This window comes from Azolla caroliniana, unplaced genomic scaffold, assembly GCF_043228905.1.
Source record: "Azolla caroliniana isolate FFs.n. ecotype wild unplaced genomic scaffold, voAzoCaro1.0.p SCAF_13, whole genome shotgun sequence".
Classification (NCBI taxonomy): domain Eukaryota; kingdom Viridiplantae; phylum Streptophyta; class Polypodiopsida; order Salviniales; family Salviniaceae; genus Azolla; species Azolla caroliniana.
Genome location: NW_028230448.1, coordinates 15,150,037 through 15,275,053, shown reverse-complemented (window position 1 = coordinate 15,275,053; position 125,017 = coordinate 15,150,037). Strand labels below are relative to the sequence as shown.

Genomic DNA, 125,017 nt, shown 5'->3' with positions numbered 1-125,017 from the left:
GATGAGCCGGGAGGAGTTGTTGGCCGCACGTATACGACAGCTCGAGCGGAGACCGGAGGACGTGGCACTGGCTACGGAGAAGCTCCGGGTGGCGAGGACAAAGAACAAAGCCCGGTTCGACCGAACGCACCGGGTACGACCGAAGAAAATCGACGAAGGTGACTGGGTGCTCGTCTACGACAGCAGCCTCGACAACCAGCACCGAGCAACGCGGAAGTTCGCACGGAGATGGTTCGGGCCGTACACGGTACAGAGCGCCAACGACAACGGGACGTATCATCTGGCGGAGCTCGACGGTACGAGAATAGCGATACCCGTGGCCGGGAAGAGGATCAAAGCTTTCAAGAAGCGGCACGACGACGAACCCGACCCGATTCTCCTGGACAGCAGCGACGACCGATCCGGGGCCGAGGAAGGGCCGGCAGGCGAAGAGTAAAGGCGGGCCGGTTTTCTCCGTGCCAACTTAATTTGGCGCATGCCGGCGGATGCGCGGTTAGGTGGGGGCGGATGTCGTGAAGAAAACCGCCCACAAGAGGAATCGGAGGAACAAGGCGTGGGAAACGGCTCTACACACACACGCGCGCCAAGAAGTACCTAAGGACGAAGTAGGTACATACGAGGATCCTAGGTGGGCAGATTCGGTTGGTATGCAGTTAATGCCAAACGGCCGCTTGACGGGCTATAAAAAGGAAGAGGGAGAATAGGAGAAAGGGGGATCTCCTGCGGAGAGGACGAAGTGCTGCCGAACCGATTTCGGAGCTTCTCTCTCACTCCTGCTCTCTCTGTCTTCTGCTCCATCGCGTACCTGTGCAGGTTTCGAGGAGGCTTGCGTTGTTCCGTGGAACGCCCCGAGTGCGTCCTGCAGCACCTCCGACCTGTTTTCCCCTTCTGTGCGTCGCGACATACAGGGGTCGGCAGCTGTTCGCCGCCCTGTTCGTTTTCGTTAGCATCTATTTTGTGCCCCACCGTGGGTTGTAATACTTTAGTCTGTTGTTTTCTTGCATTCATAAGTACTTATCTCTCGTTGTTGCGTCCATCTGTGTCGGCGTTCATTTGTGATCTCTGTTTGTTGGGCCGTGTCCCTGTGCAATCGTCGGTTCTGCGCAATCGGATCTTCGGTTCTGTGTAATCGGGTCTCTCTCTCTTTCTTCTCTCTCTCTCGCTCTTCGGTTCGAGACCCCCGTGGTCCCTCCTCCTTTCTACACGCAAGGGCGTAGTAACCACGACAACGTTCCGACTATCACGAAGAACCTGGTGTCAGTCGGTCAGATCGTTGACCAGGGGATGCAGGTGCGATTTACGCACCTTGGATGCTTGATCGAGGAAGAGGGCTAGATTATTGTGCAAGGGCGTAGAGATGGGAGGATGTTCATCCTCGACACCAATGACGTCGGCACCGCTTTGTTCACCAAAGGACAGAAGATTGAATTGGATATTGATCTATGGCACAAGCGGATCGACCACGTCAATTACCAGAGCCTCCAAGACTTGCAAACGAAACAAGGTGTTTTCGGTTTGCCGAAGTTCAGTGGCCAGAAGGTCCAAATATGTGAAGCCTACCAACTCGGGAAGCAACACCGGCTTCCATTCCCCACCAAATGAAACCATAAACGTAACAAGCTCGACCTTATTCATTCGGATGTATGGGGACCGACACAAAACGTTAGTCTTGGCGGGAGTCGATACTTCGTCTCCTTCATTGACGACTACAACCGGCACATATGGATCTACCTCATTGAGCGGAGGAACGAAGTCTTCAAGTGTTTCCGGAACCTGCAAAGCCTAGTTGAACGGGAAACGGAGAGGAAGATCAAGTGCCTGCAGTCGGATGGCGGGAAAGAATACTTTTCTGGCCAATTCAACAGTTATCTACAACAGAACGGAATTTAGAGAGAATTCAGGTGCAGGTACACACCAGAGCAAAACGGTGTGGCCGAAAGGAAGAACCGGTTGATTGTTGATGCGGCAAGGGCAATGCTGGAGGAGAAGAGCATGCCCCATTTCTACTGGGCTGAGGCGGTCCGGACGGCCGTCTACATCCAAAACCGGATCGGTGACAAGGTGTCCGTGCATGAGGCGTATTTCAAGCGCAAGCCAACTTTGAGACACCTTTGGATATTCGGTAACATTGCATATGTGCATGTGCCGGATGAGACACGAAGGAAGTTGGATGCAAAGTCAAAGAAATGCATCCTGGTCGGTTACTTGCATGAGCAAAAGGGGTATAAGTGATATAACCCCCGGACGAAGCAAGTTCGAGTTAGCCAGGATGTTGAGTTTGATGAGATGGAATCATGGTATGCCTTACCGGCTCCGACTTCCAACCCCGACCCGATAGCGGAGGATGAGGCTAGTGAGCCTGAATCAGTCCAGTTAGAAGACGAAGGGTTCAAGACTATAGATGTGAGTCCGGAATCGCGTCGGTTGAGCGGGCTGAACGAGCGACTGGGTCAGACAGACCAGTCGGAAGATGAACTGGTGAGTAGTGGAGACTCTGCCCTGTTCCCCCTGCGCAAGGAACCGAGGAGACGGTTCACGCACAAGGAAAAGGGGAAGAGGAAGATGCCGGAGCACAAGACCGGCAATGGTGAGTCGGATCGGAGCGGATCCGACTCCGAAACAGAAGAAGGCGGATCTTCGGCAACGAAGACCGAACCAACCAAGAAGGGCCTCAAACTGGGTAACGATAAGTTACGCTGGTCTTCCCGCCAGAAGAACCCCGTGAAGCGGTATGGGTACAATGAGTACATGGTGCATCACTATGCGTACATGACCAAGGTGGCAGAAGTGCGTGAGCCAGAGAGCTATGCAGTAGTGGCAAAGGACGCAAATTGGCGTGCCGCTATGGAGGAAGAAATGCAGGCACTTGATGCCAATGACACATGGGACCTATTTGACCCTCCTCGACATTGTAAACCGATCGGATGTAAGTGGGTGTACAAGGTAAAGCACAATGCCGATGGTTCGGTTAACCAGTACAAGGCCCAGTTAGTGGTGAAGGGATACACGCAGACCCACGGAATTGACTACGACGAGACCTTCGCTCCGGTAGCGAAGATGACGACGGTTCGTGTGGTGCTGGCGGTTGCTGTGGCAAGGGGGTGGCATCTTCACCAGATGGACATGAAGAATGGATTTCTTCAAGGCATCTTGAAGAAGAGGTTTTTATCACCCAACCCCCCGGTTTCCAGTCGGAGATGAACAAGTCGGCGGTATGCCAGCTGAAGAAGTCACTTTATGGCATGAAGCAAGCCCCCCAAGCTTGGAATGCGAAGATCATGCACCGGTTGCGTAAGATGGGGTTTGCGGCCACCAAGTCTGACTCTTCGTTGTTCATCCGGCAAGGTCCAGACGCTCCGGTTTGCATCTTGCTATATGTTGATGATCTAGTCATCACCGGACCCGGACTCAATGAAATCAGCCAAGTCAAGTCCCAGCTGTTGGACGCATTTGAGATGAAGGACTTGGGGGACCTTCACTATTTCCTTGGGATCGAGGTGATTTGAACCCCCGATGGCATATTGCTCTCACAAAGACACTATGTGTTGAATATGTTGTAAAAGTTCGGCATGACGGAATGCCGACCGATCTCCACACCCCTGGACCGAAACCAAAAGCTTCGTCCCGACTCTGGACCGACCTGCGATGAGAAGCGGTTCCGACAAATCGTCGGAAGCCTTATATATTTGACAATCACCCGACCCGACATCAGTTATCATGTCGGCATGTCAGCCAATATATGCAGAACCCGACCGTGGAGCACATTTTGTGCACGCATCAAATTTTGCGATATGTGAGCGGCACGAAGGACCGGGACTGTTATGCCGGCATGGTATAACCGAAGAGCTAGTCGGCTACACCGATGCCGACTGGGCCGACGATGCATCACCTCTGGTTATATGTTTTCCCTTGGTAGCGCGATTGTTGCGTGGAGCAACAAAAAGCAGCCAACAGTGGCCCTTTCGAGCACTAAGGCTAAATACCGGGGCGCTACTGTTGCCACATGTGAAGCCATTAGGCTTCGGCGACTATTGCAAGACCTGCGGATCGAGGTGCCGACCCCAATCCTGATCTACTGCGACAACATAAGCAACATGCAGCTCGCCAAGAACCCCGTATTCCATGCTCGCACAAAGCACATAGAAGTGCACTACCACTTTGTACGTGAGCGTGTCCTGAGCAGTGAAGTCGAACTTTGGTATGTTCATACGGATCGGCAAGTTGCTGACATCTTCACCTAACCGCTCGGATCGAACAAGTTGCAGCACTTCATCAAAATGCTTGGTGTTCAGCATCTCGACATGCCACACTTGAGGGGGAGAACGGGCAAAGACACCGGAACGGGCAAAGGCAAAGAAACTGCCGATTGTTGCGTCGGTGAGGGAAGAACCGACAAAGGGAGAGACAAGAAGAAGAAAGGAGCCGAGTCGACAAAGGAAGTTGACACATCCGAACAAGTCGGAACAAGCGGCGGTGGCGGCAGAGTCAAGAAGGACAAAGCCAACCAAAAGAAGAAGGCCAAGACTCGGACATGGTCCGATGTGGTGAAGGGCGTGGAACCGGAAGATGAATCAGGAGCGACCGATTTGAACAAGAGCTGGAACGAATCGGAGACAACCGATTTGGTTCAATAGAAGGATTTAGAAGAACCGGATCAATTCAAGGCCAAGAGGATGAGAAGGTAGCGAAAGTCGACGCCAACACGAAGGAATTGGCGAATCGGCAAGCGCCGAAGTCACAACAGCGAGGGAGCTGAATTGGGCCTGTTGAGCAAACATGTCGACCAAGGAGGTCGAGGTGCGTAGAATCAGAAAGGTCGTGGCAAACGGGATCGAACCGAACGAGGAGCACGAGCAAGGCGGAGTGACACCAGAAGGAGTCGGGTGGAAGGACTGGCTGCCATGATGATTGACACTACGATCCGACCTCAAGTTGAGCTTGAGGGGGAGTGTTGAGCGGCAAGCTCAACCGGATCCGGATCGGCTGAATAAGCCTAAGCCGGATCGACATTTGGAAAGATGAGCCGGATTGGTGAGCCGGTGAGCAAGCGAGCCGGTGAGCTGGGGAGCTGGTTAGTTGGATCAAGCAGTAATCGGAAGCCTAGTAGCAGCCTAGACTACTAGGTAGTTAATGTCTCGTAGTTAGCATCAGATGCTCGTGTGAGCATTGAAGTACACTGTACTTCTGTCAGTCCTCTTAGGACTTGTATAAATAGTGTTGTTGAGCACGTTGTATGTACAAGAGAAATTTACAGAGTTGTTCATAATAGATTTATTTTGTTCTGCTCTTTCTCTGTCTCTCCTGTGTACCTTCTATGTGTTAATCTCTCTCTCTCTCTCTCTCTCTCTCTCTCTCTCTCTCTCTCTTGCTATCTGGCTAAGCCGGTTGTCTAACGCTTCCGCACTTTCGTTTTTACACCTCCTTAGCCAATTCATGCAAACTCCACGTGATATCCATTTGGATTGTGCTAAGCGAGTATTACAATATGTGAGCGACACAATGGATTGTGGTATTCTCTACGAATGGGCCACACCAATTCGACTCGAAGGGTACACAAATTCCGACTGGGCCAGTTACAAAGCCGATCAATGATCGACCTCCAAATTTGTTTTCTCCCTCGGCAGCGGAGCGATTTCGTGGAGTAGCAAGAAGTAACCGACTGTTCCACTTTTGAGCACAGATGCCGGATACATGGGTGCAGTCGCGGCTACATGTGAAGCCGTATGGCTCAAGAGTATTTTGAAGGATCTAGGCGTTCCCATCAAGGATCCAACTCCCCTCTACTACGATAACATGAGCAGTATTTATCTTACTTGGAACCCCGTGTTCCACACACACACAAAGCATATCGAAGTGCACTATCACTTCATTCGAGAGCACGTTCAAGGAGGAGATGTTGACCGTCAACAGATCAGCACGCATCTTCAGACAACCGACATCTTCATCAAAGCCTTAGGTGCCGACAAGCTTCGACAATTCATGTCAGACCTTGGATTCACGATCCTGACTTGCCAAGCTTGAGGGGGAGTACAAGAGAGAATCGGATACCATCCGAACCAGGTACTAGCCGAAGCAGACACCGAATATCGTCTGAACCGGATACTAAACAAAGCAGACATCAACCGAAAGGAGCCAACCAAGTTGAGCTTGAGGGGCGTGTTAAGAATCAAGCTCAACCTAGCCTTGTGTGTGAACACACCCTTTGAGAATCTACGAGCACTCAAAGGTCAAAAGTCACACCACTACTCTCTACACATTAACTATGTGGCATAGAATCATATTCTATGACACATAACTAATGAGTTTCATATTCCCCATAACTAATGATTCTCCACATTCACCAAGAGAGAGTGGTTGTTGTAGTAAGTTAATGAACAGAGAGGTTGACCTTGTTGGAGCTACATCAAAGGAGCACAAGAAAATCCACCCGACCCGAAAGACGTCGACCACGCAACATGGGAGCAAGCAGCAAGCTGAGTGATGTATTGTTTGGCGACATGTGTTCATGACCACATGCTCAGATACATTCGAGAAGCCGAGACGCCGAAGGAAGCGTGGGAGAATCTACGGAAGATTTTCGCGGCGAACACAACCGCAAGAAAGCTTCAACTTTGCCAAGAGTTCAATAATATTCAACAAAGGGATATGTCCATCACAAGCTACACCTTGAAGATCAAGGAGCTTTGTGACTTGCTCAACTCAATAAGCATCAATGTGGACGATGATGAGATGGTGCAAATATGCCTCGGAGACCTTGCACCACAGTTTGACGCGACGAGGACCGCCGTACTAGCACGGGAGAATCCTCCCTCCTTCTTCGAGCTTCAATAAATGTTGTTGGTTGAAGAAAACCATGTTCGAACAAGGAGCAATGCCTCGGAAGGCCACATGCTCTACACGCATTCGAACGGAGGAAGAGAACGTGGATGAGCAAGAGGCCAATTTGGCCAAGGACGAGGTGGAAGACGCCCGACTTACGAAAACAACTCACAATTTCGGCAACAAGGCAGAGGCCATCAAGGAGCCTTCGGAAGAAGGGGAGCTTCCATTCTGGTCCAAGCCAACAAACCTCGATCGAGTGCGGATATTGCGGCAAAATCGGCCACTACGAAGAAGAGTGCCGAAACAAGAAGCGTGAGTCAACTTCCACACCCTGACAACTCACCAATTAAGCCACCAACTCTGAATATAACGATCATGGTGGAATGTTCGTGATGAGAAATAGAGCAAATTCTATATTGGCCTCTACTTCAAATAATGCCTCTAGTTCGGAAGACATATGGTTTGTCGACTCCAATGCCTCAAGTCATATGACGTCTCATCAAGAATGGTTCAAAGAACTTCGAGAGCCGGATCGACCCTGTTATGTCGAAACCGGAGACGACACTACTCATCCGATTCGGCACATCGGCAGTGTTCCATTCGGAAAAGAAGGTAACAAAACATACATTATGAATGTCTTGCATGTACCAACCATTACGAAGAATTTGGTCTCCCTTGGCCAAATTGTTGAGCAATGGATGCAAGTTCGATTCAATCAAGGCGGTTGCTTCATCGAGAAAGAGGGTCTTCTCATCGCTCGCGGATGAAGAGAGGGCCAAATGTTCATTCTCAACTTGCGCGAGATGAAATCAGCCATATTTGCAAAAGCCACCAAAGCCGACACCGACATAGAGTTGTGGCACAAGCGGATTGACCACATCAACCTCCAAAAGCTGAAGGCAATGCAGTCGAAAGGAGTCGTCATCGAACTCCCGACCTTCAAAGAGAAAGAGATTGAAGTGAAGAGAATACTACTCGTAATATCACTTGACCACAACCGAGTCTTAGATCACTACTTTGAGAATCAAACACAGAAATGAGGTTGGAGATTAGTACACGTACACACATGAACAATAGAGAGTACACAAGATGTTTATGTGGAAAACCCTAATAGGGAAAAAACCACGGGAGCCCACAGACTCCAAACTATCACTATATAAGAAAGGTACAATCAGAGACTCGACGGCAACGATCTCGAGCTCTGTATCTTCGCCAGGCGGCGGTTACAACAAAGTATCGCTCTGTATCTCTCTCTCTATATATACAATAGTTATGCACATACAACAAAATGACAACACTTACTTCTGTGATTGCCCTAAGTCATATTTATACTCATATGAACTTAGGGCTATTTACAAATATAGCCTCAATAGGCTTACTCAAAGCATATTTACAAATATGTCTTCTCTTCCGGTTCTCACCGGGTCCATCCGATCTGGTTTCTGGATCACTTCCGGTTCTCATTGGGTCCTCTTCATTCGTAACTGGATCCCATCCGGAGGGACCGACTTCCCAACATGAAGGCGTATGTGTAGCCTGCCAATTTGGCAAGCAACAGGAAGGAGAGGAACGTGAGCAAAGGCGTACTCAACGTAATTCATTACGATGTATGGGGACCACCTCAAACGGCTACATTCGGCGAATGCCAATACTATGTGGGCTTTATCGGCAATTTTTTCCAAAAGAGTGAAGTGTTCGAACACTTCTAGAAATTCAAAAGCGAAGTCGAAAAGACGACCGGCCGTCATGTACAATGTCTTCTGTCGGATGGAGGAAAAGAGTACTTCTCTGAGGAATTCTCGACTTTTTTTCGGAAAGAAGGAATTCAGCGGGAGTTTTCGTGTCGACATACACCACAACATAACGGACTAGCCGAACGAAAGAATCCGCACATCCTCGAAGTAGCACGGCCCATGCTTAACGAGAAGCACAGGACGAAGTCGTACTGGGCAAAAGCCGCCAACACAGTCGTCTACCTAATGAACCGGTGTACAACATCCGGCGTGCATGAGGTTACCCCACACGAGAAGTTTTTCGGAAAGAAACCGGATCTATCACATGTTCTAAATATTCTGCTCCATTGCATACGTGCTTGTCCCCGACGAAAAGTGACAAAAGCTCGACCCGATGTCGGAGAATTGTATCCTCATAGGATACTCACTGGAGCAAAAGGGGTACAAGTGCTATAACCCCTCAACTCGGAAGGTTTGTGTGAGTCGAGACGTAGTCTTCGAATCGGCATCATGGTACAAACCCAAGTCGACTCCTCCCGAATCATTTCTAATCGACCCGAAATCCGCCGAACAAGAGATAGAAGATGGAGATAAACTAGAACAATGTTCGAAGAAAGTCCAATTACGACAAGGCTTAGTGGGCCCCCGAGCGACCAAAGCAAATCTCGGCCTAGTCCGAAGATGGACAAAGGCAAGGCGAAAATGCCGGAGTATGAAGACAATCAATTCGACGGCAATGAATCAACTCACTCCCTCGATAGTGAGTTCGGCTTCTTCGATGTACCCATTTTGAGGACACCTGGCGCAAAGAAAGTCATTGCTGCGGCAAACGAAAAACTTTGTCGCTCCAGCTGTGAGAAGAATCTTGTTAGCCGATTTGGCTACAACGATTATATGGCATATCACGATGCCTTTATGATGAAGTTCGTGATAGTTCGAGAACCGGAAATTTTTTCGGAAGAAACCAAGGATCCACAATGGGTCAAAGCAATGAACGAGGAGATACATGCACTATGCAAGAAGAGACATGGGATCTCGTTCCTCACTCACCACACAAGAAGGCGATCAGTTGCAGATGAATTTACAAGGTGAAGGATAATGTCGACGACTCCGTCGTCACGGTAATCCGCGCTTGCATGTCGGATCCGAGCGGGACCACCGGGGTCATGGACCAAGAGGGGAGGAGTTGTTGGGAACCCGAATCCTCCGGAGCTTGCCTGATTTCCAGTCGGTTCGATCCCAGATACTCTCCGGATGCGACCGGTAATCGCACGAGAAGTGCAAGAGCGCGCCCTTGTCCTTGCCGCCCCTTCTGCCTGTATGTACAAGGGGCCCAAAAGAGGCACAGGGCACAACTCGGTTAACCGCGCCCGCGCACACGCACACACACATATACACACCTAGCTACAACCGGCACCTCTACACCGGCGACCACGCATGCACCCGCTCTCGGACCCTACCCTAACCGGAAACACATATATATGCGACGCTCGCTGCGACGCCAATTCCACACGAAGAGGAAGAGGGAGCCTACATCCTAGGGTCAATCGGGGAGCTCTTAGGCTTGTTCGCGCGATGGGACCTTCGTGCAGGGCACACCTCTTCCAGAACGGCCACCTCCTGTAACGAAGCCGCCTACAAGAAGTGCACAGGCTCGCTGACTCAAGTTGGGTCTTGCGCGCCAAGGAGGGAAACCTACCAACGAACCACCTAGCACGCAGGCTCCTCACAAGCGACAGAAGCCAACACCTACACACACACACACACACAGACATACCGGACCGTGGAGTGCTGAGAACCAACAAGCAGGAACTCAAGAAAGGCGTGGACAATCTACAAGTTTTCTACCACAACCGAACACACTGCTTATGCACGCACACAGATGACACTGAAACCCTAATAGAGAATAGAGACAACACACCCCAAGATGAAGAGAAGACAGAAATCGACGTTATACACAAAAGTTTATTAACACCAAATGGAACCCACGAATGGGAACCCCTTCACAAGGGGCGCACCCTCCCTTTTATAGAACAAGGTGAGGGTCGCGTGACTATGTGGGATAAATCCTGACTTACATGGGATTCTCTGTCCCAAATTAACTCCTACTCAGCGCCATAAAGGCACCCCCCATTACCTACACCATTTGTACAAGGGTGAGTGCACATGCTCCACCCCGCCGATTCTTGCGATATTCCCTAGTTTCTCACCATGGCTCCGAATCTTCACGACATCCGCCCCCTACCAAACCGCACGTCCACCAATACGTGCCAAGTTCGGAGAAGGGTGAGAGATTCTGGCCGGTGAGGAATCGGTCTTCCGTAATTAGCATTCCAGTTGCCGCATTGGCCTCGCCGGTCCGAACCATCGGCTCCGATTCCTTCTCCGCGTTTGCCTCCCCGTAGGCTTATTCGACCCATGGATAAGTCATCCACAGTGATCTGTAGTGTGCATGCCTCCCGGTTGGCCCTTCTTTCGACCTCATGCACGCTTCTTGTTCCTTCGAACATGCGATGTCATCCGTCCGAGGAGCACCCATGATGGCCCGCTTGGCCTCCGTCAACCTTCTCGTCGTCCCGATTCTCGTTCCGCACTGATCTCCACCGCCTTCATCACCTCGACGCCACCTACCTTCTCCTTGGTCTTACGTTGCCACGACGACCGTACCGCCAAGGTCTCCGGAACCAGTGTGGAGGATCCCTCTCCGGCCTTTTACGCGAGATCACCTGGACCGGCAATCCCATCTTTGCGCTTGTATTCCCGCTCTGGCACCTCCGTGTGCCGCGCATCCCTTGCTCCTATTCGGCACCGCCCACGCCGAACTCCGGTTACTTCCCATGCATGCGTCATCGGCCCTCGCCCGGCCAGATCGTGCATTGCCGCTTCTCCGCACACAAGTGTCCTCGGCATACGAGGAACACCCCCGTAGTAGCTCGCTTGGCCACTTTCGACTTGCGTTGCTGCCACCGGTTCGGAGCCTTCCGCTTGGCGTCGTCCCCTTGCCCCCACCAGCTTGTTACCTTGGGTTTGGCCTACCACACCAGTCGTTCCCACTCCAACTGAGCCACCGAGATCTCCGAAGCGGGTGTGGAGGATCCTTCTCCGGCCCTCTATCCTATTTCCGGTCTCCAATCCATGTAGTCTGTTACACGCCTGTGCTCTCGTTCCTGGCACCGCCGTGTGCCGTCTTCTGCCTTCCTTGTTCGGCACCGCTTGTGCCAAACGTCGTCTCGTAGACGTGCTTTGCTTTGACCCTCAATGGCCACACGCACGTCTTCCGATCCGCTTTCGGGTGTGCCCTTTTCGGCTCGGCACACCGCTCCTTGACCGGGTGTCCCCGGCAGCTCACCAAAAGATCACCCTTGCCGCGTTCCGGCCCACATGGCCTCCTTCATTCGCGTGACGCCTCAGCTATTCGGTGCTTCTACTGTTGCCACCTTCGTCCCGTTGCCGCCACCTTCCATTACCCTCGGTCTCACATTGCCATGTTGGACGAACTACCAGGGTCTCCAGACAGGTGTGAAGGATCCTTCTTGGGCCTCTGATTTGTTGGGTCACCAACTCATGTACCAAGCGTGTCCGATCTTTGTCTTGCTAACTCTGCCGGTCGGGTTCGTATACGGTTCGTGGCCGCCTCGCCAGCTTCATACCTCTTTTCGCTCTGCGTTCCGCTTTCCGTCGTCCGATCACGTTCTCTTGCTGCCACCGTCGTTATGTTGTTCTTACGTCGGATTTGATGCCAATAACCGAAGTTTCTAGCCTGGTATGAGGATCGTCGTAGGACCGCCCCATCGCTCCCTTTGCCCTTGTCCCCTCCCCGCCACCGTCAGTCTCTTGGTCTTACGTCGACTTCGCTGCCGATTGCCGAAGTCTCTAGATCCGGTGTGAAGGATCCTCCTTGGGCCTCTCGTCTTTCCGACCCTATCCCGGGTCTTCCTTCTCCGCAAGTCGAGAGGGTGACTCGCTCCATACCCTCTCCGTAGGCCTGCTTCCTCGTCCCTTTTGGATCGATTATCCGGAAGTCCGCTCCGCCCGGTTCTCGTCCGGGTCCGTCCGTCACTCTCTGGATTGTTAGGTCCTATTCTTCTACTACCACCATCAGTATCTTGGTCTTACGTTGGATCTGATGCTGACCGCCGAAGTCTCTGGCCCGGTGTGAGGTGACCCATAGGACCGGTCTTCGTTCCTCCGCTTCCCGCCGCGTATGCCCTCCGATTAGGCCCCTCTGCTTGATCTTGTTCACCTACCGCCACCGTCCATCTCGCTAGGTCTCACACCAGCTCTCGGGTTGACCGTCGGAGTCTACAGATCGGTGTGAGGATCGTCGTAGGATCGCCCATCCACACTCCTACGTCGTAGCTTGGGATCCCGTTCACCTGCCTCCACCGTCCATCTCTTTAGGTCTCACGCCGGCTCTCATAGCCAGCTGCCGAAGTCTCCGGATCGGTGTGAGCGTCTTCGTGGGATCTCCCCTTTGTCGTTTCGCCCTCATCCCCTCACCGCCACCGTCAGTCTCTTGGTCTTAAGTCGGCTCCATTGCCGACTGTCGAAGTCTCCAGATCCGGTGTGAAGGATCCTCCTCGGTCCCCCGATTTGTCTTCCCGACCTTGTCCCGGGTCATCCCGTGTCATCCTTCTCCCCGCATGTCGAGAGGGTGGCTCGCTCCACACCCTCTCCCGTGGTACTGATGTACCATGTTCCGGCCTCCCTGTAGGCCTACCTCTTCCTCCCTTCCGGATCGGTTATCCGGAAGTCTGCTCCGCCCGATTCTCGTCCGGGTTCGCCCGTCACTCTCTAGATTGTCGGGTCCCGTTCTCATGCCGCCACTATTAGTATCTTGGTCTTACGTCGGATCTGATGCTAACTGCCGAAGTCTAGAGTCAGGTGTGAGACGACCCATAGGATTGGTCTTCCTTTCTCTGCCACCTCCCTTGTGCTTCTCCCAAACTCGTCGTCGCTCTCCTTGTTGTGCTCTTGCCTCCATCTTCCATCTCTCTAGGTCTCACACCAGCCTCGTTGCCGGCTGCCGAAGTCTCCAGATGAGATGTGGGGATACCGATTCCGAAATGACTCCCGACGACTCGTCCAAGGCCACCGAACCTTTTAGTGGTGTCGGTGGATAGCATCCGCTCTATGATCGATCAAGCCCCGCCTGGGCTTGATTCTCCAATGTCCGGAGTTTCGGCTGCGATGTCGATCCCGCCGGACTCGTTTCGTACCCTCGATCATCTTCTTCCCGTTTCCCGACCTTCGCCCGGTCAGTCTTTCTCCCCATGTAAAAGAGGGTGGCTCATCCCGCACCCTCTTCCGTGTCGGCACCGTCGTGCCCCGCTTGGCTTCCGGCTCGACCACGTCTGTCTTGTCTGCGTGCCCCCTTCCTGATGTGATGTCGTGCCGTCGCATGCCACCTTCGTTTCGCTTCTAGGTGATCACGCTCTTTGAGCTACTCGGAGCTCCTCCTCTTTATGTTGGACGGTCGAGCCTTCGACGGAACTCGTGGGACTCGGTCCCCGCCGTAACGGTCGACTTCTTCGACCTCGCCCATCTCAATGCGCCACTTCTCAAACTCCATCCTCCCTTGCCGCCCTTCATGTTGGGTTCACCAAAGATGTCGTGATAATTCGCGCTTGCATGTCAGATACGGGCAGGACCACCGGGGTCATGGACCAGGAGGGGAGGAGTTGTCGGGGACCCGAATCCTCTAGAGCTTGCCGGATTGCCGGCCGGTTCGATCTCGGATACTCTCTGGACGCGACCAGTAATTGCACGGGAAGTGAGAGAGCACGCCCTCATCCTTGCCGCCCCTTCTGCCCGTATGTACAAGGGGCCCAAAAGAGGCACGGGACACGGCCTGGTTAACCGCGCTCGCGCACACGCGCACACACATATACACACCCAGCTACAACCGGCACCTCTACACCGGCGACTACGCACGCACCCGCTTTCGGAGCCTACCCTAACTGGAAACACACACACACACACATACATACGCGACGCTCGTTGCGACACCAGTTCCACACAGAGAGGAAGAGGGAGCTTGCATCCTAGGGCCGGTCGGGGAGCTCCTAGGCTCGTTCGCGTGACGGGACCGTTGTGCAGGGCACGCCTCTTCAAGAACGACCACCTCCTGTCGCCAAGCCGCCTACAGGGAGCGCATGGGCTCGCTGACTCAAGTTGGGTCTTGCGCGCCAAGGAGGGAAACCTACCAACGAACCACCTAGCTTGCAGGCTCGACACAAGTGACAGAAGCCAACATCTACACACACATAGACATACCGGACCGTGGAGTGCTGAGAACCAACAAGCAGGAACTCAAGAATGGTGCAAACAGTCTGCACGTTGTCAGCCACAACCGAACACACCGCCTACGCACGCACACAGATGACATTGAAACCCTAACAGAGAATAGAGGCAACACACCCCAAGATGAAGAGAAGACAGAAATCGACGTTATACACAGATGTTTATTAACACCAAAATGGAACCCACGAATGGGAACCCCTTCACAAGGGGCGCGACCTCCCTTTTATAGAACAAGGTGAGGGTTGTGTGACTATGTGGGATAAATCCCGATTTACATGGGATTCTCTGTCCCAAATTAACTCCTACCCGGCGCAAGGCACCCCCCATTACCTACACCATTTGTACAAGGGTGAGTGCACATGCTCCACCTCGCCGATTCTTCCGATATTCCCCAATTTCTCACCATGGCCCGGAATCTTCGCTACACCGTCAACCGCTACAAAGCTCGACTCGCAGGGAAAGGATACGCACAAACACATGGAGTCGACTATGAAGAACCTTTGCCCTGGTGGAAAAGATGACGCTTGTGCGGACCGTAATTGCACTTGGAGCGGTGAAAGGGTGGCAATTCCATCAAATGGACGTAAAGAATGCCTTCTTTCAAGGCGAATTAGAAGAGGAGGTGTACATGGTACAACCACCCGGCTTCGAATTAACCATCCATCCGAAAGCAGTTTGCCCGCTGAAGAAGCCACTCTACGGCCTTAATCAAGCATCGCGTGCTTGGCACTCGATGAGAACACAATATCTTCATCGAATCGGCTTTCGAATGTCGAAATCCGACAACTCCCTCTACGTACGAAATGACTCTAAAAGCCTGATTGTCATCATCCTATATGTGGATGATTTGGTCATTGGAGGTGAAAGTTTAGTCGACATCAACATTGGGTGAAGTCCCTCCTCTCCATCAAATTCGAGATGATGGACATGAAGGAGCTCCATTACTTCCTTGGCATCGAGGTAATTCGGAGTCCAACCGGCATTATGATCTCTCAACAACAGTACATCCTCAACTTGTTATACAGGTTCAGGATGATTGAGTGCAAATCTATGGCATCTCGAAACCTCAAGCACTAACTCCAACACAGACGAGTGGGAGCCGACTTAGTATCGACAACTAATTGGGAGTCTCATCGATCTCACGATCACTTGATCCGACCTCAGCTATCCGGTCGGCCTCCTTAGCCAATTCATGCAAACTCCACGTGATATCCATTTGGATTCTGCTAAATGAGTATTACAATATGTGAGCGGCACAATGGATTGTGATATTCTCTACGAATCGGCCACACCATTTCAACTCGAAGGGTACACAGATGCCGATTGGGCCGACTACAAAGCCGATCGACGATTGACCTATGGATTTGTCTTCTCACTCGGCAATGGAACAATATCTTGGAGTAGTAAGAAACAGCCTACCGTCGCATTTTTTAGCACGGAGGCCGAATACAGGGTTGCAGTCGTAGCTACATGTGAAGTCATATGGCTCTAGAGTATATTGAAGGATCTGGACGTTCCTATCAAAGATCCGATTCCCCTTTACTACCACAACATGAGCACTATTTTTTTGGCTCGAACCCCGGTGTTCCACGCACGCACAAAGCATATCGAAGTGCACTATCGCTTCATTCAAGAGCAAGTTGGCGGCACTGACTCTCCGGAAAGCGGTATACAAGGCGGAAACTCCGGTTTACGTAACGGTGTATACGAGTCCGACTGGAATCGGGTGGGTGGTTAATCAGGAAGACGAGGACGACACATGGTTCCCCATCTGGTTCGGTGTGAAGGTGCTGAGTGAGCGGCAGCAAGGATATGCCCAGGTTAAACACGAACTTGATCGGGATGGAAGTAATAATCGAGATAGACTGCCTGCCGATCCTCGGTATGGTTTCCGCATGCGCGACTCCGGACTTGGCAATGCTCAGGTGGATCGCTACATCAAGTCCTTGAATCCGGAGATACGACATATCTCCAGAAAGGACAACACCATGGCCGATATGCTCTCAAAAGCATGGTTCCAAGACGAGGACAACATGGTGTCGGAAGACGAAGAAATCGGCGTGGATTTCTTTGAGTCAGGTCGGATGTCGGCGAACAAACGGAGCACTCCGGCCCTCGACGAGTTTGACGAGGATGACTACGATGGGGAGTGGCTTATGATTGGAAGATTCCTGAGCACGATGATGATGGATGCGTCGTGGGCGAAAGAAGAAGCGAGTCGACTAGAAGAAAGCTTACAAATTCTTCCTACGAGGTGGGAAAATGTGACGGCATCAAAAGAAGCGGAACGACGCACCACTCCGGGTGGTGATGCGGGAAGAAGACCAATTGGTGTTGATGACGGAGTTCCACGAGAGTCCTTGGTCCGGACATCGAGGGACATGGGCCACATTCAAGAAGGTGAAAGAGAAGTATTGGTGGCTGGGAATGTATAAGGACGTGCACCACTTCGTGTCGACGTGTGAAAGCTGCCAGATGTACTCAGTGATCCGACACCGCGACGAGTTGCACCCGACTTACCCGCCAACCATACACTTCAAGTGGATGGTCGACTTGGTGACGATGCCAATGGGAGTAGGGCAGATGCGATACCTAGTGCTAGCAAGGGAAGATCTGACGAACCAGGTGGAATGCCGAGCATTGACGAACAAGACAACCGCGGTCTTATGCAAGTTCCTAATAGAGGATGTCGTCTGCCGATACGGGTGCGTGGGTAAGATCGTGGCCGACGGAGGGGAGCTGGATGCGCAAGAAGTTGAGGAGTTGTTTGACCAATTAGGCGTAAAGCTTTCCCTCACCACGACGTACAATCCGGAGGCGAATGGGAAAGTCGAGCGCGGACATGGGCCGATTGTGAAAGCATTGGTGCGAACGTGTGACGGGTGAGTCGGGAACTGGCCGAGACTACTTCCTTATGCGCTTTGGGCCAACCGAACTATGCACAGCTCGGTGACCGAATACATGCCAGTCGAACTTATGTTCGGACAGAAACCGATCATGCCGGTGGAAAGGACGATCACTTCGTGGTTGGCGGTCGACTAGACGGAGGAGATGAGCCGAGAGGAGTTGTTGGCAGCACGGATCTGACACCTCAAGCGGAGACCGAAAGACATCGAGCGAGCGACAACAAGAACGGAGGAAGCGAGGAAGAGGAACAAAGCCCAGTTTGACAGGACACACCAGCTCCAACCGAGGAAGATTGAGGAGGGCGACTAGGTGCTGGTCTACGACCGCAGCCTCGACAATCAGCACTGGTCAACTCGGAAATTCGCACGACGATGGTTTGGGCCCTATGTGGTGACAAGTGCGAACAACAATGGCACATACCACCTTGCGAAGCTCGACGAGATGAGGCTCGCGAGTAAATGGATCAAGGCCTTTAAGAAGCGGCATGAAGCAGAACCGAATATGGAGACCGACGACAGATTGGGAGAAGATGAGTAAAGGTTGAACCGGAATCTCCACCGCTACACTACTTGGCCCATGCCAGAGGATGTGCGGTTTGGTGGGGGTGGATGTCGTGAAGGATTCTGGCCATAAAGAGAAACGGAGCCAAATGCACGTGAACAGGTGTGTGCACCGATGCACACAAATCAAGTATTATGTACAAACATAGTGTAAATAGCATAGGACAGTAAGTACTAGGTAGTAGGGATTAATGAGGTACTTTAAAGTCCCACACGCACAGGAAGAAATCAAAGGGGAGGGAAATCTCTGACACCGATCACGATGTAACGGTCTCCCCTTGTGCTATAAAAGGGGAGGCTTGAATCTGTTTGAAGGACGCGGGAATTGGAAGGACGAAGTGTTGTCGGTTTGTGGCTCTCTCTCTCTCTCTCTCTCTCTCTCTCTCTCTCTCTCTCTCTCTCTCTCTCTCTCTCTTCGTAAATAATGGCTTTCATTACGAAAGAAAAAACACCACCATGACTAACTTACAACAAACTATAGAACCCCTTCTATCTAGGGATCTAAAGAAAACTATGACACCAAACTCAATGCCACCCTACACACCAATTCAAATGGCGAATATGATGATATGTGACCTTGCAGAGTTCTCTCTCTTCTTGGTTGAGATTTTGTGACTTCTCTAGCACTGTCAATTGCCACAAAAGAAGTCCTTTTAACTTAAGAACATATTTTCTCACCCCAACTTGTGAATAAAAAATGAAGGCATTCCGCATATTCCAATTGAACCATAGCCCCCAATACCTCAAGAACTCAAAAATAATTTGAAAATGAGGCATCGGTTCATTGTTCTCCATATGTGCAAAAACCCAACTGAAGGAAGATAGATTTACTCCTGTTAGAGACATCCACACTAAACTGATACACCTCCAAACCGTCCTTGCCATCGGGCATGAAATAAATCGATGCCTACTATGTTCCAATTCCACCGAACAAAAGAAACACAATCCTTTAGTAATGTTTCTTCTTTTTAATGCATCCCCTAATGGTAAAGCTCCAACCATAACTCTCCAAATAAATACCTTGGCTCGTAGCATCAATCGAGAACACCAACTTGCCTTGATCACATGAAACCACCAAGTAATGGGTTTATGAAAACCCCATATCTTTATAACCCTTTCTTCCAACCACTTATGTTTGTCAATCAACTTGTGATAAGCAACATTCGTTGAGATCATAGTCAATCTCTTATTTCCAACAAACCTCCAATCAAGCTCTTGAGATCGCCCATCTAAATCAAGAATTGGCTCATGCGAAGATAGTATTTGTTGTAACTTATCCCAAATAAAGTTATAACCTTTTGGAATACGAAATGTTGATCTTATTGTTCGAAAAGCCATTAATCTTCTTTGTGAAACCAACATAGCATCCCTAACTCTTACCAAACCCAATCTAGCCATCCAATTAAATTGAAGGTTAAGAATTTGTTTACCTTCCCACCTCAACAACCTTGATGTTGCCAAAACCTCCATTTGTAATGAATTGGCACATCCCCTTTCTTGTGGGGGATGCCATTCCACAAAATCCAACATACTTTGCCAAGATGTCAACAAATGATTAACTATCATAGACCCTGTACATTTGACATCCCTGTCAGAATTAATTACATTCCACCAATTCGCTTCAACCTTCATGTTTCCAAGCTTTATTCCGTTCTTCTCTATAAAGTATGCCACCATTTCTGTCCAAGGTTGTACACCTTCAAACATGAATTGAATGAAAGTAAATCGACGAGCCACCATATGCTCATATAGATTCAATATTGATGCCCCACCAAGACGCTTCGGAGTACAAACATGATCCCATGCCAACCATGACAAGGCACTTTTCCCTTTTCTTTTCCATAACAACATTCGTATCGAGCGTGACAACATTTCAAGAGCTTTCTTTGACCATGGGAGCAAAGGAAGATAATAAGATACCATAAAGACTATAATCGATTGGACCACCTTAAGTCGTACATGAAAAGGCCAAAATTTAGACCTCCAATACATAAACTTATCCTCCTACCTTTTGGATACCCACTCAATAAGTTTCACATGAGAAACTTCCACCCCAATTGGATATCCAAGATGACGACAAATCATACCACGATGTACTATCCTTCCTGACCACCCCAACCCTAACACATCTTGTTCTGTACATGAAATGAGGACAGATTTATGTATATTAATTCTCAACCCCGAAGCATTTGAAAACAATTCCCACACATCTCTTGTCTTACTAATATTTTCCCGATTAGGTGCCAAAAACATAATATGGTCATCTGCGAGAGCTTGAACAATACATGGCTTCCCTGATGGCAACCTTAGTCCAAGCAATTCTTCCCCCATAGCCATATTGTGTAACTTAACAAGAATAGGATGTGTCACAATAGTGAATAGTAAAGGACTTACCGGGCATCCTTGTCTAACTGACCTTCGAATAGAAATCGGTTGGGTTACTCCTCCATTAAACATCACATGTGAAACCGAACCCTCCCCTAATGTGTATATCAACTTAGACATACGATCACCAAAACCCATATGAGACATCAATTGATTTATAAATAACCAATCCACATTATCATAGGCTTTCTCGATATCCAATTGTAGCAACACTAATTCTTGTTTAGACTCCTTTGCATAGTCAATTGCCATTTGAACATTTAAAATATTATGTAAAATGTCTCTTTTTGCTAAAAACCCATATTGAGCATTATGAATAATAGAAGGTAAAACCTTATGCAACCTATTGGCCATCACTTTTGCAAAAATCTTGTACATTCCCCCCATCAATGAAATAGGTCTCCATTGAGCAAAGGAAGATGGAGAAGGCACCTTCGGCAAAAGCTTGATCAAACCAATCTTCCAAGAATGAGGCATTTCCCTTGATGTCCACACCTTCTGAAATAAAATCGTAAAAGGCCCCTTTAACTTAATCACATATTTCTTAAAGAGTTCATGAGTTAATCCATCCCACCCAGGACTCTTATCATTAGCAAGATGTGACATGACATGTTCCACCTCATCCTCTAAAATATTAGCATCTAATGATTGTGCCACATCATGCGATACATGATTTTTCACTCCATTAAAAAATACATCTCTATCCTTTTTAACATTATCATCGATACACTCTTGTACATCCAACAATTGTGTATAATATTCTATGCATTTCTTCACAATTTCTTGAGGATCGGAACACATGATACCATTTTCCTCTAACCTTACCACATTATGTCGTGCATGTGATTCATGAAGGTCATGGAAAAACTTATGTGATTGACAATTAGCATCATCCACTTCTTGTCTTAGACGATGTAGTCTAGCATGTTCATAATTTTTTGTCGTTAGGTCATGCATCGCAGAAATTAATACCTCTTGATATCCCATCAACTCTACATCCGTTGGCCAATAAGTTAACAATGAGTTGCATTTATCAAGCAAATTAACTAGGAGACTTAATTTCTTTCTCCTTTTAAAAGCATGGTGAATTCCATAATATCTAGTTAACCTCTGAACATTTGCAACAAATACTTCCCACGCTTCATACCCATCAAATTGAACACGATAGGCAAATGCATCAATCAATTGACACATATAGGCATGGAAGACCTCATGATCCAAAAATGATGAATTAAAAATCAACGGTGGTTTTACTAAAAACTCATGAAAACCTCTAATTGAGTGGTGATTGAACTCAAAAATTAATGGGAAATGATCTGATATAATTGACCCATAAGACACTGAAATATCCAAAATCTCTAGTAAAAAACCTTCGATATGTATTACATACATTCGATCCAACCTACTCCAAGTATCCTTATATTGAGCCGATTGAAAGGTATAACCAGGTTCATCTCCCTTGATCCATTTCCATACATCCCTTAACATGACTTCAGTCTCAAAATCTCCCCATTCTTGAGCCTCTGGTCCATCCATAATAGAGTGGATAGATGTTGTTTGATCTGTCTCACAACAAACATTAAAATCTCCCATCAATAAACCCGGTCTACCATTATGAAGCACTGAGTTTAGAGATCTCCATAACAACTTTCGTTCTTGTGAAACATTTGATGCATACACACCAACTAACCAAATAGCTTGCCCTTCATAACATATCTCTACCACAATAAATCTTCCAAATTCATCTGAAACAATTACTTTTGGGTGAAATTTATCTCTTATAAACATGACAATCCCAGAATAATCCCCATGAACCTTGCCGGCATAACATAATGTATAACCCTTAGAATGACTAATTAAACCAGCATTCCGATGATCTTTATGCTCTACTGCACATAAAACATCCCATTGCTCACTTAAAACAATCCTCCAAACCTCATGCATTCTAAATCTAGAACACAATCCCCCCACATTCCATGTGGTGATCTTCATACTTTATTTTTTCCTTTTATTCGAGAAATCTCCTTCTCCTTCACTGCTAATGTTTCTGCCATATCCTGAAATAAATCCCCTAAGATTGCATATGAATTACTATGGGAATGCAAAAAAATAGACCCCGATGGCTCCTCATGTGAACGAGGCACCGATTTCCGTTTATTCCAAGGAACATACAAATTACCTTTATTATCAAAAGATAATTATTTTGGATAGTCCTCTTGACGAGCCCATGGTTTATTCCGCATGGGATGTGTCGATGTGACCTTCTCCATAGATACATTATGCCCAACATTTTTATTAGACTTCTTCATCTTTCCAGAACTATTGACCGTTGTCCTTCATCCTCTAGAGTCTTTCCATCCTTCTCATTCACAATTTGTGGTTCCTTTGTTTGCTCTGAAATTGTCAAATCTTGAATCTAATCATGAGTTGTAGGCTCTTCATGTACCACTTCCACTACATTATTTCTTTTTTGAGGACATTCAGCCATAAAATGCCCCAACACACCACAATGGAAACAATGTCCTGCAAATGTACCCCATTTAAGCTGAAAATACATAGGTGGCATACCAGAACATGCAATCTGTAAACAACTTGGCCTCTTTATAGCAGTATTCCAAAGAATACACATCCAATATCGATTTTGAGCATTAGCACTAGGAGGCACCAAGATCTTTCCCAACTTTTCCATCGCTGACCGTAATATTGGCCAAACCACTGAATATGTGCACTCTACCTCAACCCATACGGGACACTCTTGCTTTAATATATCTTGATATTCCACTAATGGTCTCCACAGAACAATATGAACCAAACTTTTCTCATAAAAAACTGGCAATTTATTGAGTAATTTCTCTTTATACTCTTGTGATACCAAAACAACCTCATAAAATCCACAAGGACCAGCATAAACATCCTGAACACAATCAACTTGTAAAATCCCACGTAACCATTGTTTGACCCTCCAAAGGAAAGGTATCTTTCCCGTGAAAAACAATATGACCCCTTTATCACAAAAATTAGCAAATGAGCCCAAAAACTCCTTATTGTCTATTTCTACCTTAGCCACTTCATCGTCAACAAACTCCTCAGCAACTTTCACATTCTCCCTTATACAATCTTCCATTAATATATTTGCCATGCATCTTAAATGTTCCCAATGACTATCATCTTTCTCAATATCATCTTGTCGCATTGCATCAGCATAAGACATGTCATTACTATTATCTCCAATACATCGTTTTCTTTTACCATCCCCTCTTGGGCTTGATACTGACTCAACCATGCACGCATCCTTTGAAGAATTTGGAGACTCATCCATATTCATGAAAACACTACCATCCATATGACAAGAAATAGGAGAGAGTTCACTTACAAGTAATTGTGTTGGAGAAGGAATCAAAGCAAGCGATCATGAGATGCATGCAGTCGAATGGAATTTTTACTCGTAACGTTCTACCAAGACCTCCAAATGATACGTGCAGATACTCTTTAGAAAGCTCTATGTGCAAGCTTCGAAACGAGCTAAAGAACAAAGGAAACGGACACCGTAGTGTTTGCCCTTCTCCAACATCTCCGAACTTTGCGTTTTCTCTCTCTCTCTCTATCGTAATTAGCTTACCCTAGTGGTAAGTTGATAACACTACAAGCACTGTGTCTTGGGTTCGAAACCCAATTTTCTCACCTCTCTATTATATACTTCATATATATCTCTATTTCACTAAATGCCACTGTGGAATGTAGGGGTTGAACCCATGACCACCTGGTCTCCATTGGACAACCTTACCAACTGAGCTACATCCATCTGGGCATCTCTCTCTCTCTGTCTTGCGTACGATTCTGTAAGGAAGCCTCTGCTCACACAGGAAGCCCGTGAGCTCCCAACCAGAGGCTCCTTGATCTGTCTGAGTGATTGTGTGGGTGGAGGGAAGGTGTGTTTCGAAGAACGCACAGCTCTACTACCGGTCGAGCCCGGTTGTATTCTGCTTGCCTTAATCTATTCGTTCCCATAGTTCGGGTCGATCTCTTCTCGTTCCGGGTTTATCTCTATTTCTGTTTCTTCATGTCTGCCTCCTTGCTCTACCTATGAACTACATGACACGGCTTCCTCTGCGAACCTATACATACATTGTCCGAGTTTCGGTAACTGACCAGGCACCCCGTCATTGTTGCTCTTCCCACTCCCTCTGACTCCTTGGTTCGAGACCCCCGTGGTCCTGCACATTTCAAAACGTACTCGCGGAAAACCATGACAACGTTCAAGCCGGAGAAGTAGACCTTCAACACATCAACACAAATCTACAGACGACCAACATCTTCACCAAAGCCCTAGGATCCGACAAGCTTCGGCAATTCATGTCAGACCTTGGATTGACGGATTGACGATCCCTGAATTGCCAAACTTGAGGGTGAGTACAAGAGAGAACCGGATATCGTCTGAACCGGATACCAACCGAAGCGGACATCAACCGAAAGGAACTGACCCGACTTGAGCTTGCGGGGTGTGTTGAGAATCAATTCAACCTAACATTGTGTGTGAACACACCCTTTGCGAATCTATGATCACTCAAAGGTCAAGAGTCACACCACTACTCTCTACACATTAATTATGTGTCATAGAATCATATTCTATGACACATAACTAATGAGTTCCATATTCCCCATGACTATGAGTCTTCACATTCCCCAAGAGAGAGTAGTTGTTGTAGTGAGTTAATGAAGAGACTGGGTGACCTTATATAAAGCACATTCCTCCTACTTCATATAGTGTCGGTTGTGATTCCTTGTAATGCCACATTTTGTAATTGATATTCTCCTTGTTAATATACACCTTCTTCTTGAATACTTCATTTTTCTTTCATCTAATCATCTTGTGTTTTCTCTTCTCTCATCTCTTTCCTCTCACACATACACATAACACACATCTCTTCCACTGCACAAGAATCATATCCGATTCTTTGCACAACTTAACCACTTCATACTAAATATTTAGTTAATCATATGGTTATTTATTGCTTACTTAATAGTTAGGGAAGAGAAAGAGATGGAAAAAGAGGCGAATTGTAATTAGTCACGATCAAGAAAGGTAAGTGGAGATCATGGTGGCGTAATTTGCAGAAATCTTGATGGAACAAGTGAAGGAGCAACGCTTGAAGAGGACCAAAAAGAGGGTCGTGGAGGAGGAACCACATGAAGGAAGCTACGAGGAAGTCCACACAATAGAGTACAGAGGGACGAGGAAGTCCTCAATACTAAAGAGGTGGCTCAATGACATGGAATGTTATTTGGACCAGTATCGGGTGAGGCCACATGTATGGGTGTGTTTCTCGAGGACAACACTAAGGATTGGTACCGTTCGGAAAGGCATAACAGGCCCTTTAAAAGTTGGGAACATTTCCAGCTATTATGAGTGCGAGAGCATTTCATCCCAAGGGGTGAGCCTTCGAGGATAACCGATAGATGGAGGTTTTTATGTCATGATTTTGTGAAACTGAATTTATACATTTCTAAGCATAAAAGATTGATGGAATACATAATTTATATGGTTAATTTTGGGAGTTTGCACGTGTTTCTTGACGTGTTGCAGCCTTCGAGGAAGGAGGTCGGGAAATGGGAACCGACAACTTGGGAGAAGGCGATCCAAATCGTAGAACGAGTAAGTGATTGGGAGGCCGCCCAACATGAAGACCCGAGGTGAGAAAAGGGTTCCCCTCAAGATATGAGAGCTCAAGTGGAGTTTGGAGGACAAGAAGAAGAACAGACCACGCTGAAGTGCAAGTCGAGGCAGCTTTGATGGCTTAACCACGATGAACGAGCCAAGCTGTGGAAACAGCTCAACCGGAACCCGAGAGCGAGACCAAGGCGGTTGAGCACTAAGAGGAGGAAGAAGGAATCGAAAGGCTTTAGAAAGAGAGCTCTAGGTTGAGATGGTTGAGCAACAGACTAAGGGGGGAGACACCCTCCCAAGGAATCATGAAGCATGAGATCGAGATCAAGACCAAGGTGGACTCAATCAATTGAACTGGTTGACCAAGAAGGGGAGATAGATGAAGAATGACCCCAATAAGGCCTTAAAACAAGGGCTCGAGATCGAGAGGGTCAAGCAAGAAATTAAGGTGGAGGGACGTTCGCAAAGAACCACATTGCAAGAGATCAAGCTTGTGGTGGACAAGCAAAGGACCAAGAGCAATGCAAGGAAGATGGACTTGACCCAGGAGGTGAGGCAAGAAGATTGGTGAAGGAAACTCCTTCGAGAGACACCAATAAGAGAATCGAGAGCGAATCGAAGGAGTCGAGGTGGACACCCAAGCCATGGAAATGCTTGTGACTAGTTTGTAAGCTTGATGGGATTCGAGCTCTATGGGACGCGAGTGAATGTGGTATCCCTGTTCTGAAACATTGTCCCAAAACTCACCCAATCCCAATCCCAAAGAATGCATCACCCTGGTCTAAGACAACCGAGTCACAATGGCTAGTCCCAACAACCATCTTAAGCCTATATAATGAGGATCATCCATTAATCGTATTCATTCTCCGATTCACCATTTTCTCAAAGGAGCATGAAGTGCTCTCTCCCTTAGTTGTTTTGGGAGTTGTCCCGACTTTGTCCCAACTCCGTATTTTGGTTTGTCCCAAATTGGGACTGTTGTAAGCTTTTCTTTGTAAATATAATTTATGAGCATGTTTTGTGTCACAACTTGTTTTCCAATCGCGGTTTGTGTATGTTTTAAGACCCCCATGAAATAGGACATAATATCTATGATTTGTGTGCCATCTCAATATGGTGTCCCAATCAATATCTTGTAGCCTTCAATTTGACATAAAAGGAAAAAACCCTTGGGTATCTCATTGATGGTCGTGCACAAATTGAAGAAATTAATGTAGAAAACATTTATTATGATCGACTAACCTTTGTAGCAATTGATTTGATGCCCTCAAAAGAGCTCACATTGATAGGTCGTGCACATTTCAATGATGGGTTTCATTGGAGTTATACGTATGTGAAGGATATGCCACCCAAAGCATCAATATACACCATCACTACGAAGAAAGGATTTAAACTTGTTCGATAACACCCTTGGCTATAAACCCTCATTATGTCCATTAGGTCAAGGACAAGGTATATCAAATGTGAGACGTGTCTACCAAAATATGAGGCCAAGGGACTCCTCTATGTAGTCAAACATCAAGTTGCACAATGAAGATTAAGGCCTCATGTAATGAACAGATGTGTCATGTATATATCGGGAATTGTCCAGCTTTAGCTCCCAACATTGTCATGGATAGCCATGCAAAACCATTCCCCCTCAATCACTCGCCACCTTCCTCAACTTGAGACTCCAGAATGTTGCCTCACATTGCCCTACACCTAGTTGTGACCTCACAAAGTACGAAACACCACATTGTCCCTAATTGTGAGTACCAAATACCGCCAACCACTTATTAATATCCCCCTCGCTGTTACACAAACCACCTAAGTATACTTGGAAACCCACCTTTCGACTTTCTCGACTTTTATTAGTGGCACCCTCAAACTCGGTCATCATAAGTCAATGTCATATATGTAAATATGCCTAATATTTGGTTGTGTTATGTGTATAACTAGACCCAATTATTTCTGTTTTTACTTTTTGGTTGTTATTTGTTGTCATGGGGGGTCCTAATTTATTTTTAAGCAACATATCCTTCCATTAGTTTTAAAAAGGCATATCAGCTACAAAATACAAAATAGATGGAAAGGAAGCGACTATCCTTCCCAAGCTCGTCTTGTGTACAACAATGGCTAGCCATGGGGAGTCCTAATTATAGAGCTTTCTTCTGCCTTGTGCATGCTTTGCTTTCTAATAGTCTTGGCAAATTTCCTCTCTATCATAGCTTCTCTTTGTTTCCCATTTTTCCTCTTATTCACTCTTGTATTTTGTTTCTATTGTATCTTGCCTCCCATCCCCGTCATTCTCAAGGTACATTGCACCACACCGCTTGTCGTTGACCGGCTCCCCATTCATAGGTACACCTTTTTCTAACCGATAAGCCGCAACTTCCCACCACAGTATCTCCACACAAGACCCCTTCACTCCACTCTCCTACCTCGCCATGATATATCCCCCCTCTACTACAATATTTTGGTGGGAGAAGTGGGGTGTTAATGGAATGTTGATCATTATATAGTTTATAATGAGTAAGGTTACCATTTTGGTTTTCTCCGTCGAGGTTCAATTGTTCGAAGTTTGCTTAAACTAATGTAAGTAATGTTCTGAGCAAAAGCTTTTAACATAACTCTAATATTCTATACTCCATTCAATAAAAAGCTAAATGACATAAGAGACTTGCCACTTCAAATTGTGAAAATTTCCAAGTTGGCACCATTGTCCTAATAAAAATAGATTATAGTTTATGTGCACCCTATAAAAAGTGGGTAGTGCAAGCCATTTATTACTTATTCAGACTTGTGACTTTTCTATTTGTAGCTTCAACCTTCTATTAAAATACAATATATTTTATGTTCACCTTGAAAAAGGTCAAAACATGCAAGCTATTCTTTGCTTATCAAATAAAACAAATAGATGTTTTATGATTATTAAACCATAAGGTCCTCTTGAGCTCAAATGGAAGGCCCATTGTGACCATCATGCACATTTGCTATTTGCTCCTCTTGGCACATGGATATTCTGTGAGTGATGTACCTACTTCGATTTTCAATATAAAAATTGAGTTTTAGTTTGAGAGGTCAAAGATTATAACTCATACACATGGGATGACAATGTTTGTATTTGCTTAAACAATATCATTGGGCAAAATGGTCTTCATATCAAAACTTATGAATGAACCTATTTTGGGAAGATGCCTCTTGCATGCGTTCAACATTGAATGGGTGAAATATCAAGAACCCAATATCATGTTTTTATCGCCAGTCACCTAAAGAGTAGATGAGTTATTTGTTTCACACTACAAATATAAATTGTCAACCCATGAGGGCATTTATAAGAGACTTTCCAATACCATATAGAGCAAAGAGATGTAAATCAATCTTTATGAAGCCGATGGTTAAGCTTTCCTTTTTTGAATACGTTTAAATTATTTTTAAGAATTGTCATTCTTTCATGAAAGAATAAGAGGCTAAGCAATACCTCTAAGTTATAAGACCTACTTTAGAAGCGGTTACAAATATGTGAAAGAATGTAACATCAAATAAATAAACATGGCAAACATTTTTGAACTTATCACCCACGTGTCTTGCATAAAAAGCCTACTTTTTAATAGAGAGAACATGCACACACTCGCACACATACACATACACACAATATCTCATTCTCCACCACCCCCTCCTTGTTTACACACACATATTATATATATATAAACTCAATCTCGATCATCCACAATGAATACGTTCTTCCAAATATTCATTTGAGAAGCAATATCAAGGACAACATTACACGTGTTAGTGATACCGTCCTCCATGATGAAACACTAAATTTAAGGGTGGTGGTATATCAAGGTACTTTTAACTGAGTTTGTCCAAGCTGGTTGGAATGAATTTTAAATTCTCATCCAATCTTTTGGTTGTTGAACTTGTAGATAGTTACTCGGGTATTTGTAGAGCAATGTCTTTGATTGAGTGGAGGTGATAACTTTGAATCTTGTCATGCAATATCCTTGAACAAAGCACACGTTTCTTCTTCTCAATTGCTCCACAACAATAATAGATATCATAGGGTAAACCCCTTATCATGAAAGTACATCACTAGTTAAGGAAGCAAGGAGAATGTAGGAGATAATAATATCATCCCAACTTTTACCCCCAATGCCCAAGGCACAAATGAATTTCACACTACACATGCCTCTCACAATCTCATTCGTAGGGATGCACATGCACAATTTAGAAGGGCAAATTGATTTGGTATACCATAGTCCCTTGTTGGATATGATATCAATCTCCATGGTCATTTGGCCTTAGGCTAATGGGTCAATCTTTGACATTACTTTCATTCTTAATCTTACAAGAAAATAAAGGTTTCAACTGGATCAATCATGTCCTGACATATTTAAGTTTACAAATACCTTTTCAGCAATGAAAACTCCAATTGTTTTCATTTGTGGAATCTAAAATTACTCAAAATTTCACATACTCTCTCTAGCTAAAATTCCAACCAGCTTGGACAAACAAACAAACATTTCATTTGTGGAATCTAAAATTTCAGCTAGAGAGAGTATGTGTAAAACAAACAAACAAGTACCTTATAAGTTATACTAGTTATCTTTTGCTCAAAATTTCTAAATGGTTCAAAATTTATACATAGGTAGTTTTCACCACAAGGTGACAAATCCTCTGTCTAATCAATTCATTCAAATGATTAAATGGAAACATTTGAATGTAGAATTGGTCTCATTTTCGATTTCGATGTTCAAGGTGATATCCGAATAACGAAGGTGCAAATTAATTAGAATAGCATATTTTTGCATTGTCTCTAATGAGTGGTCAAGTTTGTTATTGTTGAGAAGCTCGTCTGCCCACATTGGCACTAACAAATAAAACATATTTGTGCAATCAACAGAGTCATGTGTCTTTCGTAGAGCCCACATACGAAACCAGTTGTCTTTTATTGTGTTTTACTATTAATCCTTCTCCTTATATGTGATACATATATCATCAAATAAGAGGTCGTGCATCGCATTGTGTTATGTCATGCATTGTTGTTGTGCGACATTGGGTTTTGTTGTGATTCGAACAAATAAATATACAATCAAATACAATATTCAAGACTATAGTGGTGTGTCCTCATACATCGGTAAGATTTATTTTAATGCATATATTTTGTCGAATGCGAGGAACAAAATCGGATAAAGTCTCTACTAAATTCGCATAGATTTGTGGCATTTTTTAAGTGTGTCTGTGCCTACTATCTCATGCATGAAAAGGAATCTCGATCACCGACCGAGTACTAAACAAAAATTTCCCCCCCAACACTTTAACCCGAAACACGAAGATTCCATCGTTGCCAATGCATTATATATACACACACTAATGCTTTTTTTTCTTTAGAGGTCCAATGAAACACATAATTATATAATATTATATATATGTGTTTCATTGGACCTCTAAAGAAAAAAAAGCATTAGTAGGATTTGGCAAAGTTTTTTTTTTATGAAATGGGCTTATGATCCCAAGCCAGCACGAAAATCATCATATTGGCAAAATGGGGAGATCAATAATGGGACCTAAGCATGATAGCTCAGCTCATGATGGAGAGGATTATGACGATGATGATGATTATGATGATGGTGGTGGTGCTGGCGATGGTGATGAAGTTGCACACAAACTATTAGGTTTGAGTTGGAGGTCCATGAATTCGAGTTCCGAAAATGGGAGATTGTGCGAGAGGGTGTTATCATCGATGAGTTCGGGTAGAGGCGGTGGCAGTGGCGGCATTTGTGGCGGCGGCAGATTGCGGCAGAATGGCGGAGTAATGAAGGAATTATATCTTGATAATGATGAAGATGATGATAATGATGGTGGCGATGGCGATGGTGATTCCTTCTCCTCAGGCAGACACCTCCTCATGCAGGAGGAGATGGAGGAGGAGGCACACATTGTGATTAATGAATATAGTACCTCTTCGGACACGAGTTCCTCGCTACTGAGCAGCAATTTGCATCTGAGGAGGAGCATGGATCACAAATCTGTTGGAAGTGCAAGGTTTCCGCAGCCGGCTACACCTCTTCCGCAGATTTCGCCGGCGCCTACCGAACATCTGTCGGGTCTCTCTCTCTCACTCACTCACTCTAGCAATTCTTTTTCCATTGTATCCAGACCTCCGTTTCTTCTTGATTCCTCGTAATGGAAAACCTTTTTGATTCTGTTATACCAGAAGTCAAGCTGATGAAAGAGAGGTTTGCAAAGCTTCTGTTGGGAGAGGACATGTCAGGTGGAGCCAAAGGAGTCTCCTCAGCTCTAGCCATTTCCAACGCCATCACTAATCTTTCAGGCAAGCTTGATATGATGCAAAGCTGAAAAACTCTCTGGATATGGCATCCGCAGTTATTATATATCCATTTGCTTTTAAAAAATGAGGAACTCTAGGGTATGGCAAATTCATAGGCTTTGTTTTGGAAACTGGCAAACATACGCTGAACCATTGAGTCAGAATTTAACAGTAAACAAATATATTAATCAGCAGCAGAAGAAGAAGCTAAATTTTAGACAATCTTCTCCCAAACCCGCCATAACTGAGTATTTCACAGTAAGATCTATCATTGTCATCATAAAAAAGGACGCACTTCTGGATATTTGCAGGAACAGTTAAATATATATATATATATATATATGCTTGGGTTTGAAACCTCAGAAACCCTTGGCTGTGGCAATAGTTACACATGCTTCGTTTTACCATATGTGAAACCTTAGACAGAAGTAATGACTAGGAATTTTACAGCAACATCGATCATAATCAGGAAGCAGAGATTTTTTCTGGTTATGACATATGAACAAGTATATATAGCAATCCATAGCACTAATGAATAAGTCGTGCTAATTGCAGCGTCCGTATTTGGAGAGATGTGGAGGTTGGAGCCATTGTGTGCAGAGAGGAAGAGGATGTGGACGAGAGAGATGGAGTGGTTGCTCGCTGTGGCTGATCATGTAGTTGAGTTTGTCCCTTCTTCTCAGTCGTTCCCTGATGGCCATGGAGACCTCGAGGTCTGTTTTTCTGCATCTGTTACCAGATCTATATATCACCATCACCATCACCATCGCCATCGCCATACTTTTCTTTACTCCTATTATATTTGGTTCTATTTTCATTTGTCTTCCCCCATCCTTTTCATTTCTACATTCTGTTGTATGTTAATTTGTCTCTCTCCATCTCTATTCTTTTCATCTTTATTGATGCTCTCTTTCCCCCTTTCATCTCTGCCTCCATCGCTATATTTCCTTTCCATCGCTTGTATTTTTCTCCGTTATCTGTCTTTCTTCCACTGCCATCATTTTCAACTATATAACTGAAGTGATCGTTTTCCCTCTGTTTACTTCCCTCCTGTCTTTGAGCCACCTGATGAGCTTCGCCATAATCTTCATGTTCACCGTCATCATCTCTGTTCGATTCGCAGGTGATGGTGAGCCGACCGCGCTCCGATCTGCAGATCAACCTTCCTGCGCTAAGAAAGCTGGACGCTATGCTTCTGGTGAGGCTCCATCACCATTCTGCATTCTAACAGGCTTAAGAGAGAGTGATTAGCAATAAAAAGAAGGTGATTAGGAGTAAAATAATGCAATTAGCAAGGTGCTAATTAAGATTACTATGTACGATTAGCAACGCAATTGTGGATAGAAAAAGGATGTGATTAGCAAGGCAATTAGGGATAAGCAAAGGAGGTGATTAGCAAAGGAAATTAGGGATAAACAAAGGAGGTGATTAGCAAAGGAAATTAGGGATAAACAAAGGAGGTGATTAGCAAGGCAATTAAGGATAATAAAAAGGAGGTGATTAGCAAAAGGCAATTAGGGATGTAGAAGGAGGTTATGAAGAAGAAGAAGTTAGGATTGGATTGGGTGGGGAGGCATAATGGCTAGGTTTTCAATGAAATAAAAGAACATGTATCTGCTTTGTCCAGAAGTTATCTCTTTCGTGTCATAGTGTTTGTTCACCTTGAGGAGGTTGATGTTTGTTCGATCCCGTCTAATGGGCCACCATCATTCGAGGACCGGACATAGTTGATTGTAAGATGGTGCATTCATTTCTATGCCCATTTGCTTGACAACCTGTGGTGTGTAGGATGTGTCAATTGTAGCATGATGGGAGTGGTCATCCCAACATATGATTATATTTTCTATGATGAATCCACAACAATGGTTGTGTCTACGATTGTTCACTAGGATACCAAACACTTGTATTCATGTATGTCCTTCAACTATATCCCCAAGGTCCATGGGACATAAACATACCCTATTGTCTATGTGAGGACTTTAAGTTTTTTTGGGAGGGTTAGGTTTTACTCCCCCTACATGCCTTTTACATTGACCCACGTATTTTGCATCTAGACTTCATTGAAATGAAACCTCGCTAGAAGCTCAATTATTTGTATTTGTACTTGTATATTGTGAATTGTTACCTTTAAACCAAATGTCCCTTGCTCCTCCTCTCTAGACACATCATACATAGCAAGCATCCCGCCATGCATTCGTTGTTTGTGACAACTTCAAGTTAATTAAATACATATTACTTTAGTTTTTGTAAACATTCTTGCACATTTATATTCTTTCCGATTTAATGATAGGCAACATGGTTTTAGGGATCTTTAGAGACATTCAACATGCCTACGGAATTTTGGTACATCGACCAATATGATGGAATGAGTGATCATGAGGATATATTATCAACACCTTTATTGCATAGACAAGAAGAGAAGTGGTGGTTACCCTCTCCTAAAGTTCCTAATATTGGTTTGTCCAACGAGACAATAAAACATCTCAAGGTTCAAAGAGAACGTGTCAACCAAGTTCTGAAGGCTACCCTTTCCATCAACAACCAAACTCTCTTCGAAATGGAAGTGCCTAATGTTTATTGGGAAAACCTTCCAAAAGTAATGTTATAGTTCGATACCTACCATCCTAAAAAATGCTCTTTTATGTACCTATGCACGTATTGTGTGTGGATATGTTTTATATATTGATGTTATGGGCTCTAAAACTAAATTGGTTGTGTTGTGATCAAGCAGACTTGTAAGGCAAGTGTTGGGGATCATTTGTACAAGCATATAACATCACAATCATTTGTTCCAGAGACGATAGTGGGGATGCTTAAGTTGAGATCAGATCATGAAGTGTTGGAAGTGGTAAATCGACTAGAGGAAGCAATCCATGTATGCAGACGAAAACGTCAATTGAGGTCACGATCCATGCACAAGAGGGTACCACGACATACCTTTAGTTGTGGTGCCACATACTACCATCATTACTTGATGAGTATGTTTGATGGGCGTGCCTCATGGGGAAACCTTGTGCGTGACTTCATGCTTGTAGACCTCGATCATCATGAATTCCTAGCTTCTCGTGCCGAAATCCTACTTGTCACATTACATCGTCACTTCCCTAATCTCCCACAATCTCTCCTTGATCGTCTCAAGATTCAATATAATAAGGTATTCTTAACAACTATGTCGTCTCTTTCCCTCAAGTATGATAATGCATGCATAGTTTTAAGACAATATAAGTATTGCCTCTTTTTATATGAAGTGAACAATCCTATGATATTTTTCGAGTGTTCATTTCACACAAAACAGTAATTCCATTTATTTGATAGGTAAGATCCATTTTATATGAGGTTGGTAATACTTCTAAGGATGTAGGACAATGTTAGGCATCTGGTGCATGTCAATGTATGTGTGCATTTGTTTTAAGTTGTTAGTATGTTTGAGACACTAAATATATTAAAACAAAGCATGGTAAGGACAGACCAAACAAAGGTTTGTATGTCCTATGATTGTAGTTGAATTGCTTCGTTATTCCTAATGTTTCACTCTAATAACCTGTGATTGAGTCCAATACTCAAATAAAGTTGTTTATGGCATGCTTGTTAATACCTTGAGTAGTTAAATGACCATACATGAGTGCCCACGTTCCCCAAATGTTAATGAGTATGTAGAGATTAAAAATAAAAATGTTATTTCAATCATATTTTCACATAATGATTTATTTTTATATGATCACACATAGTAAGAAAAAAGGTGTGTTTGTTCACACGATTTCGAAAATGGTATGTTTGTTCACGCGATTTCTTATTTCTAATCCATGAATGTGTTGTTGAAGGACGTGGGCCAATCCATCTTGGAGAGCTATTCAAGGGTCTTAGAGAGCTTGGCTTCTAACATCATTGCTCGTATTGATGACGTCTTACATGTAGATTCAGTGACCAAAACATCAAAGCTAAAGTAAAAAGTTTTACATATAACATGTACATTAATAATTCCTTGGGAGCATGTGTGAGGCCATTAGGTCTTCCGAAGGTTCCAATTTTGTTTCTTAGAAATATAATGAGATACAATTACCCACGTTCATCATTAGTTCATTGTATGTTGCATTTAAAACTTAGAACATTTTATGCTTCGATATATTTATAAGCAAATGTGGGGAATGTTGCATGCTAAAACAATATTCTTCGAATTGGATGTAATATGGTCAAACACAATTGTATATGGATGATACACAACCATTTCTAATGCTCAAGTATGATTCACAATCAATGGTCTTTTCAGTTATTATATCGAGATGACCAAACTATTTGAAAATTAGCATAGATGCGATACCAAATTCTCCAATGGATTTATTGGAAACAAAAGACTTGTGACAATAACTTCCATATTTATGGTAAACAACCCCTCCTATTAGGGAGGTTGAGATGCAAGAAAAAGCCTATATAACTTTGAAGTTGACTCTTAGATGAAAGCATTGAGAGCATTTATGGTATCTAGAATCTTAAAATATATGTAAGTTATGTTAGTACCTGTGGTACGTAAATAATTCATGAAGACATCAACATCACAATAGGGAATGTGCTCGACGAAATATTAGAGAAAAGGGTAATAGAACAAAACTCCCTTTGAAACTCGAGGTCAAAGGGTCACCCAATGTGAATGAGCTCAAACCTCATTCGAAAGAGTTATAAAAGTCACATTTGGTGATTTTTGTAGCTCTTCTTCACTCTCGACTTTTCCTCTCCTCCCCCTTCCTTAATCTTCCACTTAAGTGAGTGAAGTGATTAAGGATAATCACTAATAAGCTATGTAAGCTTAATCACTCCTCTTTTTGTATGCATGTTTGGGAACTTTTATATTAATCAAGACAAGGTTGCCATTAGCACAGATGTTGGTTGTCTTTACTCATATGAGTGTATGTGTTCTTTTAAAGCTCTTCTAAGAACTTAATATAGTCTCTTACTTAAGAGTTACTAGGAGGAGAGTTAGTGAGGTTAGGGTTGCGCAACTAGAGGCTCAAGAGTGATTGACAACCATGTTGAGAATTAGGTCCCTTTTGGATGGGCCGAATTCAAGATAAAGGTAAATGGTACACCTGGTCGAAAACCGGATGAGTATCCATAAGATGTAAATAGGTTTTGAGTACAACCTACTTAGGCCAGTTATGTAAATAGCCCGAAAGTTATCTAAGTATAAAGATAAGTAGGGCAAACTGCATTAGTGGTCATTCAAGGCAGTTGAGTCGTCTTGTTCGTCTATGTGTGGTAGTTGTATATGTAACTGTGTACAACGTGTGCGAGGTTGTTTCCTTTGCTACAAAATAGACGAAGCATGGGAGAGTGAGAGAGACATTGAGAGTGTCTCTATTGTAACTGCTAGTCAACGAGGTGTACGAACTCAGGTCAATGCATGTGTGTTCGCTTTCGTTGTATATCTCTCTTATAGTGATTTATTTGGTGTTTGTGGGCACACATAGTTTTTTACCCTATTTGGGTTTTCCCACGTAAAGATCCCGTGCATTATTCTTCCTGGTTTTGTTCTCTTTGTTCTGTGCTTGTTGTTTTCCCTATTCCGCATTGAACTCAGTTGTGGCCATATATCCCATTTTTCTATCAAATTGGTATTAGAGCACTTCAGAAAAATGGAAGATTCATTTGGGGGTATGTTCAAGCTAACCGATTTCAACTATTCAATGTGGAAGTCGGAGATGAGAGATATGCTAGTGTGCAAAGACCTATGGCTACCAATACATTTTGGAAGTAAAAGGCCGGACATGATTGATGCATCGACTTGGGAAGCGTTGCATCTAAAGGCAACAACATACATTTGGTGTTTTATAGACACGAGTCTATACAACAACTTTGATGACGAGAACAAGGTTGAAGTCCTTTGGGAGAAGATCGACATCATGTTTGACAATAAGAATGTCGTAAATAGAGTCTGAGTTTTAAGAAAAATCATGAGACTTAGGTATTAGGATGGCTCAAGCATGGTAGAGTACTTGAATGCCTTCCAAGGACTCATCAACCAAACCACCTCTCTAGAAGTACCTCTAGTCGATGAGGTACTAACAATATTATTGTTGGGATCCCTTCTGGATAGTTGGGAGACACTCGTTGTCACACTGGGACTTGTCGGACCGGAAGGGAAACATCTGACCCTAAAGAAGGTGAAATCAAGCTTGCTGAATGAGGAAGCTCGTCGGAAGGCCCTAGTCACGGAAAGTGATACACATTGAGGAGGAGGCCAAAATCAAAGTCCCTAGAATCGAGATAAGTCAGGGACAAGGTTGAAGTCGAGGGGGAGGCCCACATGCTTCTATTGCGAGAAGTCGGGGCACTTCCTGACAAATTGTCGACACTTCCGAAAAGAGAAAGGGGGAGCTGACTATGTTTAGCCGAAGAAGATATCGGACAACAAGAACACCTTGGCGATCGTGACAAGTGAGGAGGAGTTGTTTCTCATCAGTGAGCAAAACAAACTTAACCTTGTCGGCCATGAATCGACATGGGTGGTTGATTCGGGTGCGTCATTCCACCTAACCCCCGACCGGAAATGCTTTTCATCTTATAGAGCCAGAGATATTGGATCTATAAAGATGGGAAATGGAGCATGGCAAATTGTTGTCATTAGAGATGTGTGTCTGGTAATGTCAACCAAATGTCGACTAGTGTTGAAAGATGTACGACACATTCCGGAAGTTAGATTGAATATGATATCAATCATTCGGCTAGATGATGAAGGCTACACGGGTAGCATTCAGAACGGTGTCATGAAGTTCTGCAAGGGGAGTGTGATTGTGGGTCAAGCCCGGAAAACCAACATATTGTATTTGATGCATGCTCGATTGAGTTGAGAGGAGGTGAATGTGGCAACCGACATAGTCAGTGAGCTATTGCATAGGAGGTTGTGTCACATGAGCTAGAAGGGGATGCGAAGACTTATCGATGATAACCTCATTCCAGAGGTGAAGAATGCGCAACTTGAGAAGTGCACAAATTGCTTGGCCGGCAAGCAAAATCAAACCTCCTTCCGAACAAGGCCCTCGATGAGGAAGAAGACGCTACTAGAAATAGTGCATATCGACGCATGCTACGTTGACTCAAAGTCACATGTTGGTTCATAGTACTTCGTGACATTCATAGATGACTGTAGTGGGAAGTTGTGGGCTTTCGTCTTCGGCCAAAACTGAAAGCAATTCGAGCGGACAATGGCGTTGAATACCGTGGACAATTCAAAGGGTACTGTCGAACTCAAGGTATTTGGCTCGAATACACAGTACCGAAAGTGCTAGAGCTGAATGGGCTGGTCGAGAGGATGAATCAGACCATTATGGAGAGTGTCTGAAGTATGTTAGCACATGCGAAATTGTCGAAGATGTTCTGGGATGAGGACATCGGTGTACATGATAAACATATCACCCTCAACTTTCTTGGACGGAGACCTCCCACAAAGAGTGTGGACCGGCAAAGACGTGTCGTACGGACACCTAAAGGTGTTTGACTGTCTTGCCTACATGCATGTGGCTAAGGATCAAAGGGGAAAATTGAATCCAAAATCTCGACCATGCATATTTCTCGGCTACGATGATGACAAATTCGGTTATCAACTATGGGACCTAACTGACAAGAAGGTCATTCGGAGCTGAGACATAGTCTTCATGGAGGAGAAGACTATTGTCGAATGGGAGAAAGAGTCAAACACACCCTTCTGAACAGTCAGAAGTCGACAACCGACCGAAGAACATGGAGAGTAGATAGAATTCAGACATGGAGTCAAAACCAATGAGGAAGAAGAAGCAACCGACTCCAACCCAAATGAAGAACCAATCGATGGGGAAGAAGAAGATCCCAACAAGCTGACTAGGGAAAACAGAGGAAGACGATACCCTCTAAGAGAGAGAAGGACCCCCCCGAAGATTTCCGCATAAGGAATATGTGTTGCTAACCGACAAGGGGGAGCCGGAAAGCTTTGAGGAAGCAAAGAAAGATACCCACAATAGAGAGTGGCTAAGTGCCATGCAGGACGAGATGGATTCCCTGCATGAGAACTACACATATGAGCTGGCTGAGTTGTTGAAAGGAAAGAGGGCACTTAGAAACAAGTGGGTATATAAACTGAAGCCGGGAGATGATGGGAATCCACCTTAGATATAAAGCCTGAATTGTCGTAAAAGGCTTCCAACAGAAGAAGGGTGTAGATTTTGACGTAATATTTGCTCCGGTGATGAAGACAACGTCCATCCAAATAATGTTGAGCATAGTGGCCAACATGAATCTAGAAGTCGAATAGAGGGACATAAAGATGACATTATTGCATGGGGATTTAGAGGAAGAAATCTATATGCAGCAACTAGAAGGATTCATCGAGAAGGGAAAGGAGAACCCGGTGTGTCGGTTGAGGAAGAGCCTTTACAAATTGAAGCAGGCTCCCTGACAATGGTACTGGAAGTTCGAATCCTTCATGGCCGATCAAGGGTATCACAAAACACAGGCCGACCACTGTGTGTTTGTGAAGAAGTTTGACGGAGGCGATTGTCTTATTCTCCTGCTATATGTGGATGACATGTTGATTGCCAAACAGGACCAGGTGATGATCCAAATGCTAAAAAAGGCCTTGAGTAGGTAGTTCTCAATGAAAGACATGGGTCTGGCAAAACAAATCTTGGGGATGCACATAGTCCAGGATCAAACAAATAAGTTGTTATAACTTTCACAAGAGAAGTACATGACAAAGGTGCACCGGAGATTCGGCATGGACAACGCAAAACCGGTCGGTTCAACACTCCCGACAAGCTACAAACTATCGTCGACACAATGTCCAAAAACGAATATAGAGAAAGCTAAGATGACAAAGGTTCCTTATGCCTCAACAATCGAAAGCCTGACGTACGCAATGTTATGTATTAGGCGGGACATTGGATATGTTGTCTGAGTTGTCAATCGATACATGAGCAACCCCGGAAGAGAGCATTGGACAACAGTGAAATGGATACTTCGATACCTGAAAGGCACCTCGAGTATGTGTCTTAGATTCGGTTAAGGTAACCTCGTCTTATAAAGCTTTAACGACTCAGACATGTCGGTTGATGTAGATACCAGTCGGTCCACGTCCGAGTATGTGATGACTTGCAGGGGGAGCCATCTCGTGGCAGTCAAGGTTGTAGAAGGTCGTGGCATTGCCAACCACGGAAGCCAAGTACATGGCGGTTGTCGAAGCCAACAAGGAAATGATATGGATGAAGGAGTTTGTTGGAGAGCTGGGAATTCAACAAGGTGAATTCTGACTCTACTGTTACAACCAAAGTACCATCCACCTTGCTAAGAATGTGGCCTACCACTCGAGGATAAAACACATCCAAATGCAATATCATTGGCTCCGAGAACGAGTAGAAGAAGGGGAGTTTGCTTTGACGAAGATCCACGCATCGGAGAAGGGATCCGACATGCTGACAAAGGTGTTGTTGGCAGAAAGGCTAGAATCATGGATGGCCGAATTCAGGATAACGGTAAATGGTACACTCGGTCGAAAACTGGATGAAGACTGGATTGTCGAATACAAGTGTATAATGGCCATATTCACACCATCCCTTTGGACAGCCCAAGTTTGGGCTATTTCTGTAAATAGCATAAAGGGTAGTTGCCCTAGGATAGTCACCATATAAAGTGACTTTGTAACCTTTATTGAGGGGGTGGTCATTTGTAATTGTTGCTGTTAAGAAATAAAACGTTTTCTTTGTGCCTATCTGTGTGTGTGTGTGTGTGTGTGTATCTTGTTCATTCTCATACACAGGTCCTTCAACAACACAGATGTTGTTTGTTCTTCCGCACTGACGACCTTGTCCCCAACATTTGGTATCAGAGCGTTGGAGGTTCTTCAACCCACTGTCGGCCGTCATAGTACACCACACAACATTCTGTTTCTGTTTTTCTTGAAGAAAAGAGAAGAGAGAAGACAAACAAGAAGTATGCATCTCACTGTGTTAAATCACTAATTGGAGTGTACTCTGTTCCTGTGATTGTAACCACTTGAGATTGGTCTCCAAGAAACAACCAAATTCGTGCTTCATTCGGGAGGATCAGTTGGATCTGTCCTTCTCATTGTTGCAGTCATCAGAAGCAGAATCGGCCTAAACAATCGATTTCTTGTGATCGGTATTCGGCATACAATCGGAAGCTAACCGGAGTCACTCCAAGAAGGTTCAACAAACAAGTATCTGAAGCCAAACCGACTCAGGTTCAAGACCGACTAGAACGATATCGGGTGAGCCGACCAACTGCACCCCACTAAGGTTCCTAGTAAACTCCGAACAGAGTCTTACCAACCGAAACCGAATCAGATGGCATCAACATCCAGCTTATCGGAGATGAGTCTAAGGAGGTTTGACGGTTCCAACTTCAACTTCTTGAAGGAACAAATGCATGACTATCTCATAGTCAAGGGTCAGATAGACCTGATTGAGAATGAAAATCCTCCAGAAGCATACAAGGCAAACGAGTGGCTAAAGCTGGACAGAATCATCCGCCACGATTCGGATGCACTTGTCGGAGTCGGTGTAATTCACAGTGCAATCATGCACGACAACTTTTGAACTTTGGAAACCACTGTCGGAAACCTATGAAAAGAAGGTCGTCGCAACGAAGATGTATCTGATCCGACGCCTCTACAACTTGCGGATGAAAGAATCTAATTCGGTTCAGGCACACCTCAACGAGTACGAAAGCCTAAGCTCCCAAATATCGTCTCAGGGGACGGCAATAGAGGATGAACTTAGAGCAATGATACTCATGAGTAGTCTCCCCTCTTCATGGGAAACTTTCGTCACAACCGTGTGCAATGCTTCAACAACTGCCATTAAGTACTCCGAAATCACGAGCGCAATTCTGATTGAAGCAGCTCGGAGAAAGTCTTTCGCCAAAGACTCGGCAGATGAATCTTACGTAGTACAAGGTTCGATCGATCAATCGAACAACCGGGGAAGAAGTTCTTCCCGACCGCCGAACAATCAGCGAAGCTAGAGCAAGTCTCGGGACAACCGAATCTGCAACTACTCCAAGAAACCGGGACACATCAAAGTTAACTCTCGGGCACTCAAAGCAAAAACCGACAAAGCTCAGAGAGCGGATCATAAGAGTAGTCGTTTCCCACTCTGGACTCCTTTGTCGGCCGGTAACAAAGCAGAATCAGCCCAAACAATTGGTTTCTCGTAATCGGTATTCGGCATACAATCAGAAGCAAACCGAGTTCATTCCGACTCGGCAACATTCGGGAAGACCAACTGGTTCTGTCCCTCAAGTTATCGTAGTCACTCCGAGCAAGTTCGGCAACAAGTATCCGAAACCAAACCGACTCGGGTTCAAAACCGACTAGAACGATATCGGGTGAGCCGACCGGCTGCACCCCACTAAGGTTCGTAGTCAACTCCGAACCGAGTCTTATCAACCGAAATTGAAGCAGATGGCATCAACATCCGGTTCATCGGAGATGAGTCTAAGGAAGTTCGACGGTTCGAACTTCAACTTCTTGAAGGAACAAATGCAGGACCATCTCATAGTCAAGGGTCAGATAGACCTGATTGAGAATGAAAATTCTCTAGAAGCATACAAGGCAAATGAATGGCTAAAGCTGGACAGAATCGTCCGCGCCACGATTCGAATGCACTTGTCGGAGTCAATGTACTTCACAGTGCAATCATGCACGACAACTTTTGAACTTTGGAAAACATTGTCGGAAACCTATGAAAAGAAGGTCGTCGCAACGAAGATGTATCTGATCCGGCGCCTCTACAACTTGCGGATGAAAGAGTTTGATTCGGTTCAGGCACACCTCAACGAGTACAAAACCATAAGCTCCCAAATCTCATCTCAGGGGACCGCAATAGAGGATGAACTTAGAGCAATGATACTCATGAGTAGTCTCCCCTCTTCATGGGAAACTTTCGTTACAACCGTGTGCAATGCTTCAACAACTGCCATTAAGTATTCCGAAGTCACGAGCGCAATCCTGACTGAAGCAGTTCGGAGAAAGTCTTTCGCCAAAGACTCGGCAGATGAATCTTACGTAGTACAAGGTTCGATCGACTGATCGAACAATCGGGGAAGACGTTCTTCTCAACCGCCAAACAATCAGCGAAGTCGGAGCAAGTCCCGAGACAACCGAATTTGCAACTATTGCAAGAAACTGGGACACATCAAAGCTGACTGTCGGGCACTCAAAGCAAAAACCAACAAAGCTCAAAGAGCGGATCAAAAGAGTAGCCGGCATGAGGAGGTCAACTACGTCGGCTCTTCAGCCGAAATTTTGACGACCGACCCGAACATATTGTCCATAGAGAACCCATTCGAATAAGAAGTTCTGTTTACGACTGAGGAATCGAGCACATGGTTCCTGGACTCGGGCAAATCGTATCATGTGACACCTCACCAATCTTAGTTTCGGCAATATTCGGACCGACACTCCGACTCAGTTCGAGTCGGAAACTCGCATCATTGTGCTATAATCGGAATCGGTACCGTAGAGCTTAACCTTCTGGTTGGCTCTACACTCGTACTACACAACGTCAGAAACGTTCCTGAGCTCTCAAGACCCTTGATCTCAATCGGACAGCTTGACAAAGCCGGCATCCGTGCCGGATTCTCATCAGGAGGGTGGACACTCGACAAAGGGAACCTCCTGCTTGCTCGAGGAACAAAGGTACATTCCTTGTATCCTTTATATGTCACAGTCAAAGAGGGTGACTTATTTTTGGTTGATATCCCCGTGTCATCGTTATGGCACGGACGACTTGGACACCTCAACAAGGTCGAATGGCTTACCCCATTAAAACCAAGGATTGGGTGTTCTCGATCTTCTTCGAATGGCTTGCAATGGTCGAAAACCAGACTAGTCGGAAACTAAAATGTCTCCGAACCGATAATGGAGGAGAATTCAAGTCTGACGAATTCGTCAAATTTTGTTGGGAACGCGGCATTCGACGTGAATATACGACACCCTATAATCTGGAGCAGAACGCAATTGTTGAACGCATGAATCAGACGATTCAAGAACGTATAGTATCCATGCTCCAACACTCCAGACTGTCAGATGGCTTCTGGGCTGAGGCTCTACTTACGGCAGTGCACATAATCAATATGTCGCCAAGTAGACCTCTAGGACTTAAAATACCTCAGGAAACATGGACCGGCAGTAAGCCGAATTATGACAAGATGAGGATCTTCGGCTGCGAGGCGTATGCCCTCATACCGAAAGACGATTGCCGAAAACTCCAACCAAGATCAAGGAAATGCGTTATCCTTGGATATGGACCCAACGGCGAGATCAGATACCGACTCTGGGACCCCAAGCACTGACAAATCGTCTGAAGTTCGAACGTCGTGTTCAACGAGTCGGCTATGCATAAAACGGCCGAAAGGCCTATTGAAGTTCGAAGGGTAATATTTTCCGAAGTGCCAACCCTTCATGAAGGCCCAACCCACAACACGAGATCGGTCTCACGGGTAACCGACATCTCCCGTCCTGAATCCACCGATTCAACACATCTGAATGACTCAACTTCTGACCATCCGACACCTATACCCGGTGCGACCAATCCAGTCATACCTCGAAGATCCGAGAGACTATCGCAACCTCCGGAAAGGTACTCTCCCAGAATTTTCTTTACTGACACTGGCGAACCGACATCTTACGAAGAAGCATCGGCATCTACGACTCAACCACCTGGCATCTGGCGATGGAGTCGGAAATGCACTCCATTCGCGCAAACAAGACTTGGGACTTGGTTGAATTACTGAAGAATCGGCGTGCTCTTCCGTGTAAGTGGGTCTATCGACTAAAAGAGACGTCTGACTCGACCAACCCAAAGTACAAGGCCAGATTAGTTGCGAAGGGATTTCGACAAGAATATGGTGTCGACTTCGACGAAATCTTTTCACTAGTGGTGAAAATGACAACCCTTTGTTTCATGCTCGGCGTTGTGGCCGCCGACAACTTGGAGCTGATTCAGCTAGATGTAAAAACGACATTCCTCCACGGTGACCTACAGGAGGAAATCTATATGGAGCAGTCGAAAGGCTTTGTGGCATCTGGCCAGGAACATCTAGTCTGCCGACTCAAGAAGAGCTTATACGACCTGAAATAGGCACCCCGACAATGGTACAAGAAGTTTGACAACTTCATCCAGTCGGTCGGCTTCTCCAAGAGCGATGAGGACCACTGTCTCTTCACCAAACCAGCTCAAGACCCGTCTTCTGACATGCTACTCTCCGGCCGACATGTCGGAGAGCTCACTGAACTCGTTCAGAAATTGCGATTGAAGTTTTCCATGAAGGACCTCGGTCCGACAAGACACATACTTGGTATGAAGATTAGTCGGCATCGCGATAAACGACAACTTTTCTTGTCTCAAACCGACTACATCAGACGTGTCTTGGAACGCTTCAACATGCACTCGGCCAAGTCTGCTTCAACCCCCCTCCCCATTAACCTTCGGCTGTCTCATCAAGATTGCCCGACATCCGGTCCGGAGGGGGAAGATATGAAATTGGCACCGTATGCACTGGCAGCCGGCTCCCTTATGTACGCGATGGTCGCGACACAGCCTGATATTTCTCACGCCGTAGGAGTCGTCAACAGATTCATGCACAACCTAGGCCGATCGCACTGGAACGCAATCAAGCATGTGTTCAAATATCTAGTTGGCACAAAAGACCACAACATTCTTTTTGGCCCAAACTCAACCTCAGGCGTAGTCGGTTACACTGACTCGGACTTCGCCGGCTGCGTGGACAGTCGGAAATCAACAACCGGATATTGTTTCAAATTCGGCAATGGAGTAATCTCGTGGAAGTCGAAACTTCAGGAGTGCACAACCACCCCAACGACCGAAGCGGAATATGTAGCTGCGTCCGACGCGACAAAAGAAGCTTTATGGCTCAGTTGGCTGGCGCACACGTTTCGACAAGTCGACTTCAACTAAGCTCCAGTTGTCTACAACGACAGTCAGGGGGTTGTTGCTTTGTCAAAAAATCCGGTTCACCACAACGCCTCCAAGCATATTGACGTTCGATATCACTTTGTTCGGGACTGCGTCATTTCAGGGAAAATCGGTCTCGAGAAGATATCCACAACGAATAATGTCGCAGATGGAATGACCAAGTGTCTTTCGGCGGATCGTGTCCGGTCCCTTCGGCACCAGATGGGCGTAACGAAAAATCGGTCCGGTTAAAGTCGGACACAGAACACTAGATGGTTTCGGACAACTGACATCGGTTCTTTGAGGATCGGCTTCAGCTCTTCCGACTCGACCGATTCGGTCTTCTGTCTTCAGATCTTGCCGACTCGAACAAAACTGATTTGTCCGATAAACCTTGTATATACCTGTAATTTCAAATAACCCATGTATACGCCCATTACGGGGGAGTGTCGAATACGAGTGTATAATGGCCGTATTCACACCGTCCCTTTGGACAGCCCAAGTTTGGGCTATTTCTGTAAACAACATAAAGGGCAGTTGCCCTAGGATAGTCACCATATAAAGTGACTTTGTAACCTTTAGTGAGGGGGTGGTCATTTGTAACTGTTGCTGTTAAGAAATAAAACGTTTTCTTTGTGCCTCTCTCTCTCTCTCTCTGTATCTTGTTCATTCTCATACACAGGTCCTTCAACATCACAGATGTTGTTTGTTCTTCCGCAGTTACGACCTTGTCCCCAACACGGATGAGTATCCATAAGATGTAAATAGGTTTTGAGTAGAGCCTTCTTAGGCTAGTTATGTAAATAGCCTGAAAGTTATCTAAGTATAAAGATAACTAGGGCAAACTGCGTTAGTGGTCGTTCAGGGCAATTGAGTTGTCTTGTTTGTCTGGTGTGTTAGTTGTATCTATAATTGTGTCAACGTGTGCGAGGTTGTTGTCTTTGATGCAGAACAGACGGAGCGTGGGAGAACGAGAGAGACACTGAGAATGTCTCTATTGTAATCACCAGTCCACAAGGTGTACAAACTCAGGTCGGTCCTTGTGTGTTCACTTTCGTTGTATATCTCTCTTATAGTGATTTATTTGGTGTCTATGGGCACACGTGGTTTTTTACCCTATTTGGGGTTTTCCATGTAAAGATCTCATGCACCATTCTTCCTGGTTTTATTCTCTCTGTTTTGTGCTTGTTTTTTTCCCTATTCTGCATTGAACTCGGTTGTGGCTGAGATCCCATTTTTCTATCAAACCACTCTCGCCCGATTCGCCACCAATAAGGTATGTGGTGGTCGGAACCCATTCGCTCGTGACATTGACGTGGAGGTAGAACATCGTTGATCGATAGACATGCTCTCGGTGGAGTTCACCTTGAGATGGCACACATTCCAATGTAGCTAGCTAGAGTCGTAAAACATAGAAACGAGCTCAAGACATCAATAGGTCAATAAAAAAAATACTTTACTCATTTCCGTTGCCTAGCATGAAGATGACATTGGATTGCTAGTTGTATTGATACCATGGAGAGGCTCGACATTCCTCTTATGTCGAGCTGACATTGCTTTGTTGTTCGCAAATTTTGTAAAAAAATTATATGAGAATCAAGAAGATGTATAAATGATCTTATGTGAGAAGAGGAGTGGCTAAGGGTAGCTCTGATAGTTTTAGAAGATACCATGACGTGAGATGAAGGGTATTTTCGGAAAAAGAATACATACGTAAATTCGTTGTAGGCGAAAAGAGCAATGGCTAACGGTTTAATGGTTTGAAAATGTCTAAAACCGTTTGGTTTTGAACTTGAATGTTTTGTAATTGAACGTTTTGGTTTAAACGGTTTCGTGTTTTGGTTTGGTTCGGTGTAAGTTTCAATTTATTTTGGGGAAACGGTTTGAGTTGGATACTTTCGAACCGAACGGAAGCGTTGCCGATTGCTAGGATAAAGGGGTAAAAGTCATGATAATTTTAGAATATACGATGAAGGGTATTTCGGAGAATAAAAGAAACGCTGAATACATACATACATACACTACACAGTACACTACAGTCTACATATGTACATATGTATATAAAAGAAATGGAAGGGGTTTCCTCAGGTTTCTGATTTTCTTCTTCTGTTTCTGTCGCCCTATGACAGAGGCCATAGCCATGGCGGGGTCCAGGCCCGACCCTGCGGCAACAGCAGCTGGACGTGGAGCACCTTCCCACGATGGCGATGGAAGCCTGAAGGCCCTCGAGTACCTCTCTCTCGTTTCCAAGGTCTGCGCAGAGCTCGACGCCAATGTTGGCTGCTCCGACAAAACCCTAGCCGAGTTCATCATCGATCTCGCCCGACGCAGTGATCACCCCGAGGATTTCTCCCGGAATCTCAAGGAGAACGGAGCCGAGATGCCTGAATATTTCGTCAGAAGCCTGCTTACCACAATCCATGCTGTTCTACCTCCTTCCTCTACCCGGAAAGGTGAGAAAGGGAAGGTTAAATCTGCTCCTGCTGGTGATTCTTCCTTTCCTGGTCTCTCTGTTGCTGATAATAAGGCGAGGATTCGAGAGATTGAGAGTGATCTGGAGCGCGAGGCACGATCCAAGGACAAAGAGAGGACTGAGAGAGAGAAATATAGCTCTCGTGATGATGACCGAAGAGGGGATGCCAGATACACCGAGAGAGATAGGCGGGGGAGAGATGATGTCAGAGATAGAGACAGAGATAATGATAGAGACAGAGACAGAGGTAGGGATAGGGATAGGGACAGAGAAAGTGGTAGAGACAGAGGTCGAGACAAAGATAGAGATAGAGATTGGGACAAGGATGATGGTGGCCATAGAAGCAACAGAAAGCACAGAGATTGGGAGAGGGACGATGAAAGGCATAGAAGTGACAGAAAACAAAGAGATAGAGAAAGGGACAGCTACTATGATGATAAACCAAGAGGCAGGGGTCAAGATAAAGAACGAGAATATGAGGACGATGATAGTGACAATAATAAGAATGATGATGAAACATGGATCAAGAAGGGTGGAGATGGTCAAAATCGTTCCCAGAGTTATCCACAAGAGCTTGAGCTTTTTGGTGTCTACAAAGGTAGGGTTTCAAGGGTCATGGATCACGGTTGTTTCGTCCAACTGTCTTCATTTCGTGACCGGAAGGAAGGCATTGTGCATGTGTCACAGATTGCTTCTAGGCTCATAACTAATGCAAAGGATGTTATTAAAAGAGATCAGGATGTTTGGGTGAAAGTTATCTCTATGACTGGACAAAAACTCAGTCTTTCGATGAGGGATGTAGATCAGAGGACTGGACAAGATCTTTTGCCCATGAAAAAGAGCTCCATTAATGAAGAATCTAATCCTTCTAGCATTAATCAGCCTCCAACTAGTCGGAAAGGCCTCTCTGGTATTACCATTGTCGAAGAGGATGAAAATGGCTCCTCCAGGAGACCATTGAAGAGGATGAGTTCTCCTGAGAGATGGGAGGCCAAACAACTTATTGCATCTGGGGTGTTGGATGTGAGAGATTTTCCTAATTATGATCCTGATGGGTCGGGCCTTCTATATCAAGATGAGGGAGCTGAAGAGGAACTTGAGATAGAATTAAATGAGGATGAACCAGCTTTCTTGAGAGGACAAACTAGGTATTCTATTGATGTGTCACCGGTGAAGATTGTAAAAAACCCAGATGGATCGTTACAGAGAGCTGCAATGACACAATCTGCTCTGGCTAAAGAGAGGAGAGAATTGCGGGAGCAACAGCAAAGAACTATGTTGGATTCCATACCGAAGGATCTGAATCGACCTTGGGAAGATCCTATGCCAGAGACCGGAGAGAGGCATCTTGCACAAGAACTTCGTGGAGTAGGTCTTTCAGCATATGACATGCCCGAATGGAAGAAAGATGCTTTTGGGAAGGCACCCACTTTTGGTCAGAGATCAAAGCTTTCGATACAAGAACAAAGGCAAAGTTTGCCTATTTACAAGCTGAAGAATGAATTGATTCAAGCAGTACACGATAATCAGATTCTTGTTGTTATAGGTGAGACAGGTTCAGGTAAAACCACTCAAGTTACTCAGTACCTTGCAGAAGCAGGATACACAACTAGAGGCAAGATCGGTTGCACACAACCGCGAAGGGTGGCAGCTATGTCTGTAGCTAAGAGGGTTGCCGAGGAATTTGGTTGTAGGTTGGGGGAAGAGGTTGGATATGCAATCCGGTTTGAGGATTGTACAGGGCCCGAGACTGTTATCAAGTATATGACAGATGGTATGCTTTTAAGAGAAGTTCTTGTAGATGATAATCTCTCTCAATATTCAGTTATCATGCTTGATGAGGCACATGAAAGGACAATACATACTGACGTCTTGTTTGGGCTACTCAAGGGTCTAGTAAAGCGGCGGCCAGATTTACGTCTGATTGTGACATCTGCAACACTTGATGCGGAGAAGTTCTCTGGATATTTCTTTAATTGTAACATATTCACGATTCCAGGAAGAACTTTTCCTGTAGAGATTTTGTATGCAAAACAACCTGAGAGTGACTACTTAGATGCAGCCCTCATCACTGTGATGCAGATTCATTTGACTGAGCCAGAGGGTGATATCCTGCTGTTTTTGACAGGTCAAGAGGAAATCGATACTGCGTGTCAGATATTGTATGAGAGAATGAAAGGTTTGGGCCCAAATGTTCCAGAGCTCATCATTCTTCCAGTTTATAGTGCCCTTCCTAGTGAGATGCAAACCAGAATTTTTGATCCAGCTCCACCCGGAACAAGAAAGGTGGTCGTGGCTACAAATATAGCAGAGGCATCTTTGACCATCGATGGGATTTACTATGTGGTAGATCCAGGATTTGCAAAACAAAATGTATACAATCCTAAGCTAGGGTTGGATTCTTTAGTTATCACTCCGATTTCTCAAGCATCTGCAAAGCAAAGGGCAGGGAGAGCTGGTCGAACTGGACCAGGAAAAACCTATCGTCTTTATACCGAAAGTGCATATAGGAATGAGATGTTACCCACAACTGTACCTGAAATCCAGAGAATCAATCTAGGTTTTACAACCTTGCAACTGAAAGCTATGGGCATCAATGATTTGTTATCGTTTGATTTCATGGATCCACCACAACCACAGGCCCTTCTCTCGGCAATGGAACAACTCTATAGTTTGGGAGCACTGGATGAGGAAGGGCTTCTCACAAAACTTGGGAGGAAGATGGCAGAATTCCCATTGGAACCACCCCTATCAAAGATGCTACTTGCAAGTGTAGATTTGGGTTGTAGTGATGAAATATTAACAATTATTGCAATGCTTCAAGCACAAAATATATTCTATCGGCCTCGTGAGAAGCAGGCGCAGGCTGATCAGAAGAGAGCTAAGTTCTTTCAGCCAGAAGGGGACCACTTAACACTTCTAGCAGTATATGAAGCATGGAAGGCCAAAAACTTCTCAGGTCCTTGGTGTTTCGAGAATTTTGTTCAGTCACGCTCATTACGAAGGGCCCAGGATGTGCGCAAACAACTTCTGACCATCATGGATAGGTCTGTTTATTTGTATTTTATATTGCTTTTTACCAATGTAAGGAGCTTTATGTTTATTCATATTTATTTGTGCTTCAATTTGTTTTCTTTGTATGAATGGGATTAATTTGTCATCTTGCTTACTATGGACCTTAATAAATGTTATGATTTTGCTCTCTCAGGTATAAGCTGGATGTTGTTAGTGCGGGAAAGAATTTCACAAAAATCAGGAAGGCGATTGCAGCAGGTTTCTTTTTTCATGCGGGCCGGAAGGATCCACAAGAGGGGTATCGCACATTGGTGGAGAATCAACCTGTGTATATACATCCTAGTAGTGCTCTTTTCCAGAGGCAACCTGATTGGGTTATCTATCATGAACTTGTGATGACTACAAAGGAGTACATGAGAGAAGTGACTGTAGTTGATCCGAAGTGGCTTGTAGAGCTAGCACCTCGGTTCTTTAAAGTTGCAGATCCTACTAAGTTAAGTAAGAGGAAACGCCAAGAACGGATTGAACCGCTTTATGATCGGTACCATGAACCTAATTCATGGCGTCTCAGCAAGCGGCGTGGATGAGGGATTAAACTTATTTTCCATTTTCTTTTGACTCTTGAGGAGGTTATACATGGAGCTTTCCTGAACAGCTTCTGTGTATTTTAGGGGCACTTTCAGGCTTGTTTTACTTGTTGAAAATCGTCTCTCTTAAAGAGCTTAGAGATGGATGTATATTGGGGGCTTCCTGAACAAATTTTAGCCTTTCTATGTATTTTCAGGTTGTGTAATGTAACTGCTTCTTGGAAGCACAGATTAAGTTCCCCATTTCAGCTGCTGTTATGATGGATGATACCTCATCTATTGACAATGCATCAGTTTGTCGCTAACTGGAAGGATGCCTTGGGTAGAAGTACACATTTTTCATATTTCTATTGTCTCTGGTGTAGACGAAATGCTACATTCATGCATCAAAAGGATACAGAAAAAATTATCGTAGTTTTTACCAATTCTGAATCGATTTGTGACGATTAAAATTACCCTTTTCTGGGTTATGTTTAAATTGAAGTTTATTGAAATGTGGTAGGATGATCAATCCACCACATGTTAATTACGTGGAAAATATGTTATATGTTCAACAGAAGGTGTTAGATCGATGTACATTTGTCATTCCAATCATTATGTGATATCAGGTGGCATGATTTGAACCTGAGGAGATCCTCAAAGAAAAACAATATATGATTTCTGAAATCGCAGCATCCAAATATATTGTGGTGGAAAACAATTGTACAGGCATAGTCTCTTATATCTCCTAAAGGTTGTATTGTACTAACAATATATGTAGTGGGCATCCTGGAAATGATGAGTTTAAATCAGTGGAGCTGATGGATAGTGTAGTGAAAGAGGTCCAAGGCTTCGTGATTATACTCAGCCTTCCAACATGGTGTATCGTCATTCATGTGCAACTGGACGAGTGTTTGTTCGCTTGCATATATAGTGTGGCATGAATCTATAGTAATAGCTCAAATTGGTCACTCCCATAATTTCTTGGTTATCTTTGGCTGTATACACCATATGGGTTTGATGTAGATTCCCATGTGTCATCGATGAATGTTATCTCCTTCACAATGAACTAGAAATTCAAAAGTCAAAGATTTTTCATGAGCTGAAAACTCTTCATTCCATCAATCTACTTTGGTGGTAATCCAATAAATTATATTCGCTAGGCCCGCATTTTGCATAGTAAAATTCTTTTCTTCCAAAACAAAAAGCCATACGCTTTGGACGTATTTGCGGGAAAATATCAAAATGTTGATAATTCCACATTGGAGAGACACAGCTCATATGATAGTGAAGAAGTAATACAAAATTGAGGGGATGAGAGTCAACGAATTGATGGAGATCATGTCATATGTGCTTACAAATCTGCACATGCATAATACACACATACTTGTCCTTTTTTTCCCGTTTTTTCTGAATGAATGAGAGCCAGTGCGTGAAATGGATGACAATCCAATGGCACACATCAGGCAATGAGACTAACTAGGGTCAGAACGATGCAACAGCATGCGGAAAAGAGCCGGGCACTAGAGATGAGCAGAGGGTATCGGTATCGGGTGGGCGTGAGTGGGAGGTGGAAGGTCTTGTTGGCGGTATTGGCCGTGGGCTCGGCCGATCCCCCGAGCAGCCAAGTGGTGCGGAAATGTCCCACCTTGTGTGTGACACAGGACCTGCCATACAGTAAGTTAAAACTAAATATATCAGAGAAAGAAAGAGAAATGGACAGCTCACCACCATACCATCTCTCTCTCAATTGTCTCATGGCCCAAATTTGGTCTTAGAAGACGTTAGTTAATCTCGCTCTCACACTCTCTCTATCTATCATGGGCCAAATTTGGCCTTAGAAGACATCAATATGTATATCTTTCTTTCTTTCTTTCTTTCTTTCTCTCTATCTATCCGTTTTCACACAAACCAAAACCTTTGCCGCCAAACAGAAGAGGAAGAAGAAGTGCAGAAGAAGAAGAAGAAGAAGAAGACAGAGATAGAAAGCTATGGTGGCCACCACCAGATCCACGAGGTCTTCTTTGCGCACCTGCGCTCCTCTCTTCTCTTCTACGTCTTCTTCATCATCATCAGTGAAGCAGGAGGGAGGGCTTCATGAAGAACCGGCGAGCATCAAGGGTGTGGTGAAAGATGAGCCACCGTCTGCGACGCAGGATACAGGCCCCCACGGAGAACGAGAGTCCATCAAATCGTTGGTGAAAGATGAGCTCCCATCTTCACCATCTGCGGAAGCTGAAAGAGGAGAAGAAAACCGAATTCATGCGAAGCTCCGAGATGATGATCACGGAGAAGAAGATGTTAGCAAGGTCTACATTTCATCACCTGCCCTCACATCTCCTTACGAAGCCGTCAGGCTTCAGAGAATCGCAGAAAACAAGGTATCTCATAAATATTATTCAAAGGGGTTCATGAACTGAATTTGAAGAATCGTTTCCATTTTATAGCACTGATTCCTTCATTGAAATGTCTTTTAATTAAGCTGACAAGCCTTTTGTTCACCGTCATACTATTAAGTGAACCATTTCAAAATGGTCCTTAGAACTATTTTGCGCAGAAGCGTTAAGTGTCTTTAGGTCAAAAAGTTCAAGATTTCTAAATGAATCAGAACAGGCTCAATGTTTCTATTATAGTATTAGGAAGTCACCATAACTGCGATGTCGTGGATTATATATAAAAATGGCAACATTATCTTATTATCTTGTAATAGATTGGTATCACACTTATGCTTTTGCATTATCAACCAAGCAACCGGCACGCCTGCAGTCATTATCATCATTGAAAATTATCTTGTAGCATGTTGGTGTCAATCCTGTGATGTGCCATACTTAACGTCAGATGGCTCCATGGATATAATTATTATCCAATTAAACTTGTACCGAGGTTACTGTCAACATCTATGTTTTGCTAATCATATCTGGAGAGATCACATTCATGACTCTTTGCATAAGACATTCATCACTTAATGTTGCCTGTTTTCTTATCTTTTTCTAACATTTTTATTTTCTTCTTTCCCTTCACTCCCAAGGCTCGAATGGCTGCCTTAGGAGTGCGGAAACATGCAGACGACCTGACAGCTTACTTCAGTGCCACAAAACCAGGAAAAAGGCCATGGAAGAAATCACCGATCCCACCCATGGAATTACGGCGTAGATCTGAACGTTTAAAAAACATTCTTCCAGCTTCAGGTCTCTCTCTCTCTCTCATCATTTCATTTTGTTGAGGGAAACTCACTAAACTAAACCTACAGAGAGACAATGATATACTCTCAGGTGCTAGCCATCCAAAGGATATTTTGAAGAATAAGTGAATAAGGATATTTCAGGGTTTTCCTTTTCGTTCATGTCAGTGTGTAGATAACACAACATTTTGAGTTGTATTCTCTTGTTGGATATCTTCACAAGCTTTAAAATTTTAGTTTTGTTGAGCAGATAATGTTTTAGGTTTTTAAAAGTCTATATATTACTGTGTAACAGATGCATGAATACATGAGTAGATATGTCAATTCATTTTGTGCATTATTTGGTTACACTTGTTTTGTAAAATTCTATGTATTACTGTGTAACAGATATATGCCAAATTTATTTTATGCATTATTCAGTCGTAACTTGTTGGGTTTATTGGGCCATTTTGGCACCAAGGAGACATTAATAAACCTATTTTACATCTGTTTGTTTGTTTGTTTGTTTGTCTGTCTGTCTCTCTTGTGCGAGCATGTCATAAAACTAATCTTTCTTTTGGCCTTTCTTGCTCTACCTAGGTTTCTACACCCCTTCTTTCTCACACAGATATGATGATGTCATTGATGAAAGCCCTAAACGTCAGCTTGTTATGAGAAGCAAAGTATCCAGAAATGATCTCAATGGAACCCCTCTGAGACCTGCTAATGCTCCCATCCCTAAATATATCCCCGCAGACCTGAAGATAACCCCTACAATTTCAGCTCTCCGTTGTCGGAGCAAAGGAAGGGGTTCCTTGTATGATGCAGTTGTGGGTATTTGCTGCCACTTTTGCAGGTAAATAAATTACTCTTGTTTGAACTCTGCTCACACTGGCTAATTGATTTGATGAATGATATTATCATTGATATTGTTTTTGATTTAATGAGGATTATGAACATTGAATTTTCATGATCTAATGGTGCGATATTTATATGCTAAATTAATCTGCATATGCAGGCAGAAGAAGCTTTGTGGGGAACAAGATTGTGAAAGATGTGGACAAAGAGATGTTACCAAAGCTTGCTTAGGTAGGTTGTTCTTTTTTATATAAACTCATAAATTGGACTTCGGCTTCCCTCCTCATCAAACAGTCTATTTTTGGCATGAGCAGGAAAGACTGATTGTTCCAGATGCCATTCGAGCACAGGAGTGTTTTGCAGGGCTTGCTTGAAGATCCGTTATGGAGAAGGTAAGAGGTTTGAATATATGTATGCGTCCAGTTGGGTTTGTTTAGAATGTACATATGTGTGCATTCATTAGACACTGTATTTGTGAATGTAAATGTCTTTGTATCGGGACATCTCTTGTTATAGGTAAGTGCATGTATATACTTGGTGTACTTATGTAAGAACAAGTGTGGGAAAATGGATTCATCAAAATGGGGAATCTAAATTAATTTATAGGTGTTAATATACATATCTGACGTACACTCTTTTTCTAATTGCAGACATGGAGGAAGTCAGGCAGAAAACGGATTGGATTTGCCCTCATTGTTCTGAAGAGGAAGGTTTAAATCCCTATTGGATTTGTAACAGGTTAGCTAAACGTACTTGAAATACCTTTCTTGTTTCCTCCCAATGTGCAAAAGCTAATTATTGTACTCTAATTTTACCAGCTCCATTTGCTTAGCAAGAAGGAAAGTAGCACCTACAGGCATTGCCATTTACAAAGGTATTGTTAATTCATTATTCTTGACTAATTGATAGAAGGAAGTGGACGTTTTTCTGGTGGATGAAGATATTGATTTTTTTGGTTTTATTGGACAGCTAGAAAGAAGGGATATAAATCAGTGGCCCATTATTTTGCAGACATTCTGAGAAAGCAAGAAAAGAATGGTTAAAACTAATGAAAGAAGTTAGTAAAGCTTGCCCTGACCTAATGTTGGAATCATTGCAGTCTCAAGTAACCAACAACTACTATGTGTCAACTGAACGTGGCTAGGTAGGAGTAATCTCATTCTTGAATCCCTAAAGGACAAACAAATCCCTCAGCAACACCTTTCCCTTTTTGCTAACCCCCACCCCCATCAACAAACAGAACGATTTATTCCCATTCCACTTTGTTGAGATTCCTCTAGCCCCTTGTAGAAGTAAACCATGTATCGTTGATATACTGTCACTATACCCAAGATCCTCCTCTGTATAATTGATTCTCATGTACCACCACTAAATGGCTATCACAAATTTCAGTATGAATTGAAATTTTGATTTGAATACTTGCTTATGTCTTTGGGTAGATAATAATTACCTTACATTCTTGAGGGCCTACCAAGGTATAGATAAATTAGCGCAAGATAGGTAGAACATTGTTAATCTCACAAACGTCAGTTTGTTTTCTGTTTATTTGAAGGGCAATTATTATTTTGAAAGGATGGATCTGAACCTCCCATTCTTTTGAATCATCAAAGCAGAAAATAAGCTTGGGTTTTGTTGCAATTTGATTTTTTAAAATTCTTAGTAGAATATTAGTGGAGATTTAGCTTATACATAACTGAAAGTACCGCAATTCCTAAGACATGAAGTAAACTTAAGAATTGCCTAACATGTTTCTAACATGAAAATCTTGAATTTTGTAATACCATGCAAGAATTGTCCAGACTACTTGTTTCCAACTAATTTTGGAAACTCCATGAAACGACTCATGGCACAGCAAAAGATTACAAATTACATACTGAAAACGTTACAAATTAGCTCATCCAAAGCTTTATGCATTATCAATCAAATCACACATATACATATAACAAATTTTGAAGGCTAACATTGGGGTCTACCCTTAAAGGGGTATCTTTTCATACATTTTGCTACGGATGTGAAGGGTTTAAGTGAACCTTTTTCTTTCTATGTAGGTGGTACATACATCATAATGAGCTTGCATATCAAACTTGACGTCATTGATTGTGCATGGCCAAACTTGTCCAATGTTGAATAAGCATGTCTCTAAACCATATGGTCATCTCCAAATGAAGATTATAATGCAAATTACATTGTCAATCGAGTTGTCACTAGGAGATGAAAATAGATGCACTATCCTTCGCTTGATCGAGTGGATGGAGCCAAACTAAGTGGACAATAATAGGTTCTCCTCCTTACATCTTCAAGAGCTAGAAAGAGGCATCACATGAACAATCTATAACAACAAGAGATTCAAAGGCTTGCATGCAAAGAGGGACGGAGGGAGAGAGAAAGCAAATGGGTACATGTAACACGAGTGAGTGTTGTCAGGAGTGTGCCATGGCGGCATAGGCTCGAACCTTTCCGGAAGAAGAGGTCCGATTTCGCAAAAATGTTTATGTTTGTGTGTTATTTGCATCCTCAAGTAAAACAATATGTACATATACATATACATATGCACATGTAAATGTAAATGTAATGAGCAAGATAGATCTTCTCTCACTCACCTCATGAGTCATTCCATTCCATAATCCATTCTATTTATTAGGGTTCTTCATATCTCTATTATATGTGTATGTTTGTGTGTTATTTGCATCCTCAAGTAAAATGATATGTACATATACATATACACATGTAAATGTAATGAGCAGATAGATCTTCTCTCACTCACCTCATGAGTCATTCCATTCCATAATCCATTCCATCCTATTGATTAGGGTTCTTCATATCTCTATTATAGTTCCATTCCATTCTATGTATTTATTAAGCTTCTTCATTTCTCTGTCATGACTCATATTTCCATTCCATTAGCTTCTTCATTTCTCTGCATATTTCCATTCCATTCTTTTTATTATTAGGCTTCTTCATTTCTCTGTCATACTTCCATTCCATTCCTTTTTCCTTCTCGATCCGTGAATCGCGATGAATCCTCGAAGCAGATCTGAGAATGCGCAGAAGGCTGCATCTTCCTTCAGCAACCATGAGTTCGATTTCGGCCTTGGCCCATCCTTCTCCAAATCCTCCTCCTCTGCTCCTCTCAAACAGCAGCAGAGCTCTGCATATTCGAGCTCGCCATCGCCCCACGCGGCGGGTATGGCTGCTTCTTCGTGGGCACAGAAACCCGCCCAATCACCATATACCACTTGGTCATCGTCGTCATCATCATCATATTCTGTCTCTTCTTCTTCTGCCTCGGCCTCATCTTGGACATGGCAGAGTAATTCTTCTTCTTCTTCTTCGTCTTCTGCATTGGGACCTCGATCTATGGTGGGTGATATCACAGGTAAAAGCTGGGGATCTATGGATTCTTCTTATGCTAAGCCAAGCGCAGCCAAATCTAGTATTGTCGGTAGCCTCAACAGAGGAGCTTCTCCAGATCTGTTTGGAGATCTGATCGGATCTTCGTCTCGATTCGGAACCTCTGTTTCTTCTTCTTCTTCTTCGTCCGTGTCTTCTAATAAGAAGCAGCAGGAACCTCCGAAAAGCTCTGTCTTTCCTAACATTCAATCCATGGCATCTTCCTTGCCGAGAGGAGTGCCGTTGAAAGATATAAAAGTTGGGAAGTCTATGACGGATGATGTAATGGGTGATTTTGTATCTGCAACACAGACTAGTGCTAAAGGATCTAATTCTCAGAGTAATGAAGATGATAGTTGGGGGGCATTTGAAAGCTTGAGCTCTTCCTCATCTACATATACGCCTGCTGCTGTATCATCTCAAGCTAAAGTAAGTATGAATCTCAACTCTGATAGAGATGGAGATGATCTGTTTGGAGGTTTCCAAGGTACTTCATCTGCATCGGCCACCGCTAATATAGACCCATTTACATCATCTTCATCGACTTCTACTCTAAATGGCGATCCTTTTCACAAATCTAAGCCATCCAAAGCTCAACTGTCAGATCCATTCTCTTTCATTGATATTGAGAAAACGACATATGTTCGACCACCCAAGAGTTCTTCAACATTAGATCCATTTGAATCAGTGTTTGGTAAGATCTCAACCTCGAATCCGATTTCTAATTCGTCTTCTCCACAACAGAACAATTCTTCGACATTAGATCCATTCGAATCAGTTTTGGGCAAGGCCTCAAGCTCGACTGCTGGTGCTAACTCATCTTCACGAATGAAATCTGGTGATGAAACAGACCTTGATAGTTTATTTGAATCGAAGAAGAAAGATCAGCCTACCAACATGGAAAATGATTGGGGATTTGAAGCAAGCTTCGGAGGAGATGATAATACTTCATCTCCGCCAGAGTTAAGTGACCTCCCTCCTCCTCCTCCAGGTGTTAGTGCGAGTCTTGCAAAAGATAAAGGGTTAGGGTATTACAAACAGGGACAATTTGGGGATGCTATCAAATGGCTCTCGTGGGCAGAAAACTTGCTTCAAAAATCTGGAGGAACTCATCACATGATAGAAGTGCTTACATGTAGATCATCGTGCTTGAAAGAAGCTGGGGAATATAAGAAAGCGGTGGCAGATTGTACTAAGGTAATTCGAGAGCTCCCATAATTCTAAATGTTTTGACTTCGAAAGTAAAGTGGTTGTGTGTGTGTCTGTGTATTAAGGATCTTTATGTTGATGTGCAAACTGATGAAATTTGTGTATGCAATGTAAATTGAAACATTTATGAGTGATAAGACAATTCAACATACCGCACGCATACTGCAACTCACATTTACTATGCTGATGCTTTTCGAGTGGTATTAATCTGTCTTTTGACGTGAGTTTACACCTGAAGTATAAACATCCATTGTTGTTTGGAGATGTTTGATGTACCACATTTTCAAATGGCCAATTTATTCTCAAATCTTTTGAGTGGGAGTAGTGCTGACTGAAGCTAGTTTATTGAAGTATGTAAGTCAAATGCCGGTTTGGAGACGTTTGATATTTCACACATTTTATTTTTATTATTTTAAACTGGTACTTGTGTGCTCTAATTCTAGCCCATTGAAGAATAATAATTTGTAACACAAATGGAGAAATGTGATATACCACATTTTCCAGGTGACTTCTCAATTATGTTGCTTTTTTAATTGGTACTCATGTGACATTCACTAGATTGGATTGGTATAACTTGATTGAAAATTATTGGTAGCATGCTTATGTACATAGCCATTGTGCACAGACATGTTACATGTGCACTTTGATTCTTTAACCCTTTCAATATTCAAAATTGTCGCTGCAAACTCTTGGCTCAAAACTCAAATTTGATAGGTTGAGTTCAGCAATTACTTCATGGTGGTTGTTTTATAGCAGAGAAATACTTCAGGCTCCATGTCAATTCCAGAAGTTCATTTGAGTGTGCATAATTAATTGGTTGGATGTATTTTATAGTTCAGCATTTTCCATAATGTTTGAATTTGTAAGGTCCCTTGATTTGTAAATGAGTAGCTCCTATGTAATTCTTCAGAAAGGTTTCTGTCACATGAACTGTGTAAACAGATAAAGATATGTTGTGTTTTTATTGGTTTATGAAATACACTCTTTTGTGTTGTGGATTCTCAGGTAATTGAGCTAGATAATGGTAGTGTGGCAATGATGCTGCAGCGAGCATTGTTATACGAGAGCATGGAGAAGTATAAGCTAGGGATTGCAGATCTGAAGGAGGTTCTCAAACGAGAGCCTCAAAACAGAGTGGCCAGCAACACGCTCTCACGCCTCAAGAAGATGGCAGATTAAGAATTTGGAAACCCAAGTAAAAATAACCATTATCATCATTATGGGTAAAAACAGCATGTTTAGAATATATACGAGTATCATTTTTGCTCAAATGATCTTTCTATATATGACATATATACAATATGATGCAATTTCTTGCATTTTTGTCTGTTCTGATGTAGCTTTTTTTTTTAAATCTTGAAGCTCCAGGAAAAGCATCGAGTGATTCCCCGTTCTAATTCCAGCCATTTTTTGGTCGAATTGAGCATGCGCCAGTTATGAAGGCTTTTTTATGATGCAATCTTCATTACGCTGGTGGGATATTTTACTAGAGCAACTGCGTTTACTGCTTTTCGGATTGGCAGAAGTCGTCTTCTTTTGTAGCAGAAACAATTGAAAGTTGGCAAAACTAACAATCATATTGAATTTTTCTCGTCCCTATATACACTAAAATGCCTATTTTGCATTATTGTTTGAATATCCATTTATCGTTGATCTGTCTCCTCTCCTCTCTCTCTCTCTCTCTCTCTCTCTCTCTCTCTCTCTCAAAAGAACTTCAAATAATGTTTATTTTTTTGAAATATCATGTGTGCAGATGTATTCACTTTTTAATCTTTTTTTTCTTAGTTTTGCTGCACTTAATGGTCAAAGTCTTGAAACTAATAATCAGGTGTTATTTTGTTAAACCATAATCTGGTTGGAGAGAGGGATCAGCATTATTCATTTGACCATAATCATCATCAGCATTGTGTTCTTTTGTGCAATGCTGCATGATGTATGATAAATTTGTTTGCTAACAAGCATTCATGATGACAAGTATTGTCTTTTTGAGTGCACACTTTGCATGAAGTCGGTGGCAATATTTAATATCTCAATCTCTTTGTCGACTATCATTGTCTTTTCACTATTAAGCCGAATATCTAATATGAAATCAGGGATGTAAGCCAAATGCTTCCTAAGGTATATAGCACATATTTGCCTTTTTTGGCTGATGTAAAGTCTTTCATATCAATATCTTCGTCACTTTTCATGTTACTTACCTCACATTAACAATTGCAATGAAAGATAAGCTTTCTTACTGCCTAGAAATACATTGAGACTAATCATACTTTTAAGATAACATAGAAGTGCACTTTGAATTAAGGATGATCTCAATCAAGAGTTCTAAGCTGAGATACTATGCAAAATATAAGTTGTCTTCTTCAATCATGTGCTCATTTCATGAGAATAGGCACCTTAATTTCGAAGTAAGCAAATGTCAAGAATTTTCATGCCATATATGTTTTGTCTAGGTAATTCCTATATTTTGATGCATTATTGAAAGTCAAGAAAAAAAGTTAGAAATATATAAAGAAAACCCCAATCAAGTATTGAAGCAATCAAGTTTTACCTAAGTGGATGAAAAAGGAAATATTGTGAATAGAATTGAATGATAATCAATCAAATTCTCTCACTAGTTCATCCTCAACTCACAAACTCACATGCTCCATTGTCTATCTCTATCTAAAATTACGGGTCACATGCTTGATTGTGAAAGAGGGTTGTGGTTTTAGAGAAAGCGGGCTTCATGTAAAAGTATAGAGAAAACATGAGCAATCACATAACATGTTAGATATATCACCACAATTGCTTGATTTGCAATGCCTACAAGGGTAGAGTAGATGGTATTAAATATTCTCCAAGAGGTAGAATTGAACAATAATTGGAAAAGTGGAGAGGCAGTTCGATTAAATTGAATTGGCCACAAGTAGGGTAGCAATGCATACGATTGCTTGATGTACAACTAATCAACTAAGCTCATGGCAACAAATTCGTTCCCCCTCCCCCCTTTATTCCATGCTCATAAAAACAGAACTTGTGTTCGATGGAATGGAACTTGATGTACTACCAACGAACTGAGCTTGTGGCAAACAAATTCATTCATTTATTGATTTTTTGCTCTTTATTCGATGCTCATAAAAACGAAACGTTTGTCCAGTGAATGCAAAGCACATCTTAATGCTACAAAAAGCGAAAGGCATGCATGCATCTATCCATCTGTCCGTCCGTTCGTCCATCTAGCAAGAGGAAGAGGAAACTATGCATAAGTGTAGTAAGCAGATAGAGACACTGGCTCAATGGCTGGCCGATCGGTTGGTCGGGGTTTAGGACAAGACAATGGAGATGGTCGGTCGGGTCGGGTGAGGTTAGGACCACGTGAAACAAACAAACAAGCAAGCAAACAAAACTACAGAAGGGCATTTTGGGAAATAATAGAGATTCTTTAAGGGGAAGGGGTAATCTGTGGGACGATAATATGTAATTTTGTTTCCTCTCTCTCTCTCTCTCTCTCTCTCTCTCTCTCTCTCTCTCTCTCTTGCTCTGTCACAGAGAGGGAGAGAGAAAGAGCCATTTGTTTTTTTTTTGTACTTCTAATTGGGCCATGGCGGAGCTCGACGTCGACGCGATCCTCGACGCACAGAGCAGCGATGGTGAAGCAGACAGGGAAGACGGAGAAGAAGGCGGAGACTACGACGGAGGAGAGGATTTGGATCTGCGATTAGAAGAGATATTGAAGGACGCTGAAGATGAGAACGATGCAGAGGCTGCTCCTTTTATCCCAAACAACACACAGGGATTGCATCAATGGTCATCATCATCATCATCATCATCATCTTCTTCTTCTTCTTCTTCCTCATCACTATCTCAGATATCATCTCAGGTTTCATCCCACATTTCAAATGTGTCATCCAACATCTCATTTCAGTTTGGATTTCAAAATTCTCACTTTCTTCTCAGGTCTTGTCTCAGATTTCAAAGAAAGATGCCGTGGTTCTTCAGGATTTCTCATCCGTTAATGTCCTCAGCAGTACAGGCGCCAAGTCATTGCTTGCAGAAGGATCCATTTCTACCATTTCTTCACACCCTGACGAAAATTCGGATAGCATATCATCAGATCTTTCAAGAAGGCTTAGCAGCGAAGATTCTGATGCAGTCAGCCTTCCATTCATTGCTGAGTTTACCACTCCTATGCCTATAAGCAGAATAGAAGTCTCCTTTGATCCAGAGCTTTCCGTTTATTCAAGTGAGCATCATGTTTCTTCTCCAAGGCAAGGTTCTGATTTTAAAAACAGGAGTGTCAAGTTTCTTTCTTCGAATTTGTCTGAGGCCCGGAAAGATAGTAGTGATAAATCACATTCATTCTCAGATGAAAATACACTCACAAGGAGTAAACCTGGTGCGGCTATTGCAGCAGCAGAAGCAGCAGCATCTAGACAGATAAGTATTATCGCCACCTCTCCATTTAGCCATGTAGCTAGCAAAAGTTTGATAGCTAAAGGTGAGCCACACTTGGAATTGTTGAAAGAAACAGAGAGGAAAAAAAGTTCAGATTCATCCGATCGATTGTATCAAAAAAATCTGAGCATAGAAGGAGAGTGGAGAAATGGTTTAAACTCATCCACACGATTGGATCAAAAGAAACCATCATCAGCCTCTTCGTATCAGGGACATATGGCAAATGAAGATACTCCTTTGCAGTCCAAGGATGGAAAACATTCATCATCTGTGGTTATGGTATCCAGCTCTGTTGTTACAACTGAATCCGAAGAATATATTCACGAATTAAGTGTGTCTGAGAGTGAGGATGACTCATCACTTCTAGATTCGGCATCAAACCTTGATGTTTCCAGCTCACACATGAACTTTGGAAGTGCTGGTGATGACTCAAGCTCTAGTGACGATGATTCTGTTCAAGAAGAGGTTCTCTTGCTTCTATCTAAAGATATTATGGTGTCTGAAAACACAAGCATGAGTTCAAAGGATAATTTACAGTCACAAGACATTGCATATGAAATGAAAAACTCGAAGAATCCTTCCAAAACTTCAGGAACAAAGAAAATTCCTACTGAGCATAACCGCACGGCACTAGACATTGCAGAGGAGATGGAGAAGACTGCATCATTTTCTGCATTTCATATGGAAGAAGGAGCCTCAGCTCAGCCAATGAGGCTAGAAGGCATCCAAAATGCCCCCCCAGCAATTGGGTATCTTCATATTGATTCAATTGATTCAGTTTCTCAGGTTTTCTCATCTTCAACGATCTTTCGTGACTATGGAACTGCCCAAGCTCTAGCCACACATGGAAATAATCTTGCTGTAGGTTTCTCGAAAGGAAGTGTCTTTCTTCTACCAATTCAAACTAGTGCAGCAAAGTTTGCAGAGGTAGGTACAAAGGTTGGATGTTTGAATTATGAAGTTGATGCTGCATAGATGCTCCTTCTCATCCATTTTTTCTTTCTCAATGTAATATATGATAGAACCATCATTAGAAAATTCAAATAAGAGTTTTTAAGCTTAATTATATTTATAAAGCTTTTAGCACTGAAGGAAAACACTTAAGTCTATGATTTGGGCTCCTGATGATAGTATGAATTTATTTTGGAGATTGAACTTCAATGAAACATGTAGCTGGGTTCCAGAGAGTGTAGAGATTTAATTGAAACGGCTGGGTTTCAGATGATGAAAACTTTTCATTTGAGCTATTACTTCATCCTATGTAAAGAAGCTTTGCAGAAACATAATTTATGTAGATGAAAACGTATAGCAGGCTTATGCAAAAATAAGCATCATGCTGAACAAAAAATTCATTGTAAAACTAGGTGGTAGTGTACTGGATTAGCTTCTTTTTCAAACATTTACAATCACATAGAATAGTGTGTATGTACGAAGATGCTATTTAGCCTGCTGGAACAGGCTTCCCATATATGGTCTGGCATACCTTCTACTAGATTAGGTTTACTACAGTTCTTGTTATCGATAATAGTAAATACTTCCTCACTGCATAAACATCATAAACTATGGTGAAACTCATCACCCTTTTGAAAGTGAGCAATTGTGATAGATTGTCAAACTTTGAAGTACGATTTGGAATGTTATTGTGGTGCAAAGGAGGCCCTTGTACAACTAGTTGTGTATTTTTTATTGCTGAAAAATAGTACACTATGGCATTCTTGTATGCCCAGAGGTTCCTTTGAGGCTCTGCAGATGAATTCTTTGTTATCCAAATGGTAATATCTGAGAGTATTATTTGAAATTCTCGGTTCCCTAGATTACTTATTGCATGTTCCCTAGCAAAGCAGGATCCAGATTCCAGAATCAGACATCTCTTTTGACAACCAAAAACAGTTGGTGGCTGTACAGGTCCTATTTGGCACCACTGTAATAAATTGTTTACCTTTAGCTTCAAGGATATTTAAAATTAAGAAACAAAATAAAACAATACCTTTATTAATGTATTTAATTTCCGAAATGAGTCATTTCTTTCCTGACTTCGTGCATTATTATTATCAGCCCATCCTGCTGAGCAGTGCTGATAAATCTCATTCTTCAGTGACATCTCTCGGCTTCAGTATGCAAGGAGATCTGCTACTGGTGGGCCATGCCAATGGTTTTTTAGCTCTGTGGGAGCTTTCAGCGAAAGGTGGCTCTTCAAAGCCTGTCAATGTGGAACATAATGCTGCAATCATGCATACTGCTTTTCTATGTACTAGGTATCAAAGAGCTATAACTGCAGATTGCAAAGGATTGGTACTCTTACATACTGTTTCTTGGAGTACTTTTGGACGTTATTCCGTTACAAAAACTCAGGTATTGCATTGTGACTTAGCCCATAAATTGCATGTGATAATGAATCCTATGTTCGCTTGTTTACTCATATTTTTGTTACTTTGGTTTGCACATGTTAATGATGCAGTGTTTAGTAGATGGGCAGAATACGGGAATGGTTTTGTGTCTCTCCCCTCTCCTTCTGAATGGTAGCTTTGATAATCTTGGAAACTCTAGCATGTCTCAAGCTTCAACAACTGTTAATGCATCAACAGTGCTCACCAGTATGGTTGGGGGTATGGTTAGGGGAGTTGTTGCAGGGAAAAGTCCAGATGTTGTTAAAAAGGTTGCTCATGAAAGCGGAGCTGGTGATGAAGCAGGGAATATGGTTGTATTTGTAACTCATCAATCTATTCTTGTGGTAATGCTCAAACACTTCAACTGTCTGAATGAAGCATGTTTTTCCCAGACATCTTAACAATTTTTAGAATTTGGCAGGTTCGGTTGCCACCTTTTCTAGAAAAATGTGCAATGTTACCACGTCCAGATGGTGTGCGTGATACTGCAATCCCATATGTTTCATGGAAGCGTATGGAATCTATATCTTTTCGTAGCAGCACAATTGCGAACACTAACCGGGGATCAGATGAGATTGGCGAAGTAAAGCATACCAGTGAAGAAGCAGAGAATGCTGATCATCCCCTTCTTGCGCTGGGTTGGGACAAGAAGGTATTTACACTAAAGCTTTTGAAGGGGGTGTTGAAGATACTGGCCACTTGGGATCTTGATAGTGCAGCATGTGGAGTGTCATGGTTGGATGAACAGGTATTGCAGTTTTTCAAATAGCAATGTGCAAATTATAGTTTTGCTTCAGATAGGTGTAACTTGTCCTCAATTCTAATGATGGCAGGTTATAGGTGTATTAACATTGAAAGGTCAGATATGCTTGTTCACAAAGGAAGGAACAGAGGTGGAACGGGTAAATATAGAATCAGATGAAGTGAAAACTACAGCATTGTCATACCATGCATACATTCTTAATAACTTTGGAAACCCTGAGAAAACATATCACAATTCGGTAGCAGTTCAAGCTGCTAATATGTATTTACTTGGACCATTGCGAGTCTGGAGAGCTCGCTTATTACCATGGCATGATAGAATCAAAGCTCTTCAACATGCTGGAGATTGGATGGGTGCCTTCCATGTTGGGATGGAGGTTTTTGATGGTAGAGCTCTTGCTGTGGTGGGCATTCCAAGGAAAACTGATCTGCTGCAAAAGGCAGCTGTACCAGTCCTCTTAGATCTTCTGTCTGCTTATGTAGATGAGGCCTTCACATATCTGTCTTTAGCATTTGGCTCAGATATAAAAAACTCCTCAGATATAGCTAAAGCAAAAGAGCAGTATACTCGAGTTGGAGGTGTTGCAATTGAGTTTTGTGTACACATTCATCAGACTGATGTGCTCTTCAATCAAATTTTCAACAAGTTCTGTAATGCAGAACAAAAAGGTATAGCAGATTGTCCTATTGGGTAGCATTAAGATGTATATTCCTTTTCTTTCGCTTTGTACGCTGCTAACCAAACAATCCATGACGAAAGAGTGTGGCGTTGTTCTAGTGCCCTTAATTATGCTTAAAAATATCTCCTGAAGGGTCCAATACAGAATGATTCAAGAAATATTTAAATATTGAGTGTTTCTCTTACTCTCTCCAATAAAGTTAGAGAAGGTCTTCTGTTTATACGAAGTTAAACCTACTTTCTTATTGTTCCATAAAGGTACTTTTTTGGAGTTGCTTGAGCCTTACATCCTGAAGGATATGCTTGGGGCACTTGCACCAGAGGTTAGTAAACAATCCCTTTCAAGGGTTAGTAAATATGCAATATTTTCATGCTTTTACAACTGTGCCCATTCAACAGGTCATGCAAGCTCTTGTTGAATATTATAGACAGAAAGGATGGGTACAACGAGTGGAACGCTGTGTTTTGCACATGAATATTGCATCACTGGATTTCAATCAGGTAAGAGTTTACAATCGTATTGAATACTGTTACTGGCAAGAATGATACGATTTGATTTGCATTTGCAGATTGTGAGGTTATGCCGCGAGAATGAGCTCTATAGTGCTCTAATTTACTTATTTAACAAAGGACTTGATGATTTCAAATCACCACTAGAAGAACTCTTGATTGTTGCACAAGATGACACTAAACCTAATGCTCGATCTCTTGGGTAGGGATTTCTTTTTCCCTATTTCTTTTGAGTAGTTGCATGGTAACATACAGATTAAATCAGTTTTTTTATCATTCTCCATGTACGAATTTAATATTACCTGGGCTGCTGTTAGGTGTCAAGCTCTTGGGTAGGGATTTCTTTTTCCCTATTTCTTTAGAGTAGTTGCATGGTAACATACAGACGAAATCAGTTTTATTGTCATGACCATCATATTCTCCATGTAGTAATTTAATATTATCTTGGCTGTGCTAGGTGTTGGCAATGGCTTGGCTCAAGCCTGAACTGGTTTGTTGGTTCGGTTCGGCTCAGTTCAGGCTTGAGCTTCCTTAACTGGTTTGAGCTCAGTTTGGGATGGCTCAAGCCGAACTGAATTGGTTTGGCCAAACTGGTTCCGAAACCCATAAAGACTTAATTGGTTTGGCTAAACTGGTTTATGTAACAGTTCGGTTCAAGTTTGAAACCACCCAAACCAGTTAAGGCTTAACCAGTTTGGTTTGGACAAGGCCAAACGGGTTAAGCCGAAACTGAACCGTTGCCAATTCTTAGCTGCTGCTATTCTGCAGGAGCCAGTGGGACTTTCCTCCTGTGGTAAATAATAGATAGTTCCTTATATCCGTGCTCTATACAGTAGTATTGGTTGTATCAGAGAGTCACTATTTATGCAGCCCTTGAAACTTTGTGGCAGTCTGGGTTTTTGAATTGTCTCCTTCAGAAAGATATGGTACTCTGAATGTAAACATGAGATAAAATGTAAAAAATGATGTATCCCACTGGATATCCTTTTAACCTTCTTGACCTCATGGGCATGTAGCCAAGGCTTACCTCTATTCTGCCTTATCTGTCTTATCTCATTTAGATGCCACCAATATAGAGCCTCAAACTTGAGTTGATAGCAGATAGTCTTGCCACACTTATTGGTGCATGTATTGCGTATAGCAAACTGCTAGGAGCATGTACATGACTCATTATTGACTTATACAGAACATAAATTCCCCACTTCATCCTTGTTGGGGCATCAATGACGCGCAATTTCTTACTGATCCTGGATAACAGTTCTTAAGAGTGATTAATCAACGGCAAACATAAAATAACTATTCAAGTTTTTCTTTGGTTTGCCAACAATATGTTGGGATTAATGTTTACTATTTTCTATTTATAGGTATAAGATGCTTGTTTATTTGAAATACAGTTTTTTGGGTTTGGCATTTCCCCCAGGTAAGAAATCTTTTCAATGATATTTATAGTAAGTTCCCATTTTAAATTTCAATATTGTCTAATCGCCCTTGGGTTTTATATAACATTTCCTAAGATGTATCTGTCAAATCTGATCCAATTTTGTATGATATAACTATTTTGTTTGTGTACAATATGTATGTATAATTAGGCTATTAAAATGTATAGGTAGATTAGTATGAGTATGACAGTGCTCGATGTATGAGGAAAATGTTAAATAACTCGAATACATATGACTGAGATTTATTACATGCATCCAATCACAGTGCTTCAAATACAAGGAATCACATGAGAATTTTTACCATACTAGACACATTCAATGTAAGACATGATATAAGACACCATGCCTGATATGACTAGATTACCTGATAGAAGTTGAACAGAGAGAACGTATCAAGCAATAGTGTCAGGTATGTTGACGTTTTTCATTAAGGAACCTAGAAACTTCCACAAAGTCAAAGACTTTCACAAAATTGAAGTCTTAAGATATTTTAGATGCTAGAAATAATTTCGTTATTCTTTGTCAATCCCTCAAATTCGTGAGACTGATGACCATCCATGGCTTCCAGTTTTCAGCCAGTCATAAATATCCTATTAAAAAAGGACATGGAAGATTGATGAAGTATAGCTAAACGTTGGCCATCTTTCACTAAGAGATGTGGTTGACTGATACTTGTGTTTTCGTTATCCATGTTAATGATATCGACCTGATCACTCTATTCTTTTCCACTTTAGTCATGTTCCGGTGTGGATAATCCAAGCATGCTCCTGAATAACAATGTCTCTATATGTAATTAGGTATCTCATTTACATAAAGAGAGAAGAGAGTGAGTGATATTAGGCATGGTTGTTTTACTCCGATCATGCTGTCACAACCTCTGGCAACCCACGATGAGTGTGGACATGTTTCTTGACGTTGATTCGTATAGTGCATGGATTCATCATTGCATATCTACTGCGACTCCAGGGGCTTCTAGTCACAGATGAGCTGAGCATGCAGTACAGTGTTAAATAGCTTTGTGGAAATCCACAATGCAAGAATAGATTCTCGTTTGTGGTTTCTTCCCTCCTCAATAAGGGCTAGGAGACTCAAAATGTGATTCAAAGTCGTAAACCTCTTTCGGAAATCTGCCTATCCAGCTGAACAGCAGGCATTTCTCTCTGCCCATACACTCAATTCGGACTCTAAGATTGAACTATACTGTTAGCCAAGTAATGGGCAGTCATAATAGTCCTATAACTGCTAGGTATCATAGGATCTCTGCTCTTGTATATAGGTACAATGCCAGCTACTAGGGCAGCCTTTACACAGTTCTATTAAAGATCTGTGCAGGATGCAAGAGCAAGGGGTCACAGGCATAGATAAAATGCTCACCAGCCAATCCATGATGATTTTGGGCTTTCAACCCATCAATGGGAGTTCTCACCTTTAGTGGAGTAAAAAAAGTGAATTCAAGTGGCCGCGAGCCATGTGGTTTGGCGTGGGGAATGTCATACCTTCCATATTCATGCCAAGCCTGATGTGAGGTCAGTTGTGTGCTAGGTTTCCTCTCATTAAACATTTTCCATGCTCTGTTAATTTCTTTTCCCAGGAGCAACTGGTACACCTAGTTGCACCTTCCTTGGAATTCCAATACATCAAAGCATTTAACCTTATTGTGACAAACCAGTGATATCACGAATCTATTGATCTACCGAGGTACAGGAAACATTTGTCGTATTCTGTTACTTTACTCAAATTTTGAGCTTGTCATTCTAGGCCAACTTTTGCTATGAATTTTTCATACTTGGACTTGCTTGGTCAAAGGAAGTTGTTTGGTCTTCGTTAGTGTGTGCATTGAAGTATCCCATTATTTATACATGTAATGACAGACTAATGTATCCTGTTATCCCGTTCTCAAGTCAGAGAGATTGTAATTTTTTACTTTGAAAGACATATAGTTCAGGTCAATCGAAAATTGGGAGATCTCTGAATTGAGTGAAGCACCTGTGATGGCAATAGATAATGGCCTTTATCTGTTGATGATAAGGGTGGTGAAATCATGGTTCACGAGACCTACATGCATGACAAATCGCTCTCGCCAATCCATTGTAATCCCTTACCAATATCCTACTTGGAGCCCACTTGTATAACCATTGATTGGCATTTATCATTAGTGGGATTGATGTGACCAAAGAAAGTTGTGATCGTTCTTTGTTGATGAGCTTGTGTGGTTATATTCTTGTCCTTCAAGTTCTCTGTGTCTCTTGAGTTTTGGTGAAAACAGCCCCAAGTGCCATTGGTTCTTGTATTCCATTACTGTATGTATTGGGCCAAAGCCTTCGTTAAAGAGGCAATGTATCTATACCTTATCTCATTAAAACAATATAATGGCAAACATAGCAAGTGTTCTTTAGGTTCCACTCTCCGGTGACACAATGGGCAAATTATTTCTTCCCAGAAATGTCTGTGCATATCTGCCTACCTCTATCACGAACTGATGTTAAGAGGTCTGCAACTGCCCTACCGCATTGCATGCATGAGGTAGATGCATGTCCAAATAAGAGGGCTTGAAGGTGAATCCATCTTCCGATATCTGTGAAAAGTGTGCCTCATAATGGATCATTTTCCAAGAGGTGTTGGGCTGATTCATGTTCTTCTGTTATCTAATTTGGTAATATCTGTTTGGATTACTCTATTCTCTTCTGTTTTGGTCTATTTAGATGGGGACAATCCAAACTATATTGCTATGGGGGTAGTACCTTTTGCTTATGCCATGTGACTCTAACATTGTTGCAGTTCATCATACCAACCTTGAGTACCTTCATTCCCAAAGCTGTTGGATACTGGTGGCTGATCAGAATAGTGCCTTGGTGATTATTAGGGTTGTTCCCATCTCTGCACAAATTATGTCATGGGCACCTGCTTTACTCCTTATTGTGTGGGTAAACATTGAGACTAGATATCTCTCCAAATCTTTACAATTGTTTGCCTTGTGAAGACTCGGTCCCCTGGATTCAACATTGTAGAGTCAGCGTGACAAGCATATCAAATAGCCACAATTTAGTTTGTTGTTCTTGGAATTTTATATGTACACATTGTCTTTCAAGAGCATCAAGGACAGCCTTTTCTATTAAAATCAAGGCTGAATGGCAAGTTTATAGTATCGTGTGTATGCCACCTTTTCCTCTCCCAAGAAGCATTCTGGTTCTGATCTCATTACCCATTGTGAATGTTGTTAAACACCATCACTTCAGGTTTACCTAGGTTTACGACAAACCTTTGTCCATACAAATGATTCAATGGCATTTAAAAGTCTTTTTAGTCCCTTGGAGAGTCGGATATCAGCACAATATCATCAGGATATGGTCATCTGTGAGGCTATATCCACAAGGCCAAATTGGAGATTTTATTATCGTTCGTATAGATTTTCTTCAGAAAAGTAAATATTAAGAGAGAATGAAAGAAAGATATATTAACTTCTTTTAAGAGGCCAAAATAGCCGATTGGAGTGGGGTAGTGCATTTATGTTTATATCATGTGATTGGAACCATTGTTGGGTTTCAGAATAACAACAATAAATATCTCCATGTTCAGCTAGTGGTTTTGATGACATAAATGCCAACCTTGAGTACCTTCCTGTAAGGAACCTGTTGGATACTGGTCGCTGATCGAAATAATGCCTCGAAAATAATTAGGGCTGCACTCATGTCTGCCCAGATTTTTCATGGTGCACCTATGCTGTGCTCCTTATCAAGCAGGCAATCATTGAGACCAAGGTTTCTCTAAATCTTTCCAGTTATTTGCCTTGTTAACACATTAATGTCTTTTAAGAGGCCAGAATGGCCTATAAGACCAAACAAGAGATTACATCTTAAAATGTTGAATTGTCTTTGAGAACAACAAACCAAAATAAATGTAACTAAGTAAAAAAGTAAATAGAAATAGGATAAGACCAAACAAGAGATTACATCTTAAAATGTTGAATTGTCTTTGAGAACAACAAACCAAAATAAATGTAACTAAGTAAAAAAGTAAATAGAAATAGGATAAGACTTGAGGATTTTATGATATCGTTTTCTTTTACCAGGTCATGGTGATGGAATCATTTCCATTTCACGCCTACCAAGGTTGCGGAGTGAGTTAATTCAGTGCTTACTAGAGGATAAAATAGCTTCAACGGTTGTGTCTCAGAAGTCCAGTGAAATTGACTTTATTATTCATCCACGGTTGAGCTACCTACTTTCTTTCGATTTAACTGCAACACTTGAAGTGTTGCAATGTGCTTTTCCAGAAGATGGACCTCTGGGCCTGAGTAAGGAGCAGCTAAACAAAAGTGGTGCAGTAGGCTTTTCAGCAGAAGAAGAGATGGGTGATACAGTAGATGGGCTAAAACTTCTCCAAGACCTAATTGATGCATTGATAGATATACTTGAGAGAATCCATTTGCATGGTCCTGATGCAAATAAGCACAATACAGATGTAGACGCATGGCATTCATGCATGTCAAATGTTGATGCGGGTATCATAATGGAATTTATTGGTCAGCATGTGGCATCAAGCTATGCCAAAATACCTAGACTAGTTTTGTCTCGTATACTGGATTATTTAGGTAGTGATGATAGAAAAGCAAGAAAGTCTGAAGCTGCAAGAAGAAAGGAAAGTTTGCTTGTCAAATTGCTACAGGGTGTACCAGATTCTGAATGGGATCCTACACATATTCTTGAACTCACATTACGGGCACACTTTTGGCAGGTACATGATAAGTTTTAATTTTACAAGAATGGAAGGCAACAACAAATTAAGACATCATAATCACCTTTTCAATTTGTTTTAGGCAAGTGCTTGCTTGCTCGCAAAAAAGGGCGATTATGTTGCAGCTTTAGACAGCTACATGAAAGATAAAGAGAAACCAGAAAATGCGTTTCAGTATATCCTGGATATATTAAGTGTAGAAAAGGGTATTCCTGAAGATATTTTAATAGAGTTCAGAAAGTCCACACTTGCTCGTTTGCCTCAACTTCTTCAACTGAGCAGGTATGGCCTTCAGATACTCATAATAGATTTGTAGGAGTATTTTTATCTCTATCTTAGTTACTATGCTGGTCACTTTAGGAAGCAACTATCCAAAACATCTTGCTGACAAAATATTTCTATTACACAAACCCCCTTTTTGTTCTATGTTTTTATGAATATTACCAGAGATTTAAGTTAGTCTCTTCATTTTAGGCAAAAAACGTGAAAAACATTCAGTAAATTGAACTCTGATGTAACTAATCAACTAATCATACATTGTAACTACATTATCTTCATAAGTTTTTGTCAATATGTATTCAAATACTTCTATTCTACTTCTATTCTGCTGAGTTTTTTTTGTTGAAGGAATCATTTCTTGTAATCCTTTTATTTCAGTCATGCAAGAGATCAACTAGGTTATTCACTTGCTCTTTCTCTTTTACAAACATTGTAGTGAGGCGACACTTGTGATAATGCTGAAACATTTTAGCAAGGAGCATACACAGATAATCTTAGACCTTAAACCATATCCTCCTCTTCTTTTCCAATATTTGAAACAAATCATGAACGCACGATCAGGTATTAAACCAAGCAAAGGTGCAAGCCTGCCTTCAGTTGAGCAGACGACCACTAATCTTCATTTGTTAGATAATACAAACTCTGGAGTACTTGTAATTGAAGACTTGTCAGATTTGGTTAAAAATGCTGGGTTAGAATTCAGCAATGAAACAGAGGAACAATATGTTGAGGTATTTCTGCTTCTTGCAAACTTCAGCAGCTCTATTGGTGTAAAATATGTGCATAATTTATTTTTGTACATGTGTTTCTTTCTCCCAGCTGCTATGCAAATTTGAGCCTGACTCTGTACTTACCTTTCTCAAAAGCTTTGAAGATTATAGACTAGAGCATTGCTTAAAACTTTGTCAAGAACATGGTATCACAGATGCAGCTGCATACCTGTTTGAACGTGTGGGTGATGTTGGAAGTGCATTATCACTTGCGCTTAATAGTGTCGACCTTCACATTCATGAAATGGATTTGTCAGTTGCACGATTATTCGTACAGAATATGAATGTAGACCTTCTAGAAATTGATAAGATAGAGCAATATCTAACCATCCCTGAGGTATCGACCTGCTCTAAAATTGCTCTTTATCCTCTCATCATAGACTGCATATATCATGTTTCTTGGTGTTTGCGTGCATCAGGTTGGGGTAACATATTCCATCATGAAAGATGCAATTGAACTGTGTCAACGGAACACTTGGCGGATGTACCCTGGAGAGTCTGAAGCATTGTGGTTCCGCTTATTAGACAGGTAATGTTATGCCCAAGGATGTAGAGCACTTTTGTAGATGATCGTGGCTTATGTAGTTTTTGTGGTAGGTTTATTGTACCACTGCAGAGACTCCATACTGCTAGAAGAGAACTAAGAAGAAAGAGAGCTAAACAGATTGCTGGTATTGACATACAAAAAAACGAATTGAGTGAAAATGATGGTATCTACAAGTGGAAAGTCGTTATGATTGGTCGGAAGGCTGTGGACTTGATGCAAAGGCTACTTGTATACCTGATCGGAGAGATTGTAAATGGAATGATGGGGTACATTCCACTTTCAGTCATTATGGACAAGCTCTTATCAGATAATGGCAAGCATGAGTTTGGAGATTTTAAGGGAACTATTTTGCAAATGCTTGGACTATACGGATATGAGCAGATGATATTGGTAGTTGTTTTACTTTCTATTGTTCATGAATGGTTCAGGATTTGGCTGTCTCAAATCCTATTGTTTCTGTTTCCAGGTTACTGCAAAGCATGTGGTTGACGATGATATGTTTCGCAACATCAGTGTATATAAGAGAAATGCTACGCGTGGATATGCTCCCAACAGCAGCATGTGTTGTGTTTGTAAAAATAGACTTGATGAGAGTGATTCTGGAAGATATATGAGATCGAAGTCAAAGAATGAGAGAGTCGCAGATACCAAAAGTTTAAGAAATTCAATGGCAACGAACGGATTGAAATCTGTCCTAATATTTTTGTGTGGACATGCAGCTCATTCTAGTTGCATTTTTCCAGAGATAGGCATGGTGAAACTGAGATGGGATGCTCATGCTGCTGGTTGTCCCATTTGTCCATCTCAAATGAGTCCATCTTTATCTTCTGTAAACAGAACACGAGTAAAAGCTACACAAGGGAATTAATGATTGCCTTTCTATTAAGGTCATGCATGCAAGCACTGGGGAATTAGTTGCTAGATAATTTTGTATATATCATTTTTAATTGTGATGGTGCCATCCGAGTACATAATGTCAGATTGGAAGAATATCCAATCAGCATTACTGACAGTTGATAGCAGACAGATTGGTTTAGCATCTCGAAACCAATGGTGCAAAATAATTTACCCAGTCAGATGAAATGCCTATGTAGAGTTTTGTAGATACTTTTAAGGAGATTTGGAATGTGCTTGTCACGAGTATGCAAGGTGCCAAGATAGTACACATCGGGGTTCAGAAACCGTGTTTGTTCCAAGTACACAACTTACCAATGCTGATTATTTGTTGGAATTTGTTGATATCATAGCATGTCGTCCTAAGTAATATTGGGATTTTTTCTCAATATGTACATATCATAAGGTATGTGACTATGAATGTAATGTGGTTTGATTGTAGGGCCATCACCATTGCTGCTGTCTAAACCCTGTACCCAAGTATTTCGCAATGTCCCAATTATTCGTTGATCCTCATACCTAGTTAAAACATTCTTCTTGAAGATCATAATTTAATAACATGCTACCATGAAAATATGCTTGGCATGGAATGTTTTCTGAGGTGGGTATACAGCTCATTTTGGAATAATGAATAGAAGTATTTAACTATAAGCCTAGAACGGGCTGGAACTGTAATCTATTCATCAAAAGAAACCATACACAAAGGTTTATTTGATTTGTTTGGACAGCTTGGACTATTGTCTTCTAAGAGAAAACTTAACACAATTTGTTAAAGTAATTGACAAAAACGACCTATAAAATTGAAAGTTGACCCTCATTCTAGAGCTTAGAATGAAATATATTTGTCAGTGCTTTGAAATTTTGTGAACATGATGGAATGGATATTTGTATGGCTCCATTGCATGAGAGTTTTTGGCCATAATCAAGGTAGATATAATTGAAGTACACCACCTTCATGAGGTTTTTGTTGGTATAAGATTGGTAGAGTAGTAGAATACTTTTGGGTGGCTTGTTCCTAACCAATTAAATGGTGTAGTAAATATCAGTTAGTGTTGTAGATGTAGCTTCATATTTCATAATAAGGTGTTGTGAAACCTTCCAATGTGTTAGATGGTGGCCATTTCTAAGAGCTTGAAAATAATCTATCTTGCATTATGATGAGAGACTCTAGGAATCAAAGAAAGAGTTGAAAGAAAATTTCTCTTGTGAACTCAAATTTGTTGCCAAATAGAATTCCCTTGTGTTTTATTTGTAGTATTATTAGTGAAAATTTTGGTGTTCATCCCATGTATTTAAGGGTTTTGAACCACGTGAGTTGTTGCAATTACCCACTTCCACATTACATTAAGCCATAGCCATAACTAATATTTAATTTGGACAACCAACTAGTTGAGGTGCATAACAATCCAACATTTGATAACATTGACAATCATTCTTTGTGCCTCATTCTCATGAAAGGATTGACCACACTTAAGTAGCTATAAATTGCTTCCCAACTTTTGACTAGGTGCACAACCATCCATCTGTGTTCTATTGTTGATCAATTACATAAATTGGTTAGTACTCGTGCTTATTGTGAGCATCTATTCTCGTTGAGGCCGGATTGATTGGTTAACTAGGGTAACAAATAATGTTGTTCCAAGCAACACCAACCTCAATACATACATTCAAGTCTGAATAAAGTCTTATTTGTTGTGTTCAAATAAGATGTTGTGATTATGTGAGCATGGATGCTCTTTAAGGTTGAATTGATTGGCTAATTGGATTAACAGATAATGTTATATTCCAAGCAACACCACCTTCAATATGTACGTGTCGAGTCCGAATATAGTCTTATTTGTGGTGTTCAAACCCTCCTTGTCACAATCCCTGCAAGTTAGGATCATGCGATGCAATTACCCATCCGAGAAGGGAATCGCGAGTGGTTCCCAACACTTTAGAAGCCATTGTATCATAGAGACCCTCTCCCTCTCTTTTATTTACAAACCGATTGCTTCCTACCGCCACCAACACACAATTGTTAAGGGCTTGAATGCATCATGAAGCCGTGTAACCCAAAACAAAGACTCAAGGCTTGACATTCGGAATGCTAAACCCTAAATCAATCCAAATAAATCGACTCTCTTCTAGGATTTTGACAAAAATGATCCCACTCTACCAAGTTTTCAAAATACAAAACACTTTCCTTATTACGATTTATTGTGATAAAAAACAAAACCGCAAAAGGCACACGCAGAACAGAGTATGTATGTATGTATGTATGTATGTATGTATGTAGATAGATCATAGAACAGAGAGATCGAAGTAGAGCAGAGAGCAGAGAAGAAGAAAAGCACCATGAGGGTGAAGAGGCAGAAGATCAACAGGAGAACCGCGCGATTCTACAAGACGTGCTGTGGCTTCAGGGAGCCATTCAAGGTGCTCTGCGATGGCACCTTTCTCCACTACCTCCTCGCCCACAAGACGGGCCCCCCAGCTGAGCAGCTCTCCCGCCTCCTCTTCGCACCTGCAAGGCCCTTCACCACCAGGTTGCGTTAGATATACGTATACATATGTGTGTGTCTGTGTCGGTGTATTTCGTTATTTACTGAGTGTCTTTGCAGCATGGCTGGAGCCTCTTTTCTCTCCTCGCCATTTCTTAACCCCAAATGTAGGTCTTTTTTCTTTTAGTCCATGTTTAGCTACGTAATTAGAGCACTAACTACTGCCCAAAAAGAGCAGCCTCTCTAATTGCACAACGTTCATGTTTACAATGCATTTTTTAAATTTGTAGCCATTCTTTCTGCCTTTTGGGTTTATTAGGATCCCTTTTTTTTGCCTGGCACCTTGTTCCATTATCAAAATCTTTGGAAGGGCTCTCCAATGCACCTTCCTATGGTGTAGAATGATGTTCTGTTTTCAATTAATATCATTTTAACTCTCTTTGTAACCTTGAGTTGATATCTTTGCGTTTCTTTCATCTTCTTTTATTGGGAGAGTGTTGGTTTTATCAATGACTATCCATGCTTAGCTATGTAATTAGCACTAACTACTGCCCAAAAAGAGCAGCCTCACTAGTTGCACAACGTTCATGTTTACAATGCATTGTATTTGAACCCTTTTGTTACCAAGTGCATTTTTAAAATTTGTAGTCGTGGCTGTACAACTACTTTGGAAGAAATTTTTGGCCAACTTCTTAACAAATAAGAGCTTCTGTACAAGTTATGCTGTTTTCTTTGTTGTTATTCAGGGTATGCTTTGTGTTTTTGTCATTCTATTAGATTTTCTAAGGGAGTTGGTTATCACACATTGTACTTATATTTTTAAGAGAGACAACTTTCATTATGAGTATTTTCACATTGTACTTTTTATTAACAACAACGTTTGGAGTAAAAAGAAATAGGTACTATGGATGTATGTTTAGAACAGAATTTATTATACAGATTCGTTACGTAGCTCTCATAAGTTACTATTCATGTTTAGTTCAGCCTTTTTTATGTTTCAAGTGTCTACATATGGAAGAGAATATGATCCCTACCTGGATGTTTTCCGGGTTATAAATCCTACATATTAACTTCACCTTCTTTGCATCCTCATGGTAGAATCTTTCTTGCAGATGTGTGATTGCAGAACTAAAGAAGTTGGGAAAGGACTTTTCCGAAACTCTTTCTCTTGCCCGAAAACTTGACGCTGCCAAGTGCGTGATCTCATATATTTATATATATCAAAATAAATTACTGTATACGTAGTATTGATGATGCGGTTGTCCTAATAATCCAGGTGTGACCATGAACCTCTAATGTCTGCATCCGACTGTTTGCAGAGTCTCATTGGAAATGGCAATCCCGAACATTTTTGGGTCTCAACACAGGATGCAGATCTTCGAATTAAGCTACGGCAGGCAAGTTAACATGAGTGCTTCTAATTATTTAAATAAACAGCCATGGTTTGAATCTTTAAATCTTCAAGTAGGATTCTGATTATGTTCGCATGAAATATCTTTTTTGTCAAATAATGAAACTTGAACCATTGATTTGTTTTCTTTCAAAAGGTTCCAGCAGTCCCCATCATCTTTGCACAAAATAATTTCTTGGTCTTAGAGCCCCCATCAGAGAAGCAACAGGCTGTTGCGCGTGCTAGTGAAGCTGAGAGATCACGTGCGAGTAGTAAGGAGTTTAAGATCATAAAGGCACGTGAAATGAAGAAGGAGGCTGCATTATTGGCAGCACAAGCTGTTTCTGTAGGAGAGGGTATGGACATGGAACAAAACCCCCATTTAATCAGCAAGAGTAATAATGATTCAGAGAGAGAGATGAAAGCTGCTCACAAAAAGAGGAGTTACACGGAGGCAGATCGACCTCAATTTAAGAGAAAACGAGCAAAGGTATGCAATTTCTTGTTCTTCGTGTACATCAAAAAGATATTGATCATTGGAAACATATTCTTGCATATGCACTGAACCTATTCACATGGAGCGAAATTACTGAAATTATATACATATGTTCAAACCACTGAAGATAGGGAAACATTAGTGGAGTTATGTTAAATATTTATGTTCCCAAGAACATGTTATGATTTTCTATCGGAGTAACTTACAAGTGCAACTGCTACTTTCTAGTTGCAAGTTTAAAATGTGGATGTAATGCTCAGCTAGTGTTTTATATTTTTTCCTTCTGTAATGACCAATATCCTACAATTGGTATACTGTATGTGATGCACACATATCTATTTAATAACAATGCATATTAATTCCCAGCTTCCTTCTATTTGGTGCAGGGACCAAATCCACTCTCCTGCAGAAAGAAAATTACAAAACCTTCAAATACAAATAAACTGGTATTTGATTGCTTACACACTCTGATTACTTCTGCAAGGCTACATGTTTTTCTTCTTCTATTCAATGTTTGAACTAAAATGTTTACGTTTGTTTTCCCTGACAGGGGGCCCAGTAACAAGAAAATGCCTAATGGTCTCAGAAAAAAATCAGAAGGGAAGTTAAAAGGTGCAATGGACATCTGCAATGTTTTTCCCATTCCCACCAGACAACTCAAGATGATAAAGAAAGCAATGTCAAGCTGAAAATATTATGGTTTTAAGGAAAATAATTCGATTAAATATCATTGTTGCTTCTAATCATATTATTTTTGTGTTGTCCAATAACACTTGTGTATTGTTATTATGGTTCTAGTTTTATGATTGCATAAACTAGCTTTTTGAATCTTTGTTTTGGGTGAAACAGTAATCTGGTGTTGTTGATTGTCAGGGTAGAGTGTACATATATTGGGGATCTACGTTCTACATTATTCGAGTGCAATAGGCTTTTTCAAGTATGAAATTGTCGTTTAGATTTTGGTTTCTCTTTTGTTCTTTGGGTGAATGACCATGGCAATAAGCAATGCTTAACAAATTGAAACTTCTGCTAACATAATATTGACTTTATAGCTGCTTTTATGCTTATTAGGATAAATTTCTAGCTATAAGTGATCCACCCATTTAAAAATTGTTAGGATTTTAATGTCTTAATTTACATCAAAAGGATTTTAGCCAATGATACTCCCACATTTACTTGTAATCCCTTGTGTTTAATTATTCTGTAGCTCCTTGGTGAATACCTGTAACTTTGATGAATTGAGAGTGAATTTGTGTGAACATGAACATAGGTTCATAAAGTCTTGAGTTATTACTCCAAGCCAACTCTTGCCTCATCCAAAAAATTGAAAGGATATGGATGTCTTAATGTACATCGAAAGGATTTTTGTTGATGGTACTCCTACAATTTGTTGGTAGTACTGCGTATTTAAATATTCCATAGGTCCTTGGTGATTACCTATAGCATTGATGAACTTAGAGTGAATGTGTAAACATGAACATAGGTTCATGAAGTCTCTAGTATATTAAACCAATACAAATTGCCATGAGTGATTCTTTTCCCAATAGCTTTGACAATAGTTGTGCATATAATGATCAAGTTTGTCTTAATCGTACTAGGTGGATATGAAACTTCATCTATCTATGAATACACCTTGTAATGTATTGTGGAATTAGTGATCATCAATAAGATATGGCATGTAATAACCATCATTCTTTAAAGATGGTAGGTTTGTGAAATATCATTGAGTGGGTCTTGCTTTGTTTTTGGAATTTTCTTCCTCATATTTTAACAAAGAAACATCTATTTGATCTTGTTCAATTAAATATTGATATGGCTCTCCTCACCTAATAAGAGTTTTATGAAATTTTGAAAAAAAAACTAGTTAGAGTTTGTAATGCTTGTGGGCCCAAGTTTTATTTATTTTGACAATTGCATGTCTCATAGGCTATGAGTTTCATTGTCAAGGTCAAAATTTTAAAAACATGGGGGCTAATGAGTTCTCTTTATAAGGCATTGTGCATTCTATGAGACCTAATATTAAGACAATGCCAAGACATTATATGAACATTTAGGATCGTCAGGTTGTCGTCATGTGGCGTGGCCAGAGGTAAAAAGAAGGCAAAAAGTGAACATCCACACTCAAAATATATGTTGTATGAAAAGATATAATTATAATAAATACAAGTGAATAGATATAGTGGTTAGAGCTATTCATCATTTGAATCGTCGCTCCGTTTGTGTTTGGAGGCCATTCGAATCTAAGATCCCTTCAACTCTACGCTCCGTTCGAGTCTGAGGATCCTTCGAGTCCAGGACCTATCATCCGTTCTTCTCAACCTTTGTGAATTCCTTAGTCCAAGACCGTTGTGGTCCCACTAAAGTAGCACATGCACACACTTTCTCATGACAACGTGATAGCTAAAACTTTCGTAACTTTTGGCCACAAGCTTTATTTTTTTTGACATTTACATGTCTCATAGGCTATGGGTCTCTTTGTCAAAAGGTCAAAAATTTAAGAATGTGGAGGATAATAGGTTTCTCTTCACAAGCCATTTGCACAACTTGTGAGGCCTAGTATTATGATAAAGCCAAGACGTCATGTGAACATTTAGGATCATTGCTCGTTTGTTTTCTCCATAAACACCAGAATTGTTAATCTCTCATCTTTGTTTTAAGTCACCAAAAGTAGACAAGTTAAACGTTTCGGCTATTGCCCAATGTCAAGGGAGGCCGAGATTTGGGGCTATCCTATATATATAGCCCATGGAGTGCTAACACTTGAAGCCATGAACATTATACGCTCTACTTCAATCAATTTCACGTGGGGAATCAAACAATTGGAAATCAATCTCGGCTAGCCTTTCCGAGCTACTCTTTTTCTCGACTCCTATGAAAAAAAAAAATGAAAAAAAAGCAAATGTTTTCTCATTTCTCATAACGAGGGGAAGGTATAGATCGAACGCAAATGCACGATTCAACAACCCACCCCACTTATATGTTCATATCTTATCTGGAATAAAACAAACATGCTTTCCTTAGATTTTTCGCAAAAGGGTGTCCAAAACCTTGTGAGAAATCTAAGAAAAGCATGTGAAAAAATCCAATTGCTTTTATTAGATTTCTCACAAGGTTTTGGACACCCTTATTGTTTCACAAAAGTCTGCCTTATTATATTGCAATTTGCGTTTGGATGATTTGCTGGATTGGGAAAGGGGGGGGGGGGGGGGGGGCTGTCAAGGATTATGTATTTGATGAGATGGGTTGAGTTTTTCTTGTACGATAAAAACAGTACATACAACTGTAGCTCAACGCTTATTCTGCAAAGTCAAACCATCCCAAATTGTTTTTTCTTCTGGTCACATATCCTGATCAGCATGGGCCCACATCATCTTCATGAATCCAAGTCCTCTGTTCTGCTCCTAGTCTTCTCCATTCTTGTTCTTCTTCTGGTTGGGTTATTGAGCTGCTCCATGACTTCATGTCCTTCCTTCTCTCTCCCCCCCACCTCCCTCACACCATGCCTCTCATTTACCTCATCCTCCTTCACATTGCTTGGGCTCCCTCCCCTGTCTCTGCAGCAACAGCTAGTGATGATGGTAAAGCTTCTTCTTCTTTTTTGTTGGGTTGTTCCCTCCTACATGGAGGAAGAGGAATCACACAACATTTTTACCCTTTTTCCATTCCTTTTCCATGGTTTCTATATGAGAGATTCACAGGATTCAGTTTTCAATTTTTAAATGTTTAGATTCAGCTTAAGATTCACCACCAAATTAAGTATCTAAACTAGTTTGTTCTGTGTGTTGTGCATGAAATGGATGTTGCTATATGATCGATTGAAAACAGCGGCTTCTCTGTTAAGCGCAATGGGATCTTGGCAAGTTAATATTACCTCTTGGGTGGGTTCTGACCCTTGCCAACTATGGCAGGGAGTGGTTTGCAACAGTGATAACAGAGTGGTGTCTTTGTAAGTACTTCCTTTGTTTTTCCATAAATAGTATATCTTAGTTTCTACTTTTTCTTCTATAGTAATTCTCTTTGTAATTCTCCTGGGCATTTTTTTACCATCAATTTGTGTATCTTTTTACATTTTCTCCTATAGCAGTTCACCTTGTAATTACTTGGAATTTGTTTTCCCATCACTAGGAAATGCTAGTTTGTATTTTCCTTGTATAATGCGGTTTCAAATCATCATTTCTGTGATCCATCCGTCGAAACATTGAATGTGCAGGAGTTTGCCAAATCAAGGCCTGGTTGGGCCTATACCAAAAGAAATAGGAAATCTGGAGTATCTCACAATACTTGATCTAAGCAATTCTGGAAAGACAAATGCCTCTGTTAACCAGATTTCTGGGGACCTGTCTACATTACAAGGTCTCATCAATCTCCAAAATTTGTAAGTTATTGGGATGTGTATAATACTGTGTGTTAGGAGCATGATCTACCTAAAGTAGTTTAAACAATGACATAATAGGAGGCATATAACTAGGAATCGGCCTGTACAAAAATGGAGGTAAAATGAGTAGAGGTAGTACACACCCATTTAAATATCTATAATTTTTTATTTTATTTTGTTTTTTCCTACTAATTGATAAGTTCCCTTTTCCCATGCAGAAATTATAACCAAATTTTTGTTGATTTTTGTCCCTATTACAAATTATTTTTGAACAAGAACCTCAAAAAAATCAATTGATGTTTTAGTGAACGAGATTTCAAAATGCTGTGTGTATGTTTTAGTGAACGAGATTCCAAAACTCTGTGCGTAGTGTCTAGACCATAGCTTTCCAGTCCAAGCACATAACACTGTGTGTATGACTAATGGATTGAGATTATTGAGTTTTTTATGCAGGAATTTGAGCTTCAACCCTATTCAATTGGATACATTTCCAACAGTCATTTTCACTCTGGTTAACCTAGTTGCTCTGTATGTGAAATATATGTGTTCTAATTGTTGCTTATGCATTCCTGTTTCAGGTAATATATATTTACTATGGGTCTAAATATTTCATTGATTTCATTTTTCAGGAAAATAGATAATACTCGTATAAAAGGACAACTTCCAAAGGAACTTAGTCAGCTCACCAAACTGGAGTATATGTAAGTGAATAAAAGTGTACTGTTATGCAAAACAATAACATCTTCTCTTCTGGATTATGCAATGGTGATGTTTTGACAATTGATCTATATATGTACTACGTATGGCATATACCTCCCCAACAAGTTGAAAATCATGTGTGATGTTGAGGGAAACCCTGGAAAGAAAAAATCATGAATGGAAAATTAATGACTTGTTTTTTATTTGCTAGTGCTAATTTCAAGCATTGCATTTGAATATGTTTTCTTCTTTTGCAGGTACCTTGCCAACAATAGTTTTTCAGGACCATTGCCTCCAGAATTTAGTAACCTGATCCATCTTCGAGAAATGTACATTTTTCGTAAAAAAATTCTGGTTCCAACATTTGATAGATTTCAAAAGATGAAATTTAATGTCTGTCTTTCGTCTTCTACAGGAGTCTATGGAACAATAACTTGGATTCCGAAATACCACCCGAATATGGAAATCTGGTCAATTTGACCTACATGTAAGGAGACCATTATGAATATTCATAAATTTCCTGCATATGAAGGATGAAACATGATATAGAGCAGTCAGAGACTATGTTCATCGTATTTATCTATGCATCATCATTAGATGTATGAATTGTGTGTGTATGCATGCTGAATACAGATTTGTTTGCCTTTTTTTCTGTATGGAATGTTGTTACTCTAGATTTGTTCCTCAGTTGGGGAATTGCCTATTTTGTTTCCTCAGTTGGGGAATTGACTGTTTTGTTTCCTCAGTTACATGACTAGCAGTTGGCCAAACATTCTCATATTCAGAATGATTTTGCAATTGGCCATAAAAATGCCTCATAAGTTATGTATGTTTCACAAGATATTGGTTAAACATATCTACCCACATACTGAAATCTTTTGTAGGGATTAATACCATTTTTGTAATGTAGATCAGATATACATTCATCTTATGATCTGGCTTTATAAGACTCTGTCTCTATCTGAACAGCTTCATGAGTTTCAAAGATAGATCAGGTATCCATTTATGATATTGAGGTACTTTATAAGACCGGATTTATTCTGAACGCCTTCATTAGATTCTGGACATTGTTTTTTAAAAAGAACAGTTGCCTCCAAAGAATCTTTCATTTCTACTAAAAGAGTTGCCTCTAGAAAACTATCAATCTCATATTTTGAAGTTGTTCCATGCATTTAAATTGTGTTTATACAATCTGACAAGAAAGAATCATAAATCCAGTACATTAGCGTTTTCGAAAAGTGTTCCACACATCCTTGTTCTTCGATTTATTCATCACTATTATTCCTTTGTGTGGTGGAAAGATAGTTTTTGAGGATATATCAATATAGAGGTTTGAATAAGATTGCTATCAAGAACTGTTTTCCTATTCCAAAGATTAATATCATATAGCAATTCAAGATGGAGCTAATTTTTAACTGTATATATTAGAAAAATGAGGACTGTTAGATTCATATTTGTCCAATATCTATCTATCTATATATATATAACAATCCAGACCATTTTTGGATTCTAGGAATTCTTGGTAATTTCTTTTGATGGAAATCATTAGTGGGGCAGAATATTAATGTCTCTTTTGACAGCTGAAATTGTTTATTAAATCCTTATGAGGTATGTTATGACGTATGTACTTATGAAGCTAATTATGGAACGTTGATTGCTGATTCAAAGGATGATTAATCATATTTTATTCCTCAGATGAGCCTCTTGTTCAGGACTCTATATCCATGACTGATGAAGCTACATACCACCACATAATTGTGTTTTAAATAATGAATGTGTGTATGTGTTTTAAACACTGTTTGTTGCTGGTTCTCCTTTACTCATTGATAATTTGTTTTCTTGAACTTAATGTTTAGAAACTTTCATGAATGCAATCTTTATGGGGGGCTTCCAGTAGAGCTGGGACGGTTGAATAAGATGAAAAATATGTAAGTAATACTCACTCTGCAAATATGCAACCGATGTTTGAAAACTCTTATATGGGAGCTACCATTGTTTTTCATTCTCAAATGGTTATTTATGTTGAGACATTTTCTATATAAAAGCTAACAGCAACTAGTGTCAAGAAACAAATATAAAATTATATAAGCATACCCACCTCAATTTGTTCAAGCATCAGCAACAAATACAACCAAGATATATTTCTGAAGCTCATTACCTGTTTCCAAGACATCATGTTGTGTTTCTTAGGCCATGTTATGGATTTGTATCCATCATATAGAAGTAAGGAGAGTTGTTGTGGGTCATATTCAAAACAAATCATTCTGTTTTTTATCTGAATATTAATGCTTAAATGTTATTCTCTCTTATAGTAAATGCTTTTGACCTTTCAATATTGTGTTTACTAAGAAATCATGCAGATGATGGCAGAACGCCTATTTCATCTATTGAAATGCATGCATCATTCGAAGCAAGATGTTAGAGGATTTGACATTGGAAAAAAGATGCAAAATCTCTCTGGGCATTGTAGGAGCATGTACTGGCAAGAAGATGCAAATTCTCTCTAGGCATATGCTATATGAGTAATTTGCTTTGAGACATTTCCTTGAGAAAAGACCTCTTGATTGATCTCATTCCAAGGTTTATTCACAACACATATTACCTAATGAAGTCTTATTTCCTGACCTTGTAGTGATGATTCTCTCAGTTGGCTGATTTCACCCTCTAGTACACATTAGTATATCTATCTTTGGTCCCACAATAAGACTCACTCTTTACACACATCAGAGGATGGATTCATCACCAGGCCATCTTGTATGGACATACATCTATCCTATGTGCTGCGTAATGTGATAGGGCAGCTGAGAACTTCATCACACCAGTTAGAAATTGAGGTAGGCAGATATGCACCGAATACCCCTAGAAGAAAGAATTTGCCAATTGTGTCATTAGGGAGTAGAATCCGAAGAACACTATGTTTGTCACTGTACTGTCTTTTATGAAATAAGAGGGATATACCATTGCCTCTTTAAACAAGGCTTTAACCCACTACTCAAGATAATGGAATATGAGGACCAACAGTGCTTGGGACTTTTCTTGCTAGAACTCAAGAGACACAAGGAAAAATTGTTGAACAGTACAGCCACACAACCTCATCCACAAAGAACAATCACAACTTTCTTTAGCCCATCACTCTGGGCTAAAAAAATGGGCTCCCGACCAGGGCATAACAAAGGGGTTACAATAGATCAGGCAACAGTATTTTTGCGTGCATGTAGGCCTCGGCCCCATGAACCATGATCTCACCACCCTTGTCATTGTCATGGCCATTATCTCCCGCCATCGCAGGTGCTTCCCTTGCTTTGGAGACCTCTCCATTCTGGATCAACCTAAGCTAGAGATCTTTCAAAGACAAAAATTACAATATATCTGACTTGAGAATCTTACATGTGCATATAACAAGATTCTTTAGTCTCAAAGAACACTTAAAGATGTAATCTCTTGTTTGGTCTTATAGGCAATTTTGGCCTCTTCAAAGATGTTAATATTTATTTCTTTCTTCTTTCTAAGATTATTGTGAACTTTAGAAGTTCCCTCAACTGGTGATTTCCTGACATTGTTAGGTAGTTAGTTAAGTTGCAGTTCAAGAATTATTTATTGTGCCTCTCCTCGTTAACATCAAACACTTGTAGAAGTTTCATACCATATGTTTCCATATACTTGTAGAGTAAATAAGCAAAGACCTAGCATATGATTTATCCACTACACATGCAAAAACACTCGTTCATCATCACGTTTGGGATTCTACACAACATAGTGACATGAGTTTGTTTGAGACATTTAAAACTTGCAAGTTGAACTCAGTAGATAGCAATTTAGCCATTAACTGGAACATTCTCAATTTTCAAATTTCATTGCCACCAGAAAATATACAAAAGAACTTGGATAGGAAATCAATCAATTTAAAAAGCTTTGAGCAGGATTAAATTGTTCACCATTGATTCATAAAGTTATTGTTCATTCAACATTTCAATTTCTTTGTTTGTGCAGATCTTTATATGGGAATCGATTGACAGGACAAATACCTGATTCTTGGAGCAATATGACTCAATTATATAATTTGTATGTTCTCTTTTCACTTAAAAGTATAATATCATTTGTATGTAGCTGTATGACATGAATTTATATTTCTTTATTATTTTTCCTACTCATCATGTTCATTTTACCAAAGAGATGTTTTCTTTTGCTCAGGTATCTACACAGAAACTTCTTAACAAAATATGCTCCTCAATGGTTAATACAGTTGCCTAAGTTATACAATGTGTAAGAAATGTAACAGCACCATGGTTATTGATAATTGCCTAACTTATATTTCTGGTTATTGATAGGTGCTAATTTTTGTGTCATGGTCTCTATATTAGGAGTCTGGATTACAACTTCTTTTATGGGACTTTCCCCAGCTTTTCAAATGCAAGCGTGCAATATGTGTATGTCCAATATTATTCCTTTTTTTATTCGCTCACTATATTTTTTTCCAATATTGTCCCCTTTTTTTTTAACAGAAACCACATTTCATGTTTCTTACATTTAATAAGTAAATTTTATGCTTTACTTTTCCATGTCCAATTCAGACTTAATTCACAACTTGTAAACAATCAACAATATTGTAAATAATAAATCTTGATGCATTGCAGGTCATTTACATGCAATTATTTCTCAGGTGCAGAACCATTGTCACAGCAAAATATTGTGTAAGATATTTCTGCTTTAATATTTTCAGTTTTAAAGCATAGAAATTAATTTAGATGTATATAAAAAACATGTGTCTTGTTCTATCACCACCTAAAACCTCGTTTGGACAAGGCAATGTAGAATAATATCGAGTTAGTGAGTAAGGCCAAATTTTTATTTTTATTTTTTCACAGGACGTCGTATTTATATTGATCCTATTACTTGATATGGAGTATTTATCGTATTCTTCTAGGCCATGAGCTGTCAAGAAGAGAAATCACAATTATAGAAAATCTTATAGTCATGAAGTTAACAAGGATAGATAGTGGTAAAGCCTTGTAACCATCCTTTTCTGGGGTTTGTGAGCATTATGAGATAATGGGCCAGCTAAACATTATGCTGAGATGTTACTGCACTGCATATGGTTTTGTGTGTGTTCCTATAATATTATATAGATTTATCCGTTTGTTCCAAAAACATCTATAACTTAATTTTTACGGGATTTGATAAAATTAGCAGATATATTAACAAGCAACATCATGGATAATATAAATATAAAAGAAACCTTTATATGTCATTGTAATTAATCCAGCAATTCGGTAAACTTTACCTAACAAAATTATGCATGTGCTATGAGTAGACTTATGTTGGCCATCCATTTTGCTCTCTATAATTGTGGAGTATGTCATCACCTGGAAAAATCATAAATTATCTGCAATTTAATCAATTTTATTTTCTTATTTCACCAGAAAAATTATATATGGCATGAATATGTTGGACTTGAGCTCATTTTGGAAATAATTATGCTTTAGGTTCAATTCTACTGGGAATTGCTTCGATTCAAGTAATAGTAATAATAAAATTAGGTGTCAACAGTTTTACTACGATTGTGACACATTTTTCAGCGCTGTACCAAATGGTAAGTTTACTTTCTCATGGTTCAATTGACTGGCTAATGTAGTCATGATAACGTATATTTTATGCAGGTATGCTGAGCTTATTATTTGTTTTCTAACTAAATAGAAGAACCATATGTTTGCCCTAACTATTTGAAGGTACCTGCCCTTCTTGTCCATCATCTCAAGTTATTCAGGATGAATCTACATGTGTATGCACTATTGGTACAACAGGTAAATAAATGCTCAATATTTTGGGCTCAATTGGCTGATGATTTCAGCAACATGTAAGAACACGCCACTTGTTTTCTTTTTAAGGATCTGGATCGAAAAAGTGGATATTGATTGGTTCCATTGTCGGAGCTGGAGCCTTTCTTTTACTCTTGGCATTTATCTGGTGGATGTGGTCAAGAACTCGTGCTAGAGAAGATCATAACAAGTATTATGATCCACAAGGCACAATATATGGTGAGTCCATTTTGTTTTCATAAACATTCATTTATTCTTTCTTTTTTAAAGATAGTGCATTCTGTACATGAAATATGTACATACAGATAATTAACCCGTTTTTTAACTGAGGTTAAGCTCTAACCATCAGCTTTTCGGTGTAGAGTTAAAGCCATTCCACCTTGTCAAAGAACCGTCTATAAAATATGCCTTTGTCCCATATTGCATGAAAAACTTAGAACGTTGTAATTCTGCCTATTGAGGATCCCCCTTCATGTTATCCAAAGAACCTCTTAGCTTATGTGCAATCTCTGTCCAAATCCTCTGTCACATTTTGGAATACATTCAAGCACCTGGTCTTCCAATATACCAAACCATAATACTACTTACCAATTGCCATATTCCTTCTACATCTTTTCATACTACATGATTTACTTTGTTGTTAGCAGTGTTAAAAAAAGATGTGCTCCTTCTGTTCATAGACAAGTGGATATGGTGATATAAACAAGAAATCAGTCATAGTTTCGGTTGATGACCATTTTTATAATATAATATAGATGGTTGGGATGGCCCCGAGAATGTGATACGCTTCAACATTCAAGATATTGCCAAAGCAACAAATAACTTTAGCAGTGAGCATGAGATTGGAGTGGGAGGGTTTGGGAAGGTGTTCTATGGGGTCCTTGATGGAAAAGAGGTCGCTATCAAGCGTGCACATCTATCATCCATCCAAACAAGTGCAGGTTTTCGCAATGAGGTCCTGCTTTTGAGTAGGCTTCACCATAGAAACCTCGTGCGACTTCTTGGATTTTGCGAAGATAAAGGAATCCAGGTCAATATATGTTTTCTTATGCTCTTTAACTGCATGGCAAATTTTTTTAGTGCTGCGCAGTCAGTTTGATATGCATTTACACATTGAAAAAAAAAGAGAAACATTAAAACTTATGTCTTTTCCCATTTGCAGATCCTTATATATGAATATATGTCCAATGGGAATTTACATACCATGCTTTTCAGTATGCTTTCAATCTACTCTTGTTGCTGTTGGTTATCTGTATTGATTTTCACCGGTCAACTTTTAAAGGTGATGATACATTCATTTTTTAGGGAGCAGTATGAACCTCAACTGGTTGATGCGTCTAGATATTGCAATTGGAATTGCTCAAGGATTGGAATACCTGCATTCATTTGCGGTAACAAACAAATATGAATGCATTTCCGCCACATAAATTACAATATGAATATGAAAAGTTCTCTCCTGTAAGTAGGGTTTACAAGTTGCTGTAATGTGATTGTTATACAGGACCCTCCAGTTATTCATCGAGATGTGAAACCGAGTAACATCCTTCTGGATAGTAATATGGTGGCAAAATTGGCAGATTTTGGCATCTCAAAAGTCGCACCTGAGTTTGAAGACCATCTTGCAACCCGACCTGCTGGAACCGTTGGGTATGGCTCTCTCCAATAGATATATTTATATAACATATACTTCAGTTTGGGGCTGAAATTTTTTCATTTATTATTCCAAGAGTTTGTTATCATGAATTTGCTTTTTCATTGTCTTTGCCTCAGATACATCGATCCTCAATATGTTCTGAGAGAAGAATTAACCACAGCCAGCGATGTATACAGCTTTGGCATGGTCTTATTAGAAATCATTTCAGGACAAAAATCGGTTGATAACAAAAGATCCGACGACCGTAATCTTATAGAATGGGTAAAAAAATGTGAAATTTTTAGAATTTTTGATCTACAACCATTGGACTCGTCAAGTACTGCTCGGCAAGTGTTTAGTACATAATTTTGTGAACATAAAACAACCAATGTTTTGATCATATCCAGACAAAGCTGAAAATGGAAACAGCGGGATTGGAATATGTTGTTGATCCAAGACTCAAGGATAAGTATCCAAAAGGAATATATAGGGATATGGTCAAGCTTGCCATTGATTGTGCATCATTTAACTCTGAAGGAAGGCCATCAATGAAGGTAAAAAAAAAAAGCATGAACAACTTCAGATAAAGAACTCTTCAGAAATAATAAAAAAGTAGCTGGTAAAAAGTGCCACATAAAACAGATGCTCAATAAGAAAATATAACTAAATGCTTTTTACTACATGTTAACAAATCGACGTAAAAAGATTCGTCATTTTGTTTGTTCTTAGGTAGTGCTTGCGATTCTTGATGCATGCCGATGGTCGGTGGTCAAGGAATCCAATGATGAGGAGAACAAGGTGCCTGAAGCAAAAATGTCGGAAGTAGAACTTATAACTACATGATTAAGAGCATGGGAAAAGTAACCAGAATTCATTGTTAGAACTTAGAGGGTATGCCATATGGAAAGAAATGTGAGTACATAACATTTGAAGTTTTTAATATGGCCAACAGCGACCAGTGTTTGCGACTCACTCATTTTGTGCCCATTTTATTTGTTGTAAGATCAAGATGTAACTTACATATATCTATTTTATTTATTCTTCTCCCTTTTTTTGATTGGGACATTATTATTTTATCAACTTATTATAAACATTTGACAGCAATATCAACCAATGTTGTATCATCAATAATACCATGTTTCAACATTAGCTATATTGTGCACTTTTCATTTATAGGAGATAACACCCTTTTTAACGATAATTGAATATACATGGATGAAGAAGAGATGGCAAAAGTTGAGTTGTTTATAACTTAGTTATGTTATCCTATGAGACTAGCTAACTTCATGCTGTCCTATTTCAGTAACTCGCACCATAGATCTTTAATGTAACTTGATTTGAACGTTGCTAATAAACAAAAAGTGTCTAGTAGATGGTCTACTATGTACTTATAGATGGAATTTATTTGGGAATATTTAATGTTTAACTTAATTCCTTATCATATGTGGCATAATTCCAAGTGGTGTGTCGCTTTAACATGAGATGGCAGTTAATGATGGCCCACCAAGAGATAGTGTATATTGTGGTGTAGAAGTAAATGATGACATGATGGTAGTTATGAGTGGTACCTCACTCATAAGTGCACCATATGTCAATATGTTATAGCACTTAATGTAAGCATGATATAGTATTTCTCTACTTGCAAGTCAACAAAAGATACATAAATGCCAAATGCCTTGATCATGTTTGATTGCTTGCATAGAATTTAATGTTCATGTTGGAGAACATAGTTTTAAGCGTCTTTAGTATATTAATGATCTAGTATGTTATCCAAAACTTGCTAAAGTAAATTTTTACTGTAAGAACGGAATATACTGACCTAACCTAGCACAATAAAAACATTCAAGATCATAATTATTTTTTAACATGCTTTTCTTCATTTGTTCTCTTACAGAATACTATGCTTTGAAGCATTGAAACTGAACTACTAATTTACTAAACACCAAACGAGGATTTATTGAACAAATTAAACCCATGGTCTCATCAATAATGATTGAATGATTAATTACGATCAATTTATAAAAGTTCACAAAACAAATAAAGCATTTTCCAAACATAAAAATTCAAAAATTATGTTCTTACGAGAAGGAAATATATTTCATCCCAACTTAAGAATGAAATAAGAAAGGACTAGGTGGAGGAAACAACCATCGTGGGGGCATATAATTCCAGCTATTTTCATGTGTCCCATCCAGCCATAGAGGTATTGGCCAATGGCCACCATATTTGACGAATTTTCCTTCTTTTCTTATGCACCTTTTCTATTGTTCCTTTGATATTACATACTCTCCCTTAACTGTGTGTACCAAGTTGTCCCAAAACGTCTTTATCATATCCACCACATTATACTCGATACCTTCATATTTCTTGTTGCACCGACACTTCCACCACAACCATAAAGCATTAATCGAAACAATATTCCAAACAAAAGACTTTTTAAAATATTTACCACCCGCAATGTTTGGGCAAACTGCTTCAATTCTATTCTACTCGATACCTTCATATTTCTTGGTGCACCGACACTTCCACCACACCCATAAAGCATTAATCGAAACAGTATTCCAAACAAAAGACTTTTTAAAATATTTACCACCCGCAATGTTCGGGCAAACCGCTTCAATTCTATTCTCCGATACACACAATGCTTCCGCACATTGTTCCCCTTCGTACATGGATACCTGCACATCTAAAGACCCCAAAAAAATAGCTCCCCATGTAAAAATCACTCCTCTATATTCACACGAAAACATTCTCAATACTCTTCCCCAATATTTTCGAGCTGCAATACAAGTCCAAAACAAATGTTTCAAAGTCTCCTCTTGTAATTGGCAACACACACTATGGCGATCATCAACTTGTCCTTTTAGATGAAAACCTACAAGTAAAGCATAATGAAGTAATAACCACTTAAAAGAAATGGCTCTCCGCAGACATGGTTGAGCCCTTAAACTTTTTCAGTAAGCTGCCAGATATTGAGAGGATATTGCACCTGACTCCCAATACTTTTGTGCAGCAGGACTTAAGCAATGCCGATGCAACAAGAAGTGTCTCCCATAGGCCACAGAATACTAGAAAAAAGGAATAGTCCTACTTTCTTGTTCATTTATCGAGGACCTTCCAACCAGCAACCATGCATAATCAACCGGATCCCAATTCAATTATTCCACCGGCTTACTTTGAAATGCCCACAGTTGTCATGCATGGTCTGCCAAAAAAGGGTTAGGAGTCGAGGAAAATCTTCTTGTCTAACCTAGCAATGACCCTAATGGGTTTTTGGGAGGCTAGTTGCATAACTTCAACTTCTTCTTCCACTAAATACAAAAAACCAACATCTCCAACCTCATAAAATCTTATTCTACACTCGTTAGTGTATGCCTTGGCACCTAATAAAATGCCCAAAGGAGAGAAAAGACCATACCATGTACAATTATTATGTAAGCTAATTTGCCTTTGACAATTCCGAAAAGCCTATTGAATGTGAACAGACATCAAACATCCCCCACGTAATGAAGACAGGAGTTGTTGTTTCTCCTCATTTGAGAGAAATTGAAACCGCTCCCAATCAGCCACACTTGCAGCTGGTCCTAAGTCCATTTTCCCCCGTGATAAATGCAGCTTAATACCTAAAACACAACCAGAGTTATCAGTAAACAAAGGATTCCATAGCAATGGTTGCCTTAGAAATTGGGCGTCTATTGATGACAGTTGAAATAGAAGAGCCTCTCTAATGTCCTTCAATGCCCTCAAAATACCTATAAAAAATCTCCTAGAACCAACATTTTGAGGCTTAATTGGAAATTCAAAATTAAACAATTATCTAAAGCTATCCTGCCATTGTCCTCCTATAGTAGGCTTAATGTTGCTAAGATACAACAACCATAAATTTTTCCACAACTCATCCCCAGGCATAAATCCTCTCACAACATGCTTCGCAAGAAGAGCCTTACTTTGGAACATAGGATCTATTAAGCCCAATCCTCCTTCACTTATTGGCCGGATTAAAACCGACCAACCAATTTTTGCAACATCCCTTGGTCCCAGTGAAGCACCCAAAATAAAATTACGAACTAAACATTGTAATTTTAATATAATAGAACGTGAAAATAACCAGGTTGATGCAACATACCACATTGATCCGAGCAAAACCGAGTTTGCCACAACTACCCTTCCTGGTAAAGACAAATTAGTTGTATCCCAATACAACAATTTATTTCTAACCCGTAACAAAAGGGGTGTTACCATACCTTCTGCTGACAATTCTAGCCCAACTTGACAACCCAAATACCTTACCGCTTTACCTCAAGGTACCCAAATAAAACTAGGGGTTCACACATCTTGTGGAGGAGAGGAAGACGCGACCCAAAATCCCATGGACTTGTCCCAATTAATCAAAGCTCCTGAAGCATCACAAAAATCTGTTACCGCTTGTTGAAGATTCAACAAGTTCTCCTTTTCTGCAGAAACATATAAAGCGGTATCATTAGCAAATTCTGAATCAACAGTCGTAGTTGCATATCCCTGTATAGGTAAGGTTATACCATGAATATTGACACTCCTACTACTAAGGTAATCAGAAAAAGCTTCAGAGACTAAAATAAACAAAAAGGGAGCCAACAGACACCCTTGTTATTGATCGCGAAATTGAAAATCTACAACCAACATCGTCTGCAAACAAAAGAGAACCATGAGCAGTCCTATACAAAGTTGCGACAGCCCTAATCCATTGCATTGGAAAGCCCATTCGCATTAATGTCCCTTCCATGAAATCCAAATCCACTCTGTCATAAGCCTTCTCGAAATCAAAACAAAAAAAGGTTATAAAAAATACTTCTCTCTTGAACAAAACCCATCTGCGGATCATGAATTAGTTGAGGTAAAAAAGATTGCACCCTCCTTGCTATTGTTTTAGCTAAAATCTTATATACAACATTAAGTAGTGTTATAGGCCTCCATTTTCGAATATCATCCAGAGGTTTGTCCCCCTTCGGAATCAAATATATTAGGCCTTCTGTCCATTCCTGAGGCATATAACCATGATCAATAATTTGTTGGTAGGCAGAAGTCAAAACATTACCTATCAGATCCCAATACTCTATATACCATGAGACCCCCATCCCATCAACACTTGGCCAAACATCCTTACCTAAAGCCTTTACTACTAATAAAACTTTTGAAGGTTGCAACGGAGCAAGCAAAGCAATCTGCATTTCAAATGAAACTCTATTAGAGACCGAAGCCCATACAAAATCCCTCTTAATCAAATTATTTCTTGAAATTGGAGTTGTTGTCAACAAATGACTATAAAAAGGTGATGTTATATCCCTCATCTCTACCACATCTTATGTAAAAGATCCATCAACTCGTCTCATACTTGCCGGTTGAGACTTTTTTTATTTAATACGATGAGGTTGAAAAAACTCTTTACAAACCGTAACAGCCTGTCTAATCCATCTTCCAAAGGATTTATGATACCAAAAATCTGACTTCTACAATTGTATATCAGTAATCGGTTTCCCAACGTCAATAATTCTCACCGCCAAATCTACCGACCTAGGCCACCTTTGTTGCAAATGTTGTAGTGTTGTCAAAGCTCGCTTATATCTTCCAATCTTGGAATCATAATCAAGGTACAAAGCTTTCGTTTTACTTTGAAAAAAATCTTGAATTTCCTTCAACACATGAACCACATTAATCAAGATAACATCCACATCATAATGATAACAAGACCAAATACTATGAACAAAATCTTGACAATCTTCTCTAAGAAAAACGGAATCAGGGATTCTAAATCTATTAGCCCTTTTTGATATGTTGATATGTTGGTGATCATCAACGATGGCGAGATGATTGATGTAGATTAGATAAAGTTCATTTTCTATTTTTGTAAGGATGGTTGATGATGTTGTAGGGGCTGAAGCTAATATCGTGAGAAGGATGTTGGCGGGCATCAGCGAGAAGGATGCCAAGATGGTCGGCGTCATCGACATGTTGATGTGGTTTGAATGAAGAAGACTTTAGGTTTCTCACTACAATGACGGATAATGGTGTGACGGTATGGATTGAATCATAGCAATATGATGAGAGGATGAGTGATGATGGTGTGGGGGCCGAGGTAGATCATGAGGGGAGGAAGAAATACTCTAGATTAATTTTGTTGTTATTTAGACATGAACTTGGCGATATTCAGCGAGATGGTTGATGTGGACTGAACAAAGAATTTTTTGTTTTAAGGATGACTCAAGATGGTGTGGGGACAGAAGCATTGTTTTTTTGAGGTAATAAGGTTACTATAATATCATTTTGTTGTCATAGGTACATCGTTTGGGAGATTTCCGTCATTGACATGGTTGATGTTATAAGGACAACTTTGCTTGGGGAAGTCGTCCTTATAGAGGGAAAGGGGGGGGGGGGGAATGTATGTATATACTTCATCTAAATATATGGAAGAGATGGATGATTTTAATGGAGGATGAAGCATTTCTAGGGAGTGAAAGGGAGAATTGCTTATGTGTTTATTAATTTTCAGATTTGGAGAATGTTTTCCTCTTTTCTTTATTATGTGGACTGAATGAAGAAGATTTTAGGCTTCTCACTACGATGATCGATGATGGTGTGGTAACATGACGAGAGGATAAGTGATGATGGTGTGGGGGCAAAGCAGATCATGAGGGAAGGAGGAAATAGTCTACATTCATTTTGTTGTTATTTATACAAGAACTTGGCGATATTCGGCGAGATGGTTGATGTGGACTAAACAAAGAATTTTTGTGATAAGGATGACTCGAGATGGTACATCGTTTGGGAGATTTCCATCATCAACATGGCAACTTTGCTTGGGGAAGCCGTCCTTATAGAGGGAAAAGGTGGGGGAAATGTATTATATACTTCATCTAAATTTGTGGAAGAGATGGATGATTTTAATGGAGGATGAAGCATTTCTAGGGAGTGAAAGGGAGAATTGCTTATGTGTTTATTAATTTTCAGATTTGGAGAATGTTTTCCTCTTTTCTTTATTATGTGGACTGAATGAAGAAGATTTTAGGCTTCTCACTACGATGATCGATGATGGTGTGGTAACATGACGAGAGGATAAGTGATGATGGTGTGGGGGCAAAGCAGATCATGAGGGAAGGAGGAAATAGTCTACATTCATTTTGTTGTTATTTATACAAGAACTTGGCGATATTCGGCGAGATGGTTGATGTGGACTAAACAAAGAATTTTTGTGATAAGGATGACTCGAGATGGTACATCGTTTGGGAGATTTCCATCATCAACATGGCAACTTTGCTTGGGGAAGCCGTCCTTATAGAGGGAAAAGGTGGGGGAAATGTATTATATACTTCATCTAAATTTGTGGAAGAGATGGATGATTTTAATGGAGGATGAAGCATTTCTAGGGAGTGAAAGGGAGAATTGCTTATGTGTTTATTAATTTTCAGATTTGGAGACTGTAAAGAAATATGAGAAAGCACATTTGTTCAGTAATATACATTGGTAGGAGGGAGAAAAATACAGAGATCTCTTCTATTTACATGAGGAGAAAGTCCCTCTTTATAAAGGCCAAGATCTGGCCATTGGGCTAACTAGTTGTTGAAACTAACTAGTCGTTGGGCTAGCCGTTATAACTTTTAAACATTCTCAACACTCCCCCTCAAGATGGGCGAAAAATATCCACTAAGCCCATCTTGTCACACAATCTAATAAGACTTACTGGCCCAAGTCCCTTTGTAAGACAATCTGCTACATGATGTTCAGTAGAAACATGACTCAATTTTAATATTCCATTATCAAGCTTTTCCTTGATAAAGAACCTGTCGATTTCGATGTGTTTGGTCCTATCGTGTTGTACTGGATTGTTGGCAATGTTGATTGTTGACTTATTGTCTCACCACAGCATCATCTGATTTTCTTGATTCACCTTTAGTTCTACTAGGAGAGTTCGCAGCCATAACATCTCTGCAACTCCTATAGCAATAGCTCTATACTCTGCTTCGGCTGTTGACCTTGCTACTACTGACTGTTTCTTACTCTTCCAAGAGACCAGATTGCCTCCAACAAACATGCAGTATCCTGATGTGGATTTCCTGTCATCAACACAACTGGCCCAATCAGAATCACAATAGCCCTCAATGTTAAAATGACCATGTTTTCTGAAGATTAATCCCTTCCCTGGGACACCTTTGAGATATCTCAGAATATGGTACACTGCATCCATATGATCTTTCCTCGGATCATGCATGTAGCGACTTACCACACTTACTGCAAATGAGATATCTGGACGGGTGTGGGTCAAATAAATCAGCTGACCTACCAATCTTTGATACCTTTCACGATCAACTTTCTCTCCCGCAAGTTCAGTTAACTTGATCTTTTGGTCGATTGGAGAAGCTACAGGCCTACAACCCAACATTCCAGTTTCTTTGAGAAGATCTAGTACATATTTCCGCTGAGATAGAACTCCTTCTGCTCCACGAGCTACCTCAATTCCAAGAAAGTATCATAGCAATCCTAGATCCTTCACCTCAAACTCTTTACCCAATTGCATCTTCAGTTGGGCAATTTCTCCTTCATCGTTACCCATGATAATTATATCATCCACATACACTGCAAGCAATGTAGTATGCTCCTTGTGTTGTCGAAAGAACATTGTATGGTCTGCATTCGTCTATTGGTATCCCATACCCACCATAGCCCTTCTTAACCTGTCGAACCAGGCTCGAGGAGATTGCTTTAGTCCATAAAGCGACTTCCTAAGTTTGCAAACCTTACCTATTGTTTGAATTGTACCGAAACCTGGGGGAACATCCATGTACACTTCCTCCATCAACTCTCCATGAAGGAATGCATTTTTTACATCTAATTGATGTAATTTCCAATCCTTATTCACTGCTAAGGAAATAAGTGTTCTAACAGTGCTCATCTTCGCCACAGGTGCAAAAGTCTCATCATAGTCAATGCCATATGTCTGACTATATCCTTTAGCCACCAATCGTGCCTTGTATCGATCTATTTTTCCCTCTGGGGTCTGTTTTATTGTAAACACCCATTTGCACCCAACCGCCTTCTTTCCTGGTGGTAGTGACACAATCTCCCAAGTTTTGTTCTTCTCAAGAGCTCCGAGTTCTTCTTGCATGGTTGCTTTCCATTTTGGATCTTCTTTAGCAACCTGCCAACACTTGGGTAAAGTGACAGAGTCTAATGATGCAATGAATGCTCTATGTGTAGCTGATATGTTAGAATAAGAGATAAACTGAGCAATATCATGAGGAAAACCATAACGATCAGGAGGGACCCTTGCATTACTGCGAGAAGTCCTCCTAATCTTGATAGGAGAAGGAGAGGAAATCATATCACCTGTGATTTCTAGGTTCGGGAGTTCTGTAGGTATTTCAGAAGTCGAGGCAAGTCAGGACATGGAACTTGATGGCACATGTGGTGTTGAAGACGTGTTCACATTTCTGTCTTTCTGCCTCCTCTTCCTTGTATACACCTTTAGCTCCCCCTCAACTTGAGTCCCAACACATATAGGCTCCTTGTCTTCGTTTCCTTCTTCTTCCGTACCTCCTACGCTCACTTGTTTCTCAGCTGATGTAGGGATCAGCAAAGGAATTTATCCTATTTTTAGCAACCTCTCACAATTATCTCCTTCCCTCATATTTTCAGTCTGAATTAAGTCATCAAAGGGTGAAGTTACCCCTTGTTTATAATATGGCTCTGTCTCTCTGAAGTGCACATCCATGCTCACAAATAATCTCTTCTCTACTGGACTCCAACAAACATAGCCTTTTTGTGTGGCAAAGTATCCCACAAATACACATTTTACAACTTTAGGATCAAGTTTTCCTACATATGGTCTACTGTCCTTTACAAAACACACACATCCAAACACCTTCAAAGGAAGGATTCCAGAGTTATTGCCTTGCAACAACTCACATGGAGACTTCCACTCCAATACTCTAGAGGGCATTCTATTGATCAATGTGGCAACCGTCAAAACTGCCTGTCCCCACAACTACTTTGGGACATTCATAGAAATCATCATGCTTCTCATTACCTCTAGAATATGTCTATTCTTCCTCTCTATTACTCCATTTTGTTCTGGTGTATATGGGCATGTAGTTTGATGTTGTATTCCTTGATCTGAGAGGTATGCCCTAAATGTCATGTTAGCATACTATGTTCCATTATCAGACCTCAACACTTTTACTACTGCACCATATTGAATTTGAACTGCTCTATGAAAATCTTTAAAACAAGCAAATACTTCTTCTTTTTTTCTCATCAAATATAACCATGTCACATGAGAGAAGCAGTCAATGAAAGAGACAAAATATCGATATCCATTAATAGAACTTGTGGGACATGGTCCCCAAACATCGGAGTGTATTACATCAAATGCATGGGAACTCCTATGACATGAACTAGCATATGAACTTTTAGTAAGCTTACCAAATTCACATGCATCACAAACAAGTTTTGTTTTATCCGCCTTTTCAAAAAGGTGTGGATACACCTTACTCAAAATGCCATAAGAGGCATGTCCCATGCGTTGGTGGTGAAGTATTAACAAGTCCTCATAACTCATTTTAGATCCCCTTACATCTATTCCCTCTGGGTCGAAGCACGCTACGGGGTACCAAAAAAGTACTGTTTTTGGCCACAAAAATTGTCAGTACTTTCAATACTGTTAGTACTGAATAATTCAGAAAAAAAATTAGAGAAAAAGAAAATCGATTTTGGAGAGTGGGGTGACTGTAGTACAAGTGTCATTTACTGTAGAAGGAGTGGGGGGAACACGTGAGGAGATGTTCTTCCATTTTGGGGGCTATTTTCCCCTCACGTCGATTTTGGCGCTTCCCCTCACGTCGTTTTGGCGATTCCCCTCATACTGTTCTTCCTCTATCTCTCTGAGCTTTTCATCACAGACATCCATGTCACGTTTCTGATTTTCCTTCAATCTATATCTCAGACATCCATGTCTGGTTGGAGAGTTTGAGTTGAGGATTTCTGATTTTTTTAGGGTTTCTGTTTTTGTTAGGTTTCGGTTGAGGTACAGAGACTGTTCTGAGGGTTTAGGTAGCAGCCAATAGTCACTTCTTTGACAACGACTTTCGTACTTCCACCGATTGCAGTTGATGTCGTGGTGATTTGGGGCTTTTTCCACCAAATCGAGGCGGCATTGGAGGTTCCTTCCACCAAATCGAGGCGGCATATCCAACGCTCCCTCCACCATTGGAGGTTCCTTCCACCAAATCGAGGCTGCATATCCACGCTCCCTCCACCATTGGAGGTTCCTTCCACCAAATCGAGGCGGCATATCCAACGCTCCCTCCACCATTGGAGGTTCCTTCCATCCTTTTTTTTATTTTCAGTACTAAAATGTTTCATTTCTTCATATTTCAGTACTAAATTTTTAGAATTGACATTTGCCATATTTGATATGTAATTCTAATGTTTGAAACAAAATATTTCTCACTTTTTGGCCACATTTAAAAACATTTGATTGTGTTTTCTTGGTTGAGTCTATATATCCACGCTCCCTCCACCATTGGAGGTTCCTTCCATCCATTTTTTTCATTTTCAGTACTAAAATGTTTCATTTCTTCATATTTCAGTACTAAATTTTTAGAATTGACATTTGCCATATTTGATATGTAATTCTAATGTTTGAAACAAAATATTTCTCACTTTGCAGGCCACATTTAAAAACATTTGATTGTGTTTTCTTGGTTGAGTCTATATATCCACGCTCCCTCCACCATTGGAGGTTCCTTCCATCCATTTTTTTCATTTTCAGTACTAAAATGTTTCATTTCTTCATATTTCAGTACTAAATTTTTAGAATTGACATTTGCCATATTTGATATGTAATTCTAATGTTTGAAACAAAATATTTCTCACTTTTTGGCCACATTTAAAAACATTTGATTGTGTTTTCTTGGTTGAGTCTATATATCCACGCTCCCTCCACCATTGGAGGTTCCTTCCATCCATTTTTTTCATTTTCAGTACTAAAATGTTTCATTTCTTCATATTTCAGTACTAAATTTTTAGAATTGACATTTGCCATATTTGATATGTAATTCTAATGTTTGAAACAAAATATTTCTCACTTTGCAGGCCACATTTAAAAACATTTGATTGTGTTTTCTTGGTTGAGTCTATATATCCACGCTCCCTCCACCATTGGAGGTTCCTTCCATCCATTTTTTTCATTTTCAGTACTAAAATGTTTCATTTCTTCATATTTCAGTACTAAATTTTTAGAATTGACATTTGCCATATTTGATATGTAATTCTAATGTTTGAAACAAAATATTTCTCACTTTGCAGGCCACATTTAAAAACATTTGATTGTGTTTTCTTGGTTGAGTCTATATATCCACGCTCCCTCCACCATTGGAGGTTCCTTCCATCCATTTTTTTCATTTTCAGTACTAAAATGTTTCATTTCTTCATATTTCAGTACTAAATTTTTAGAATTGACATTTGCCATATTTGATATGTAATTCTAATGTTTGAAACAAAATATTTCTCACTTTGCAGGCCACATTTAAAAACATTTGATTGTGTTTTCTTGGTTGAGTCTATATATCCACGCTCCCTCCACCATTGGAGGTTCCTTCCATCCATTTTTTTCATTTTCAGTACTAAAATGTTTCATTTCTTCATATTTCAGTACTAAATTTTTAGAATTGACATTTGCCATATTTGATATGTAATTCTAATGTTTGAAACAAAATATTTCTCACTTTGCAGGCCACATTTAAAAACATTTGATTGTGTTTTCTTGGTTGAGTCTATATATCCACGCTCCCTCCACCATTGGAGGTTCCTTCCATCCATTTTTTTCATTTTCAGTACTAAAATGTTTCATTTCTTCATATTTCAGTACTAAATTTTTAGAATTGACATTTGCCATATTTGATATGTAATTCTAATGTTTGAAACAAAATATTTCTCACTTTGCAGGCCACATTTAAAAACATTTGATTGTGTTTTCTTGGTTGAGTCTATATATCCACGCTCCCTCCACCATTGGAGGTTCCTTCCATCCATTTTTTTCATTTTCAGTACTAAAATGTTTCATTTCTTCATATTTCAGTACTAAATTTTTAGAATTGACATTTGCCATATTTGATATGTAATTCTAATGTTTGAAACAAAATATTTCTCACTTTGCAGGCCACATTTAAAAACATTTGATTGTGTTTTCTTGGTTGAGTCTATATATCCACGCTCCCTCCACCATTGGAGGTTCCTTCCATCCATTTTTTTCATTTTCAGTACTAAAATGTTTCATTTCTTCATATTTCAGTACTAAATTTTTAGAATTGACATTTGCCATATTTGATATGTAATTCTAATGTTTGAAACAAAATATTTCTCACTTTGCAGGCCACATTTAAAAACATTTGATTGTGTTTTCTTGGTTGAGTCTATATATCCACGCTCCCTCCACCATTGGAGGTTCCTTCCATCCATTTTTTTCATTTTCAGTACTAAAATGTTTCATTTCTTCATATTTCAGTACTAAATTTTTAGAATTGACATTTGCCATATTTGATATGTAATTCTAATGTTTGAAACAAAATATTTCTCACTTTGCAGGCCACATTTAAAAACATTTGATTGTGTTTTCTTGGTTGAGTCTATATATCCACGCTCCCTCCACCATTGGAGGTTCCTTCCATCCATTTTTTTCATTTTCAGTACTAAAATGTTTCATTTCTTCATATTTCAGTACTAAATTTTTAGAATTGACATTTGCCATATTTGATATGTAATTCTAATGTTTGAAACAAAATATTTCTCACTTTGCAGGCCACATTTAAAAACATTTGATTGTGTTTTCTTGGTTGAGTCTATATATCCACGCTCCCTCCACCATTGGAGGTTCCTTCCATCCATTTTTTTCATTTTCAGTACTAAAATGTTTCATTTCTTCATATTTCAGTACTAAATTTTTAGAATTGACATTTGCCATATTTGATATGTAATTCTAATGTTTGAAACAAAATATTTCTCACTTTGCAGGCCACATTTAAAAACATTTGATTGTGTTTTCTTGGTTGAGTCTATATATCCACGCTCCCTCCACCATTGGAGGTTCCTTCCATCCATTTTTTTCATTTTCAGTACTAAAATGTTTCATTTCTTCATATTTCAGTACTAAATTTTTAGAATTGACATTTGCCATATTTGATATGTAATTCTAATGTTTGAAACAAAATATTTCTCACTTTGCAGGCCACATTTAAAAACATTTGATTGTGTTTTCTTGGTTGAGTCTATATATCCACGCTCCCTCCACCATTGGAGGTTCCTTCCATCCATTTTTTTCATTTTCAGTACTAAAATGTTTCATTTCTTCATATTTCAGTACTAAATTTTTAGAATTGACATTTGCCATATTTGATATGTAATTCTAATGTTTGAAACAAAATATTTCTCACTTTGCAGGCCACATTTAAAAACATTTGATTGTGTTTTCTTGGTTGAGTCTATATATCCACGCTCCCTCCACCATTGGAGGTTCCTTCCATCCATTTTTTTCATTTTCAGTACTAAAATGTTTCATTTCTTCATATTTCAGTACTAAATTTTTAGAATTGACATTTGCCATATTTGATATGTAATTCTAATGTTTGAAACAAAATATTTCTCACTTTGCAGGCCACATTTAAAAACATTTGATTGTGTTTTCTTGGTTGAGTCTATATATCCACGCTCCCTCCACCATTGGAGGTTCCTTCCATCCATTTTTTTCATTTTCAGTACTAAAATGTTTCATTTCTTCATATTTCAGTACTAAATTTTTAGAATTGACATTTGCCATATTTGATATGTAATTCTAATGTTTGAAACAAAATATTTCTCACTTTGCAGGCCACATTTAAAAACATTTGATTGTGTTTTCTTGGTTGAGTCTATATATCCACGCTCCCTCCACCATTGGAGGTTCCTTCCATCCATTTTTTTCATTTTCAGTACTAAAATGTTTCATTTCTTCATATTTCAGTACTAAATTTTTAGAATTGACATTTGCCATATTTGATATGTAATTCTAATGTTTGAAACAAAATATTTCTCACTTTGCAGGCCACATTTAAAAACATTTGATTGTGTTTTCTTGGTTGAGTCTATATATCCACGCTCCCTCCACCATTGGAGGTTCCTTCCATCCATTTTTTTCATTTTCAGTACTAAAATGTTTCATTTCTTCATATTTCAGTACTAAATTTTTAGAATTGACATTTGCCATATTTGATATGTAATTCTAATGTTTGAAACAAAATATTTCTCACTTTGCAGGCCACATTTAAAAACATTTGATTGTGTTTTCTTGGTTGAGTCTATATATCCACGCTCCCTCCACCATTGGAGGTTCCTTCCATCCATTTTTTTCATTTTCAGTACTAAAATGTTTCATTTCTTCATATTTCAGTACTAAATTTTTAGAATTGACATTTGCCATATTTGATATGTAATTCTAATGTTTGAAACAAAATATTTCTCACTTTGCAGGCCACATTTAAAAACATTTGATTGTGTTTTCTTGGTTGAGTCTATATAACATTAACTACTTTCGCAAGACACTTAATTTTTGTGGATAAATCTAGTGACCGAATGGGGGTTCCTAACGAGAGTGAGTTGTCAAGTAACTCATGCATATCTGAAAGGACTAAGAGACGAGTGGTTCTTCACATAGTTCATTATTTGGTAGAAATAACGAAGAGATTTAGTGAAGAGGATCGTAGGGATATTATTTGTAGAGTGTTACACCATCAAAGTTTGAATGAAGACATGGAGAGAATAAAATTTAGGGACCAATGTGTTTCAGAAGAGATTGTGGAGTCTATGAAGTCATCCCTAGACTTAGTGAAAGGTGTAGAGAGCTTAGACAAACTTGCTGCAAAGAGGGCAGCCCTACACATGGTTGTGAATGGTGTGAGAGAAAAAAAATATAGTGATACTAAAGTTGCCTTAGCCCTGGGTATTCAAAGAAGGAACTTGAGGAAACATCGCCGAAATATACACTCAAGCAAATTCAAGTGGCTGGGGTCGGGACGTAGACGACGATGTGATGCCTTATCTCAAGAGATTATTGAGAAAGTGGATTCATTTTGGGCCAAAAATACGCGTGTCTCACCAAATAAGAAGGACGTGTGTAGACAACGAATAAGTCAGGGTATGTACCAGATTCACCCTAGACACTTCTTGGAGATGACAGAGGTATTCCATTTTTTTATATCAATTCACATTCCATAACTTTCTGTTTTGACCAAGTGTATATTAATGTTTGCTATATATATTGGTTGATGTAGGCTGAATTGTACATGAACTTTAAAGACCAACATCCAAGCTTGACTGTCGGATTCCGCAAGTTCCAAGGTTTGAAACCATTTTATGTTAGAAAATTAAATGAGAGGAATACATGTTGTTGTGTGTACCATGTGAAGATGGACATGTTAAGGGTTTCTGTGAATGCAATGCGTACTGATTCTAAGGGTATACATGGGGAATTATGTGTCTGCACTTGTGAGATTTGTAGACCAAATGGGGAGGATAATAGGTGTAATGCACGAAACATGACTTATGCATCCGTTTCTGAGCTATGGAGGTCTTGTGTTTGTGAAAAAGAACCATCGTGTGAGTGGCATCGTCGTACATGTCTATTAAGAACATGTAAGGTTTGTCCGCTACCATTATTTTGTAGGCAGGAGCTTGATATAGGAAATAGTCATATCGTGAAATGGAAATATTTGGAGTATGTGACTGAAAATATTGGCAAGGGAGTTGTAACTAAGCGTATCAAGGAAGTATATAAGGAGACATGTGCTGCTACCCTTGTCTCAGAATTTAAGAAACAACTTGGGGAGTTTATTCCACATAACTTCCGGAGTTATTGGCAAAATTCACAGTTCAAGGAATGTATTAATAACTTACCAACGGGTGTCATTGTATCCGTTATTGATTTTGCAGAAAACTATACATTTAAAGTTCAAAATGAGGTTCAATCAATGCATTGGTACAATGATCAATGTACAATACTTGTACATATTTGCTATTGGAGGCAAGACGGTGAGTTACATAAGAAATCAATATTTTACATTTCAGATGATAAAAAGCATGATACACTATTTGTTCAACATTGTTTTAAGCTTCACCATGCAGATTTATTTTCTCTAGGGTTAACCTTTAACCGTCATTGGGTTTGGTCTGATGGTGCTGCCTCGCAGTTTAAGGCGGCACGATCGTTCTACTTTATCGCCAGGTAATTTTTAATCCATATGTTTAATACTTATCATGCAATGTGTAAGGAAGTAAATCTTGTGTTAGTGGATGCATACTAATTATGTTTGTAACTATCAACAAACAGTACTAGTCACATCGATGCATACTAATTATGTTTCTAACTATTCGAATCTTGCACTTGTGAATGGATGCATGCATACTAATTTTGTTTGTATTATGTTGTACTAAGTAACTTTTAATCCATGTGAAGTGTTCTCCATAGACACATTGTACTATGTTGTGTGTTGGTTCTGTACTATGTTGTGTTTACAAAAGGATGTAAAGTACTCATCTTGTACTTATAGTATTGTCCGTCCTTAAGAGAATTGTACTAATTATGTTTTAATCCATGTGAAGGGTTCTCCATAGACACATTGTACTTTGTTGTGTGTCCTATCTGTACTATGTTGTGTTTACAGGAGGATGTAAAGTACTCATCTTGTACTCATAGTATTGTCCGTCCTTAAGAGAATTGTACTAATTATGTTTTAATCCATGTGAAGGGTTCTCCATAGACACATTGTACTTTGTTGTGTGTCCTATCTGTACTATGTTGTGTTTACAGGAGGATGTAAAGTACTCATCTTGTACTCATAGTATTGTCCGTCCTTAAGAGAATTGTACTAAGTATCGATTAATCCATGTGAAGGGTTCTCCATAGACACATTGTACTATGTTGTGTGTTGGTTTTGTACTATGTTGTGTTTACAAAAGGATGTAAAGTACTCATCTTGTACTTATAGTATTGTCCGTCCTTAAGAGAATTGTACTAATTATGTTTTAATCCATGTGAAGGGTTCTCCATAGACACATTGTACTTTGTTGTGTGTCCTATCTGTACTATGTTGTGTTTACAGGAGGATGTAAAGTACTCATCTTGTACTCATAGTATTGTCCGTCCTTAAGAGAATTGTACTAAGTATCGATTAATCCATGTGAAGGGTTCTCCATAGACACATTGTACTATGTTGTGTGTTGGTTTTGTACTATGTTGTGTTTACAGGAGGATGTAAAGTACTCATCTTGTACTCATAGTATTGTCCGTCCTTAAGAGAATTGTACTAAGTATCGATTAATCCATGTGAAGGGTTCTCCATAGACACATTGTACTATGTTGTGTGTTGGTTTTGTACTATGTTGTGTTTACAGGAGGATGTAAAGTACTCATCTTGTACTCATAGTATTGTCCGTCCTTAAGAGAATTGTACTAAATCAGTATTTACTCATGTTGTACTCATAGTATTGTACTCATCTTGTACTCACCAAAGCAGGTATTTCTCCTTATTCAATATTCGTATGCAATGGAATTACTTCGGGTCTGGACATGGAAAAGGAGAGCATGATGGCGCGGGGGCTGTGATCAAACGTGCCCTTACAAGTGAGCAGTTGGATAATAATGGCGCTAAGTTACAAAATGCACATGATGTTGTGCAGTGGCTAACATGGAAGATGTCAAATGATGGTAAGAACAGATTGTTTGTTGAAGTTCGCGCTGATGAGGTCGATAGAACTAAATCATATGGTTGTAAAACCGTGAAAGGGACACGCAGCACCCATTGTGTGTTAGGGTTTAGCCGCAAGGACACAACCCAATTGTTACTCCGTAGTTTATCATGCTTTTGTTCCATGTGTCTAGATGAAGCTTGGGATAAATGCATCAACCTATCAATCGTGGAGCCCTGGAAGCTGCAGAAGCTTGAGCCTGAACTACAAGATGATATTGAAGAGGATGTGCATTCAAACGATATTGTATACTACAACCAAAATCAAGACTTGGCAGTTTTATTAGAAGTTGGAGATCATTTTGCAGTGCTCAAATATTCTCAGAATGAAGATTTAGAAGACTACTACATTGTGGTGTGCAAGCAAGGAAAGACATTATTGAAAGAAGTGGTGAGGGATGGTTGGGGCAACAATTTCAACGTTGGTGAGTCTGTCGTGTATGGAAACTATTATGCAAAGTTGCCGCAGTGCAAGAACACATATGCATTACTAAAAGAAGCACCCATCGCAATAATCTACGCTGATGCCATTCTTGCGATCAAATTCAATATGACTCAAGCAAAGCACAAGGTTAAGGGATACAACACTGTCTACAAGGTCCCCCAAGAGGTTCATGAGCACATATTAGGGGAGGTCTCTCTATTTAAAGCTTGAAAGTCACCCTATCAATACATTGTACTAGAAAACTGAAAAACATCCACTTGGAGTTCACTATTAATTTTGATGATTGACAAATGAATTGATATATTTCGTCTTTCTTCCAAAGGGTTTATGCCTCTCAACCACTTGTACTTATCTTTCATAATATATTAGTTGTTATCAACAGGACTTGGATTTCTTCATTGCCGATATTGCTCATGTTTCCTGATGTTATTTGAGCATAGGAGTTTTGCAGAGTTGGTGTGTCCTCTGTTGCCACATAAATCTGCTCTTCTTTTGCTACGAAGAGAAGATTGTTAGTTGAATTCATTAAAGACTTTAATATTGTAAGATTTTCTACTGTAAGTTCATTTTTCAAAGGGGGCGATGAATTCTGTGAAGACAACAATGAAAATTATTCTCTCAGAATCCTTTTTTGTTTCATGATATGTCCTGTGAAGCCATCTGAGTTTTTACTTATTGTATATAAGTCCTGAATATCCAGGCTATGGATTTTAAAGTACAAACCTTCCTTTCCTTAACAAAATAATCCAACTTCTGAAACAATAATTTGTGATAGCTCAAAAAGGTATGTGTTTCCTTACTACTGTTAGTGGATGATTCATCCTTTGGGATGATATCATCAAAATATGGCCCACATTGCTTCAACAATTTGCACACATTCTGGTTACCGTCCAAATGGGATTGATGAAACAGTCTATACTTCAGGATATCTTCAATAACACCCGATACTCGATATTTTCTGTTTCTCATCATCAACACCTAAAAACCTAAATTTTCCTAGCAAGCTAAGAAGACTTTCAAGCATTTTATCTACAATAGACTGAAAGACTTTGCGAGGATTAGGAGATGATCTCAAAAAAGAAACAAAACGTTGTAAAATAAGAATACTTAGATCAAAAAGTATATTCCCATTGTTTTTGATATATGTTGATGAGCAAAATATAGAAGCAATCCTTAAACATGAACTTGATTTCACACTGGTATAACTATTTCAGATTCATGAACTGGATTTTTTACATTGGCAATTGAAACAGTATTTTGGTATCCAAATAGTTCAATTTCAGACATCACTAACAACTAAAGTTCAAGTACAATCGAAAGACAATCAGGCACTAGAGGGTAACTTGGCCGATCTTGTAATGCGCTTGTTGTTGGTGCCAGATTTTTCTGATTTTACATTCTTCTTTATCTTAAAGCCTTTAGGTATGAGCTGACTAAGTGGCACTTCATCATCAGAGGCATCAGAGACAGGCGTGGATGCGCGGGCACCTTGTACTGGTGGCAAGCTTGAGAGAGCAACTATGTTTTCTGCAACTGCAATGCTTGTACACAAATCCACAAAGGTGCTGTCGATAGACAAATTATCACTCATCTCCTGAATGCTTGTACTCCTAACGATCTTTATTGCCCTATCATCATCACCGATGCCTATACACTCGTTCTTATTAGACTCCTGTATGTGGACCGTGGCAGTAGTCATGGTCAACTCCTCTTGTACGATGGATGTCACCTCATTCTTAAGACAACGTTGTTCGCTCTGAGTACAATCAGGCCCACCTTCATTAGTAACGTTGTTCACTCTACACTCCTCATGGGATTCTGTACAAACAGGCTTATCTTCAGGGAAAGCGATGTTCTTTCCACGATCCTCATGGGCTTCACAAGACACTACTAGCACATTCTCAGTACAATCAAGCTCCTCTTCATTGCTAGCAATGTTCTTTCCATGATCCTCATGGGAATCTTTAGATAGTACTAGCACATTATCAGTACAATCAGTCTTCTCTTCAGCACTTGCCACATTATCAGTACAATCAGTCTTCTCTTCAGTACTTGCCATATTCTTTCCACACTCTTCATGGGCTTCAATCTTCTCTTCAGTACTTGCCATATTCTTTCCACACTCATAGGCTTCTTTAGACATAGTGTTGTTTGTACATGCCAGCTGCTCTTCACATATGAATGCTTCGTTTTTCTCACAATCCTCATGTGTGGAAGATGTGCTTCTAGAGTCTGCCTCCTTGCAAAGGTTAATTTGATTCTGACTCTGATGGGAATCTGATTCTGCACTTGTGCTCCATGAAGTTCCCGATTCATTTGATTGCAGTTGGGAATCAGACTGCTCTTGTAAACCTAATTAGTGGGATTCCAAAGAATATTGGTATGAACTCACATACTCAAAAGTTTGCAAACAATGAACATAGGGTTTAGGGCCACATTTTTACCTAATGTTACATCGTCATACTGTACAGCCGTAGATACCCCATTGCAAGTGGTGGGCTCGGTCATCTTCTCCACAACATCTAGGTGCTCAACAGTGTTGTTATGATCTATAATAACAACAAGAATAGGGTTGTTATGAGCTAAATCATTGTTTTCAAAGTCTGGCTTTTGACGTGTACCTGGGAGTGTGATAAATTCGTCTTCATGATCAGGTTTTGGACTCGTATCTCCGTCACCAAATATCATTTCATCATCAGCTAGTAACACAAGTACATGGTATTAGACAATGGATTAGGTTGACAATGCTCCAGACAGGTGAGAACTTATATGACTCACCATTGCATTCAACTTTGCCTTTCTTGCCGTTTCCATACAACATTCTTGCAGCATTTCTCTTCTTACTGGGCTCTATTTGTAAAGAAACTGCATTTCTCTTCTTAGTGGGCTCTATTTCTTGATGTTGACCGGAGCTTGGGGAATTTGTTTGTAGAAGCATATGTTCCACTGCTCCAATGGCCCTTCTCATACATTCATCCTCATCATAAAAATCATAGGTTATTGGTAATGATGGTCCCTGAACCTTGGAATGTGCAGCAGATATTGAGGGTTTAGGCACAGGGGCTGGTTGTTCCATTACCTTCCCTGGCGTGGAGTTGCTTGACACTACAACATTCATTGCAAGAAACAAAAAAACCTTGAATGTTAGTACCATCATCTAAAATATATAATGTAGGTCACAAGAGCTGCTTCCCATTTTACACAATGTACCAGTCATGAACAATGTACTACTCACATAGTTCCTAAATTATTGAACTAGTACTAATAAGGAACACTGTACTGCTCACTTAGTTCCCAATTTACACGATTAGTACTAATCATGCACAACATACACAAGTAGTACTAATCAGGCACAATATACTACTCACTTAGTTACCAAATTACACAAGTACTAATCCCGAAAAATGTACCACTGACTAAGTCAAATTAATAAGTAGTACTAATCTTGAACAATGTACTACTCACTTATTTCCTAAATCACTGAACTAGTACTAATCCCGAACAACGTAATGCTCACTTAGTTCCCAATTTACACAAGTAGTACTAATCATGCACAATATACTACTTACTTAGTTAGCAAATTACACAAGGAGTACTAATGCCGAACAACGTAATGCTCACTTAGTTCCCAATTTACACAAGTAGTACTAATCATGCACAATATACTACTCACTTAGTTAGCAAATTACACAAGGAGTACTAATCCCGAACAATGTACTGCTCACTTAGTTCCCAATTTACACAAGTAGTACTAATCATGCACAATATACTACTCACTTAGTTACCTAATTACACAAGGAGTACTAATCCCGAACAACGTAATGCTCACTTAGTTCCCAATTTACACAAGTAGTACTAATCATGCACAATATACTACTCACTTAGTTAGCAAATTACACAAGGAGTACTAATCCCGAACATTGTACCACTGACTTAGTCAAATTACACAATTAGTACTAATCCTGAACAATGTACTACTCAACAATGTACCACTGACTTAGTCAAATTACACAATTAGTACTAATCCTCATTTCGTACTACTCACTTATTTTCTAGATTACTGATCTAGTACTAATAAGGTACAAAACTAGTACTAATAAGGAACAAAGTACTACTCAGTTCCCAAATTACAAAACTAGTATTAATCATGAGCAATGTACTAGTAACTTAGTTCACAAAGTACAGAACTAGTACTATTCATGAAGCATGGAGTACTTACTAAGTACTAATCCAACAAATGTAGATTGGTATTTTGCACACAAGTAATACTAAACATGATATGTCTTCTACACACCTAGTTACATAACTTGTACTAATTACACCAACAGTATTAATCTTGAACAGTATTAGTACTAAACGTGATATGTGTTTGACACACCTCATTTCCAAATTACAATAATTGTACTATTATTCAACAATTTACTATACACCTTGTTCCCAAATTACATTACTAGTACTAATTCCCAAGTTACACAAACAATCTTAACAGTCAACAGTGTACTATAAGTACAGTGTTTACTAAACTAATACTAGGCAAGTTGCAATATAGATTGGACGATGTTGTACCTGGTTCCCTTTTAGTACTACTAATTGTGGAAAATATCCCTTCAACTACACATACCAATTATATATTAAGAGTACTGCCAATACTAACCCACATAATTAGGGTTCCACATAATAGTTGTTAGAGATTACACTAAATTTGAAGTATGAATTGTGGCATACACTAGTTCTAGTCCAAATGTTAATTGACATCATATAATACAAACAATAGAATAGTAGAGCCACATACCGTACGGGTGTACTTTTAAACCCCAAGCATAGTACCACTCAGCCGCAATTGTAGTTTTACAGTCCATACATGTATTCTCTTTCTCAAAATGATACTTAGCACATAGCACATGATATGTGTGCAAGCATGGTGTAATCACAACATCCATAGCCTCCAGCTTGAATCCAAGGCCACAAAATATACACCTGGAAGATTGCAAACACAAGTTATAATATATTAGTTGCTCACTTATTTATACCAAAGAAGTAGAAATAAATAACTTGTAAAGCCAATACCGTGATATAGCTATACTAATAATGGTACTTTCTATACCACTTGGGTGCTCAATTACAGATGGACACAAAGTATCAAAACCATTTTGTTTTAAATCCTGCATCAAGCATGCAAGGTTCTCAGAATGCAACTTTAAGGCTGACAACTTATTATCTATTTCTTCATGTGCATTCCTGCAAGTATCAAGGTCTCTCATCTGTGAACCTAATTGAGTGCCCATATTGTTTAGCTCTTTCTTCAACTCCTCTTTCAAGACCTCACTTTCTGAATTTTGGATTGTCGATGCAATCCATTCATATGTAGTTTTTATTGAAGAAAATTTCTTTTCTGCCTGTATCTCAGCTGATTTAACTGCTTCCAAATCAGCAAGTAGTGTTTGTATTCTTGAGCTCATAGAAGCTATGCAACCGGCCATCATCTGTTCATGCTTTTCAGTCATTGTGGCCCGTACCTTTGCCTCTAGAACTTGGTGGATAGGTGTTATAGCTAGAATATCCACATGAGAGGTTCCAGATGACTTCAAGCCAGTGTTGGTACTGGAGGACCCTTTGTAATGTTCTGACCGGTGCCGATTAAAATCTTCCCAATTTACGTCAATGCCACCTTGAACTTCACATGCAAAAGCACGTGCAAAAACAGTACCCACCTCATTGTTAGTGATTTGATTTGTATCATAAACATGTTCGTATCTCGTCTTCAATAAATTCATGTATTCCCTCTTCAAACCACTTATGTGGAATCCTCGCCTTGTGTCGGGATGTGCTGACCCCCAGGTTTTCAACAACCACTCTCTCAGCTCTGGATACACGTCAGGTCGTGCTCGAAGGAAATAATTCCATCCAAGAGGTGTGTCTCGACTGATGGAGTGGTACATCTTCTTTCTCTGTGTTGATGAATTCATCACCCTTTCTCTTGTGGGTGTCTTCTTGCTTTCTTTCATGGGTGTCCTTCTTCCTTCCTTCACTGGTGTCTTCACTTTCTCTTTCATCAATGTCTTCTTTATGGGTGTCCTTCTCGTCATTGTCCTAGTCAACACAATTCTCAGGGAATGAATATGCATGTACTAGAAGAAAACTCAAGCAATTACCATCAACACATAGCAAATCATCTCATTGCATGTACAAACCATGTCAAACACACAATAACCCTAAATAGTCGGAAAAAAAATCCATTGTAAATCATCATAGCCAACTCCATCATTGTAAATCATCATAGCCAACTCCATCATTGTAAATCATTGTAAATCATCGCATCGCATGTACAAGCCAACTCCATCACATCGTAAAACACACAAGCCAACTCCATCACAAGCCAACGAAAACATTGTAAATCATCATAGCCAACTCCATCACATCCCACGTACAAGCCATGTCAAACACACAAAAACCCAAAATAGTCGGAAAAACACTCATCCATGTCAAACTCACACAAAATAAAACAGATGGACAAGAAACAAGAACAAAACGAAAACATAGCAACTCATCATAGCCAACTCCATTTACGTTGCATGTACAAACATGTCTAACACACAACCACCTCGATCAAAATATTTTCATACATTTTTAAAAGGAACACAGAGAAACACAGAGAAAACAAAAACACAGAGAATACCTGGAGGTTGTACAACTTGCAGAGGTACCAGACCGTGTTGATTTCGACAAACGAGGCTGCTGCAGAGGAGACAAACGAGCATAGACAGAGGAAACAAACGAGCATACAGACAGACAGGAAACATTCAGAAAAAGAAAACATTGAGTATTGGGCATGCAACACAGAGAATACCTGGAGGTTGTACAACTTGCAGAGGTACCAGACCGTGTTGATTTCGACAAACGAGGCTGCTGCAGAGGAGACAAACGAGCATAGACAGAGGAAACAAACGAGCATACACAAGGAAGGAAAATCAACAACACATACAACGAGCAGGGGAAACAAAAATCTCTGCGTTCAGAGATCGAACCTGGCACAGAGGGGAACACAAGAACAGCTACGCGGGGAAACAGAGCATCGAAGGTGGAGTGAGAGAGAGAAACAGAAAGAAAGAAAGAAACAGAGCTTTGAAAGAAAAAAAACAGAAAGAATCGAAGGTGGAGTGAAAGAAAGAAACAGAGAGATAGACCTGTAATATATATGTCGTCTTTCTTTAACTTTCTGCCACTGTCTGTCTGACAACTTCGAGACAGAAGAGAGAGAGAGAGAGAGAGAGAGAGAGAGAGAGAGAGAGAGAGAGAGAGAGAGAGAGAGAGAGAGAGAGAGAGAGTGAGAGAGAGAGACATACCAATTGACACGTTCGACTACCCATACCAGAGAGAGAGAGAGAGAGAGATACTGAGACTGACCAACTGTCACAATGGATACCTTCTCCAGGTGTGCTTTCGTACAACTCTACCTAGGAGACTGGGGCAACAATTAATGTATTAAATATGGCCTAGGGACATTTCGAGTGTGACGTACAATATCTTTGTGCATTCGAGTGTGACGTAATGAATTTGTTTTTTGTTTTTTGAAACTTATTTACAATTTTTAATGTTTATTTTCTTCTTCGATTTAGTACTAAATTTTTGGCCAAAAGTTGGTACACCGTAGCATGCTTCGACCCCTCTACCATAGTTGCTAATGCTGAATCCAGCCCTTCACGATCCAAATACCATAGTCCACTATGCCATGTGCCAGTCCCAAGTCTCCGACCTGTCCCTTTCTCCTGGAATATCACCTTGGGAATATCAAAAGAAACAACACATTTTAGTTGGTGTATGATAGAACTTATAGATAATAAGTTTACTGGGAAAGAAGGAGCATGCAACACATTAGACAATGTCACAGAGTTGGTACATTTTATTGTACCTATACCCACTACAAGTTGTGTAACATCATCAGCAATTTGAATGCTTTCTGGCATTGCTAAGTGAGTATACGAGGAGAATTCACTAGCATTACCCATCACATGCCTAGATGCACCAGAATCAATTATCCATTCTGGTGCAGAGGCAAGAGTATTTGTGTTGCTAGTACTTGTGGCCGAATAAGCATAGGTGGCAGTGTTACCTCTTGACATGAATGAAGTATCATCTGCGGCTCTTTGCTTCCTCCTAAGTATTTCTAAGAGAGCTTGATTCTCTTCGGTGAACACCACCTTAGTTCCTTCCTCTTCTTTTGCTACCATCAAGTTTGCTTGGTAACCTCCTCTTGCACCTCTTCGGCCCCCTCGACCACGACCTCTAGTTTGTCCACGTCCTCCATATTCTCTCTCCTTAGATGGTTTAGGGCAAGCATTCTTGAAATGACCAGCTTCACCACAATTGTAGCATTTTCAATTTTCACTTCCGCTTGAATTTGACACCATTAGTGCCGATCGCTCCCCTAGAAGTCCGGTAGTGTCAGAGAGCAGCTTCATTCTACTCTCCTCTTGTATCATAGTCACGATTGCCTCATCAAGTGTAGGAATTTCAGCCTTGGCTAGAAGAATTGCCCTTCTTTGATCAAGTGACGGGTTGAGATGTTTCAAAAATTGCATAGTTCTTCTTTGAGCAGAAATTTCCTTGCTCTTACATTGAGGATCATTGCACACTGTCACAGGCGAGAAATGATCGTATTCTTCCCATAGGCGCTCCAGCTCTATGGCATATTCCTGAATCATCCTATCTCCCTAGCAAACAACATCTATCTCCTGCTCGATTTGAAATACTCTCATGTTGTTTCCCCTCCCTGCATACGTCTTTTGCAATTTCTCCCATATCTCCTTCACACTTAAAATTCCATCAACTGCTGTGGCGATTGATGGAATCATGGAGTTGAGAAGCCACGTGTACAATGACATGTGGGTAGCTCTCCATGCTTTCCATTCATTGCTCGTTTTGATAGGAGGCTCTTTCTCTTCTCCCGTAAGGTAGCCATCAAGGCTTCTCCCTGCCAAGGCACCTATAATCCGACGCGACCAGCTCAAGTTTGTGGTTGGTCCATCGAGTTTGAACTCAACTGGGAGGAGTTCAAATCGGGGTGGTGGTTGTATTCCTGTCACACCTCCAGATGCTACAATCTCAGCCTGTTTCATGTATTTCACC

General features: G+C 40.7%; 8 protein-coding genes across 12 annotated transcripts; 7 read left to right on the top strand and 1 right to left on the bottom strand.

The window, feature by feature from the left end:
* Window positions 1-32,543: 32,543 nt before the first annotated feature.
* LOC147856300 (rop guanine nucleotide exchange factor 1-like) lies at window positions 32,544-36,763 on the top strand. The gene is made up of 6 exons (XM_087329114.1): window positions 32,544-32,691; window positions 33,244-33,401; window positions 33,812-33,886; window positions 34,994-35,284; window positions 35,420-35,842; window positions 36,510-36,763. Exons 1-6 carry the CDS (start codon window positions 32,544-32,546, stop codon window positions 36,633-36,635), a joined length of 1,221 nt encoding a protein of 406 aa, XP_087185240.1. The 3' UTR covers window positions 36,636-36,763.
* Window positions 36,764-49,761: 12,998 nt separating this feature from the next.
* On the top strand, window positions 49,762-53,966 carry LOC147856299 (ATP-dependent RNA helicase). Its single transcript, XM_087329050.1, has 2 exons — window positions 49,762-53,165; window positions 53,327-53,966. The coding sequence occupies exons 1-2, from the start codon at window positions 49,768-49,770 to the stop codon at window positions 53,718-53,720; spliced, it is 3,792 nt and encodes a 1,263-aa protein (XP_087185176.1). The 5' UTR covers window positions 49,762-49,767; the 3' UTR covers window positions 53,721-53,966.
* Window positions 53,967-55,616: 1,650 nt separating this feature from the next.
* On the top strand, window positions 55,617-59,137 carry LOC147856298 (uncharacterized). The gene is made up of 8 exons (XM_087328997.1): window positions 55,617-56,080; window positions 56,728-56,887; window positions 57,460-57,715; window positions 57,878-57,948; window positions 58,032-58,109; window positions 58,368-58,455; window positions 58,536-58,591; window positions 58,687-59,137. Exons 1-8 carry the CDS (start codon window positions 55,691-55,693, stop codon window positions 58,758-58,760), a joined length of 1,173 nt encoding a protein of 390 aa, XP_087185123.1. The 5' UTR covers window positions 55,617-55,690; the 3' UTR covers window positions 58,761-59,137.
* A 1,533-nt stretch (window positions 59,138-60,670) lies between these two features.
* Window positions 60,671-63,915, top strand: LOC147856297 (Tetratricopeptide repeat (TPR)-like superfamily protein). Of its 2 annotated transcripts, XM_087329484.1 has the most exons (3): window positions 60,671-62,304; window positions 63,322-63,511; window positions 63,679-63,915. In XM_087329484.1, exons 1-2 carry the CDS (start codon window positions 60,733-60,735, stop codon window positions 63,493-63,495), a joined length of 1,746 nt encoding a protein of 581 aa, XP_087185610.1. In that variant the 5' UTR covers window positions 60,671-60,732; the 3' UTR covers window positions 63,496-63,511; window positions 63,679-63,915. The 2 variants fall into 2 exon arrangements, with proteins under 2 accessions (XP_087185610.1, XP_087185609.1); XM_087329483.1 differs by lacking the exon at window positions 63,679-63,915 and having other exon boundaries at window positions 60,672-62,304; window positions 63,322-63,605.
* A 1,955-nt stretch (window positions 63,916-65,870) lies between these two features.
* Window positions 65,871-80,265, top strand: SETH5 (transducin family protein / WD-40 repeat family protein). 4 transcript variants are annotated; one of them, XR_015530708.1, is made up of 18 exons: window positions 65,871-66,175; window positions 66,253-67,677; window positions 68,806-69,102; window positions 69,209-69,481; window positions 69,559-69,885; window positions 69,971-70,568; window positions 70,837-70,901; window positions 70,978-71,079; window positions 71,148-71,290; window positions 72,453-72,508; window positions 76,597-77,261; window positions 77,344-77,543; window positions 77,977-78,271; window positions 78,360-78,647; window positions 78,730-78,839; window positions 78,908-79,247; window positions 79,324-80,053; window positions 80,194-80,265. XR_015530708.1 is itself a non-coding variant. In XM_087329586.1 (18 exons), the coding sequence occupies exons 1-18, from the start codon at window positions 65,897-65,899 to the stop codon at window positions 79,723-79,725; spliced, it is 5,829 nt and encodes a 1,942-aa protein (XP_087185712.1). In that variant the 5' UTR covers window positions 65,871-65,896; the 3' UTR covers window positions 79,726-80,265. The 4 variants fall into 4 exon arrangements, 3 of the variants coding, with proteins under 3 accessions (XP_087185712.1, XP_087185711.1, XP_087185710.1); XM_087329586.1 differs by having other exon boundaries at window positions 66,253-66,873; window positions 66,910-67,677; window positions 79,324-80,265; XM_087329585.1 differs by having other exon boundaries at window positions 66,265-67,677; window positions 79,324-80,265.
* Window positions 80,266-82,053: 1,788 nt separating this feature from the next.
* MEE21 (PIN domain-like family protein) lies at window positions 82,054-84,890 on the top strand. The gene is made up of 6 exons (XM_087328991.1): window positions 82,054-82,279; window positions 83,347-83,427; window positions 83,511-83,631; window positions 83,782-84,114; window positions 84,507-84,566; window positions 84,671-84,890. The coding sequence occupies exons 1-6, from the start codon at window positions 82,089-82,091 to the stop codon at window positions 84,680-84,682; spliced, it is 798 nt and encodes a 265-aa protein (XP_087185117.1). The 5' UTR covers window positions 82,054-82,088; the 3' UTR covers window positions 84,683-84,890.
* A 2,632-nt stretch (window positions 84,891-87,522) lies between these two features.
* On the top strand, window positions 87,523-97,796 carry LOC147856294 (uncharacterized). The gene is made up of 22 exons (XM_087329384.1): window positions 87,523-87,698; window positions 87,946-88,066; window positions 88,331-88,495; window positions 88,949-89,023; window positions 89,125-89,196; window positions 89,452-89,523; window positions 89,610-89,681; window positions 91,051-91,122; window positions 93,185-93,256; window positions 93,386-93,457; window positions 93,556-93,621; window positions 93,829-93,885; window positions 94,678-94,784; window positions 94,921-94,995; window positions 95,080-95,229; window positions 95,766-96,040; window positions 96,173-96,224; window positions 96,316-96,401; window positions 96,512-96,657; window positions 96,781-96,925; window positions 97,051-97,197; window positions 97,373-97,796. Exons 1-22 carry the CDS (start codon window positions 87,581-87,583, stop codon window positions 97,484-97,486), a joined length of 2,331 nt encoding a protein of 776 aa, XP_087185510.1. The 5' UTR covers window positions 87,523-87,580; the 3' UTR covers window positions 97,487-97,796.
* Window positions 97,797-106,052: 8,256 nt separating this feature from the next.
* On the bottom strand, window positions 106,053-118,829 carry LOC147856293 (uncharacterized). Its single transcript, XM_087329113.1, has 4 exons — window positions 118,670-118,829; window positions 118,513-118,590; window positions 118,336-118,440; window positions 106,053-106,231 (listed from the first exon to the last, which is right to left on the bottom strand). Exons 1-4 carry the CDS (start codon window positions 118,827-118,829, stop codon window positions 106,053-106,055), a joined length of 522 nt encoding a protein of 173 aa, XP_087185239.1.
* Between the last annotated feature and the right edge of the window lie 6,188 nt (window positions 118,830-125,017).

Coding starts and splice junctions, on each gene's coding strand:
- LOC147856300 (XM_087329114.1), top strand. CDS start 32,544: ATGGAAAACCTTTTTGATTCTGTTATACCAGAAGTCAAGCTGATGAAA. Junction 33,402..33,811: donor ATGGCCATGGAGACCTCGAG/GTCTGTTTTTCT, acceptor TTCGATTCGCAG/GTGATGGTGAGCCGACCGCG. Junction 35,843..36,509: donor TCAAGATTCAATATAATAAG/GTATTCTTAACA, acceptor GTGTTGTTGAAG/GACGTGGGCCAATCCATCTT.
- LOC147856299 (XM_087329050.1), top strand. CDS start 49,768: ATGACAGAGGCCATAGCCATGGCGGGGTCCAGGCCCGACCCTGCGGCA. Junction 53,166..53,326: donor CTTCTGACCATCATGGATAG/GTCTGTTTATTT, acceptor TTGCTCTCTCAG/GTATAAGCTGGATGTTGTTA.
- LOC147856298 (XM_087328997.1), top strand. CDS start 55,691: ATGGTGGCCACCACCAGATCCACGAGGTCTTCTTTGCGCACCTGCGCT. Junction 56,888..57,459: donor AAACATTCTTCCAGCTTCAG/GTCTCTCTCTCT, acceptor TGCTCTACCTAG/GTTTCTACACCCCTTCTTTC. Junction 58,592..58,686: donor AGGCATTGCCATTTACAAAG/GTATTGTTAATT, acceptor TTTATTGGACAG/CTAGAAAGAAGGGATATAAA.
- LOC147856297 (XM_087329484.1), top strand. CDS start 60,733: ATGAATCCTCGAAGCAGATCTGAGAATGCGCAGAAGGCTGCATCTTCC. Junction 62,305..63,321: donor CGGTGGCAGATTGTACTAAG/GTAATTCGAGAG, acceptor GTGGATTCTCAG/GTAATTGAGCTAGATAATGG.
- SETH5 (XM_087329584.1), top strand. CDS start 65,897: ATGGCGGAGCTCGACGTCGACGCGATCCTCGACGCACAGAGCAGCGAT. Junction 69,103..69,208: donor ATTCCGTTACAAAAACTCAG/GTATTGCATTGT, acceptor TTAATGATGCAG/TGTTTAGTAGATGGGCAGAA. Junction 79,248..79,323: donor GATATGAGCAGATGATATTG/GTAGTTGTTTTA, acceptor TTCTGTTTCCAG/GTTACTGCAAAGCATGTGGT.
- MEE21 (XM_087328991.1), top strand. CDS start 82,089: ATGAGGGTGAAGAGGCAGAAGATCAACAGGAGAACCGCGCGATTCTAC. Junction 83,428..83,510: donor CGAAAACTTGACGCTGCCAA/GTGCGTGATCTC, acceptor CTAATAATCCAG/GTGTGACCATGAACCTCTAA. Junction 84,115..84,506: donor TTAAGAGAAAACGAGCAAAG/GTATGCAATTTC, acceptor TATTTGGTGCAG/GGACCAAATCCACTCTCCTG.
- LOC147856294 (XM_087329384.1), top strand. CDS start 87,581: ATGTCCTTCCTTCTCTCTCCCCCCCACCTCCCTCACACCATGCCTCTC. Junction 88,067..88,330: donor GATAACAGAGTGGTGTCTTT/GTAAGTACTTCC, acceptor TTGAATGTGCAG/GAGTTTGCCAAATCAAGGCC. Junction 89,024..89,124: donor CTGGTTAACCTAGTTGCTCT/GTATGTGAAATA, acceptor TTCATTTTTCAG/GAAAATAGATAATACTCGTA.
- LOC147856293 (XM_087329113.1), bottom strand. CDS start 118,829: ATGCTTCTACAAACAAATTCCCCAAGCTCCGGTCAACATCAAGAAATA. Junction 118,441..118,512: donor CGAATTTATCACACTCCCAG/GTACACGTCAAA, acceptor TTGTTATTATAG/ATCATAACAACACTGTTGAG. Junction 106,232..118,335: donor GTATGACGATGTAACATTAG/GTAAAAATGTGG, acceptor TCCCTACATCAG/CTGAGAAACAAGTGAGCGTA.